At 47.0% G+C, this 144,179-nt stretch overlaps 1 protein-coding gene across 1 annotated transcript; it reads right to left on the bottom strand.

Annotated features, from left to right (window-relative positions):
• Positions 1-26,865: 26,865 nt before the first annotated feature.
• LOC138487251 (uncharacterized) lies at positions 26,866-139,811 on the bottom strand. Its single transcript, XM_069613883.1, has 3 exons — positions 139,601-139,811; positions 27,675-28,247; positions 26,866-27,467 (listed from the first exon to the last, which is right to left on the bottom strand). The coding sequence occupies exons 1-3, from the start codon at positions 139,809-139,811 to the stop codon at positions 26,866-26,868; spliced, it is 1,386 nt and encodes a 461-aa protein (XP_069469984.1).
• Between the last annotated feature and the right edge of the window lie 4,368 nt (positions 139,812-144,179).

Below are 144,179 nucleotides of genomic sequence, written 5' to 3'. Positions count from 1 at the left end.
TGCGGAATAAACCCCTGAAACAGGCAGACAATTTCCCAGGCATGTCAGATCACTGGTGTTATCTGGCGTCGTTTGTACTTGCAAGAACAAATCTGCAACCAATATCATGATTCTTAGGAATCAGGGCACGACTCACCTGATTTCAAAACAAAGGAGGTCCGATCGGATTACAAAGGTTCGATGTGGCTGGCGATTCTGGCAAAAATACCCACCTCAATATGGGGACCCTCGTCAAGATGTCGTCTCGAACAGCTTGCTCACCGTTCAGGGATCAGATTGTGCAGTAGTGTTGAGGTGTCGCGTCTCATACAAAAAAGGGTCCCTTTCTCATGCTCTGATCTCCGTCTGGTCACTGCGTCCTTGATTAGCAAGGTGACATCAATCTTGGCGGTGCCTATTCGGTCACCCGCTGATAGATCAGCAAGGAATATTGAGGCTTAGTACCACCAAAAAATTGAATCCGCCAGTCACAAAGACAAAGTTATGAATATAACTGTATTCTGTACAGATTCAAATATCAAAGCAGATAGATATCTGGCTCCCAAGTGCCTCACAGTGTGTACCAGCAGACACTGTGAAGGGAGTGAGTACTGGTCATCACAAAGCATGCAGTATTTATACGCAGTCTTGGTCATTGCCCAGCCTTCTCCAAACTAATAAATAACACATTTGGGTTTGTGCCCAGTTCACATAACAAATATAACAATATTAGTATACACTTTTGACATGTTGTCCTGTCCTTGAAGATTCAATGGCATTGTTGGTTCTCCAGCTTAGGTTGATCCTAGTTTCAAGAAACAAATTCAATAGCTTATTGCTAAGGCACATAGATTTTGTTTGTCTACCATTCAGTGCTGATGTTTGTATATGGCTGATGCTATTGATGCAGACAACACTTTGAATTGACGTTCACTGTGGCTCCAAGATTCCTTAAAGATACTGGCAAACTTTGTTGTATTCAGCTGTGTAGATCTTTCCTTATTTCTTGAGCTTTAGGATAAGTCCTGTTCCTAGAAATGCACAAAGGATTTCTTCCAAAACTCGCAGCATTAGTTACTTTGCATTATATGTCACTGTTTGAGGGAGGATGAGTCTGTAGGCACAGATAACACTTTGAATGAGAGTTCATTCTGACTACAAGATCTCTTTGCACTGGACAAATAGTCTGCTCTGCCAGCCCTAGTGTTGACATAGGCTCAAAGGTCAGTCTGCTCTGGCAGCTGAACACATGGTTAATTATTTCTGAACAGAGAGCTAGAGTCACGATCAAAATGGCAGATGTTACCGAGAATGGCGGCAAAGTCAATTCTGTCTAGATCTAATTAAGCATACATTTTTAATACAATAGCGAAATGGCTTAGGCCAATGTTTATAATCAGGCAGTATTTATGCAAATATGGTTTAACAGCACGGGTCCGTTTGACTAAGGAAGGGGCTTCATCAAGGTGGGTTCCGACCTATAGAGGTGATAGGGGAGCATTTTGGCCCCCTGTCTGTTCAATTTATATTTGTCTTACTTGGAAGATTTTCTGGGACCAGTGACCTTGGTTTCTCCCAAAATGAATATGCTGCCTGTGACTTGGCTGAGTTATGCTGACGATGTCCTCATTTTTGACTGCACAACATGTTGCTTGCTGATTGCCAGCTTTAAAAACATGTGTGACTTCTAGCTCCTTGGCAATTAACCCATATAAATCAAAGGTTATGCAGTGCACCGGGTTAAAAAAAAAGAGTAACCACATTTGAATATATCTCCTGGTACAGTGCAGAGGGTGAAGGAGCTCATCTATTTGGCTTCCCAGTGCTCAGTAAGCCTCACAAATCTCAGGTAAGGTACTGGATGAGAACCAAAGCAGTGTCCCTGTATAAGCAGCTGTGCCAGGTGGATGCTCATTGTGGCAAATTATTGCTCCTCCTGTCACTGTGATTCTCTGAGGAAAACATATTCCTGAAACTTCTCTACGGTACTGAAGTTCAACACTCATGGGTGCTAGAATTCCTCCCTCAGTTGGAAGGTTTATTGTAGCGAACAGTCTTGGCCATGCAGTACTCAGTTCCCCTGGCAGTGATCTGATAGGTTCTGGGTCTGAATTCTCTCAGAGTAAGAGCAAATAGGAAAATCTTATTTTTTTATTGCACCATATAATCTGTCTGGTGGAACACTCACTATATTGCGATGCAGAGATTCTAGTACAAGCCTCTAGGGTGGGGATCCCAAGTGTACTTAAGGCCTATTGCATTACTCTGTTGAATCAATTGGGGATGATGGTAGCTGACCTCATTGGAAGTCCCACAGGGATTAGGAAGACCCGATTCAATATGGACTGGACTGAGATCATTGAAAGACTGCATGGTTATGTATCATTGAGCCACCTGGATAAATAGCACAAAAGGCGAAGACTTACAGCGCCCTTTCTGACTATCTGCTCGAGTCGACGAGTCAGACAAGTGTTTTAGAAATTATTGCGGAATCTGCTACTGACGAATGATAAGAGGAGGTGTGGTCTTGTGCAAAATGCAGCACGATCATGTTGATTTTGTGGGTTACCTGATACACAGGAAACACTGAAACATCTAGTGTTGGAATGTGCAGCCTTATATGTTAGTGTCAGTGCTACTTTAATACGTTTGCATATTCCATTCATCGCGATTGGGAAGACAATTTCTGGGACGAAGGCTTGGCTGGAAGAACAACCTCAATGGTGATAGGGATTGTGGGTTTAGTAAACAGTTTGTATCTGGATGACATTATATCCGACTAAAGGTTTTCCTTGAGTGAGATTAAGGTTGATGTTGATTTTCTTTAAAAAAGAGGTCCGTGCTGATTGTTTCAATTTCGATTTATGGGGCCACTAAAAGAGAATGACTCGATTCAATCAATCAATTTAAATTGCATCGATGAGAAAACATAGATCTGGAACTGTTAGGATCTTGAGCTTATTAGGTTAAAATTGATATATGTTGTTTCTTTTACATTTTGTATTAAATTGCTTGTTCTTCATCCTTCTCAGTTTTATTGGTATGCAATATACGAGTTGTGATGGAAAAACGTAGGGAAAATGTTTTTTTATTCTTCATGTTTTTCCTGTCATTTTGTTAAAGGACATTTGATTCAGCGCGAAACGATTTTTGAATGTTTTCAATATCTTGTTGAAAAGCAGGTACCTTTTAAGAGACAGACCCAGCACTTATCTAATGGGAATGACTCCTATTTTAATGGAAGTGCTGCCACCTGTTGCGATCTGCTGGTCCTTAATTGGGGTATTTATTTTAATAGAATTTCTGGAGGGCAGCAAGTGTTAAAGGAGTGTATTTTTACTCCTGTAGTTGATGAGTTTTTAGGAAGGAGGGAAGGAAGGGAGGGAGGGAGGGACTTGGAAAAGGCCAGGTAAGAAGGAGATTTCTGGGCTTTCTGTGAGTTTTGATGCATCGTGATGGCGTTCCTGCATTTTTCATGCTTTGCTTTCCTACATGGTTTCAAGTTTGCCTCCCTAGCACGGTTTCTCATTCCTCTCCGCACTAACACGTGCGCATTTTAAGCTACAACTCATACCAAGGCACCCACACATGGCTATTGAGCACACACCCCAAAAGGAATCCAACATCAGAGCGCTGCATCGCTACAATCAACTTACACAGCGCACCACAAAGCAATGCATCCGAGCACCACGGCACCGCAAGGCTGCTTCCTGGACACACGTACCCCTCTGCTCTCAACACAGAACCCCTAGAAACGGAGCCACGCGCCGACCTCGGGGAACCTCGGGACTGCAAGGTCTCACGATAATGCCAAAGCTATCCCACACTTCACTTCCCAACCCACTAACATCACTCACCCCCCTCACTGTCCAATCTGCCACAGTGCCTGGAGACCATGCAGACGGCAGCAAAGCACTGTATATATCCGAACGACATGACAGAAGATTGGACATGGGCCTCTGGGCCCTGAAAGTGACCATGAGAATGCGCAATGCCCGTGAAACACTGTGCCCATCGTCACCACAGGGGTCTTACGCACAGCGCCTCGTCTGTATGGTGTCTCTTGGGCACAGCTCTTGCCCTTCTTATGACTCAGGCTGATGAGCGGATCGAAGTGTGCACGGATCCTAAATCCTGGGAGTGTGATCACTCCTGTGCCAGACCTGTTGCGCGCAGGGGGTGATGATTGCAAGTGAAGGCTGGCGTGTGATATAGGTTATTCGCTTAAGAAGGTTTAAAGCGTTTGTTGACATCAACCTAACGATCATTTCATACTTTTCAAAGATTTTAGATTTTGATTTTCAACGCATCTCACAGCAGGGGGTTCATTAACTTGATGACTTGTGTCACTTCTTTTTTTTAATAATTAATATTACTCTCCTGCTTCAGCCTACTGCGAATATTGAAAAGATGAGTGATTTAAGCTGTCTGGACTAGAAATACGTGTACATCGCTTAACTGTGAAATTAAAGGACCCCGACAGGTCTTGAAATTAATCTGAATTGGAAAAATAATGCAGGCAGAAAATAGCAGAAGTAACATATCTTCGAAGCCATTGGAACAAATTGAAAACATATAGCGGTTTGCAGCGTCCAATGCTGTGTTTGATGTCCAGACGGTGCTCAAGAATGCACAGTCAAACTTCCAGACGAGGTTTGGAGATTTGATAAGAGATGATCAAACTCCTACGCTTTGGGAATAATCATGGGCCACGCATCTAATGATGCCTGTTTCCAAGATTTCACTTTTGATTTTAGAGAAACACCGGAAGGATCTATTTAAAGAGATGAGTTTTCCTCCAATGCAGCCGTGTTAACTCTGCTTGCAGATGTCACTCAGACCTGCATCCCACTATACCAGCCTGAGATGCCACCCATTACCAGTGCACATGCCACACCACGTTTACACCCTCCCTGAAATTCTGCTAAAGGCACCCACCTCCCCAGTCCTCCATCTCGCTGCAGCAATACGTCTCTGACCATCTTGCTACATGTGGCATAGCATGTGATGCGGCACCGTGACACTGTTTACTGTGCCGGTGATGAGAAGTGTACGTCTCCATGAGCAAGAAACATGGACTCTGGGACATGTATTCACATCTTGGTTGGGGCCTCCTACTAGAACCCTCACGGTGGTTGCTGGAGGGTTTTGTGAAATAAATAGCAGGGCTGGTCGTTATGATTTGTTAAAAGACTGTCTGTATACGGTGGATCCAAAGCGTGTTGAGATTCTATAATTTCATGGCAAGAGTCAGCATCTCAGATTTGACTAAAGGGTGGTCGGTTCATCACGCACTGGGCCCCTTGACTCCATGTCACCCGGGCAACCATTTCACAGTCCTGGCTTTCATTTCTCTACCATTTGAGTCCTGAGAGTTGTAGTGTTGTTTCACTTCAATACAAATGGAACATAATGAAGTGAACGTAAATGCAAAGACCAGGACTGGAGTAGATGAACAGACACTTCAGTCATTTCAGAAGCTCTCTTGATTGTAGCCATCTTCAAGATAATAACATGGCTGCTGGCATTTAATGGTGGGGAGGATTTGTTAGGACTGATTTTCTATTCTCTGGCCCAGGTGGACAGATGTATAGAAGGCCAACCCATATTTTGACTGGGACAACTCTGGGAGCTGTACCCGAACCAGTTCAAGGTAGCAGTGACGAAAGGTCGAGGCTACGTCTCAAAAGGTGGTGATCTTGTAAAGGGTCCACAATGAGTACACACAATGGGAGTCACAAATTACACCTAGACAGTATGTATACAAATAGAGTTATTTGTGATCAAACACCCCTATGAACAAGGACTACTAACAGGTAGAAGTATTACACAACACTAATAATGGAATACATATATAATGTCACTAGAGTGGGGCACAATACAGACCAAATCCCTGTAAAGTAAAGTACAGATTAGATTATGCACTACAGGTCCACAGAAAATTAGCCGTAGCTTCAAAAGTCCTTCCCTAAATTGGCTGGGGCCTTATGCCCCAAAGTTCAGAAAAAGTTCAGACACAGTTAGTAACGCTAGGAAAAATGAAGGTAGGGTCTCTGGGAACAAGTGAACAATTCCATGAGTTTGAGGACAAGTTATTCTAACTAACAAAAGTGTCCCCAACATTTAGAAGGCTTGCACAAGCAAGCAATGGCAGATCCAAAGTGTTCTAAAGGTTTATCAGTTAGCAAAACTTTTGAAGGGAGTTTAGGGGCAGGTATGGAGCACTGTCCTCGCCTCCCATAATCTGAGTCTTCACAGGACTTGGCATGTCAATGGAAGAAGGTCCGAGGTCGTGTTTCCCGCCATCAGCCTCAGCCTGTATTTCGCAGTGGTAGCAGATTTGAGCAGATCTCTGGTCGTCTCTTTGGCTGGTACAAGGACTCTTGGTGGCAGAATGCAGCAAAACGCCATGCAGGATATCTCTCAGGACAAGTCTTAACTCAGGTAAGCTATTTCGGACAGTGGTCACTAGAGCATGGCGACGCAAAGAACTCACTTGTTGCAGTTGGACTGTCTCTCTATCTCCAGTAACCTTGATGCTAGGTCTCCGAATCTTCACTGAGGTAAGTCTTGTAGGACAAACTGAGGATCGCCCAAGTTCCAAGTCTCAATTTAGAATGGTGACATCAGCAGCACGGGAGCCGAAACTCATAGCTGGTCAGCCGCAGGACGGTCTTCTTCGCAGGATACTGAGCAGACGTCAGCAATGCATGTCCCCTCCTTTCCATGGGTCGCAGCTTCCTCACAAGATTGCTGAAGATCGGTAGCAAAACGGGGCTCTTCCAGGACAGCAGCAGAAGCTGGTTGCCATGCTTTCTTTCAATGGGTCATCGGTCTCCTCACAGATCTCACAGCTGGACAGGGATCTTGGCTCCTTCAGGTTTCTCCAAGATCTCCATAGAGTGGGTGCAGGGGTCCTCTTATCCCAAAAAGCCAGGTAAGCGCAGAAACTCCCACTAGCCAATAGAAAGACTAGCTTCGACACACACCCCAGTAGTGGTCCAATACTCAGTGGGAACACTCATGCATATCACTCAGACACACTGAAATACGTTTTTGGATTGGGACCAGACAGTCTCAGCCCACATCCTGCCAGCAAACACACACAGCCCTCCAGTAGACCGCCGAAAGCCTCTGCTTTCCCAGGCACTGGAACTACATATAAGGAATTTCCTAGCCTCACGGGCCAGGAAGAAGGCTAAAATACAAGATAGCCAAAGGACCAGCAAAGAACCTTGTGTGTTTGGGCACTTGTCACACTTAGTAGCCAAACACAGTAAATGTGGTAAGGCTAAAACCAAAAGCCCCAACAAATGGTAAAAAGTCACTGCTGCCACCAGCTTCTCCATTTAGCGCACATAGAGTAACCCAATGGTCTTCAAACTTTTTTGGCCAGGGCCCCCCTGAGCAAATTTTGGGCAGGTCGGGACCCCCTAGAAATGCCAAATGGACAGTATATATCGCGCACTGTCACCTGCTCCCATCACAGTCGCTGGGCTCCCTCATCCCACTCCTACCCAGTCCGTGGTCTCTCCCCACCCCATCACACACCCTGGGCTCTCCCCACTCTGCTCCCACCACTATCCCATGGTTCCCACCCATTGTGCTCCCAGCATAGTCCCTGAGTTCCCCCCATCCCGTTCCCAACAAAGTCTGAGGGCCAGTGGTGGCTGGTGATTTTTTTAAGTGGAGGGGTATAACTATTTCCCCCAAAAATTCCATAGCGACCGAGCATATTGAGGGAGCCCGAACCAATAAAAGGGATTTTGGGGGGGGGGGGGGTTCCCCCTGTGAATTTTTTTTAAATAATGGGTTAAAATGTTGCATTGTAGAGCATAACTTTAACAAAAAAATTGGTAAATAGCCAAACAGTTTACGATTGGTGCTGGGGGGGCCAGGGGGCAGGCATGACATTTTTAACTGGACATCTATGATAGATGTCCAGTAAAAAGATACCATCCCTGTCCCCTGGGCCCCACTGGGCCTAACACAATCAACATGATTATGTGTGTATGCAAGGCGCTGCACATTCATACAGCAATCACTCTATCATTCACATGAGCATCCATCACCATACACTCACTCATAACGCATCCATACACATGTTTAAATAAAAACAATGAACATAAACGTACCTTCTGCATTGGCCTGCGTGTGGGTGCTGAAACGCTCTGCTCCAGACTGCTCTGTCTGTATGTGCGAGGAGGCGCAGGAGCTCCCCCTCGGACATACAGACATGCAGTGCCCCAGCCAGCATTTCCAATGAGCTATGCAATGCTGGCGAAGCAAAACGGCCAAGCACTTGCATGGCTCAGTGAGCATGTGCGGCAGGGGAAATAAACTCAACTGTCAAAGGGAAACGGTATTTCCCCTTGACAGTTCAGCCAGCCCAGGAGCACTTTATCAGTTGGAAAAAGCAGCTGAGGGAGTGCTCACTGTTTCACTGGGCTGGCTCCTTAGTTCTTCTATAATGGGTGAGGGGCCACGGGTGGGCGCCCCCTCGCCATTATGGATGAGCCGCCAGGCTGAGACTGGTCTATAGTGCAATGCCTGTACCAAAAATGTAAAATGCTAGTGTGGGACCATTTTGGCCAATGTGGACCAGGTTGATGAGTAACTTAACTATGCAGTTAGTAATTTTGACCATTGTTGCTGAATATATCACAATTTACTTACATTTTAACACAAAGCACCCCCTTGGGTACTATTGAAACAGTGGGCCGCCGGAGTTGCATCCGGGTCTGGCACCCGCGAATGGGCAATTACCGGATCATGCCGAGTTAGGCGTACCTGATAGTTGCCCTTTCGCGGGTGCCGGTACCGGTAGATCCCTATTCCCATTGAGCCCCATGGGGCTCAATGGGAATGGGGAGCTTGGATGCACCGGCACCATTTATAACGGTGCCGGTGCATCCGACGAGCTGTGCTCGCGGGTGCCACACGGCCTGCCAGGTCAGACCTGGCGGGCTGTCAGGCACCCGCGAGCGCAACTCTTACTATGGCAGTACGGTAGCAACGGTGCCGGTAGCTTACCGGCACCATTGTTACCGTACTGCCATAGTTGTAATGATGCCAAGTCTGTGACTAAAGAAATGAATATCCATTTACAACTGCAGGCCACTTTTTCATTGTTGCCTGAGACAGTTTCATGCTTCAGCCCGACCTTGTGAGCCACCCCTGCCCATTTCTTCCAATCTAAAAAAAAATAAAAAAAATAAAAGACATTTATATTTCATGCTGAGTTCTCAGGGCCCCCCAGGGATCCACCCGCGGACCCCTGGTGGGTCGCGACCCACAGTTTGAGTACCGCTGTAGTAACCAAAGATCCTCCGAGTGTTAGTCTGGGGCAAAAACAAAAGTGTAACCCTATTGTACTGCATTGTAAAATGCATTGCACAATGATACAAAGTTACCACAAGTTACTAAAAGTAGTAGCCAAGTAACAAGACTAAGGGAAACAATGTTTCCCAGTACTGACAGCCTGAAGGACTGGTCTGTTTCCACATAACAGATGAGCAAAAAGCAGTGTAGTGAAGCTTAAGGCTTCACTGCACTGTTAAAAGTCCAGGTCAGGATCAAAATTGAAAGTTCATTAAAATGGAAGGTTGGTGCAGTACAGATAAATCTTTCCTAACAGGATTTTGCGTCTGTGTCTCCACCGAATGCAGCTCAGACATGATAGAGTAACATTCTGTGGACATTTCACTCCTTCCTCTACTGTACAGTATCCATGGTCCATGGATTATGTCCCTGCTATACCATAGACAAACAACCTACTACACTACACCAAACATTAACTTCCAGTCCCAGCTCAACACCCTGAAATGGGAGCATGGGAGGGGGGGCGAAGCAGCCTGCAGGGATGCCGGCCTTCCTCACCCATCGAGTTCTCCCAAAGATATGCATGTGAATCAACATTGCCTGTGGAGGAAATGATACCATGGTTATTCCATGGTTCGTCGCCCGTTTTTTGGTTAAGGGGCGTACATGAGCAAGTTTATATGCATCTAGGGTAACTCACTCTGAACAGCAAGGGAAGGAAGCTGGTTTGTGGGATTCTTTTGATTTTGTATTTCATTGTCCCCACCCACACAGCCCCTAAAAAGAGGAATATTGTAGCTCATTATAATTGATGGGTGTGGGTGTGGCCATAGGTTTGAGGTCAAGGCAGAGTGACACCCACCAAATGCTGGTGAATTGGGGGGACAGAAACAGATTTTTTATTTTAAAAAGAAAATGCATTGCCACATCCTCACAACTGTTGCCGCGTGCAATTGAGGTAGTTAAAATATTAGCTGAAAACAAACACAGCTGCTGAAACACAAACGTGATAGTTTCATGTAACCCAGAAAACGATTACGGTTCATGAACATGTGTGCAAGACACATGGATGTCATGTTGTCCTCCTGAATGCTACTGATGCGCATGTTGAGTTTGTACCGGTCTCGTGTCGCTTATGCACGAATGGCCTTTCTGGGGTGTGCTTCATTGTGTGCTCTGCTTTCCTCAGGGTGTGATGTCAGTCTGGCTCGTTATTTCCAACCGCCTCTTGATTTGTTGTGTGATTGTGCATTGCACCTTCCTTGCACTTAGTGTAACAACCGGTGTTCGTCAATGGGCCGGGTGTTGCTGGGTCCGAGATCCTCATCAGAAGTCACCCCTGATCTCCGACCCGGCCTGCCTCAGTCCTGACAAGGCTTTCCTGAGCCCCCAGCTTTGCTGAGGGGAGCTGGGGGCTCGGTGATCCAATCTGCTCTGTGCTCCTTTCCTCAGCCGTCGTTTGCGTGTTTGCAGGCTCTATTCCCCTAGTTTGTTTTTTCTTTTTTCTGACCTGAAACGGACACAATGGGAATCAATGGGCCAATGACTATCACTGGGGTTGGGCCTCACTGTTAAAGCAGGGTACATGCTGGGCACACTATTGTTTTCCAAACGTTCATGGTACACTTTCATAGAAAAAGAATCATTTTCAAACTTAAAAATGCTGCTCAAACTTGCAATCACTAGTTTTCTATGAAATGTGTTTCTTTTTTTGTGGGACTACCTGTAACGAATCAACTTCCAGGGCACCAGTGGTCCAGGGATGAATATCGGTTTCTAAACCATCAATCAGCCCCACACCTCCAGTGCACCAGAAGGGATCCCAACAGATTGGAAATACAAGCAAATCATAAACCTCCTTGTCCAATTTTGGTAACTTGGACAGCACGACAGGCTTATTCTGCAAGGTTGCAGGTCTTTGGTTAGTGAAACAGCGCAAATACAACTATTACCCAATGATAAAAGAGACTGTCCAGTCAAGGCTGTATACAAATATCTACTTTATTATTATCACAACAGAAAGTTCTAGCACACTGCACAATACAACCCAACCTGTAAAGGAATGCAGAGGAGAGACAGTTTCAAGAAGGAAAAGGGATGCACTCTGGATACTGACAGGAGAGTAGTCAATACAGTAATTAATCGCAGTAGTTCAAGGATACTTGGTTTCAACACAAAAAAGAGCAATGGGTTGTAAAATGTCACTATGGGCTTTCAGAGAAGGACCAGGGGACATAACCACAATGTACCTTGTGCATGTAGAGGTTATTGATGCCCGACTGTGTAAAGTCGGTTTCAGGGTGCTTTTCAGCTTTTGTGACAGAGTTCAAGAAAGGAGACAGCTGTGTGTATCATGTGGCAGGCAGTTTGGCGAGCGAGGCTGGATGGGTGGCTACAGGCTGGCATACATGGCGGCTCAGGAGGGTCAGGAATGTTTGTCTCAGTGCTGGGTGGCAGGTCTGAAGCAATGGTCAAGACATTTAGGGGAGAAATCTTGCTTCCCTCTTTGGCAATCCGGGCCTTCCTTCACTGGTGGAAGATGAAAGGCAGACTGCATCTTCAGCTCGGGTCCAATGCTGAGTTCCTCTTGCTACTCCTTGCAAAGTCTTCAGATGATCTCCCCAAAGATGGGCTCAACCCTCTTTGGGAGCCAAATGGCCACAGTCATTTGTGTAGGCTAAGCCTACCCTAATGAACCAATCCTGGGTCCCAACCAACAATTTCCTGTATGCATGAGGTCATACCCAGAGTGCTTTGCAACATAAAAGGTAAAGGGGTGAAAACATGTAATAGTAAGTCCCACCCATCTTCCTGTCTGTTGTGGATCAAAGGGTCTCTCTGGTTAATTGAGCTCTCTGTGGCTCCTGATTCAAGTGCAGGTCTCCCTTGAAGATGTTGCGAGAAAAGACTTTCTGTCTCCATCAATCCACATACTCAAACCTTCTGAATGGGCTCATCCTTCGAGGGAGACTACTGTAAATACATAGTCCCAGACATGAAAGGTCACTGCCCTTGATAGTGAGAGGTGGGAGCTGGCTTTAGGTTGGCACAGTGCATATCAAAGGTTGATGGGGTTTCCTGTCTCTTTTGTTAGTCCTGCAACCAGGGCTCCTTTGGGCCTTTTTGAATTAACTTGGATTAGTATGTGAGGCTGTCACCAGCAGCTAACAAAGGCAAGGGCGGATCCATGTAGCCTTTGTTAGTTAATTGGGGTGGCCATGGCGGGAGGAAGGTTTTGCACTCCCCCTTCTGAGATGCGTTGATGTACTCCTGGCTGTCATATGCCAACTAAATATGACAGGGGTGACGACGCCTGTAGGCTATGTTCACCCAGAGTACACAGGTCTATGTGTATGTCATGCGGTTAGCATAGGATAATGGGTGCGGATTAGCCCCACACATTTTCCAGAGATTCGTCTAACATCATTCCATTTTTTTTAAACATTTTGGAAAAAAAACAGGTGAGCGCACACCCAATGTGCGGACGGTCAAATCCCTCACACGACCAGACAAATACGCTCTACTTTCTGTGCCCCTTCCTTTGTGTTTCATCACAGGTTATATGTATAAAGATGTTATATGATTGTCAAACTGATTAGTCACAAATAAATGCTTTGGTTGTGCTGACAACAGTTATTAGGAAATTAAACTGTGGGTTCACGGGTGCCAACTTTTGATTTTCACTACAGCGGCAGAAGTACCCCGACCGCCACCCTGAATATTAGCAAGCAATCGGTACAACCCATCCTGTGGCCACACTTGTGTTTTTTTTATAAGGAATTATAAAAAGTCGTACAATTAACAACCACTTTTTTAATACATAACCTGTCGGCAGGAGTGTGTCTGTGGATCCCTTAACATATTAAAAATGAGGGCATTACCAACAGTATTTTGGGTGCACCCCTGCCATGGAAGTGATTTGAAGTGGAATTGATGTACAGTGTCGAGTTTGGAAAGAAGCGGCATGAAAGAAATTGCACCATTTAAAAACTATTATTTTGAACATTTCCTTTGAGCAGAGTTCAACTGCCAGCTCCACCCCCTCCTCCAAACTCCACCCCTTAAGGGTTCCCCCTTTAAATTGTTACCTTTTCCACCACTTGTAAAAACCTGGCCATTGTCATTCTGTTCTGTTGCATGCATGTCTCTTTCGACATCTGCATTGCGTGTGGGCGCTGGGATGTATTTGGGGTTGGTTTTCTATGTGACATATGACCTCTGACATGGTGCTGTTTCCCTGCACTCACACACCTGCATGCATAGTAAGTTGTGCACAGTTTTATTGTTGTCTTCAATTGCATTTAAAAGTCATACTTGGACACCCATTAGGGGTCACCATGGGTGGCACCTGCAACCCCCGTGGCCTCTGTTCCCACCCCTTAAAAATATATATATATTTTTTTTAAATGGAAGCTCCTGGGCTGGGGCCAGCGCCATGTGGCTCTTGGTTTCTGAAGTGGTTGGCTTTCTTGTTGAGGTCTCTTAAAAAAAATGGGAGGACCACGAGTGTAACACTTTGAGCCGTGCCCCTAAATAAGAAATAAATAGGAATAACAAATTATTTTTCTTTCTGGAATTCTATGCAATAATTGCTAGACACATTAAACATCTATATCAGGCACACTTCAGGGGGTGAGTCACTGATTTAGTCTGTTCTTAAACACCTCAAATTCACAATGCAGACAACAATGTCCAAAAAGCATTTAGAGTAGAATAAGCATCCATATTGGACTATGTGTTTTGCTTTTCACAAGTTGCAGTTATAGCATGTCTTTTACTGCTGTTGTCTCTGTTACGATCATTACAAGACATTCCATCCCGGTGCCCTCGGTCACTTGACAAAATCCTTGTGCCTAAAAGCTTGTGTACAGGGTTGAAAGGTTTGACCATAGCACATCAAGTGGCCCTTGATTTAATTGTGCCACAATTAATGCTTTGTTGTAATGTGTCTATCTCTCCTATCCACAATGCAAGCTGTTCAGGATGTTTGTTTGCATGTGTGAGGTAACAAGTGCCCAGAGTATGGGATGCCGTGTGAGGCCAAGCTCTGAAGCCTGCAAAGTAGATCCACACAGGCTTGACATGAGGCCAACTTTGTAGCAGACCTGTAGATGAACTGGCCTGCTGTTAAATCTCAGTTACCAGCTTAATGGTATCCACTACAGATTGTAATTTGCTTTCTGACTTTAAGAATATTCAGACATGTAATTGCTAATTTTACTAAAGCCGGTAGGATAGCTATAGCCAGTAAGATAGCTCAATGGGTTGAGCGCTCACTGCATTGATGTGTGTGATTTGCAGGTTGCAGGTTCCAACTCAGCCTTTCATCCTTCTGAGGTTGATAAATGAGTACCAACACAGGTTGGGTGATATTTTATGTATATTTGTTCTATATAAAGTGCGTACAACCTATATGATAACACATTGTGATAATTTGGCCTTGGTTGTCTGCTTGCATTCACAGTAATTTGGTAATATGGGCCTATACACACTGATATTAACTATACATATGGTGATCCATTCTTGTATGAATTGTATATCAAATTAGTGAAATCATAACTATATTTTTTATAGTGTACTTAGAAACAATGCTATGTGATGCCACTTCCTGTTTTGTCAAGGGGTGAACAGACATGTTCCATCGATTCCTGTGATGTGACTTTGGGGTGGGGTCAAATGACATCACTTCCTGTGAGGTCATCAAAGGTCAAGGGTAGCGTGATGTCACTTCTGCTACCCCTTGCATTTCGGTGAAATGGTGTCCGTGAAGGCATACCTGTCCCCTCTTCATAGAGGACCCTGTTCAACCATTTCACCTACATTTTACGCACAGATTTCCGCAGGTGGGACGTTAAGCCAGACAGTTCTATTAGCAGCTTTACTTCCATAGAGCAGCTTAACTCGAGTGACAGGAATGTCTCCCCTGTGTCTCTGTTTCAAATTCTATTATACGGCACAGACTTTCTGCCCTTGCTCCTCTGTCTGGCTGACGAGAGGGGGAGAAGGGGAGAGAGGGGAGAAGGAGAGAGCGGGGGAGAAGGAGATGGAGGAGCAGAACATGAGAAAGAGAGAAAGATATATATATATATATATATATATATATATATATTTATTTATTTGCATTTGTTTAGCGCACTTGCAGCATAGCGGCATCGAGGCGCTGTTACAAGAACGTTTAGGACTCAGTATTCAGGGAATATACAGAAAGTATACATTTTACCAAAGGTCTCTTGGTTACACAGATGCAGGCAAGGATACAAAGGATGCATGACATGAGTTATTCAGATCCATACTGACGTAGGGAGCATTTCATACAAACAGTTTAGTCTTGATGGCTTTGCGGAGGGCTCGGTGGGACTCAATCATTCTAACGTGAGGTGGGAGTGTGTTCCAGTGGGTAGCTGCCTGGGTGGGAAAGCTAGATCCCCGGGTGCACATTTTGCACATTTTAGGTGTGACAATCGTGTTGGAATAGCACATTCTTAAAGGTCTAGTGGCAGTGTGCTTGGTAATTCTTTGGGTAAGATATGGAGGAGCAAATTCATGAAGGCATTTGTGGGTGAGTGCGAGTGTTTTAAAAACAATTCTTTCTTTGACAGGGAGCCAGTGGGCCCGTCTTCTGATTTCAGAGATGTGATCTCTTCTTGCGGTGCCTGTGGCTGCCCTAAGTGCATTATTTTGGACTAGCTGGAGTTTGGCAATGTTTTAGTTGGAGGTCCCAACGAGGAGGGCATTGCAGTAGTCTAGCCTAGATCCGATTATTGTCCTGGCGATGGTGAGGCAGTTCTGGCGCGACAGGAAGGGCCTGGCTGTGTTGAGGACTTTAGAGTAGTAGGCTGAGGATGCGGCGATGGCATTGACCTGTCTGTCCATGGACAGATCGGAGTCAAGATAGACTCTGAGTGTCTTCACGTGGCTGGAGACCTTGATGGGAATGTTGTCAATGGTGAAGGAAGCGTACTGATCCCTGAGGTTACCCAAGGTACAGGGTGACCCTATAAGGAGGAGCTCAGTTTTTTCACTGTTGAGGCAGAGCCACTTCTCTGCCATCCACAATTGGATAGTGGAATAGATGGTGGTGAGAGTTTTAGTGTCCACTAAGTCATCACCCGTAAGAGGGATGAGTACCTGTGTGTCATCCGCATAGTTAGTATATGAGATGCCCAATGAATCAAGGATCCTGAACAGAGGCCTCGTGAAGAGGTTGTAGAGCGTGGGCGCGATACATGATCCTTGTGGAACACCACAAGTGATGTAGCTGGGAGTGGCACAGGCTGAGTCTGAGAAGATATATATATATATATATATATATATATATATATATAATTATTTGGTGCTCTGTCAGCACTCCCTTCCATGACAGCAAGCCCCAGTCAGCACTCCCTTTCCTGACAGCAAGCCCCAGTCAGCACTCCCTTCCATGAGAGCAAGCCTCAGTCAGCACTCCCTTCCATGAGAGCAAGCCTCAGTCAGCACTCCCTTCCCTGACAGCAAGCCCCCGTCAGCACTCCCTTCCATGAGAGCAAGCCCCAGTCAGCACTCCCTTCCCTGACACCAAACCCCAGTGAACACTCCGTTCCCTGACACCAAGCCCCAGTGAGCACTCCTTTCCCTGACACATATCCCCAGTGAGCACTCCCTTCCCTGACACCAAGCCCAGTCAGCAGTCCCTTCCATGACAGCAAGCCCCAGTCATCACTCACTTCCCTGACAGCAAGCCTTAGTCAGCACTTCCTTCCATGACACCAAGCCTCAGTAGGTACTCCCTTCCATGACAGCAAGCCCCAGTCAGCCCGCACTTCTATGACAGCAAGCCCCAGTCAGCCCTCACTTCCATGACAGAAATCCCCAGTCAGCATTCCCTTCCATGACAGCAAGCCTCAGTCTGCACTCCCTTCCATGACGCAACCCCCAGTCAGCACTCCCTTTCATGACAGCAAGCCTCAGTCAGCACTCCCTTCCATGACAGCAAGCCCCAGTGAGCACTCCCTTCCATGACACGAAGCCCCAGTCAGCACTCCCTTCCATGACACCAAGCCCCAGTCAGCACTCCCTTGCATGACACCAAGCCCCAGTCAGCACCCCCTTCCATAACAGCAAGCCCCAGTCAGAACTTCCTTCCATGACAGCAAGCCCCAGTCAGCACTCCCTTCCCTGACAGCAAGCCTCAGTCAGCACTCGCTTCCCTGAGAGCAAGCCCCCGTCAGCTCTCCCTTCCATGACAGCAAGCCCCAGTCAGCCCTCCCTTCCATGACAGCAAGCCCCAGTCAGCACTCCCTTCCATGACAGCAAGCCCCAGTCAGCACTCCCTTCCATGAGAGCAAGCCCCAGTCAGCACTCCCTTCCCTGACACCAAACCCCAGTGAACACTCCCTTCCCTGACACCAAGCCCCAGTGAGCACTCCCTTCCCTGACACCACGCCCCAGTCAGCACTCCCTTCATGACAGCAAGCCCCAGTCAGCACTCCCTTCCATGACAGCAAGCCCCAGTCAGCACTCACTTCCCTGACAGCAAGCCTTAGTCAGCACTTCCTTCCCTGACACCAAGCACCAGTCAGCACTCCCTTCCATGACAACAAGCCCCCGTCATCACTCCCTTCCATGACAGCAATCCCCAGTCAGCACTCCCTTCCATGACAGCAAGCCTCGGTCAGTACTCCCTTCCATGACCCAAGCCCCAGTCAGCCCTCACTTCCATGACAGCAAGCCCCAGTCAGCACTCCCTTCCATGACAGCAAGCCTCAGTCAGCACTCCCTTCCATGACAGCAACCCCCAGTCAGCACTCCCTTCCCTGACAACAAGCCTCAGTCAGCACTCCCTTCCATGAAAGAAAGCCCCAGTCAGCACTCCCTTCCATGACACCAAGCCCCAGTCAGCACTCCCTTCCATGACACCAAGCCCCAGTCAGCACTCCCTTCCATGACAGCAAGCCACAGTCAGAACTCCCTTCCATGACAGCAAGCCCCAGTCAGCACTCCCTTCCCTGACAGCAAGCCCCAGTCAGCACTCCCTTCCCTGCAAGCAAGCCCCAGTCAGCACTCCCTTCCAATACAGCAAGCCCCCGTCAGCACTCCCTTCCATGACAGCAAGCCCCAGTCAGCACTCCCTTCCATGATAGCAAGCCCCAGTCAGCCCTCATTTCCATGACAGCAAGCCCCAGTCAGCCCTCCCTTCCATGACAGCAAGCCTTGGTCAGCACTCCCTTCCATGACAGCAACCCCCAGTCAGCACGCCCTTCCCTGACAAAAAGTCTCAGTCAGCACTCCCTTCCATGACAGCAAGCCCCAGTGAGCACTCCCTTCCATCACATGAAGCCCCAGTCAGCACTCCCGTCCATGACTGCAGGCCCCAGTCAGCACTCCCTTCCATGACAGCAATCCTCAGTCAGCACTCCCTTCCATGACTGCAGGCCCCAGTCAGCACTCCCTTCCATGACAGCAACCCCCAGTCAGCACTCCCTTCCATGACAGCAACCCCCAGTCAGCACTCCCTTCCATGACGGCAACCCCCCAGTCAGCACTCCCTTCCCTGACAGCAAGCCTTAGTCAGCACTCCCTACCATGACATCAAGCCCCAGTCAGCACTCCCTTCCATGACAGCAAGCCCCAGTCAGCCCTCACTTCCATGACAGCAAGCCCCAGTCAGCACTCCCTTCCATAACAGCAAGCCCCAGTCAGCACTCCCTTCCATGACAGCAAGCCCCAGTCAGCACTCCCTTCCCTGACAGCAAGCCTCAGTCAGCACTCCCTTCCACCTTACCCCCTCGTGTAAGCAGTGTGCAGGAGGGCTGACGGCTCTTCCCAGTGCTCCCAATAATTGGGGCAATGGCCACTGCAGCCCAGACATCCATCACGTACCTGCCATGAGCTTCGCCTTCCGTGCCTTTTCAGTTCAAGAAGCTTGCCACCAGCAAGTGATTGCACCAGCACGCGTCCTTATTCCTGCAATTCCCGGCATTCCTCTCTGCACTTGAGCCCCTCTTCCTACTCATCGCACATGGAGCTATCTTGGGTCCGATGTAGACTCATCCAGGGTGCCATGAATAAAGCCCCTCACTTTCCAAAATTAAAACAATTAAAAATCCACAAACACAATTCACCGTTCACGCCAACAAATAAACATGTGATCCTCAAGTCATCAATCAAAATCACACATTAATTATTTCACTAAATGAAAATAAGCCATTCCAGCATTCTAAAAATAATTCATTCTTAGGAATCATAATTATTCTTTATGAGCAAAGTCGTGTTGTTTCTCATCTTGTGTAGCCAGTACATCTACCACCTTTACCGGCACGCCAATCGGCTATAACCAGCTGTTAAATAGGGAGCATTAGGATGTCATCCAAAAACCTTAAGAAGGCTATAGTTTGGTTCAGGTTCTCACCTTTTATGAGCTTAAGCCACCAATCGTCCACAGACATCGGACTAAAGCTGTTGATTATTTTAGATAAGTATAGGGTTCTTTTCGCTGTTAGCCCTTTGCATAGCAGGGTCAGGTGCTAGAGTCTTTCTTTAGTGTCTAACTTGTTACAGAATCTGCAATTACTATCCGAGTCTTGCCATTGATTCCTATTTATCAAGATCTCTTTTGCAGGAAGAAGACTCAATCTAACTCTAAGTAACTTTGCTCGCGTTACTGGACATGGGGGCTGTCTAAGATAAGCCGGGACAGAGTTCCTCTGCCTACATTCGAGCTTAAAGTTTGCGTGAGATGTATACGCGTCTCTTGCTGTGATCATACCTATCCAGTCTTGCCTCCATAGCTTGAGTTTGATAGTATCTGGATTGTGTGGTAGGTCCGCTTCAGAGGATCCTTGCGTCTTCAGCATCTTAGTGCCTGCTGGTGACCAGGTGTTTAGGATAGGTTCAAGCTGAACTATTCAAGGTGTCTTGCAGGATCTTAAATCCTCAGGCTGGGGGGTCAGTGAGACCCTTCCTGTACAATGACAAGAGTTTTCCATTCCATCATTACATGTGTAGGCGTTCGACCTAATTCATAAATAGGAGAATTGCCTAGTATTTTGGTGCTCGACTGCCCCTCGGCAGGACAAAAACTGATATGCAGGGACATTTCTTCTCTGTGAAAGGGCCAGTGAGCTAAAGACTTGGTAGAGTCTCTCCCAGGGGTTACTCACCCAAGAACAGGTCATTGGGCGGTGTTCCTGCTGGTAGAGAGTTTCCCAGACGCCCCCTTGTTTTGCTAATTCATAACTGATTGCAGGCATTGGTGTACTCATTGGTAGATCTAACACTCTCTTCCAAAACTGATATTATCCAAGATTATACACCAGATGCGGTCTGCAGCTAAGAGGACTTCTGCTTTGGCCATCACTTTAGCTTAGCCTTATAGAATAGAATAAATGGGAGTAATGAGAATTTGACACATCCCGTTAGTAGAATTCGTGCTTGTGAGGCCAGGTGGCTAATTCTCATTTTCAGTCGTAAGATCCTTGGGTTGTCATTCAAGCTGGTGTTTGTCAACATCCCCAAGAACACAAAGGTGGTAACAATGTGTTCTTTATTTAAATGCCAAACTGGTCTAACTTTTTTCCTCCCAAGCGTGGATTCCAAAATTAATATTTTTGTTTGTGGGACGTTTACTCTAAGTTTATTTATTTTGACGTACTCCTAGAGTTTATTTTGTCAGCAATATTTTAGAATGACATTAATTAAGGTGATTTGAAAACCTGTTCCGCTTTTTCCAAACCCCATTGTCTCTGTAGTCGCAGCTCAAGGACAGAGTGAAGATGCACCAGTGTGTTTCCAATCAGAAAAGTAGAGCATTGGAGCAGCTGCGGTGGTCTCACTCTGTTTACTGTCTTGGCCCCACAGGCCGATCACCGCACTTGTCGGTCTGGAACGCTTTGTTCAGTGTGACCTCCAGTGTGACCTCGGGCTGCCGATGGACATGTGAGCAGTCCTCGTGTACTCACTATACCGGCTGGGAAGGCAGGAAGTACAAGAAGACAGAAGCGCAAAGCATGCTGGGCCAGACCCACGAGGCATAAGCTCACTAGTGAGCTCCAATCAACGTGTAGAACACAACTAAGACTTTGAACATGTCCCGGGGAAGGTGGATTCTCTCAAGAACACACTTTAAAAAAAACAAAAAAACAAAAACAAACTGGAAATGTGTTTATGTGTGTGTTGCTCTGTTGGTGTTGTGTGGGTGGCTGAGTGTTATGTATAACTGAATGTACGGATTTGATGTCCGTGCCTACGTTGTGTTCACATCTAATCCGTCATGCGCAGTGGTGCACACGCGTGTGTGTGTATGTGTGTGTGTATGTGAGTGTGTATGTGTGTTTATGTGTGTGGATGTGTGTTTGTTTGTATGCTCGTTTGTGTACTGTTTGCATACGTGTGTACAAGCCTGTACATACCTGCGTGAGTGTGTGCGCATGTGTGCAAGTGTGTGAGTGTGCACAACTGTGTGTGTGTGTGTGTATATGCGTAAGTGTGTGAGTGTGCACAACTCTGTCCGTGTGTGCATGTGTGTGCGCAGGTGTGCGAGTGTGCACACCTGTGTGTGTGTGTATGAGTGTGTGTGCATGCGTGCAAGTGTGTGTGTGCACACCTGTACACATGCGTGTGAGTGTGTGCATGTGTACAAGTGTGTGTGTGTTTGTGTGCGTGTGTGCGCGCGTGTGCGCGATCCACTCTGTAGGCTGGGGTTTGGTTTCATGGCTGTTGCTTTGCCGGCATCTTTGTCAATCGGCCATCTTCTGGTGTTGGCTTTTCCTGAGAGTACACGGTGCTCATCTCCCACAGTGAGGTGCTGATTACTTTCTCTATCTCTCTGAACAGCCTGTATGATCGATAAAACATTATGACAATATGTTCTCTTGCCTTTTTCAGGGGAGGCGCATTCTCTTGGGGGGAGTGGTGGAGGGGGTTGTTTTGACCTTTTCTTAGCAAGCAATAGTGCTTCTACTGAGAAGAGACCACGCCCATTGCCCTGTTCTTGGAGGTGCTGCACGAGGGCTGCTGTTTGTACTCTAGTGCAGTGGGGAATTGGCCAGTACGGCAGTGGTCTTCAGGGCAGGAGATGGCGGCCATGTCTCCCTCGGGCTGGCTAACCTATTGTAGACCCTTCCTGAGTGGACCCCCCTGCCCTCAAGCAGATGTGTGCCCCCTTAGTTCTCAGAAGGGAGACTATCATGCTTATGGAACTGCAGAAGCAGCTGGTGGTTTCACACCAAGTAAGAATATTCCATATGTGCACGCATGGATATATGTGGCCCCTGCCTAACATGGCAGAACACATGTGACGGGGATGCTGTGCTGCTCTTGGTCCCAAACATAAAAGCCTGGGGTTTTGGGGGTGGGCTCTCCTTGTGGGCAGGGCCAGACTGGTATGGGAAGGTGTATTTCTCTGCTAGTAATTTACATGGAACCGAATTATGATTTTACTACCATGGGAGGAGGGAGGTGGGAGGGCGGGGGGCATCTCAATTATTGACGAGCAATACAGTGTTCCCTATTAAAGGAGAGCGAGGCTAGTCAAGAAATACCACTTTCTTACATGATTTCCAATGGTGCACACATGGTTTCTTTATGCGTGTGATCTGCAGTTATATCTTCCATTGCAGGGTGTATCTCTTAACAGCATTCTTTCATGCTGCTTACCCAGAATCCTGCATGACATCACCCATGCCCAATTTGCATAAGCTCCACCCATCTATGAAACATTATAGCATCATTGGATTCACTCATCTGTGAGGGGAGAGGGCTCTGGCGGCCTATTAGACTTCCCACGAGTAATGGAATATATAATTCAGCCCACAGAATGCACCATACAGAATGGAATGGTTACTTTCATTATTATTAGTAGTGGTAGTAATAGTAATAGTATTATTATTATGTGACAGAGCTGCAGTCTATTAAATCGTGCACGATTGTGGTGCACGGTGTAGTTCACACTTAAATGATCACTTGTGGGCGCTTTGAGTGTGGCAGCTAAATGAAGGCACCGTGAAGTAAATTGCTTTGCACAGGGTCACATAGAGTGGTAGTCAAGTGGCTGGGATTTTAGTCCAGGCTTTTAGGTTCAATGGTGTGTAATTCAGGTAGAGTGCATCTTCTCCAGTCCCATGTTCTCTTTTATGGCACACACCATGTAGCCCGTGTATTAAAAGCTAACCCAGATCACAGTGTTCGATAAAACGTACCTGGGAAGCACCAAACTGATGATATTTGAGAAATGTTTATAGAAACATTAGGATTCATTCTGGGAGGGGAACAGCACAGCAGAGTTGCCCAGAGTGCAGCTGCAAAGTTCTAAGAAGGCAAGCCAGCAAAAAGCTTGCTATGGACATGCACCCATGCCCTGCTCATAGTAAACTGTCCAATGACATTTTAAATATATTTTTTATATTTGATATTTTATTTATATTGCGCTCGTACACACGTGTTTCAGAGCGCGACAAAGGAAGGGAGGGGAACAGGGGAGAAGAAAACAACGATCTTACTAGGCCCAGTGACATTGAGAACGCGCAAGTGCATGGGAGAGGGGGAGGGGAAAAGTGCAAGGAAGGGGGAGAGTGCAAAGTGCGGGGCAGAGAGAACAGAATTATAATGATACATAAATACAATGAATAAATACATTATAAAGGCAATACGCGGTGGTAGTGCAGCCAGCAAGTGGTAAGTGATGGGTATAAAGCAGCAGACAGGGTATGTCTGATAAGAGCAGAAAGAAAGAAAAGGGGTTGGGGACTGTATGGGTACAGATACAGACCCCAGTGCAAGGGGTGGCCCGGAAGCAGTGCAGGAGGGTGGCAGGTACCAGAAGACAGAGGGTGGCTAGGAGCACAGTGCCAAGAAACAGATCAGCAGGGGAGAACACGTGTGTATGCTAAGATCAGTGCATCTAATCATACTAATCAGTGAACTCTTGTGATACTGGCAAACCAGGCAACCAGTAACACAAGATAACTTTTATGGCCATCGACATTTTGCCACCGGAATGTTTGAGGACTATAAAAACGGAGACCAAAAACAAAAGAGCCACCTGGTTCAGCGATGAAGTGATCTTGCACGGGGAGATTAAGGGAGCCTGTGAAAGGAGTTAGGATAGGGATCAATGCCCTGAAACTGAAACTGCCTGTAAGAAGGCAGTGCCAGGCTATAAAAAAGCCTGTCTCTTGGCTCAACAGGCAGATGACAAGAACAGAATAGCAAGGGCCAAACCAAGCTCAAGGGAACTCTTTTCTATTCTGAAGGGAAAAAGTGACAACTGGTGTCAGCATATTGAAAATAAACTAATGAGGTAAATTGACGCGCAACAAACATCAGGCAATCAAAAAACAGCAACAATCGTTGCAGTCCATCGTCCTTCCTATGAAATTACATGGAATCCTTCAACAGACCACCACTAACACCAACCTCCCCAAGTTCTCTTTTAAACAGGTTTCTGGGAGTGAGGTGTATGAAATTGTGAAGTACCTGAAACCTACATTCTGCAAGGGGGATCTGTGTCCTGACAATGTGATCAAGGACTCGTTAGACATCTTGACTCCTTGGATCACTAAAACTCTGAATACCTCTTTTTCAGCATCATGTGTTCCCAATAGCCTGAAAGAAGCATGGATTACACCTTTACTAAAGAAGGAAAACCTGAACCCTGAAGTGGCCAGCAAAGATCGCCCTATAACTATTGTCCCTTTCCTCTTGAGGATCTTGGACAGAATAGCGTATCTTCAGCTCCAGGAGCACATTCAAGCTAACAACTTTCTCAGGAGCCGTCAGTTGGGTTTCACACCGAGCCCAGAACTGAGACGGCCATACTTGATCTCAAGGCAAATCTTTCAGGAATTGTCAAACGGCCATACTGCCTTGATGCTACTTGACCTTTCAGCCGCTTTGATCTAATTGACTATGCCTTGTACATCAATAGGCTTACTGAGATCGTGAACTACTCAGACAGTGCAGTAGCATGAATCAGGTACTTTCTTAGTCCCTGGTGTCTCAAAGTCTCAGAGAGTTTAAAGCTCACCCTGTTCCTTTGTCATGCGGGGTCCCACAGGGCTCTTGTCTATCTCTGGCACTTTACAATATATTTACGCATCCTCTTTGTGATCTGTTTGATGGGTCTGGTGTCAGCTACACAAACTATGCGGACGACGCCCAGATAATTCTTGAACTTTTGCGTGACAGTAGCCGGGATGTTGAGGCTATCAATCGGATAAACATGATGATTCAATCTTGGATGGCTTCCATTTTCTTGGCCTTGAATGCCAGTAAAACTATGCTGTTAATTGTAAGGTCAGATATTCTGCTAAAAAAGATGGTGACCCGTTATAGTCAATTTAAGATTGCTGACTGTTTCATCCCAGTTGCCTCCTCTGTTAAGACATTAGGAGGATATTTGGACTCCCAGCTATCCATGAAAAGGCATAGCTCACATGTGCGGTGCTCTTGTGAGTATCCCATCAAACTTCTGAAACAGATCAGTCCTTACTTATCAGAGGAAAATAGACCACTGTGGCCAGTGCTCTTATTATCTCTCATTTTCATTATTGAATCAGTTTGTTTTAAAACACTGCAGATCACCTAAAATGGCGCTGCAAGGGTCCTGCGAGGGCTGGGAAGCAGGGCCATGTGTCAGCGGCAGGAACGGCTCTTCATTGGTTGCTTGTGAAGCAGAGAACCTCACACAATACTCTCATAGTGACCAACAAATGTCACCCAGAAACGCCCCACACTATTTATCCGACCAACTAAGAGCTGCCCCAAGCGGTTCTAGGTCATTTGGTCGAAAATAAATGGTCGACAGGACAATTGGTTGACACCAAAAGGTCGACAGGTCAACTGATCGAATTTTTTTTTAGTGTTTTTTCACATTTTTTTTGTGTTGGTTTCATCCCCCCAACCCCCTTTTTTTTGCTAAAAACCCCTTTTTTTCCCTAAACGAAAACCAAAAAAATATATATATAAATTTAAAAAACCATTTGACCTGTCGACCATTTGTCTGTCGACCATTTGACCGGACACCGCCCCAAGCCAGAGAGTACTGCGTGGAAACGATGCCAACAAGCTCTTCCAGCTGCATATAATGTTCCCTTTATCAATGCAAGGCTAAGTGTAGCAGCTGTGCAGGGTGATGTAGGCTTGGGTCTGGGATTGGGGATGTAGGATTGGGGTCTGGAATTGGTTATTTAGGCTTGGGGTCTGGGATTGGTGATGTAGGCTTGGGGTCTGGGATTGGTGATGTAGGCTTGTGGTCTGGGAATGGTGATGTAGGCTTGGGGTCTGGGATTGGTGATTTAGGCTTGGGAATGTGATTGGTGATTTAGGCTTGGGGTCTGGGATTGGTGATGTAGGCTTGGGTCTGGGAATGGTGATTTAGGCTTGGGGTCTGATATTGGTGATATAGGCTTGGGGTCTGGGATTGATGATGTAGGCTTGGCATCTGGGATTGGTGATGTAGGCTTGGGGTCTGGGAATGGTGATTTAGGCTTGGGGTCTGGGATTGGTGATGTAGGCTTGGGGTCTGGGTTTGGTGATGTAGGGTTGGGGTCTGGGAATGGTGATGTTGGCTTGGGGTCTGGGATTGGTGATTTAGGCTTGGATCTGTGATTGGTGATTTAGGCTAGGGGTCTGGGATTGGTGATGTAGGCTTGAGTCTGGGATTGGTGATTTAGGCTTCGGGTCTGTGATTGGTGATGTAGGCTTGGGGTCTGGGATTGGTGATGTAGGCTTGGGGTCTGGGATTGGTGATTTAGGGTTGGGGCCTGGGATTGATGATTTAGGGTTGGGGTCTGGGATTGATGATTTAGGGTTGGGGTCTGGGTTTGGTGATTTAGACTTAGGGTCCGTGATTGGAGATGTAGGCTTGGGGTCTGGGATTGGTGATTTAGGCTTGGGGTCTGTGATTGGAGATTTAGGCTTAGGGTCTGGGATTGGTGATGTAGGCTTGTGATCTGGGATTGGTGATGAAGGCTTGGGGTCTGGGAATGATGATGTAGACTTGGGATCTGGGATTGGTGATTTAGGGGTGGGGTCTGGAATTGGTGTAGGCTTGGGTTCTGGGAATGGTGATGTAGGCTTGGGGTCTGGGAATGGTGATGTAGGCTTGGGGTATGTGATTGGTGATGTAGGCTTAGGGTCTGGGATTGGTGATGTAGGCTTGGGGTGTGGGATTGACGATGTAGGCTTGGGGTCTGGGAATGGCGATGTAGGCTTGTGGTATCGGATTGGTGATATAGGCTTGGGTCTGCGATTGGTGATTTAGGCTTGGAGTCTGGGATTGGTGATGTAGGCTTGGTGTCTGGGATTGGTGATGTAGGCTTGGGGTCTGGGAATGGTGATGTAGGCTTGGGGTCTGGGATTGGTGATTTATGCTTTGGTCTGTGATTGGTGATTTATGCTTGGGGTCTGGGATTGGTGATGTAGGCTTGGGTCTGGGATTGGTGATTTAGGCTTGGGGTATGATATTGGTGATATAGGCTTGGGGTCTGGGATTGATGATGTAGGCTTGGGGTCTGGGATTGGTGATGTAGGTTTGGGGGCTGGGATTAGTGATTTAGGCCTGGGCCCTGGGATTGGTGATTTAGGCTTGGGGTCTGGGTTTGGTGATTTAGACTCAGGGTCCGTGATTGGAGATGTAGGCTTGGGGTCTGGTATTGGTGACTTAGGCTTGGGGTCTGGTATTGGTGATTTAGGCTTGGGGTCTGTGATTGGTGATGCAGGCTTGGGGTCTGGGATTGGAGATTTAGGCTTGGGGTCTGGGAATAATGATGTAGGCTTGGGGTCTGGGATTGGTGATTTAGGCTTGGGGTCTGGGATTGGTGATGTAGGCTTGGGGTCTGGGAATGGTAATGTAGGCTTGGGATCTGGGAATGGTGATGTAGGCTTGGGGTCTGGGATTGGTGATTTAGGCTTGGGGTCTGTGATTGAAGGTGTCGACTTGGGCTCTGGGATTGGTGATGTAGGCTTGGGGTCTGGGAATGGGAATGTAGGCTTGGGGTATGTGATTGGTGATGTAGGCTTGGGGTCTGGGATTGATGATGTAGGCTTGGGGTCTGTGACTGGCGATGTAGGCTTGTGGTATGGGATTGGTGATATAGGCTTGGGTCTGCGATTGGTGATTTAGGCTTGCAGTCTGGGATTGGTGATGTAGGCTTGGTGTCTGGGATTGGTGATATAGGCTTGGGGTCTGGGAATGGTGATGTAAGCTTGGGGTCTGGGATTGGTGATTTAGGCTTCGGTCTGTGATTGGTGATTTATGCTTGGGTTCTGGGATTGGTGATGTATGCTTGGGTCTGGGATTGGTGATTTAGGTTTGGGGTCTGGGATTGGTGATTTAGGTGTGGGTCTGTGATTGGTGATGTAGGCTTGGGATCTGGGATTGGTGATTTAGGCTTGGGGCCTGGCATTGGTGATCTAGGCTTGGGGTTTGGGATTGGTGATGTAGGCTTGGGGTCTGGGATTGGTGATTTAGGCTTGGGTCTGGGATTGGTGATGTAGACTTGGGTCTGGGATTGGTGATTTAGGTTTGGGGTCTGGGATTGGTGATTTAGGTGTGGGTCTGTGATTGGTGATGTAGGCTTGGGATCTGGGATTGGTGATTTAGGCTTGGGGCCTGGGATTGATGATGTAGGCTTGGGGTGTGGCATTGGTGATCTAGGCTTGGGGTTTGGGATTGGTGATGTAGGCTTGGGGTCTGGGATTGGTGATTTAGGCTTGGGTCTGGGATTGGTGATGTAGGCTTGGGGTCTGGGATTGGTGATGTAGGCTTGGGGTCTGGGATTGGTGATTTAGGTGTGGGTCTTTGATTGGTGATGTAGGCTTGGGATCTGGGATTGGTGATTTAGGCTTGGGGCCTGGGATTGATGATGTAGGCTTGGGGTCTGGCATTGGTGATCTAGGCTTGGGGTTTGGGATTGGTGATGTAGGCTTGGGGTCTGGGATTGGGATTTCGGCTTGGGTCTGGGATTGGTGTTTTCAGCTTGGGTCTGGGATTGGTGATGTAGGCTTGGGGTCTGGGATTGGTGATGTAGGCTTGGGGACTGTGATTGGTGATTTAGGTGTGGGTCTGTGATTGGTGATGTAGGCTTGGGATCTGGGATTGAAGATTTAGGCTTGGGCCTGGGATTGGTGATTTAGGCTTGGGGTCTGGCATTGGTGATATAGGCTTGGGGTCTGGCATTGGTGATATAGGCTTGGGGTCTGGGATTGGTGATATAGGCTTGGGGTCTGGGATTGGTGATTTAGGCTTGGGGTCTGGGATTGGTGATTATGGCTTGGGTCTGGGATTGGTGATCTAGGCTTGGGGTCTGGGAATGGTGATGTAGGCTTGGGGTCTGGGATTGGTGATGCAGGCTTCGGGTCTGTGACTGTTGATTTAGGCTTGAGGTATGTGATGATTTGGTTTGGGGTCTGGGATTGGTGATGTAGGCTTGGGGTCTGGGATTGGTGATGTAGGCTAGGGGTCTGGGATTGGTGATGTAGGCTTGGGGTCTGGGATTGGTGATTTAGGTGTGGGTCTGTGATTGGTGATGTAGGCTTGGGATCTGGGATTGGTGATTTAGGCTTGGGGCTTGGGATTGGTGATGTAGGCTTGGGGTCTGGCATTGGTGATATAGGCTTGGGGTCTGGGATTGGTGATGTAGGCTTGTGTCTGTGATTGGTGTTGTAGGCTTGGGGTCTGTGAATGGTGATGTAGGCTTGGGGTCTGGGATTGGTGATGTAGGCTTTGGGTCTGTGACTGTTGATTTAGGCTTGAGGTCTGTGATTTGGGATTGGGGTCTGGGATTGGTGATGTAGACTTGGGGTCTGGGATTGATGATGTAGGCTTGGGGTCTGGCATTGGTGATTTAGGCTTGGGTATGTGATTGGTGATGTAGGCTTTGGTTCTGGGATTGGTGATGTAGGCTTGGGGTCTGGGATTGTCGATTTAGGCTTTGGGGTCTGTGGGGATTTAGGCTTGGGGTCTGGGATTGGTGATGTAGGCTTGGGGTCTGGGATTGGTTATTTAGGCTTGAGGTTTGTGTTGATTTAGTCTTGGGGTCTGTGATGATTTGGTTTGGGGTCTGGGATTGGTGATGTAGGCTTGGGGTCTGGGATTGGTGATGTAGGCTAGGGGTCTGGGATTGGTGATGTAGGCTTGGAGTTTGTGGTGATTTAGTCTTGGGGTCTGGGATTGGTGATTTAGGTGTGGGTCTGTGATTGGTGATGTAGGCTTGGGATCTGGGATTGGTGATTTAGGCTTGGGGTTTGGGATTGGTGATGTAGGCTTGGGGTCTGGCATTGGTGATATAGGCTTGGGGTCTGGGATTGGTGATGTAGGCTTGTGTCTGTGATTGATGTTGTAGGCTTGGGGTCTGGGAATGGTGATGTAGGCTTGTTGTCTGGGAATGGTGATGTAGGCTTTGGGTCTGTGACTGTTGATTTAGGCTTGAGGTCTGGGTGATTTGGGGTTGGGGTCTGGGATTGGTGATGTAGGCTTGGAGTCTGGGATTGATGATGTAGGCTTGGGGTCTGGCATTGGTGATTTAGGCTTGGGTATGTGATTGGTGATGTAGGCTTTGGGTCTGGGATTGGTGATGTAGGCTTGGGGTCTGGGATTGTTGATTTAGGCTTTGGGGTCTGTGGGGATTTAGGCTTGGGGTCTGGGATTGGTGATGTAGGCTTGGGGTCTGGGATTGGTTATTTAGCCTTGAGGTTTGTGTTGATTTAGTCTTGGGGTCTGTGATTGGTGATTTAGACGGTGGTCAGTCAAAAGGCCGAAAAAATAATACCGAATGACAAAAATATCGAAACAAAAATCTCGAAAAAAAAATATCGAATTATTTATTTATTTATTTATTTATATGTGTTTTTGGGGTCAGGTAAGTAAAAAAAAAGGGTTAAAATAAAAAAAATAGAAAAAAGGGGGGTTGGGGGGGAACCCCCCCATTTCGAAAAAAAACGTCATAAAAAAAATTCGATATTTTTTTTTTCTGCCTTTTTTTTCGAGATTTTTGTTTTCGAGATTTTTGTATTCGGTATTATCACTATAAACCGATTTAGACTTGGGGTCTGTGATTGGTGATGTAGGCTTGGGGTCTGGGATTGGTGATGCAGGCTTGGGGTCGTGGATTGGTTATTTAGACTTGGGGTTTGGGATTAGTGATTTAGGCTTGGGGTCTGGGATTGGTGATCTAGGATTGGGGTCTGGGGTTGGTGATTTAGGCTTGGGGCCTAGGATTGGGGATGTAGGCTTGGGATCTGGGCCTGGTGATTTAGACTTGGGGTCTGGGAATGGTGATTTAGGCTTGGGTCTGGGATTGGTGATGTATGGTTTGGGTCTGGGATTGGTGATGTAGGCTTGGGTCTGATGATGGTGATTTAGGCTTAGGGTCTGGCATTGGTGATTTAGGCTTGTGGTCTGGCATTGGTTATGTAGGTTTTGGGTCTGTGATTGGTGATTTAGGCTTGGTGTCTGGAATTTGTCATGCATGCTTTGGGTCTGGGATTAGTGATTTAGTCTTGGGGTCTGTGAATGGTGATTTAGGCTTGGGGTCTGTGATTGGTGATGTAGGCTTGGGGTCTCCGATTGCTGATGTAGACTTGGGGTCTGGGAATGGTGATGTAGGCTTGGGGTCTGGGATTGCAATTTAGGCTTGGGGTTTGGGATTGGTGATTTAGGCTTGGGGTCTGGGATTGGTGTTGTAGGCTTGGTGTCTGGAATTTGTCATGCATGCTTTGGGTCTGGGATTAGTGATGTAGGCTTGGGGTCTGGGAATGGTGATGTAGGCTTGGGGTCTGGGAATGGTGATGTAGGCTTGGGTCTGGGATTGTTGATTTAGGCTTTGGGTTTGGGATTAGTGATTTAGGCTTTGGGTTTGGGATTAGTGATTTAGGCTTGGCTTCTGGGATTGTTGATGTAGGATTGGGGTCTGGGGTTGGTGATTTAGACCTGGGGTCTAGGATTGGTGAAGTAGGCTTGGGATCTGGGGCTGGTGATTTAGACTTGGGTCTGGGGTTGGTGATTTAGGCTTGGGTCTGGGGTTGGTGATTTAGGCTTGGGGTCTGGCATTGGTGATGTAGGGTTGGGGTCTGGGAATGGTGATGTTGGCTTGGGATCTGGGATTGTTGATTTAGGCTTGGGGTCTGCGATTGGTGATTAGGCTTGGGGTCTGGGATTGGTGATTTAGGCTTGGGGTCTGGCATTGGTGATTTAGGCTTGGCGTCTGGGATTGGTGATGTATGCTTTGGGTCTGGGAATGGTAATGTAGGCTTGGGGACTGGGAAGATGATGTAGGCTTGGGGTCTGGGAATGGTAATGTAGGCTTGGGATCTGGGATTGTTGATTTAGGCTTGGGGTCTGCGATTGGTGATTAGGCTTGGGGTCTGGGATTGGTGATGTAGGCTTGGGGTCTGCAATTGGTGTTTTAGGCTTGATGATGTAGGCTTCTGGTCTGTTATTGTTGATTTAGGCTTGGTGTCTGTAGTGATTTGGACTTGGGGTCTGGGAATGGTGATTTAGGCTTGGGGTCTAGGATTGGTGTTGTAGGCTTGGGATTGGTGATTTAGGCTTGGATATTTGTTTTGCATTTTTTTTAAAGCGCTCATACACCCCGCGGGCATCGATGCGCTGTTACAGGAATTGTTTGTTTATTCAGTTGCGTAATTGTGTTTTTTTTTGTCTTAGTTGCATATTTAAAACGTGCTTAAACACCCAGAGGTTTCTAAGCGCGGACCCGGGGATCGAACCTGTGTTGCTTCGTGTTGTCTTGCTTTCAAGGTGCGCACGTTGCCGTTAAGCTATCCTCCCGGGATAAATGTGATTGGTGATGTAGGCTTGGGGTCTGGGATTGGTGATGTAGGCTTGGGGTCTGGGATTGGCGATGTAGGCTTGGGGTCTGTGGTGATTTAGTCTGTGGGTCTGGGATTGGTCATGTAGGCTTGGGGTCTGGGATTGGTGATTTAGGCTTGGGGTTTGTGGTGATTTAGTCTTGGGTTCTGTGATTGGTGATTCAGGCTTGGGGTGTGGGATTGGTGATGTAGGCTTGGGGTCTGGGATTGGTGATGTAGGCTTGGGGTCTGGGATTGCTGATTTAGGCTTGGGGTCTGGGATTGGTGATGTAGAGTTGGGGTCTGGGATTGGTTATGTAGGCTTGGGTCTGGGGATGGTGATTTAGGCTTGGGGTCTGGCATTGGTGATTTAGGCTTGGGGTCTGGCTTTGGTGATGTAGGCTTGGGGTCTGGGATTGGTGATTTAGGATTGGTGTCTGGAATTGGTGATGTAGGCTTGGGGTCTGGGATTTTGGGAGCATTGTGCACTTCTCTTGGGAGAGCCTGCAATGTCTACCGAGATTGGCCTTGATACATTTAGAGTATCACTTAATGGCCCCATGACGTGTCCGATACATCCACCCAGCTGTCGGTTTTCAGCATATAGCAGTTTGCATTCTGGGACTAGTAGTTGTTCTCTTCCTAAAAGTCACAACCTAGAAATCGTCCAATGCTAAACTCTATTGGATAGAAACGTCCACCCTACGTAGTCTCTATTGCGGCTGTGAAGCAGCGCTATGCGCTCCCTGGCGCCTCTGAAGCACCTGTGGTACATCTTCCTTTGCATTCTTGTACCCCAACCTGGTACGCATAGAAGTGCCGAACCTTAGGTACCAAACTGCCCATAAAAAAGAACAACTGGAAAGATTGGCCTCCCCGCACGTGACATGGGATAATGTGCGCTGCCTGGCACAGTGCACGCCCTGGCACAGAGACAGAGGAAAGGACACACCCCAAGAGATCTCGGCAGACCCCCTGCAAAGCTAGAGTGGTGCCTCCTGAGCCAAGGAAAGGAGGCGGGGCTTCGTGTTCTCCTCACACGCCCATTGGACAGCGTGAGATCTCTAGAGATCCGGCCCAATGACCAGCACTGAGAAGGCATACGTGTAAACATGGGAAGGATTTAGATGAAGGATCTTTTCAGGAACCAGGCAACCCAGTGTGTTGAGCTGTTGTAGACTTTTGGCTTTAAAGACCCTGGCACACCAGTGATAGATGTGCTTGACCCCAGAGAGCAATTTCTGTAAATTGCCCCCACTGGACAGACCCTAATGAGCATATCCACGCCATGGAACTCTCAACCAAAAACAGGTCGCTGAAAAAGCAGCACGAGCCGTGTCTGTGCCTCCTTCCTTCACAACAGGTCTGGTTCTAAAGGGCGGCCTTTGACCCAGAAACATAACTGAGCCAATGCAGTAATTCCGACACATGCAGTAATTTCGACTACCACGTGTTACCGCTCGGCTAAATTATGACATGTGTGCGCAGCTAATTACCGCCACAGCCAATCAGAACCCGGTGTGATGATAGTACTGCTGGCTCTGGGGCCTTCCTGTGCTGCCTGCAAATAACCAGGCAGTGCACGCAGGCGCGTCCTTTAATTGCTCGTCGACTTCTTCCCTCAGTCCCAGACGGACATGCTCTGTAGAATAGAAGGCTGGGAGACCTTTTGGACACTCTTGATTGAAGGTGGTTTCTCTGGCAAGAATGCCCTGGACCGGGCTACTTGCAAGCTCTAGAGGCCTTCTAGGAGCTTTATAGGGATGTCAGTAGGGGTGCGTGATGCTTGATTGCTATTGGTTTGAGGCTGGTCTGTTCTGGGAATTAATCCTGTCATGGCCATCTTCCTCAGCTGGGCTGCAGTTACCCTGCTCTGTTAAAAGAGGGCAGCAGAGGAACCTTTGGTGTCGCAAGGGCGTAGAGTCTGCTTAGCCATTTTCGTATGCAGGTCTACTTCAAACAGTGTGGCCTGCTAATGAATTGAGTTCCGACAACATGGATTATGTATTTATTTGAGAGTTTGTGTAATGCTACCATGAAAGCGTTGTACAGTGACGAGTCTGCCATATATTGTAGGTACCGGCATCGTGAAAATATGCTTTATGATAGCAGTGCTGCCATTGATTGTGGGAAGAACAAGCGCCATGAAGTCTGTTTTCAGTAGCAATGCTATTTTATATTGTGGGCACGGGCATCATGAACGTGTTTCACAAAATCAATTCTGGCATACATTTTCGGCACTAGCATCATGAAAATGGGCTTTACGGTGGCAATAGGCCAGCAGCATCACAAAGTATGTTTTGTGGAGTCAATGCCGGCATATATTGTGGGCACAGGCATCATGCCCATTTAGCTGTGTATTCTTGTACTCTACCAATTATGGGGTTTGCACTTCGTAACCTACAGAACTGATAGCACATTCTGTGGCTCTTCGAGCAATTTTTCTAAAATGTGTTTTGGAAAATGCAACCATTTCAAAACACAATTTTTAAAGCATTCTCGGGTTGAGATACCCCTTGCCCCCCAACCCCATTGATTGGTTGAGGCGTTCATGCTACTCTAGCCCCCTCATGCCCATTCTGGGTGAAGATGTAAACCCTTCCACTTCCAAAATGTCCCAGCTGGCACTGCTGCCGTGTAACAGAGGGCCTGCTTCATGAGATTCAAATATTTTCCATGCAGGTAGATGCCCCCTGCTAGGCGCCTGATGATCTGGGAACGAGTGTTCCCTTCACGCTGTGCCAGGAAAATACGCTTGCCTTGCTGTGATATCTTCCTGAAAGTGCTCACAGCTGTGTGCCAGGGGGTGGCAGAAAGATTGTGCTTGTTGGATGGAAGGTAAACTTATCTACAGTGGCCTTGTAAGCAAAACATACTAGAAAATGAAATCACAAGTCAAGGGCATTGCTACCCCAGCCTGCAAATCCCCCTCTGTCTGCCATTAGGCTCACGGCAGGCTGGCCGTTTAAGCCCACTGCCATTAGCAGCTATATGACATGTCCCGCAGGATGTTGCCTGCTCAAGAATGTCACAGCCTGTAGATTCGTACACAGGCTCGCAGGTCTAATTTAGCCTGTTTTAAGAAAAGTAATTCTCGTGTCTGGCTTCAGAGATGCCGCTACTGCATTCACGGCGCCCATTCTTACATTTCAAAAATGGAAAGGTGCTGACGCAAAGCCCACAGAGAATCTGCTTTAGATGAAAGCGGTCTTACATGTTCCCACTGAAAAGGGCGATCAGACGTCCAGGGAAATCGCCCTCCGTCCCGGGGTCTGGGGAGTTTTTTTAACAGTATAAAGCCAGCGACATAGAAGTAGGACCACAGGTTTATTAGTGTTTACTTTAGTTCTACTTCTATGTCTATGGCTTGCCCGTTTAAAACAAATAATAATAATCTGGTCACCCCAACAGTAAAACACAAAAGACCCTATTTCTAAAGAATTGGGTGCCAAGAGATAGCACAGAAGAGGTGTCTTTTCTGGCTGCTCCATGGCACACTTAGATGGAGTATTGGGGGTAGGAAATGTACCAACCTTCAATGGATTATTGGCAACATTGATGTCGCGCACCTGGATGGATGGCTGGGGGTATGAAAAGTACCGCACTTAGATGGATTGTTGGGAACTTTGATTTGTCACATTTAGATGGAGTATTGAGGTTAGTACCACACTTGAATTATTCACTGTGCATTTGTATAGTTTAGAGAACTATAAGGTTCTGGGAACAGTAGGGTGTCCAACTTAGATGGATTGTTAAGGGTAGGAAATGGGTTGCTACTAACTAGTCACACTAAAAACTCATCAATCTGCATACTCACCCACAAACTCTGAACTATACACAGCCATACACTACCACATCACAAACCCCATGCACTTCACAACACCCATCATGAAACCCAACCATACACAATCAGGCCTCAGCACCACATGACGGCTACCGACCAAAACCGTGCCGACGCTTGGTAACCCCAACCAAAAACGTGCCGACGCTCAGTAACCCCGACCTAAAACCTGCCGACGCTTGGTAACCCCGACCAAAAACGTGCCGACGCTCAGTAACCCTGACCAAAAACGTGCTGACTCTCAGTAACCCCGACCAAAAAACATGCCGACGCTCAGTAACCGTTATCTATGAACTGAAGCTTCCAGAAGCACACCAAAGCTCTCTTGCTCTTCTCCCTCTCAACCCGACTAACACACCCTGCCACCCCCACTCCCTAGCAGTGCAGATCCGCCAGAGCGCCAAGAGACCACTCAGGTTGCAACAGTGCGCTAAACAAGAAGCTTTAACATAACATTGCATGGAATGCACAGGTCATCATTAGGCACAAAAGTGAACCACACAATTGAATGTGACCAATGCAGCGGGGCAAAGGATGCGCTGCCGAGCCCTCATGCATACATTAGTATTTGTCGCTTGCGCCCAAGGAATGGGAGGCACACATCACACGTGTGCATGTAGGGATGCATTTTACTGTGATGTGCCTTGAAGTGTCTGCCATGGTAAAATACATAAAAAGCTCGGGGCAAGCACTAAACAACCAAAATGGCGGACAATGCCCTGACCACACCAGTAGATGTTCTCATGCAAGACACTCAGTACTGCATGTGTGTCAGCCGATGCACCTAAATGCTGACCCGCATCCACACTAAACCCCGCGTGGTGAACCTACACTCTTCTCAGACGATAGCACTCAACGTTGACCACCACCCCTGTTACATTTCAACACCAAGTTTCCCACTGGTCCATTAAGAGATTCTAGAAGCCTCTTCCAAGTCATCCCACTTAAGACCACCTGCCTCTGATACTTCAGGAGTGTGACCAAACACACATCTCACCTAATCTGGCTCTCGGCTGAGCCCGAGCCCACCTGTTAGAGCAGCAACCAGCCCGTAACCCTCGGCTTCCAAGCAGCTGGTGTCTATGTGCTGCCTGTGGTCACACCTACACAACTTCAAGCTAAGAAATTGCTAAGCGGTGGCAGTGTTTAACCGTGGGCCAAGCACCTACCCCAATCAGGCCAAGAGGCCTGGTGGACACACCCTGACACATGAGAAGTATGCCTCTTCCTGACAAGTGAGAGCTCAGCTCAGTTCTTCCACCAACACTTCAGCTGGGAGTCTGGGAACTCAATGCTGTAATAGGCAGTGGCAAAACAGGCAGGCACAAGCTACAGCCCAGACAGGCACATTGTAGCAGAGTCAAGTGTCTCTTTAATATCCAAGAACTTCCTTCCAGGCCAGTTCATCCTTGGCCACTACACCCCAAGAACATTCAAAGCAGGCCGGGCTCCCCCACAGTGCCAAAAGGCTAGTAAGTCCCAATCGCAGTGAATTATTATGCGCCGCGTCGCAAGGTTCTGGGGCTCCCTCCATCCCCCTCAGTCTTCTGGCTTCCACACTGCCAGTAGAGTCCCTGGACTCACTCCACCCCACTCCTAGCAAAGACTCTGGGCCCCTCCACCCTACTCCTAGCACAGACGCTGGGCTCCTCCACCCAACTCCTAGTATAGACCCTGGGCTCCTCCACCCCGCCCCTAGCACAGACGCTGAGGTCCTCCACCCCCACTCCTAGCACAGACCCTGGGCTCCTCCACCCCACGCCTAGCACAGACCCAGGGCTCCTCCACCCCACTCCTAGCACAAACCCCAGGCTCCTCCACCCCACTCCTAGCACAGGCCATGGCTCCCCACCTCTCTCTCAACACAGTCCCTGGGCTATGCCACCCCTCTCCCAACAGTTCCTGGGCTCCCAACCCCTCTCCCAGCAGTCCCTGGGCTCCACACCCCTCTCACAACAGTCCCCGGGCTCCCCCACTACTCTCCCAGCAGTCCCTAGGCAGCCCTACCCCACTCCTAGCACAGACCCTGGGCTCCTCCACCCCACGCCTAGCACAGACCCTGGGCTCCTCCACCCCGCTCCTAGCACACACCCTGGGCTCCTCCACTCCCACTCCTAGCACAGACCCTGGGCTCCTCCACCCCACTCCTAGCACAGACCCTGGCTCCTCCACCCCGCTCCTACCACAGACCATGGCTCCCCACCTCTCTCTCATCACAGTCCCTGGGCTATGCCACCCCTCTCCCAGCAGTCCCTGGGCTCCCCACCCCTCTCCCAGCAGTCCCTGGGCTCCGCACCCCTATCACAACAGTACCCGGGCTCCCCCACTACTGTCCCAGCAGTCCCTGGGCAGCCTACCACACTCCTAGCAGTCTCTTGGCTCCCCATTCTGCTCCCAGCAACCCCAGGGCTCCCCACCACACTTCTGCAAAGTAGCATGCCATCCCCTTACCTGGTGCTACAGCCGGTCCAGACGCCTTGTCCTCTCTGCAGTCCTCTGCCGCTGATGGAAACACACACGCCTGGAAGCGCACTCTCTCTGTATGTGTGTTTGTTCCTGGGTCAGCCACGCCCACTGACCCCAAACCTGGCCTCTGTCACAAGTAGGGTGGCCAACTCTTTGATAGTCTTTCACAGGACACTTGCCCACAAGGTGATGATGACGTCACAAAGTCATTCACGTTTGGGCCACCCCTTTTTTAATTTTTTTTTTTTTTTAATGGCTCTTAATTCCTGGCTTATTTGAAATGCAAATGGTTTGTGCTTGGGAGGTGATGGTCACGTTTTTTAGCTGCAAACATGACCATCACAACCCCAGGAACAAACCAATAGCATTTGAATGAAGCCAGGTGTCGAGCGTTGCAGCGCCACCTGCAGGCTCTAAAGGAGCCGGGGCTGCAGAGCCGCCGCGGGAAGAAAGCAGCAGGCGCAGCGCCGTGCTGTGTACATGGCCACTTCAGCTTGCAGAGCGGCTGTGCAGGAGGCAGGTGCCACCCCCTGCCGATACTTCTAACCCTTAGAGGCGCTTTTGAATGTGGCAATAAAGTGCACCCGCAATGATTGCGTAGAATGGGGCTGTCATGCTCCACGCAGGAACTTGTTTTGGTATTTGAGCAGCACTGTTCTGCACGTGCTTGAATCGCAAAGAAACAAGAACCTGACACCAGTAAATGGCATTTCTCGGATATTTACTTTTTTATATGAAGCTTTGAGTCGTCTGAGGTCCTGGGCCAACACATAGAGCATAGAGACTTAGGCCTCAAAGCTCACTGGGACACTTCACGGCCACCTCTAGCGAAGAAGGTATCTGCCGCTGACAGCCAGTATATGTTCCGAAAGGACACCAGGTGTTCATTAAAACTTTTTTTCTAGTTCACTAGATGGCACATGTTCATAGATGTCCTTTATGTCCTTTCCTGCGAGCCGGTTTCCCCTCTCAACCACTCCTCCTATTCTAAAGTTTTGCAAAGGAGAAGAAAGACAGCTTCCAAATAAGTATAAATGGTTCATGGGTACCCACACCTTAATGTTAGGGCGAGTGTTATGGAAAATATAATGAACCCCAATCCCATTGTGCATTTTAATAATATACATCTTTTATTATATATATATATATATACACATATACATATATATTTTATAGGGTTGCGGTCACCACCCTATCGTTAAGGTGATTTGGAACCCATAGGAACCTAGAAACAATGAATTGCTAATAATTGTTGACTCGTGCCACGGATTTCGCCGGAATTTTGAAGTCAATTAGGGATGTACAGACCCCCCCCCCTCAACAGATGGCAACATTTGGTAAAGATTTGTTCAAAATAAAAAAGTTAAAAAAATAAAATAAAAACAAAGTTGTGGCCTACTTCCCATTCATTTTACCACAGGCCGCACAACCCAAACCGCTGGATGGATTTGGACCTGGTCCGAAAGAACTTAGGAACGCAGTGTTTACTTGGGGCTTTTTTTGTGATTTGGGTTATTCAGTGCAGTCGTTTTTTAAATCTTTGACAGAGAAGGGGGCGCCAAAACCAGGTTGTGTAAGAAATGAAACAGCTTCTATCTTTGTTTTTCCTTGATGAGAGAGATAGCTGCGGATATAGCTAAGGTTATTGAAAAATTAAATGCAGGAAAAAGCAAATTGCTGGTCAAAAACATGCAAATGCCATCAGTCTGGAGGTGGGGTAGGTAAGAGGACACCAAGTGAAATTTGGGAGTCGGAATGGGTCCAGGGACTGAGTTTATAACACAAAGCTGTTCTGTAGCCTCCTCATCTATGGATAGAATAGCCGCAAATAGCTGACATTTCAAAGCAAACTGCATCATGGAACCAGCGTGTGCTGGGGGGGAATGGGAGGTAAGGAGGCCATCATGAGTGTGTAGGGAGAAGGCACAAAGGAGGGGGAAACTTGGTGAGGGACTGGGGGGTAAAGCATTTTTTTTTTATTCGATATTCGCGGTTATAATCTGACTACAGATAGACAACGTTATGTGTAGTCTTACAACCGTGTCTATAGTAATACAATAAATATTTTTACAGTGGCATCTGGGGTGAATAGCTATCCAGGGCTCCCATCCATGCAATACCCGGGATGGACCCTGCTTAGCCTCAAAGCAAGGACGAGGCTAGCCCCCTCAGGCCATGTTGCCTAATAAATGAGCCCAAGTTACAAGACCACTTAGAACAACATGGGCTGAGGGGGCAGGCCTTGTCTCACTTAGAGGCTAAGCAGGGTCGATCCATGTTACTGCATGAATGGGCCACAGTCCAGAATGCCGTGTGTTTTCTTAGTTTTAAATATCTCATAACATACTATGGAAACTCACAGAATCGCCACCATTTTTTTTTTAAACCGTGCTGTCAGTCTGTGAAAGTTTGCCACTCAGAGACATTTTTTTTTCCTTTTGCTGAATTTAATTCTTGTATTTGTAATACCCCAGTCAAGATGGGGGGAATATTGCCACAATTGTACACTTTATGCCTAACATCGTTATATATGGATGTATATATTTGAGTGAGACTATGGTATGTGTACTTTTCAAGTTATCTTTATAAAGTAGAGCATTGCTGAAAGTCAGTCATGGGGGTAAGGAGTGGAAATGATGAGAAGTCATGAGTATGTATCCACAATGTGGCAGGAGAGTTTTCAATTCTGATAATGGGTGCTGCTATTTGCCCCTGAATGTGGCTGCTTCTCAGGGCACAAGTAAAGGATGTGTGTGGGTGGACAGTGTAGCTTTTTTTCCGAGAGCGGACGTAACCCCTTGTTTTTTTTTTTTTTTTTGAGGATGGCAAGCTTGCCCAAGTATTTGGCTACCAGAAATTTACTCTGGTTGTCACGCTCCCAGTGCAGACACTTACCCAGAAGACCGAAAGCACTTGTTTCATATTTAGATTTTGTTTTCAAGGGAATACTTCACAACAGATTGCTGGGTTTAAACAGTGAGCATCTTTTATACTTTCCCAGCCTATTTATTAAAACATTTCCTCTCTCAGATTATTTTTCTGGTGCTCATTACTTTTTTTTTCAAAAGTCCAATGCTATTTTGCCCTGTGCACTTTCTTCTAAGGGGAAAGTCAATTGATATACATTTGTATATTTCACTCTCAGATATATGCCCACCTACTATGCGTATATTCATGAGGGCCAGCTTTTAATTTCCGCTATGGGGCAAAAGTGCCTGAGCGTGTGTTATTCTTGCAGCTGCTAATTATTTTACCTTTGCCATGCTGGTTAAATGCAGTTAGTTGGGGTTTTGTAATGGGGTTGTGTTGTGTGTTTGTATTCACTTCTGCAACTAAGTGTGCCTGCAACAACGCCACAACGCCTAAGGACTGCCCTGTGCACTTTATAAATGTAAAACGAATTAAATAAAAATAATTCAACATTTAACAAGAGACCGGCCATAAAACAAGGGTGACATAGCACACTGCTTAACCAAAATGTGTGGCCCTTGGTAAATCATTTTATCTCGCAGCACACTGCCTAAAAACATAGTGAGTTCTCAAAATCTGCAATCTATTATACACCATTCAAAACAAGAGATCTTTTTACAGCTACAGTGGGACTCCCATCCATGCAGCAACTGGGACCGACCCGGTTTAGCTTCAAAGTGATGAAGGGGCCAGCCCCCTTAGGCCATTTTGCCTAATAAATGAGCTTATGTTACAAGACCACTTAGAGCAACATGGCCGGAGGGGGCTGGCTCTGAATATAAGCCGGGTTGGTTCTGATTACTACATGGATGGGAGACAGTCCAGGGTGCCTTGTGTTTTCTTAGCTTCAAATATCTCATAACGCACTAAGAAAACACACAGCACCTGCATCATTATTTTTTAAACCCCGGTACTGTCAGTCCTTGAAAGTATTGCACGCAGAGACCATTATTTTCATTTTGCCGTCAAGATGGGGGGATAATGCCGCAATTTTACACCTTCTGCCTAACATACTTGTGTAAGGATTTATATATTTGAGTGACACTATGATATGTGTACCTTTCAAGTTATCTATATAAAGCAGAATATTGTTGAAAGCCAGACATGAGGGTGAGGAGGGGAAATTATTAGAGGGCAAGTAAGTCATGAGTATTTGCCCACAATGTGGCAAGCGAGTTTGCAATCATGGACACGGTGCAGTTTTTTGCCCCCGATTGTGGCTTCTTTTAAGCGCATGATTAAAGGAAACATGTGATTTGAAAGTGTCACTTTGTTTAGAGTGTGTATGCAACCCCTTGTGTTTTCTTTTAGGTGGGCAAGCTTGCTCAAGTATTTAGCTACTAAAATTTTACTCAGGTTTTCATGTTCCCAGTGCAGACGCTTACCCACAAGACAACATGCACTTGTTTCGTATTGGGATTTTAGTTTTCCAGGGATTATTTCATGTGAGATTGATGGGTTTAAAAGGTGACCACCTTTTATAGTTTGCCAGCATATTTATTGAAACATTTCTCTCTCAGGTTTTTTTCCAGTGTTCATTACTTTTTTCAAGTCCACTGCTATTTTGACGTGCACACTTTCATCTAAGGAGAAGGTCAATTGAACTACATTTGTATATTTCACTTTAAGATATATGTTCACTTACTGTGCTTACATTCAAGGGTGCCCGCTTTTGATTTTCACTATGGGGGAAAAAGTACTTGGGCATATGTTATTGTTGTAGCTGGTCACTTTTTTCCCTTTTCTGTGCTGCTTAAATGCAGATAGTTGGGGTCGTGAAATATATCACAACAGCCACCAAGAGACCAAACATAAAACAAGGGTCTTGTAGCACGCTGCATAGCCAAAGTGTGTGATCCTTGGCAAATAATTTAATCTCTCTGCTCATTGCCTAAAAACAATGTGAGTTCTCAAAGCCTGCACTTCTTTATACATAAAAATACCACTGTCAAAACGGGTCAAAAATAAATCAGTTTCTGATTGATGAATATCTTTGAGTGATGGTTTGCAAGTGTTTTAAAATATAGACTGAGCGTGCTCACCGCCCATGACTGGCGCCATGACTAGTGGTCTGGTAGTGGTCTAAAATATACAGTGGGCGTGGCCGTAGGATGTGGACACTAATCATGTGCAGGAAAAATCTATGGAAAAACAGAACCCTTGACATTCAAGGAAAATATTTAGTTGCAGAGACGGTAAATTGAGCAACACATTGTAACAAACCTTTGAAATTCAAGGAAATAAACTTTAGTGGCAGGGATTTTAAGGTGAGAACTTAACACAACAAAACCCATGAAATTCAGCTAAAGCCACCTTAACATTGCCCCCCTTGTTGCACAGCCTAAGACAACACTGATGACATCACAGATGGCATCACTTGCAACATCATCTATGACATCACTGATGACATTGCTATTTACATCATATATGACATCAATGATAATTGCACTAATGGCATCAAACATAAGATCACTCTTGGTATTTGCCCATATTCAGACCACCCTTACACTTCTACATATGCAATATCAGCATTTTAAAATAGTTTATAACAATGATTGCATTGTTTAAAACTTCAAACAGCTACAAACACATCATATCACTACTTGTGAAGCTTTCCTTTGTAGTACTTTAGTAAAACATGGTATCTGAAATATAAAGCGTACACTGCTTAGAATGTTCCTTTTTGTGCCAAATATATATATGACTTGTTCGCTATAATATAATCTGTATATACAGTTACAAAACAATTGTAGAAATAAATAGAAGACACATGTTGAACCCTAATTATTTGCTACGTTTTAAAATAAACATATGTCAATACGCAATTGTTTTATTGTAACTAAAATGTGTATGTGTATTATGTTACCTAAATAAAATGGGAAGTGCTTAAAAATAAGGAACAACTATGTATTAGGATATATTTTAAGATTTCCATACATCGGTATTGGAAAAACAGTATTGTATTGTATTGTTGTATTGTTTATTCATTTATAGAGCACACCGAGCCTGTAGGCATCTGGGTGCATTACAAAGTTCATGATTACAGATGACATCGGCAAGAAATATATATAAATGAGATTACATTTTGTAACAGTAATGTACATTTTTAAATTGGATGGATAAATTGCAGTTTCTGACTTTGCTATAATATACAATATTTGGTGCTAGGATACATGCATATGTGGTCACAGGTCTCGAGAGTGCAACCAACTTTTAACATTAGACATGAAGGAGTAGAAGGGGGATATGGCTCGTAAGGAATCGGGGATAGAGTTCCATAATTGCGCAGCTAAGACTGGAAATCTACAGCCTCCTGTTTTTTTGAGTTTGAAGTTGGGAACTCTGAGGCTATTGGATTGCGCCTTTCTGATGGGTCGTTCTGAGGTGTGTTTGGTAAATCGATCAATGAGGTAGAGTGGAGCCTTGTTAGAGAGACATTTGTGAGTAAGGTTGAGTGATTTGAACTTGATTCTGTCAGTTATGGAGAGCCAGTTGGTAGCACATCCCAGATGGGAAATGTGCTGGGATTTGGGAATACGTAGGGCAGCTCTTAAAGCATTATTTTGGAGTGTCTGAAGCTTATTGGTATTGAGTTTACTGGTACCTAAAAATAGGGTGTTACAGTAGTCCAGTGTGGAGAGAATTAGGGCCCTCGAAATCGTGATGCAACTTTACGTAGACAGGAAAGGTCTGCATGCGTGGATCAGTTTGCACGTGTAGCTAATGGCAGAGGCTGTGGCATTGATATCTTTATTGAGGTTGAGCTCAGAGTCCAGGTAAAATCCTAAGGTCTTTACTTCCTTGGATACTTTGATATTAATAGCATCAGTGATTATGGAATTGTATTGGGGCGAGAGTTTAGTAAGTCTGTTAGGGGACCCAACGATTAAACGCTCTGTCTTTTCGTCATTGAGGCATAAACCATGGGTGGCCAGCCCTGTTTGTATGATTAAGTATATTTTATTCATCATGGTTACATCTATGTTATAGTCTCCTTGGATGGGTATGAGAATCTGGGTGTCGTCAGCATAGTTGGTGTTTGAGACACCCAGATTGTCAAGTATGTTAAAAAGGGGCTTGGCAAATATATTATATAGGGTTGGAGAGACACAAGACCCCTGTGGTACTCTGCATGTGATAGGTTCTGGGTCTGCTGCTGCGGAGGGATTATTACTCTAAATGTATATATGTATAGTAAAGAAATGACGCTTTAAAATTCAACATTTGCTTGAAAACATGTACATAGATGTCTTTTTTTTTCAGTGTGTCTTTTGTAAGTGATTAACATGTTAAAATTGAAATACATGTGTATGAGCACGATACAAATAAAATATCAGTATCAATATCAAATAAAACACATAATGTACAAAGTAAAAGTAATCTTTAAATAATATCCAACTTTTTCATAAATTGCCTTTTGTGTAGGCCATATATGATATCATTAGGGATGTCACCAGTGATGTCATATGTGATGTCATCATTGTGGTCCTAGGCTACACAACAGGGGGTGTGCAGTTAATGTGGCTTTAGCTTAATTTCAGTGGTTCTGTTGCATTCGCACCTTAACGTTCCTGCAACTATGTTTTTTCCTTGAATTTTAAAGCTTTTGTTGCAATGTATTGATCACATTAACATCGCTGCAACTAAAGGTTTTTCCTTTAAAATATGTATGTATGTATGTATGTATATATATATATATGTATATATATATATATATATATATATATATATATATATATATATATATATATTCTTCTTCTTTCTGGAGAGCAGCCTGGACCCCTCATTGGTGGTATTTGTCCAATTTCACTTTTTCATAGGGTTATTTAGAAAGAGTTCAGATGGACTGTGCCGCATTGTCAGTCTGGGAATTATAATCTTCTATCAGAAAATAATGTATATGGTAAATCCAGATTTGATAATGTGCTCTCCTCATGAATAGATGTGTAACATTCTTAACATGACTCAAGAAGAACGGATGGCGCTCTTCATGGTGCAAAGTTCTTGGGAGGCACGGCAGGCTCATTCCTTTCATTGTCAATGTTAAAGGACACTTTCCATCGTAGTCACTCCTTCTTGATGAATGCCTGTAAGATTGCTGATAATGGCAGATAGTGCATTCACTCCATATATAAAATACAGAGCCACAGTGAGGGCAGTACCATCACCTTTAATTATGTAACCAGAATTGGCCTCTCTCCTAATTATTCCTGACCTTCACATATCCCTCCAAGAACCAAAAAAGTGTCCTTAAGTGGTGGCCACTCCCGTCCCCTGCACACTGTAAATACTGATAATAACAGGCCAAAATTAATGCAACTGCAAAGATTGAATCGCCACTATGAACAGATAATTAGGTATTGCAAAGTTTTAAGTATACATTTATTTATTCATTCCTAATAACAAAAACAAAAGCTCTATGTGTTTCGGGTATTTTCCTTCATCAGGAACACATTTTCAGTATATAAAATCTTTAAAGTGCTTTAATAATCTAAATATCAAGTAAAAAGATTATCAATACCATCAAGGTGACAAATCTCAAAGAGTACAAGTCTGAAGCTAGTATTGACACATGGTATTCTGTTCCTATTCACCTGGCTGACTCTGATGGTTGTAAAAGTCACAGGATGACATTTCTTGGGGCACGAGAATAAATTTGTTTCTCAAATCTTAATCAGTTTAATGTCTGTGTAACAAGTGAGAAAAAACAAATGCTCAGTTTGAGTTATTTCGGCTCAGTCTATGTTTATATTAACTCTCTTACTGGGAGAATAGCATAATGCGTAGCGCTTTCAAAAGGATTAAAGTTCAGAATGGGGCTGTGCTTCACAAAACTAAAATCCCAAAAATTGAGAATAAGATTGCTGTGCGCACTACAGCATTACAGTTTCACTTCACATATGCCTTGCCTTTGCCCACGTCACTTTCCTTCCCAGCCTTACCCACGCCTCTTAACGACAAGGCCGGGCTAGGTGTAGTAATCCACACAGCACCCCATTTTCATAGAGGCAGATGTTCACATGGCGAGGGTCCATTCTCTGCCTCATTCTGTTCATGGGTTACATGGTGGCCATGGCCATATACTGCAACGAACCCAGGGGTTACGTCCCTATGTTTCAACAAGACAACGCTGCTCCCCTACCCAAAGTCAGACAAGGCTCCAGCATTCCGACCACTTCCATCCCATTATGTACTGGGATGAGGAGGCCCCAGAAGGAGGCTCAGAGCTACAGACAGTTCTTTAGTCCTTCTTTTATGTTTAACAACACGATCCATAGAAGAGTAGAAGGGTTGGAGACTTGTTGGTGTGGTAGTAAGAGAAGCAGTAGCAGGGGCCCAAGAAGGAGAGATAGTAGCAGGAGTGGGATCAGTGGATGTGATAGTAGCAGAAGAAAAAAACTGAAGAATAACAAGAGATGTGACAGGAGGAGGAAAACACTAAAATAGTAAAGGAAGGGAAGAGACAGAACAAATTGAAAACAGAGGTGAAACCCCATATATCCCTCTAACTGGTATTTGCCAATAAAGAGACAACACAGAGTGGATAACCCAGATTTATTAGCAATGTAAAGCTAGGGGAACAGCAAAATCAACAGACAAGCTCTCACTCAAGATTGTCTCCCTTTATTTAAAAGGAAATAGTAGTTTATATAGTCATTTTGATGTTATAGTTATGAAAACCTATCCCTCCTGGTCATTGGTTCCCTGTACTAAGCTACATATATAATTCTATATGTCCAACAATAATGATTGGACAATGCTTTATTTAAGATCCCCCCCATTAAACATCCCATAAAATGTGCTGCTTCATCACACTTGAATATTATTGGTAAGCTCTAAATTACTTCTGCAGTGAAAAGGACATATGCTTATCGGTTAACATGCGGTCATACTCTCCCTGAAAGGGCGGCATGATGACATGTTTTGTGTAGATGGGAGGAGAGGACAAGCGTATCACGTTTGTTCTTAATTAAATAAAACAATCCATGTTATCTCTGCCATGATGTCTCTGAGTTTTCAAGGACCAACTTCTAATAAGTCCGGCCCTCCTTATCCTCGCAACAGTAAGCCCCATTCTGTTCTTGACACATTTATGAATCTTTCACCATGTTTGCATTAATTGTTTGTCTTTTCGCCACATCCACATTTCTCTGTCACGCCTAGCCAATCGCTGAGACATTAATCTGTCTGCCACTTAGGAAACTTCCATCAGATGTTCAGTTTGTCCCTTAGACTTCAAATAGTCTTCCATTTTGTTTCAACTTGATTCACCTTGACAGTTGAATGCACACAATGGTATCTTGTTCTGCTATGGAACCCTCCACTACAAAGCCTTGGTTTTTGACATTCCTTTGAGGCAGCTACCATCTGGCCAGCACAGCATTTTCCGGAATAAAATGTATTTGTTCAAATAGCATGCTTAGTTGGGCCCTCTCGTGAAGATGCAGGGCTTAATTCTATGCTGTGTTGGTGCAGTTTAAAATGGCATCTGTTTGTCATGTTATTTTCCTCTGCAGGACACTTTTATTTTGCTACTTACCGAGTTCCTGGTGCATGCCTGTCACATTTGTTCCCTACCTGTGTGTAGCAGCAACCTTATCTGCCTACAATTGTTCTGCCCTACTTGTGGTGTGAGTCCCTATCTTGTGTACACGGCTTCCTGTCACCTGATCTATTCTATTTACAACACACTAACTGTGCAAGCTAATGCTTTCTCTGTTCCCTACTTGTGTGGCGGAAACATAATTATTCTTTATGCAGCTGCATTTCCAGGAGAATTTAAAGTGCAGTTTCAAATGTGTCCTTTCTTATCTTATAACTTCATTTCTTCTGAGGAAGGCAGGGGGGAAGAGCCCGAACATACCCTCTAGTCAATAACTGCCCCACTACAAAACTGACAGAGACTGGCGAGGAGCTGCCATCGGTGCCCCAGAGATCGCGGAAACCAGGGCTTAGAAGAGTGGTGTCTCTGCCATCTCTGTAACACACCAGCCATGTACCTAGGTGGGATAGCAATGCACAGATGTCAAAGCAACCATTTGCAGTGAGATTGCAAAGGCTACCCCAGGGCTTCACAAGGTAACCTTATGGAGGAGTTTGGGCAGCAGACTGTTGCTGGTATTTCCCCACGGAGTGAGGCGCTGTACATCAGAAGAGCTGGCAAACCTCTCCAGAGTGCTGTGAGCGTCCCATGGGCAACAGGAACCCAGCAGCAGTGAACGCGCAAAGGTGAGAAGGAGCAGCAGGGAAGTGTGCCACAGTGAGCAGAAGAAAGGAGTGACTGCTCACGCCAGATAAGGAAGAGATGCAGAGACCAGCCCAGGCCAAAGGAGGCCTTACTGCCCATGGCAGGGAAAGGTCAGGCATCATGGAGAGGATGGCATCTCTGCATGGTTTGGAGATTAACATTTAGGGTGATGCGACAGGGCCTCCCAGGGTATGGTGAATGCACTGTATGAAACAAGAAGGCAGCCGGTGGAAGCGCTACAGTGTCAAGAGATCATGGGGTAACGCGCACTTAGCATTACCCACGGGTTTTGTATCCTGGTGTGCCGCGTGGTGCGGAGAAGGAGAGAAACAGCATGCCACACAGCACACACGCTGGAGGGCCAAGTGAAGTTATCTAGGAAAGACATATACCCATAATAACGCTGCAATCTAAGCTTTCAGAGAGGGAAGGAGGAGACTGGCTGGGATACGATAATGGATTAAATAAGATGTTACTTACTTAGGAAGTGTATAAACAAGGACCAACACCCCTTCCCATGAATTAACCTCATTAAGTCAGCAGGAACTATGAAGTGTCATGAAGCAGACATTTGTTTATGTAAGACAGATACAAATAAAGACTTCTATGTGAAGCAGGGACACAAATAAAATTAGTTCCCGGCACGCGCGGCTGAACAGGAATACTGTGTGGTTATTGGCTCATTTGCGAGCCATACCACCCGGTATTCCCATCCACGCCGTGCGTGCCGGCTACTCTGTTCCCAGCGAGGGGCGTGGCAAGCCCTCAGCCAATGTGGAGGCTCGAAACGGGGCAATTCCTGCTCCGAGCCCCCCCATGGCTGGAAGCTTCCTTCGTCCCCCGCCGGGGACGCAGGTAAGATTTTTTTTTTCCCCAGCCTTTCCTCCCTCCTCCCTCCCCACCCCTCTTACCTTCTATCCCGCGGTCTCCGGCGGGGGACGATGGAAACCTCCAGCCGTGTGGAGACTCGGAGCAGGGCCATCCCCGCTCCAAGCCTCTACCCGGCTGGAGGCTTCCATCGTCCCCCACCGGAGACCGCGGTACATTTTTATTTTCTTCCTCCCGATCCCCTCCCTTCCGCCCTCCTGACCCCACTTACCTTCTTTTTTCTTCTGGTCTTGGAAGCAAACACGCTCGGAACACTTCTGTTCCCAGCGCGTCTGCTCCTGATGGCAGCCATTTTTTTGCCGTTTTTTTTTTCTGTTCCGAAACGTGTTTCGGAACAGAAAAAAAAAAAAATTAGTACCCCGGTCTAACGGGCCGGGATACTAATGGCAATAAGCCACTCGGTGGCGGGCCAATACCGCCCCCAGGTAATGCCCCCGGGGCACCGTTTACTCACCCCGGGGGCATTAGCTGGGGAGGTATTGGCCAGCCACCTCGTGGCTTATTGCCACAATTAGGAAAGACCAGGGAAGGGGCGTGTACCCCTGGCACATTGGGGTGTTAGGCCCTAAGCATCAGGAAAGGCCAGTGTAGGGGAGTATTCCCCTGGCAAATAATCTTTACTTTGAAAGGAGCAGGCAAAAGAGCCACTGGGCAGCACCAGAGACTGTGGGATGTTTTACCCATGCATCCGAGCCCTACCACAAAAACTGTGCAGTACTGGCATTGAAAACATCATGATGGCCAGAGCTTCCCAGAAAATGCCCAGGGAAATGCATGAAGAATAGGCTGCCACCCATTTTTGCCGATGTTATGGGCACAGAAGGGCACTGCCTAAAACCACCATTGGACTACCCACACAGTAGCCTGAAACCATCGGGAATGGCAATGCTGATTGCCAAAAGCAACCTAGAACTGTGGGGAATTCATTTCTTAAATCCCAAAAATGGTTGCATTACCAGTACTCACCACTATCAGAAAGCCAGCGTTTTAAAACAACACCAGACATTTGTGTAAAACTGAATAAATGAACCCAAATCAGGCCAAAGAAAGACTTACTAAAAGGTGGATACAATGTAAAGTTATATTCTGAAGTGACTTGAATGTTCATAACAAGACTGGCTGAGCTCTGCAGGTCTGCAGCAGCCTAACTGAAACTGGATTTAAAATTACCAAAAATCGAAATGTGTAAATAAACTGAGGGACAGACTTGTGACTGCCACATAGTTTGTCACTGTTAAAATGTCATCGTTTTGAACTTAGAATCAGCATTCTAGCTGCATATGTAAAAATTGTCTTGACTTAAACTGGGGAACACAAAGTGACATTTTATCTGAAACCTGGCTTAATGAAACTGAATTTTGCCCACCAGCTACCCCCGACAGGAGTTGAGACTTGCACAACAGCTGTGTTCCCAGGCCTAGCTGCATTTTGCTGCTCCCACAAAAGGGATATGACACTTCTCTGATTGAATTACCTGGGCTCTGCAGGAAATTGAACAAAGCCCTGTCCTGACTCAGGCAAATGTTTTATTATGGGGGTCGTAAAAGTGGCTTCCTCCTGGAAGGAAAGGGGAGGAGCACTGCCTGTGAGAGCAAGCTGGCTTGGCAGAACTGGAAAAAACAGAAATTCAACCTTGTGCTGGGGGAAACCACACCCCTTTGGGGCCAGAACATAAATCTAAAAAGATGGGTCATTCATAGAGCGGACTTGTGAAAATGTTATAAGTGAGATCATTATTCTTGTGATTTTTCTGTGCACATTTGAAGACGTGGTAGGACCCGGTGGTATGTTCAGGGGGGTTTTAGCGGAAAAGAGGATATTACTCTAAATGTATGTATGTTAAAAATCTGACACTCCACCACCTAATGCCCACACACCATGGGCACATCTGTGTAAATGCGGGGAAAAATCCAATATTGGTAACCCGACTAAAAAGTGAAATATGTTGCCATTTTTGAACCCAAGCTCCTAGGAAGAGCAGATTTGGGACAGAGACTACCTCATGTGATAGGTAATATGTACATGCAATGACAAACCACTATGTATTTGAGAAATGTGCATTTTGAATCAAATATAGATTTGTGGGCAAACTGACCAGGGGAGGATCCTCTGACCCATAAAACCTACAGCATCACTCTGACTCAAAGTTCCTTCCCCAATCATGGGAGAGGGGAGAATTGGGCCAATGACAAGTTGAAAGAGGGGCTGGCTAGTGATGCTGCACACACACCCACTTTCAAAACACATAAAAGCAGACAGTCAGGACAGATAGAGACATTCAATTCCATTTGCTGCGGAGCATGCTGATCGACGACTTCACATCCAGAGATCCAGACTTCAAATCCATCAATCTCCAGAACCTGTAGCAGTACCTAGAAAGCAGAGCAGTATCCAGAATCTAGAGAGGCTAGACCAGCAGAGCAGAGCTGACCCAGACCGCTGTTAGCAGAACCAGAGAGCTGACCCAGATCACTGTGAAGAGACCCAGACCAGACCGGAGTCCAGTCCAAAACCTGACCAGATCCGTGGCGAGGCCTAATTCAAAAATATATTGTGAGTACCTAGCAGAACTGTGCAGAACCAATCTCTTAGTTAAACTAATATAATTCAATCTATTTTAATCCAACCAGAACTGCCTAAAAGCTGTCACCTGTCATTTTCTATCTGCAAGCTGTAACCTGTCGCTTTGAACTTTTAAAATTTCAAATCCGAAAAACTACCTTTATTTAATTGTTCGTATCTCTGGAACCTTTTGGGCTAGGAACTTGGTTCAACTTTCCTCTGAAAGCTTAGAATCTCAAATGTTCAACAAGCCTGGAACCGACTTCCTACTCCTCATACTTTTGCCGTAATCACGATTCTCGCACTCGCGAATTTTACCGCGATTTGCGATTTGGTTAAAAATCCAGCCACGTGTGAAAACAGCAGTTTCCTTGCTTTCCTTGCTAAAAATTAGTTTGCCTCTTAAGAACCATCCCTGAATCATTGCTAGAGTGAGCCTGGACTAATATTAACTAGATACCACTCACCCTGAACCTCTAGAGGGAATTAAAAGCATTTTAGCATATTTTTCACTTCATTGCCAGCACATATAAAAGCATTTTAGCATATTTTTCACTTCATTGCCAGCACATATATAAGCATTTTGGGCCTGTGTTTCAAACTCCTGTAGTCTAAGCTTGCTGGGGTGAACTGAATTACATTTGATTGCATTTCTGAGAACTGTGTGCTTTCCTTCCATTTCCTTGCATTGCATAAAGGGGGGAGTGGATTGCCAGAGAAAAGTGATTACATCGTTTTGTTGAAATCATATTGAGTATTTCTGTACTGCAATTTCATTCCACCCTGCATCCATTTGAAACCATAAAAGTATTGTTGCTATCTTATCCATCTTATAACCACTCATCATTGATTATAAAGAAGTGTGCTAGTGCCGGACTATCCATTATTTATTACTGCTCAGGTTAAGTGTGATATTCAATTATTAATTTATTATAAAGTGTGATATATATATCTATTGTTTAAATTATCAAATAAACCTTTTAAACTTGCAAAACAGAACTACTTCTTGGCTCAGTGGGGTCAGGGGGATTCCAAGAGAGGGGTGTTATATAGGGGTAGTCATCCAGAACGCATGAACTGGACGCAAATATATATCAATAAGGGTTTCCATTCAGTATCCCAGACTAGGCATTGACTTAGCTGTAGTGTTGAATTGAATCCTCTTACAAATTGGGGGCTCGGGCCGGACGTTTGGGTTAGATCTATCACTTGTGCAGATTAATACAGCGTGCCAGCTGACCAGATACACATATCCGGTCAGATCACCACGCTGTGTTACGCTGTAAAGCACTCCTCAAAGGAACGCTCTAAGGAAAAGGTCTGTTTTGCAAAAATAAAATATAAACTTCTGTAAGTCAGGACAGAGACCAATCTCTAGAATGACGACCTTAGTAGACATGAAAATAGCCAGAGAGCACTTCTTACATAAGTTATTTGTGAGAGGTGAGTGGACTCACCAGGACCGCATGGTCTGGTTGCAGGCCATCACGCAACAGGTCACTGAAACAGGGTCAGATAAATGGAAAGATCAGGGTCCCTTACATGTGGCCCTGAGTGAACTATACATGGCTCCTAAAGCTAAGGATGAACAAGACAAGATGGTTAGGATAGCGGCATACCTGTACCTATATATGGGAGACATGCAGGATAAATGTACTGAAAGCCAAGATCTGGCGAATAAGCGACAGATGGCGTTAGAGAAGGTCCAATCTGACCTGGTCTCTTCTGAGCAGAGGCTGCAGGGGAGCCAGGAGTTAGAAAATGATAGTAGGCAGTATATCATTAAAATAAAAGAGGATATGGATATCCTGCAACAGGAAAAGGCTGACCAGGATACAAGAATACTGGCCTTGCAGAAGGAACGCCAAGACAGTTTGGACTCCCTACTGCAGAGCCAGAAAAAGCTGGAGCAACAGATCAATTTCAACAGGGCATGCACAGAGCAGGTAGCCACCCTGCAAATCCAACTAGACAGAGAGAAAGAGGAGAGCAATAAACTGATCCTGAAAGACCTGGATACCCAGGCAGAGTTTGATCAGGAGCGCCAGAAAGCTGGTGCCTTCCAAAGGCAAAGGGACGACCTGGCGTCACAAATTCAAGCTCTTGGTCAGGAAAGGGACACCTTAGGCCAGGAAGTCTGTCACTTAAGAAGAAAAATGGAAGAAAATCACCTGGCCCACCAGGGACTGGGTGACCTCCAAAAAGAACACCAGGACTTGCTAGAGCACACCAGGAGGGTGGAGGAGGTTCTGGCAAGACAGGAGCAGGCCAATAGGGACACAGCTCAGGAGGTAACCCTCCTGCAGCAAAGACTGGCCCAGTGCTCCAGGACCAATCAGGAAACGCAGAGAGAGAATGAGGCTCTCTGCCAGCACAATGATAGGCTCCAACAACAGGTAGCGATGCAGGAGAGACTGATAGAGTCTAGTAAGGCCTTAACTGAGGAACTGAAGGCGCAGGCTCTTGCATTGCAACAGGGAGCAGGGGCGGATAGAGACCAGGTTCGCTGGGAAAGGGAAACTCCTGAGCATAACCTCAGGAGCCCTAGTACCAGAGGCCTTTATCTCTCTCAGTCCCTGGACTCTGCCACCCCCATGTCCCCTGGCGCACATGAGCACCGGGCCACAGGGATGGCAGATTACTATCCAGCCAGAAGCATGGGGCTCATAGGTCAGTACCTCCCAGGAATGGATGGGCGGGCATCCGGGTATGGGCACCCAAGCACAGTGCAATTTAGTGGGGTACCCCAGGAGAATAGGCCCATTAAGGGCATCCTGAAAACTTCTGCCCAGTTAGGTCAGTGGGGGGGGGTACCCATCAAATCCTGGCAGCAAGGAGGAATCTGAAGACTCCTCTGAACGGCGCAGGACACAGGAGACCAGGTCCCCACATTCTGCCAGCCATTCCCAGGCTCGCAGAATCCGGGAAAACCTGGAAGATCAGACAGGAACCTCTGGGAGCAGTGCCTCTGAGTCAGAGGATGAATGGACCAGGGTTACCCGAACCAAAAAGGCCAATAAGGCAAAAAGGGCCTTGCTTAAGGACCCATTGAAGCAAATAAAGGCAATAAGGAGTGTTTTCACGCCTTATCATAAGAACGCCAAGTATTCCGTATGGGAACACTTGGAGCTCTATGAGCAAATGATGGAGACTTTCCATTTGAAGGACAGCAGTAGCTGCATCCAGTACGTCAAATGGAGATTCTCCCCAGAATACTCCAGTTTCTTTGCGGGGCTGGAGGACCAAAATCATTTAAGATGGTCCACCTATAAAGCAGCCATCTTGAAACATTTTTCTGTTCACAGAAATCCTCAAGAGGCTCACAAGGCAGCCTACAATTTGCAATGTGGGGAGGATCAGGCCCAACAAGAATTCGTGCAAGAACTGAAACGTGCCTTTGCGCAGACCACCAGAAGGGTGCGCACAGCAGCAGAGAATTTGTCAATACATTTTTCCATGCCTTGCCCAAATATATAATGACCCAGCTCATGAGAGATTTTCATGAGAAAAGATCTTTAGACTGGGTCATTGAACAAGCCACCCGCATCTACGAGGTGCAGAAACTGGTGGAAAACAAAAAACAGCCCAAAAAACCCAAAACCAACAGCACCCCTGCTGCTGCCAAGGTGGCAGAGGTAAAGGTTGCCCCCATTTTGGATTTGGAGATGGGGGGGCCCAAAAACCTACCTGCACCTAATAATGCTAGGCCCAGAAGGTCCTCAGGCCAGTCACAGACAGGGAGTCGCGGAGGAAGTCCCACAAATGGGGTCCCCCGCTCCCCTGACTATGTAAGTCCCCACTACAAGGAAACCGACCAATCCTGGGTTATGTGTGGACTCCTCCAGCCCAAGGGGGGGGGGGGGATCCAGCCAAGCACCTGACCCGGGGAACTTCCCTCCTAACTTCCCCCAGGAGGGCAGAAATTCTCCAAATCCTGGGCAGAACTTTTTCCCCAGGTATCCACCCAATTTCCAGCCCCAAAATCATCCATCCTTCTTTCCCCAATTCCCTGAGCCCAGACAACCTAATCCGGGAGAGGGGAGGCCAAGGGTGGAGGGGTACCAAAATCTTCCCAACCAGGGGTACTACCAGAGAAGGGATAGCTACCCTTCCCGGGATCAGCCCATGGGGGAAAATAGAGCCCCGTATCAGCCTGAGCGGGTTTCCCAGTTAGAGCGCCAGGTCCAAAATATGGCACGGGATCTGGGTCACATACTGAGGGCTTAACAGAACCCTCAGATGAGCGTGCCACCGCAGAATGCCCCAAACTCTGGACCTGGTACTCCAGAACAATGACGGGGGCAGCACCCCGATAACACACCGGTTCCTAGGGAGGAGGCACAAGGGGAAGGGGGGGTGTAAAGCCTTGGAGGAAGCTTCCTTCCCAACTTGTAAACAGCCCCTGGAAAACCAGGAACCGGAAACAAAATCTCCTGCCCCTGAAAGCCTGCCTCCAAAGGAGCAGAGGGGGGGGTAGGTGAAACAAAGGACCCAAACAGACCCACTTTGTGGAGGAGGTACAGGTCTTCCAATTTGAGGGAGAGGGATCCTCAGAAGATCCTGGGAAAAGGATCTTCTCCTTCAGAGATGGGGGAACTCCTCCCAAGGAAAAATGGGTCCCAAGGGATGTCAATTCAGACTGGGGAGATATGGAGACTGAGCTACCGCCGCCCATCATCTCATCCCAGAACCCACAATACCAAAATCCCCTGGTTCAAATACATCCTGATGACTGCCTCCAAAAAGGGCGGGGTGGCCCAGAACCGGAACCAGGGGAACCCACAATGGCTCTGATCTCCAGTTGCCAACTTTTTCTTTCAGATTCCCAAGGCTCCCCACAGAATTCTGCCCAAATTTCTTCTCTTGCAATGTCCAAAACCAGAAAGTTAGCCCACCAGTTGTCCAAAAATGTGCATTATCTGTGCCCCCTTGAGGAGAAGGAGGGAAGATATTATGCCCCGGTACAAGTACAGGGGCAGGGTACGATTTCAGCGCTGGTGGACACGGGATCTCAAGCTACCCTTCTGTCCAGAAGGGCCTTTGATGAACTGAATGCAGGAAGGGGAGGGAATTACCAAATTCCTCTCACCTCACTTCCTGGACAACTCCAAAACTTTGACGGGAAGGAAATTCCCGTCGAGCGGACAGCAGATTTGGACATTAAAATTGGGCGACACAAGTTGAAACACCCGGTCATAGTTGTGACTCCAGAGGGCACCCCTTGTTTACTAGGGAATGACCTCCTGAGAAGGTTGTCACCCCTAATAGATTGCGTAAACAAGGTCCTCTGGAGCCAGACTAGCCGACCCATAAAATTAAAACAGAGTGTCAACCATGTTAGTTTAAACGGCACATGGTTGAACAAAAATCTGACCAAGTAGAATTCCACTTCCAGAATAACCAAATTCCAGACGTGACAGTAATAGCAGTAGGACAACTGACTGGTGATGGTGATTCTGAAAATCAACCTCCCTTCCAGTTTAAGGTGGTATTCCACACTGGAAGGAAACACCCTGAAATTCTTTACTAATCCACAATCAGAAACTCCCACTCCTATAGTCCAGAAAGATGTGAAATCAGCTCAGAGCCTGGCTGATATTCAGCAAATTGGAGAGCAGTTGTTCATCCCTGTTCAGATAAATGATGGGAAGGACTCTGTTCTCGCTCGAGTGTGTGTGAACAACGGTAAGAGCTTCACCAGCGAAGCCATGTTCCGCCAAATCCCAAAAGATCCAGCCATTCCCACATTCAAACTGATAGACAAATGGAAAATGGACCTGGAAGCACCCAATTCCAAACATCTCCTGCCAAGCAGGTGTATGCTCAAAATCTCCATTGGCAACAAGAGCATAGTCCACAATTGTTGGGTCGTGCGAGACGTCACTGCCGCTTTTTACTTAGGCAGTGACATTCTCAATCGCTTTGCCATTAGTTTGGACCTAATAAACTTCAAAGCTTGGTCCGATTAGCGGATAATCCCATGGGCTTTGATGATCCAGAAAAAGCATTTAGGTCAGCTCAATTGCTACCTTATGCAGTTGAGATTCAGATCAAAGAGGAAGTCACCATCCCAGAAAGGACCCGACAATTCTCCCTGGAAGTGAAAGTTAAAAGAGGACAACATTTGAAAAACCCTGATGCTTACATACATCTAAACGCTTCTCTCCAACAGCAAGGGTTGGGGGTGAACCCAACTCCATTAGTCAACATAGAACATGACACCATTCTAATAGAGGTGGATAACAGCGACTTGAAGAGTATTACTCTAGCCGCAGGCACCATTATTGGAATGGCGGTTGATAACCGACATTTTTCCATTGATTTAGGTAATGAACTGTTAGGGCCAATCCCCAAGGACTGCTTTGACAGTGACGACAATACAACACCAGACAGGATTTTTACCCGGCATGGGGGGAACTTCCTGGTGTACACTTATTGCCCTTATGGTAACGAAGATGTGACTTGTGACTTCAGGAGGGATGAGGTGATTTTCCAGGTCCATGAGGGCTGCCTTTCCCACCTGAAGCCTCCAGTCCAAATCAGCACTCTGACCAGGGACTTCTCCACCCAGCTGGAGGAGGCCGCTGAAATAGCCAAACCAGAAGTCTTTCCAGGCTTCAGGCAGATGGTGGAAGAGAGAGTCAACCTAGCTGATGCCTGTGTGACTCTGGAACAAAAGCAAAAGTTGAAACAAGTTTTCTTGGATTTCCAAGATCTCTTTGCGGTAGACTCATATGACTGTGGCCGCACCGACATCCACACAACAACAATTCCCACGGACCCTGGCATGACTCCAGTGTTTGTGAAGCAATATCGTTTGCCTCTCGCATCCATGGAGTCCGTTACTGAAATAATTAAGAACCTTGAGTCCCGGGGAATAATCCGTCCAGTTCACAGCACCTTCAATAATCCGGTGCTGGGAATATTGAAGCCAAACGGCCAGTGGAGACTCTGCGCCGACCTCAGGGAGCTCAACAAACGGGTCCATACTTCCCGATGGCCTCTGCCCTACATTGACCAAGGGCTGGCCCAGATCCAGGGGTCACAGGTATTCACTGCAATAGACCTGACCAATGGATACTGGACTGTGCCTGTCAGTAGGGAGGACCAATACAAGCTGGCTTTTACCTTTGGGGGCCAGCAGTACACATGGACCCGGACTCCCTTCGGATACCTCAACTCCGGCAATGAATTCAACATTTTCCTACACAAGGCCATGCCGACCTGGGGGCAAGGGGTAACCTGGCTTATGTAGATGATGTCCTCATCAAAAGTTCATCTGTGGAGGAACACATAGCGGAGATCCGTTATGTTCTGACGCAGTTGAGGGCCGCCGGAGCAAAACTTTCCTTTCAGAAAGCACAGTGGTGTAGAACCCGTATTAATTTCTTGGGGCATGAGATTACTCCTCAGGGTCTCTGTCCCCAGGAAAAGAAGGTGGAAGCACTCCAAAAACTGAAAGACCCCACAACTCTGCGGGAACTAAGGAGCCTCCTTGGACTGACTAATTACAGCAGAAAGTTCATTGAAGGCTACGCAGATATCACTAGACCCCTGATTCATCTCCTGAAGGGGGGGGTCAAGTGGGAATGGGGTCCAGAACAAGCCGAGGCGGTAAAACAACTCAAGAGAAGCCTCTCACAAGCGCCTTGCCTAGCTTACCCTGTCAGAAAGAAGGAGTTCTTCCTGGAGACGGGGTTCTCTAATACGTGCTTGACGGCAGTATTATACCAAAAGCATGACAAGGTCAATAAAGTAATCTATGCGAGCAAAACTTTATCCTCTGTGGAGGAAAAATTCAACGATTGTGAGAAGGCACTCCTGGCAACGGTGTGGGCATTGAAGAATTACCGCCCGTTTATCCAGGGGGAACACATCATAGTGGAGACTCCACACCAGCCTCTGCAATATCTCCAAAGTGACAGAATCCGGGCCGGAAATGTGAGTAATTCCCGAATTACTTCCTGGATTCTGTCAATGCAAGGCTTTCCTGTGGAGGTCAGATATGGCCAAAACAAGAAGAGTCCCCTCGCGCAAGGTCTGGCTGACTTGCATGATTGTGCCAGAGAAAGCTGTCTCGAGGACGAAAGTCTAAAAATCAAGGACAACATGGAGGCATACCTTAATTCCCCACACAAAGTCTTTGAAGAGGACAAGTGTGAGGGAATGTCCACTGTCTATGTGGATGGATGCTCTTACCATGTTGACAACAACGGGGAGAAAGAACTGGTGGCCGGCGTAGGGAATGCATGGGTGAATGAGTCCCCAGAACCCTCCGCTGGATACAAAATTGGTCCCCGAAGTAGTCAGGTGGCAGAGTTGATGGCTGTGCATCAAGCCATCCTCACCGCTGTCCAACATCAACTCCACGAACTGGTCATAATCACAGATTCTGATTATGTACGGAACGGGTTCGTGGAGCACCTGGTTAATTGGAAAACCAGAGGCATGTTATGTGCTAACAACAAACCCTTGAAACATGGGAAGTTGATCCAAAACATTGACGATCTGGTCACCTCGAATGGGATGACCATCTATTGGAAAAAGATCAAGGGTCATTCCAAAGTAGAGGGACCAGACAAAACTGGAAATGACTTAGCTGATCAGCTGGCCAAAACCGGGGCCATCCAAGGGGATCTAATTGAGATTGAGTCCCTGTTGGGGGAAATCCAGGTCACTGTTATCACTAGGTCGCAGACAAATGCTCACAATGATCTTTCCACTGCACAATGGAGTAAGGAGACCACTGATGCTGATTTGATTACAGCTCAGAAGGGGGATCCAATTATTGGTAAGTTTTACCAACACCTTGAGGACCCTGAGAACTTTCCCCTGACGGATACCGATTACATTGGGAAAGAGGACCTAAGAGTGTTGATGAAATGTCCAAAAATGTTCCGGATCCAAGACGGTTTGTTGGTAAGGAAATCCAAAGCTGGCCACGATCAGTGGGTGGTTCCTACCTCATTCCGAAGCCTGATGTTAAGTCACGCCCATGATGCGGCCACCGCCGGTCATAGGGGGTTTCACACAACACTGGAAATCTTAAGAGAGGTTGCATACTGGCCAGACATGGGGCAGGACCTTGACCAATACTTGAAGGGGTGTCTTGGGTGTGCACAATTTCAGCCATCATCCCTCACACACCGTGCACCCCTCCAAAAGAGGGGGATGACACTGCCATGGTCAGATTTGCAAATCGACTTTGTAGGCCCCGTGATTCGCTCTGCTAGGGGGAATAAGTACATGTTGACTGTGACATGCTTGTTTACCAAGTGGGTGGAATGTCTCCCAGCCCCAAACTGCAAGGCAGAAACGGCAGCTGCCTTGATGATTAACCACATATTTTCCCGTTTTGGTCTACCTCAAAGGATTGAGTCAGACAGAGGTAGCCACTTCACCAGTGAAGTGATGACAAAGATGTGTGAGATAATGGGGGTCAAAAGAAAGTTGCATATTGCTTACCGGCCAGCTTCTTCTGGGGCAGTAGAGAGATATAACCGAACCATTGTGAGCATATTAAAGAAGTTTGTGGCAGATTCTGGGCCAAGTTGGGATATCCGATTACCTCTGGTCCTAATGGCCATCAGATCTACCCCTTCATCTGCAACCAAAATGTCACCATTTGAGTTGATGACTGGACGCAAGATGGTGCTTCCGCAGCATTTGCTCTACAGGACCCAAGAGCAGACACTAACAAATGCTTCCACAACTCATGAGTATGTGGAGAATTTAAGGAAACACCTTCAACATGCTTTTGCCTATGCTCAGCGGAATCTAGAAAGATCAGCTGAGAGTATGAAGACCCACTATGACCTGAAAACTTCCAGGAAGGAACATCAGGTGGGGGACTGGGTCTATTTATACAATTTCCAAAGCAACCAGGCCAAACAGAGGACATTTTTGCCTACATGGAAGGGACCCTTTGAGATTATAGACAAGATCTCCCCTGTGGCCTACAAGATCCGCATCCCCAAAGGCGGTTTGGCAGAGGGGGAAGACAAGTGGGTCCACATTAACCAGTTGAAGTGTTGCCATCCCAGGTACACTCTGCAACAACTGGAGGAATCCTCTGGAATCCTAGAGGGTACTGTCTCAGATTAATTCAGTTCCAACTTAAAATATCCTATATATCGCCTATCAAATTCTGAGTTTTTCAATGTGGGTGTTTTCGTTTTTGAATGCAAAATGAAATGTGCATGTTCATATGTTTTGACTATAAATTTATATGCCACCCCACTATATCAATGGTGGGGGAAAAATGTCTATGAATAGGTAGTGCCGCTCTTCCTTTGTCGTCCTAGGAGAAAGAAAACCTTGAGACTGGCCAGGGAGGACGATCCGGAGACCGGGAGCAGAGACGCAAGGGGCCCGGGGTACCGCCCAATCTTCCCATCAGGACCGGCGAGGAGAACCGATCGATCCGACCGGATGGAGAAAAAGATGCTGAACTGTGCCATCTATTGGAAGAAGATGAGGAAACATCCCAGATCTTGCGAGTTCCATCAGTGAAACAGAATGGCCATCGCAAGAGGGGGGCTTGTGGGATGTTTTACCCATGCATCCGAGCCCTACCACAAAAACTGTGCAGTACTGGCATTGAAAACATCATGATGGCCAGAGCTTCCCAGAAAATGCCCAGGGAAATGCATGAAGAATAGGCTGCCACCCATTTTTGCCGATGTTATGGGCACAGAAGGGCACTGCCTAAAACCACCATTGGACTACCCACACAGTAGCCTGAAACCATCGGGAATGGCAATGCTGATTGCCAAAAGCAAACTAGAACTGTGGGGAATTCATTTCTTAAATCCCAAAAATGGTTGCATTACCAGTACTCACCACTATCAGAAAGCCGGCGTTTTAAAACAACACCAGACATTTGTGTAAAACTGAATAAATGAACCCAAAGCAGGCCAAAGAAAGACTTACTAAAAGGTGGATACAATGTAAAGTTATATTCTGAAGTGACTTGAATGTTCATAACAAGACTGGCTGAGCTCTGCAGGTCTGCAGCAGCCTAACTGAAACTGGATTTAAAATTACCAAAAATCGAAATGTGTAAATAAACTGAGGGACAGACTTGTGACTGCCACATAGTTTGTCACTGTTAAAATGTCATAGTTTTGAACTTAGAATCAGCATTCTAGCTGCATATGTAAAAATTGTCTTGACTTAAACTGGGGAACAAAAAGTGACATTTTATCTGAAACCTGGCTTAATGAAACTGAATTTTGCCCACCAGCTACCCCCGACAGGAGTTGAGACTTGCACAAGAGCTGTGTTCCCAGGCCTAGCTGCCTTTTGCTGCTCCCACCAAAAGGGATATGACACTTCTCTGATTGAATTACCTGGGCTCTGCAGGAAATTGAACAAAGCCCTGTCCTGACTCAGGCAAATGTTTTATTATGGGGGTTGTAAAAGTGGCTTCCTCCTGGAAGGAAAGGGGAGGAGCACTGCCTGTGAGAGCAAGCTGGCTTGGCAGAACTGGAAAAACCAGAAATTCAACCTTGTGCTAGGGGAAAACACACCCCTTTGGGGCCAGAACATAAATCTAAAAAGATGGATCATTCATAGAGCGGACTTGTGAAAATGATATAAGTGATATCATTATTCTTGTGATTTTTCTGTGCACATTTGAAGACGTGGTAGGACCCGGTGGTATGTTCAGGGGGGTTTTAGCGGAAAAGAGGATATTACTCTTATTGTATGTATGTTAAAAATCTGACACTCCACCACCTAATGCCCACACACCATGGGCACATCTGTGTAAATGCGGGGAAAAATCCCATATTGGTAACCCGACTAAAAAGTGAAATATGTTGTGATTTTTGAACCCAAGCTCCTAGGAAGAGCATATTTGGGACAGAGACTACCTCATGTGATAGGTAATATGTACATGCAATGACAAACCACTATGTATTTGAGAAATGTGCATTTTGAATCAAATATAGATTTGTGGGCAAACTGACCAGGGGAGGATCCTCTGACCCATAAAACCTACAGCATCACTCTGACTCACAGTTCCTTCCCCAATCATGGGAGACGGGAGAATTGGGCCAATGACAAGTTGAAAGAGGGGCTGGCTAGTGATGCTGCACACACACCCACTTTCAAAACACATAAAAGCAGACAGTCAGGACAGATAGAGACATTCAATTCCATTTGCTGCGGAGCATGCTGATCGACGACTTCACATCCAGAGATCCAGACTTCAAATCCATCAATCTCCAGAACCTGTAGCAGTACCTAGAAAGCAGAGCAGTATCCAGAATCTAGAGAGGCTAGACCAGCAGAGCAGAGCTGACCCAGACCGCTGACCCAGATCACTGTGAAGAGACCCAGACCAGACCGGAGTCCAGTCCAAAACCTGACCAGATCCGTGGCGAGGACTAATTCAAAAATATATTGTGAGTACATAGCAGAACTGTGCAGAACCAATCTCTTAGTTAAACTAATATAATTCAATCTATTTCAATCTAACCAGAACTGCCTAAAAGCTGTCACCTGTCATTTTCTATCTGCAAGCTGTAACCTGTCGCTTTGAACTTTTAAAATTTCAAATCCGAAAAACTACCTTTATTTAATCGTTCGTATCTCTGGAACCGTTTGGGCTAGGAACTTGGTTTAACTTTCCTCTGAAAGCTTAGAATCTCAACCTTTCAACAAGCCTAGAACCGACTTCCTACTCCTCATACTTTTGCCGTAATCTCGATTCTCGCACTCGCGAATTTTACCGCGATTTGCGATTTGGTTAAAAATCCAGCCACGTGTGAAAACAGCAGTTTCCTTGCTTTCCTTGCTAAAAATTCGTTTGCCTCTTAAGAACCATCCCTGAATCATTGCTAGAGTGAGCCTGGACTAATATTAACTAGATACCACTCACCCTGAACGTCTAGAGGGAATTAAAAGCATTTTAGCATATTTTTCACTTCATTGCCAGCACATATAAAAGCATTTTGGGCCTGTGTTTCAAACTTCTGTAGTCTAAGCTTGCTGGGGTGAACTGAATTACATTTGATTGCATTTCTGAGAACTGTGTGCTTTCCTTCCATTTCCTTGCATTGCATAAAGGGGGGAGTGGATTGCCAGAGAAAAGTGATTACATTGTTTTGTTGAAATCATATTGAGTATTTCTGTACTGCAATTTCATTCCACCCTGCATCCATTTGAAACCATAAAAGTATTGTTGCTATCTTATCCATCTTATAACCACTCATCATTGATTATAAAGAAGTGTGCTAGTGCCGGACTATCCATTATTGATTACTGCTCAGATTAAGTGTGATATTCAATTATTAATTTATTATAAAGTGTGATATATATATCTATTGTTTAAATTATTAAATAAACCTTTTAAACTTGCAAAACAGAACTACTTCTTGGCTCAGTGGGGTCAGGGGGATTCCAAGAGAGGGGTGTTATATAGGGGTAGTCATCCAGAACGCATGAACTGGACGTAAAGATATATCAATAAGGGTTTCCATTCAGTATCCCAGACTAGGCATTGGCTTAGCTGCAGTGTTGAATTGAATCCTCTTACAAGACGCAGCTCACTATTGTTTGTTTTTCCAGAGTACTAGTTGTGTGGTATAGTGATTGTGAGGGTCGGTGTAGGTTGTAGTTTTTGTGTTGCCGCAGGACTGTAGACACTATATTTTGACATCCTAATAACGCCAGAGGTATGGTTTGGCTTAATGGTGGAGAATACTCTCATTCAGAAATAGGGCAAGTTAGGCGTTTTCCAACCCCTTTATTATTAAAATAGAGACATTTGGAAACACCAATCCTGTGTTCGCGCTCTTTCTTTCTATGGATTCTCACAGTACGCACGGTCCATCTGGAAGCCTTTACGCTCATGGGGTACCCAGCCGATTTGGAACCTACGCTTGAGGCCCATTTGAAAGCCCTTCTATTATTGTGGTGCACAACAGATCTTGACCTCCGTATATGGCCCTCATTTTGGCTTTTCAACTCATGAGGAAAACAGCTGCGTTGTGCATTAGGGCTATTCTGTTCACGGGCTGCATAGTGACCTTGCCCCACCCTCAGAGCCCACATGGGGTCCCTTCCACTTGCAGGACCCACGTGGGGTCCTTTGTGCTCACCGGGCTGCAGAGCGCCTTGGCCCTAAGCACATGGCCCACATGGGGTCCCTTCCACTTGCAGGGCCCACATCAAGTCATTTCTGCTCACCGGGGTGCAGAGACGCCTTGGCCCTCAGCTCATGGCCCACATGGCTGCCCTTCGACTTACAGGGCGCTAGTTTTACTTGGTCCTGTTTTCATGGCGCACATTGGGGGTCTTTTCTGCACCCTGGGACGTGCAGCAGCCTTGGCCTATTGTGGGCACTTAGACTCCCACCTGAGCACTTTATAAAAAGCAAATGTGAGCTGAAGTCTCTGGCAGCCATGACTTGATGACCTCCCCTGATGTCCATTAGTGTCTCTCTCCCGCCGCGCGCTCTGAATCAAGCATTGATTTTTCGGTTTAATAGGAAGAGGAAGAGCGAGAAATGTGATGACGAGGCACTTCCGGATATTTTTCATTATCATTATTATAATTCTTTATTTAGTCCACTGATGGGTGCCGATTTGCGATGAGTGGATGTAAAATACACTGCCATTTTGGGAAAGGGGGGTTTGGGTCTCCCCCTTCTGCAGCGTGTCCTGTGTTCATACATAAGCATTGCAGGATGGGCCAAACACCCCAGTGCTGATGTACCAGTGCTCTGGGACGAGCAAGGATGCACCACTGCTCTGGGACGAACAAAGAATGCACCACTGCTCTGGCGCGAACAAAGAATGCACCCCTGCTCTGGGACGAGCAAAGAATGCACAACTGCTCTAGGACGAGCAAGGATGCACCACTGCTCTGGGACGAGCAAGGATGCCCCAGTGCTCTGGCACGAACAAAGAATGCACCACTGCTCTGGCGCGAACAAAGAATGTACCCCTGCTCTGGGACGAGCAAAGAATGCACCACTGCTCTGGGATGAACAAAGAATGCACCACTGCTCTGGGCGAACAAAGAATGCACCACTGCTCTGCGGTGAACAAAGAATGCGCCACTGCTCTGGCACAAGCAAATAATGCACCACTGCTCTGGGATGAGCAAGGATTCCCCAGTGCTCTGGGACGAGCAAAAAATGCACCAGTGCTCTGGGACGAACAAAGTATGCACCACTGGTCTGGGGTGAACAAAAATGCACCAGTGGTCTTGGGCGAACAAAGAATGCACCAGTGGTCTGGGTCGAACAATGAATGCACCACTGTTCTGGCACAAACAAAGAATGCACCACTGCTCCTGGGCGAACAAAGAATGCACCACTGGTCTGGGGCGAACAAAGAATACACCATTGCTCTGGCAGGAACAAACAATGTACCAGTGCTCTGGGAATAACACATAATGCACCAGTGCTCTGGGGTGAACACAGAATGCACCACTGCTCTGGGGTGAACAAAGAATGCACCACTGCTCTGGGGCGAGCAAAGAATGCACCACTGCTCCTGGGCGAACAAAGAATGCACCACTGGTCTGGGGCGAACAAAGAATACACCATTGCTCTGGCAGGAACAAACAATGTACCAGTGCTCTGGGACTAACACATAATGCACCAGTGATCTGGGGCGAACAAAGAATGCACCACTGTTCTGGGGCGAGCAAAGAATGCACCACTGCTCTGGGGTGAACAAAGAATGCACCACTGCTCTGGCACGGACAAAGAATGCACCACTGCTCTGGAAGAAATAATGCACCACTGCTCCTTGACGAGCAAAACATGCACCACTGCTCTGGCACGAACAAAGCATACCCTGCTGCTCTGGTACAAACAAACAATGCACCACTGCTCTGCAACGAGCAAAGAATGCGCCACTGTGTAGTTGAACGCCCGCTGTGTTTACTGGATTAAATGTACACATTTCCTTTGTGAAGTCACTGAGGACGTGTTCACCATCACTCCTTATGTGTAATTCTCAATTAGAAGTTTACGCAAACAATGGGACACGTGGAAAATAATACTTCGGGGAACACAGGCAACTGTGAGTTCATTTACTCCCAAGTAACGTTTCCCACATACACTGTTGTTACCCTACAGCCTCACTAACTCCTCCCACTTGATCCTCCGCCCACAAGAACCCACACATCAATGGTCTGGTTACCCAAGGCAGGGGCATACCATTCTTTCTGGACAGGGTGTGGTGCCGGAAGAACATTCCACTGGTAGCTGGTGCAGTGTAATTGACTATTAGTTTCCCATACTCGCATACACATAAATGGCCTACTCCACTACATTAGGCATTCGCCTGGCAGTGCCTCTTCATCAGCTCCACTCCTCCCACAGCTCACATCAGTGAATCCGTCCTCGTGGAGAGGCCATGCACGCAGAGCAGAGCGCCTGTGGGGTACTTTCTGCTGCCTTTCACCCATTCACCCATTGTGGTTCACAGCATTCACCGGTTCCCACGCCTACCCTGGGCTCTGTCACTTCTGACATTTGGCTTGGCATTCCCAGATGATAAAACTGGGATTTGCAGTGGGCCTCTAAAAAACGCTACCTGATAATTCTGGCCTCCACATTTCAAGGGCTTCCCACACACATCTAGGTTTCAGCACACCACCATCGCTTCCATTAATTCTAGTGCCTATTCCAAGGGGGCTTTCACGTGCTCCCACTTTCTAGATCAGTATTCCTCCTTATCGACTGCCTATCGTTACGCAAGCACCCCAACTTATATCATAATATTCCCTCTACCGCAATTCCATTGTATTTTCGCAATGTGTTAGCTCTTTGCATTGCTATCCTATTGCTGCTTCTCCCGGCCCACAAATGTTGATTTTTCCCCCTTTCTTCTCCCTCCACAGACTGCAACAGGATTACCCGGTGGGGTGGGGGCTATGACAAATCAACTTCGGGGGCATCAGTGCTCCAGGGATGCATGTCGGTTTCTAAGCAATCAATCAGCCCCACACCTATAGTACACCAGAAGAGATCCAAACAGATTCGAATAACAAGCAAATTATAAACCTCCTTGTCCAATTTTGGTAACGTGGATGGAGCGCAGGCTTATCTCCGCAAGGTCATGGATCGTTGTTTAGTTGCAAGCAAACATACAATTATTACCCATTGATAAAAGGGACTGTCCAGACAAAGTTGTATACAAATATCTACTTTATTATTATTTAACAGACAAGTCTAGCACACTACAAAATACAACCCACCGGTAAAGGAATGCAGAGGACAGACAGTTTTATGAAGGAAAAGGGATGCACTCTGGATACTGACAGGAGGGTAGTCTGTAATGTAATTAATTGCAATAGTTCAAGGACAAAGGGAGCGATGGTTTGTAAAATGTCACTAAGAGCGGTTGGAGAAGGACCAGGGGGGCAAAACCACAATGTACCTTGTGCTTGTAGAAGTTCTTGGTGCTCGACAGTGTCGAGTCAGTTTCAGAGCGCTTTGCAGCTTCTGCGACAGAGTGCAAGATGGAAGACAGGTGCAGGGATGGGGCAGCAGGCAGTTCGACGAGGGGGGCTGTACGAACAGCTGCATGCTGGCTTAGACAGCCGCTCGGGGTCAGGAATCGTCGCATTGCTGGTTGGTGGGTCTGAAGCACTGGTCGAGGTGTCTCGGATAACGTTAGGGAGTGCAGCATGACAACAGTCAGTGGCGCAGTCGGTTACAGCTCGAGGGGCTCAACTCGCTCGAAAAGGTTGTTTATGGCAGATGCTGGTTGATGCTTGTCAGTGCACTCCTAGCTTCTTCACTGGGCGTGTGTTGTCCTTTAATGGCGGACGGCCCAAAGCTGAGGAGAGTGTTGCAGGCAACAGCCTTGTCCTTGGTTCATAGACACTCTGACACTTCTCTACTCGGAAGCTTGTTTGCAGAGCATAGCAGGGCATGCTGTGTGCTGGCTGTGTACTTATACTATTCTGGAACTGCTTGGAAACCAAATGGGTCCCAGTGATTGGTGTAGGCTAATCCTACCTTAATGAACCAATCCTGGGTCCCCACCAACAATCTCCTGTATGTGTGAGGTCATAACCAGAGTGCTTTGCAACAGGAAAGGTAAAGGGGTGAAAACATGTAATACTAAATCCCACCCATCTTCCTGTCTGTTGTGGATCAAAGGGTCTTTCTGGTTAATGAAGCTCTCTGTGGTTCCTGATTAAAGCATCAGGTCTCCCTTGAAGCTGTGGTGAGTCCGCACTTTCTGTCTCCATCAAATCACATACTCTTACTCTATGAATGGGGTCTCCGTGCAGGGGTTGCCTACTTTAAACACATGTTCCAGGCATAACAGTTCACTGTCATTGATACTGAGAGGTGGGATATGGCTTAAGGTTGACCCAGATGCATATGAAAGGTGTTGGGGTTTCCTGTCCATTTGTTAGTCCTGCGACCAGGCCCCCGATGGGCCTGATCAAATTAAATCTGTTTAGTATGCAAGGCTGCCACCAGCAGGATTGACAATGGACAGGGCGGATTCAAGGAGCCTGTGTGAGTTAATCAGGCTGGCTATGGCAGGAGGAAGGTTTTGCCTCCCCCTTTTGAGATTCCTTGATGTACTCCTGGGTGTCACATTCCAAGTAAATGTGACAGGAAGACTACACCTGTAGGCTGTGTCCACCCAGGGTACACAGGTCTATGTGTATGTCGTGCAGTGAGCACAGGAAAATGTGTGCCGATTAACCCCACACATTTTCCATAGGTTGATCGACCATCATTCAATTTCATATAAAATTTCCAAAAAGCCCAAGTGAGCGCACACCCACCACGCAGATGGTCGAATTCCTCACAGGGGCACAATGTGACATTTTCTCGGACTAAGTCCTAGCGCCCTAATACCACTGCGGCCGTCATTGTTGGAGTATATACGTTTTATAACATAACATAGCATAACCTACCCACTCTTCCTGTGTTTTGTTATCCACTCATCCCGTGTGTTGAACAGGCATGTGTGTTATTGACACATAGTTGAGTCACAATAGACGAGGCCATGACTTATAAAAGTAATCCATCCGCTATGTGTGACGTCATGCTGTCGTTAATGGATACATTATTGCGGCATTGTGGGTGTGTAAGGTTGGGCAATGTCCACACTGTAACTAATCCATTACGTTACGGGATTCTGACCCAAGACGTACCACCTGCAGCAGATGCCTCTAGACGCTTTCTTAAAATGTCTTTTTGATGCAGGGCGGCACACAGCTTACATATGATATGTTACGATTGGTTATTTATAACGCTCTTTTCTAAGCATGGACGCGGGGATCGAACCTGTGTTGCTCCGCGTTGTCTTGCTTCCAAGGCGAGCACGTTGCCCCTGAGCTATCCTCCCGACATGCCACCTGTCCATCAGGATTTAATTTTAATTGGCTAATGTCAAACAGCAGGGTATCAGCATTGAGTGCATAAGGTATTTACAAGGCTCTAGACCAGTGGTATTCAAACTGTGGGTCGCGACCCCCTAGGGGTCCGCGGGTGCATCCCAGGGGGGCCCTGAGAGCTCAGCATGAAAAAAGATTTTTTTTTTTTCTTTTATTTTAGATTGGAAGAAATGGGCAGGGGTGGCCCACATGGGCGGGCTGAAGCATGAAACTGTCTCAGGCAACAATGAAAAAGTGGCCCACAGTTGTAAATGGATATTCATTCCTTTAGTCACAGACTGGGCCTCATTACTACTATGGCGGACCAGTAACAACGGTGCTGGTAAGCTACCGGCACCGTTGCTACCGTTCCGCCATAGTAAGAGTTGTGCTCGTGGGTGCTTGACAGCCCCCGCCAGGTCTGACCTCAGCTCGTCGGATGCACCGGCACCGTTATTAACGGTGCCGGTGCATCCGAGCTCCCCCTTCCCATTTGAGCCATATGGGGCTCAAATGGGAATGGGGATCTACCGGCACCTTCGAAAGGGCAATTATCATGTCCGCCTAACTCGGCATGACCTAGTAATTGCCCATTCGCGGGTGCCAGACCCGGATGCAACTCCAGTGGCAGCCGTGCCGGTTTTACCGGCACAGCTACCGCCAGAGTAGTTATGAAGCCCACTGTTTCAATAGTACCCAAAGGGGTGCTTTGTGTTAAAATGTAAGTAAATTGTGATATATTCAGCAACAATGGTCAACATTACTAACTGCATAGTGGCCCCTCACCCATTATGGAGGAGCTAAGGAGCCAGCCCAGTGAAACAGTTAGCACTCCCTCAGCTGCTTTATCCAGCTAATGGAGTGCTCCTGGGCTGGCTGAACTGTCAAAGGGAAACACTGTTTCCCTTTGACAGTTCAGTTTAGTTCCCCAGCCGCACATGCTCACTGAGCCATGCAAGTGCTGGGGCGTTTTGCTTCGCCAGCATTGCATAGCTCATTGGAAATGCTGGCTGGGGCACTGCATGTCTGTATGTCCGAGGGGGAGCTCCTGCGCCTCCTCGCACATACGGACAGAGCAGCTGGAGCAGCACCCACACACAGGCCAATGCAGAAGGTACGTTTATGTTCATTGTTTTTATTTAAACATGTGTATGGATGCGTTATGAGTGAGTGTATGGTGATGGATGCTCATGTGAATGATAGAGTGATTGCTGTATGAATGTGCAGCGCCTTGCATATACACATAATCATGTTCATTGTGTTAGGACCAGTGGGGCCCAGGGGACAGGGATGGTATCTTTTTACCGGACATCTATCATTCAAAACCCTCTGCCTTGTCCACAAGGCTTTCTGGGGCCTCGGTCCAAAATACCTTCAGCTATTCCTCCGCAAATACCTCCCCTCTCGAGCTCTTCACTCCTCTACCTCCAACTCCCTCAGGGTCAGTCGTTTATCAAAGAAACGAGCTGGGGGTAGATCTCCGTCTTCGGCTGGGGCCTCCCTCTGGAACAGCGCCCTGCCACTCTAAAACTTGAGGAGAACCATCTTTCTTCCTGCACTTATCAGACCTACCCTGTCTGCTGCCTTAAACGTAGCACTTGCAAATTGCTGGCTGCACTACCACTGTTTGTTGCCTTTATTATTTATTTATTGTTATTTATCTGTTTCTCCTCTGCTTCGCACTTTCCACTTCTCCCCTCTTCCATGCACTTTTCCCCTCACACTTGCGCGTTCTCAATGTCACTGGGCCTAGTAAGATCGCTGTTTTATTCTCCTCTGTTCCCCTCCCTTGCCTTGTCACGCTCTGAAACACTTGTGTACGAGCGCGATAGAAATAAAATATCAATGCCTGCCCCCTGGACTCCCAGCAACAATTGCAAACTGTTTGGCTATTTACCCATTTTTTGTTAAAAGTATGCTCTACAATGCAACATTTTAACCTATTATTTAAAATAAAATTCACAGGGGGAAACCCCCCCGAACCTCCCCTTAATGCCCCTCCACTTAAAAAAGATTCACCAGCCGCCACTGGCCCTCAGACTGTGTTGGGAACGGGATGGGGGAACCGAAGGACTATGGTGGGAGCACAATGGGCGGGAACCATGGGATAGTGATGGGAGCAGAGTGGGGAGAGCCCTGGGTGTGTGATGGGGTGGGGAGAGACCAGCGACTGGGTAGGAGTGGGATGAGGGAGCCCAGCGACTTTGATGGGAGCAGGTGACGGCGCGATATATATACTGTCCATTTGGCATTTCTGGGGGGTCCCGACCTGCCCAAATTTTGCTCAGGGGGGCCCTGGCCAAGAAAGTTTGAAGACCACTGCTCTAGACGGTGCAGGGTAAGTCTACAGTGAGCGCATACCTTGACTTTTAGATGTGGTGGCATGCCGCACATGCGATGCACATTGATTGTTGTGAGTGTGCTTAGTTAGGATTACTTATTTGGTATTTGCGTACCTTGTATGATTCATACATTCTGCGCTGCCTATAGATTTTAGTGCACATGTGGGAACATGAGCATTGAGAAGCAGGATGCATGATTGTGATCCCCATTTTGTCCCGGGGCACTTTTTATCTTCTTACCATCTTCAGCATGCTAGACCAGGGACCTCATTAAGCTGAAGTCTCCCTAGAGGTTGCCTGCAGACTCCTGATAGGTTTTTCAGTAATCCCATTATAATGCTCTTGAGAAATACTTGCTTTAATTTGCATCTTTTCAAGGCATGCAAAGCTTCTGGCCCACCTTATAGGCTCCCTCCTCTGCCCAGTACTTGCCCACCTTATAGGTGCTCCATCCTCTGCCCAGAACTTGTCCACTTCCTCTGCCCAGAACTTGCCCACCTTATAGGTGCGCCATCCTCTGCCCAGAACTTGCCCATTTCCTCTGCCCAGAACTTGCCCACCTTATAGGTGCTCCCTCCTCTGCCCAGAACTTGCCCACTTCCTCTGCCCAGAACTTGCCCACCTTATAGGTGCACCCTCCTCTGCCCAGAACTTGCCCACTTCCTCTGCCCAGAACTTGCCCACCCTGTAGGTGCTCCCTCCTCTGCCCAGAACTTGCCCACTTCCTCTGCCCAAAACTTGCCCACCTTATAGGTGCGCCATCCTCTGCCCAGAACTTGCCCACTTCCTCTGCCCAGAACTTGCCCACCTTATAGGTGCACCCTCCTCTGCCCAGAACTTGCCCACTACCTCTGCCCAGAACTTGCCACCTTATAGGTGCGCTATCCTCTGACCAGAACTTGCCCACTTCCTCTGCCCAGTACTTGCCCACCTTATAGGTGCTCCCTCCTCTGCCCAGTACTTGCCCACCTTATAGGTGCGCCCTCCTCTGCCCAGAACTTTCCCACTTCCTCTGCCCAGAACTTGCCCACCTTATAGGTGCACCCTCCTCTGCCCAGAACTTGCCCACTTCCTCGGCCCAGAACTTGCCACCTTATAGGTGCGCTATCCTCTGCCCAGAACTTGAACACTTCCTCTGCCCAGAACTTGCCCACCTTATAGGTGCTCCCTCCTCTGCCCAGAACTTGCCCACCTTATAGGTGCACCCTCCTCTGCCCAGAACTTGCCCACCTTATAGGTACACCCTCCTCTGCCCAGCACTTGCCCACCTTATAGGTGCACCCTCGTCTGCCCAGAACTTGCACACTTCCTCTGCCCAGAACTTGCCACCTTATAGGTGCGCCATCCTCTGCCCAGAACTTGCCCACTTCCTCTGCCCAGAATTTGCCCACCTTATAGGTACTCCCTCCTCTGCCCAGAACTTTCCCACCTTATAGGTGCTCCCTCCTCTGCCCAGAAGTTGCCCACCTCCACTGCCCAGAAGTTGCCCACCTTATAGGTGCACCCTCCTCTGCCCAGAACTTGCCCACTTCCTCTGCCCAGAACTTGCCCACCTTATAGGTGCACCCTCCTCTGCCCAGTACTTGCCCACCTTATAGGTGCACCCTCGTCTGCCCAGAACTTGCACACTTCCTCTGCCCAGAACTTGCCACCTTATAGGTGCGCCATCCTCTGCCCAGAACGTGCCCACTTCCTCTGCCCAGAATTTGCCCACCTTATAGGTACTCCCTCCTCTGCCCAGAACTTTCCCACCTTATAGGTGCTCCCTCCTCTGCCCAGAAGTTGCCCACCTCCACTGCCCAGAAGTTACCCACCTTATAGGTGCACCCTCCTCTGTCCAGAACTTGCCCCCTTATAGTTGCACCCTCCTCTGCCCAGAGGTCGCTGAACAAGATCTGCTTTAAGAAATCGGTTTCCTCGCGTCACGTGCCGCCGCGGCGCAAATAGGCATCACGTTCCCTCAGTGCAGAGAACACAGGCTCATCACGCTATTGGATCGCCATTAAAAAAACGAATACAACCTCGAATTACAAAAATGGCGAGCCCACTTGTTCGCATTTTTTAATTCGAGCTTTTTGTATTTCAGTAGTTAGTTCCCGCTGGGCATCTGATGTATGCAGCCCCCCACCCACCTCAGACCATAATACCGAACTCGGGGTGCAGGGGTGAATAGGGCTGTGTTTTGCGTTTTGGAAGAGTGCCGCATCCCTGAAGGCATTTCCACCCAGTAATGGGGGGCTGTCAGGCACCTGGTGATGTTTTGAGAGATGGCGGGCGGAAGAAAGGGAAGGAGACCAAGAAAAGTACGCAAAGCATAAGGCATGCGCACACATATATCAAGGTGATATATGTATGTGCCCACCCCACCTTACTGTGGTTTGTGTACTTTTCAAGCCATCTTTTATGAACATCGAACATATTTCTATGTTTATAAAAGGTGGCCTGCAAAGTACACAAACCATATTAAGGTGTGCATACAAATATGTATATGCTTACATGCGTTTATATACTTGTTTTCGTGCCTTACTTAAGCAATATGACCCGAGCGGTGGGGGCATTACCAACTCAGGTAATGCCCCGGGGCCCATAGGTATAGACCCCGAGCGAAGCGAGGGCCTTACCGAAGGCCCCGGGGCATTACCTGAGTCGGTAATGCCCCCGCCGCGAGGGTCATATTGCTATTAGTACCCCTGCCCGCATTAAGTGCGTGAACGGGGCACTAAAAACATTTTTTTCTGTCCCGAAACGCTGCAGCGATTCCGGACAGAAAAAAAAAAATAAACAACCAAGAAAATGGCCGCCACCATGGAATGGGAAAACGGAGTCCGTTTTCCCTTTCCATGGCGGCCATCGGGAGCGGATGCACTGGTAACACAAGTGTTCCCAGCGTGTCTGCTCCCGAAAAAGGATCAAAAAGAAGGTAAGTGGGGTTGGGAGGGCGGGAGTGGGATGGGGGAAGAAAAAAAAATAATGTACCTGCGTCCCTGGCGAGGGACGAGGGAAGCCTCCAGCCGTGTGGAGGCGTGGAGCGGGGATGGCCCTGCTCTGAGTCTCCACACGACTGGAGGCTTCCCTCGTCCCCCGCCGGGGATGCAGAACAAGAAGGTAAGTGGGGGTGGGGGGGTGGTTGGGAGGGAGTGAAGGGAATTAAAAAAAAAAAAGACTTACCCGAGTCCCCGGCCGGGGGCGAAGGCAGCCTCTCAGCCGCGGGGAGGCTTGGAGCGGGAATGGCCCCGCTTCAAACCTCATTGGCTGAGGGGTTGCCACACCCCCCGCCAGAGACAAAGGCCGTGGAATCCCAATGGAGGGATTCCCGGCCTGGTAATGACTCGGCGAGGGCCAATCAGAATGGCTCTTGCATTCTGATTGCGCCCTCGCTGGGTACTAATATGATTTATGTACTTTTTTAGGCCACCCCCAACCCTCAAGCCACACCCGCTAATGACTCCCCCCCCTCCCCTCGATTTCGTATCCCTCTTAAAACCTTGGCCTTCGATATGATGGGGAGGGTGAGACACTTGCAAAACTAAAGTCTAATGGCTGTTGAGTTTGCATCAGAGTGTAATTTCCGCCATTGCTCTGGGTGGCCCTTAAGACCATCCTTTTACCCCTGAAATGCCTTTCCAGCTAGGTCCCACCTCAAAAGGGGCAGTAGAGCCGAAATTGCATGTTCACATCCCTTCTGCACGAGACCACAAGCAAATGTAGACCGGTTTCAGCCTCGCTCGGCATCGCCAGTGAGGTGTAGCTTGGGTCTCTAGCCCAGCAGGTTAAGAGAAAATGATGTACACAAGGGTTGCCAAGAGCAATTATAGAGGTTATGAGTCATTCTAATATCTTCCAGCCATCACATTTCTGTTTTGCATAAGTCACCCTGAGCGGGCAATCATGCCGAGACATGGGTCTGGAATAAGCCGTGTATAAAGATCCCAGCGACACGTCACTCCATGTTAGGGAGAATTCTCTTGTAGGGCTAATTCCCTGACCTACAGAGTCCCCCAGCACCTTTGCTGGATTTGAGGGGTTTGTTTTTTTCTCCTGCTAAGAGTGAGACTCTTTTTCCCACTCTTAGACATATTGCTGATGGGTGTTTTAGGCTATTTTTGTGCTTATGGTCTATGGGGTTTTTCTCACCCTCATAGGTATCTTCTTTTTACATGTGTGTTACACAGCACCCTCAGTGCAGTAACACAGGGGTGTCATAGTGACCCCCAAACATAGACTCCATACCCTGGGACTGACTACTGTCTCCCAGGGCATGTAAAGTCCCCATTGACTTTACTAGTCAATGATTATGCACAAAACCAGTACAACCCATCTTACAATGGAAGTACTGAAAAGGGTTAATAATTTTTCACTGGTGTTCATTTTCGAGAGGGTACCGTCCAGTCCCTCTCTCCAAAAGTTTCTGGCTGGTGGCAATGATTACTACCGTAAATATTCAACCGCAAATATTTCCCTATGGGATTTTCCCATTGTTCGAGGCTACCACTTTTACTGACGGCCTCTAACATACTGCTGGTTTATTTTAATATTAACTCCGGTAGGTTTTTATTGCCAGATCTTTGATATTATTTCTTTCTCGTGTCTTTCTCTGAAATCCTAACCCAGGTCGGGGATCCTTTGTTCGTCCTTTTGGCGGGCTTCTGCACATAAACCCTCCTCTCTGCGCCACTGAGTCTGGGGCAGACAGGATGTGTGGGAGGGGGAATAGGCACCTGGACAGGGTTACCTAGGCAGCCCAAGTCCCACTCTGCCCTGATAGGCTGGGGGGTATCCCGCCAGCATAGCCACCCCACTGTGTGAGTGACAGCTAGGCTGTATGAATGGGTGTTTTTCTGCATAAAAGCAGGGCTCTGAGGACTGAAGCACAAGACATTGCTACTGGAACTAAGAAACCCAAAGAGGAGAAAAGCTGAAGACATCTGCAATGACTGAACCACCGGTGAAGCCCTGCTGCAGATCCTCACCACTTTTCTCCGACTCGAGAAGATCTTCACCTGCAAGAGTCTTCTTCCGTTGAGCTGATGAGGCCAACCAGTTCCCCAATCGCCTTCCATGACCTGCCTTGGTCGAATCGGCAGTGCCCTGCACTAGGAGACCGGATAGCCAGACACCCGTCCACCATGACCGCGGTTTAAAGGAGCGTATCACCACAGGAGCCTCTTCCACTTTCAAGGTACATTGTTCCGCCAGGCCTCCCGTTTCACTGTGTACTGCTAAAGGTGCTTTAAATCCTTTATATACCTTCTTGATTGGCCGTCTAATGGGTTGGTAGAAAGGTTCTGCAACCATCTTTTCAAATCGTTAAACAAAGACTTGACTGCAGCTACTAGAACCGTTTGATCTTGGGCTCTTTGTCTTGTACCACTGACTCTGGCGCAGGCCTGTTGACTCTGGCTAAATCTGTTACAACTGCCTTCTCTAGATTGCTTTTCATCAACAAATGTGTTGGTGCACCTAAACTCTGCTAACCACCTTTTTCTTCCCTTTTTAATATTGTGAAGTACTATTTTGCTCGGTTTTCACCTAAGTATTTCTTATGCTAAAAGTACTGCCTTGCCTAACATGTTCACAATCCACTTGGGAAGTACTGCTGGTGTGTTTTAGAGTCTAAACCTGCATAACTTGTCTGTTCCCTCCCTTTTGAGAAATTGTTAGAGTGCCATTTCTGCTTGGGTCACACTGTGCCGTTTTGCTCAGTTTTCACTCTTGCTCAGACATGTCTACAATTTAAATAGGGAGTTGTGTATACTTTTCTTGACTGTTTTAACTTGCTTTAATGATAGTGATTTGTGAGTGGAACTTAAGAGTGTGTAAAATAAATATATATATATATGTATATATATATATATAGAATTTTTGATACAAAGCTTTGGTCAGTGTTTCCTAGTAATGTAGTTCTATTGTGTAAACCCTGAATACTGCTCATCTCCCTTTTGAGATAAGTCTGATTGCTCAGCCACAGCTACCAACTAACTCTTTGTGGTACAGACTGATACCAAAGGGGATTTATTGCATATACCTGTACTCCTAATCTTCTGTAGTGCTCCCTAAGGGAAGTGCACAGGATTCTGCCTAACACTCCCTATGGCCTTTGTTGTTGTGTATGAATCTGTTAAAAAGCATGTTAATATTATTCTCCTTTCCCGAATGTCCTTAAACTTCTGTCCCCAATTAGAATCAATAATTTATAAAAATGTGATAACATACAGGGTTCTTTTGATACAGCCATAGTGGCGAGTAAACTACTGAACCCCTAGGCCCTTTAAGCGAGGTAGCGCTATATGGGATGGATGGGGATGCAGATTTTACTCTTACACCAATTATAAGACTGACTCAGGAGGTTTACAAATCCTTAGCTGTTTTATTAACAAGTATCTAAAACAGGAAGTACAACAAGCATTAACGGACGCCACACAAGCATTCTCAATGTTTCACATGAAAATACAATTATAACAAAAATGTATCATACGTGATGTCATACTACGTGGCAAAATAAAAAATTAAAAACGAGTTGGGGTTATGATAGGCTTAAGGGGAACATCCATGTTTACTTTCTATGTGGCATTGGACTGTGGTTGGCTCTCTAAGGTCAGGTGGACAGCTAGCCCACCCCTAGTGCAAATCATCTTCTGTGTCATAAAATACATGTTTCATTGGCTTTCAAACTATAGGGCTCTTCACTATGTGGCCCTCTTTGATTGGTCTGCAAGCTTGTACCCTTCTGGAATATTCCACTCGCTAGCAGCATGCAAGCTGGTACCCCAGGTGCTAGAGGTTTGGACTTGACCCTGCCTCCCCACCCAATTAGCCCAACATCCATCATCACTCCTGCTGTCTGCCAAAGTCTATTTTCAACTTAACAATATGACAGGAGACCGTGTTTTGAGCTCCTTCTTCGCATTTAACACTATTAAATGAATAAAACCTGGCACTTGTAGTGTTTTTCCATTGCACCCCAACAGGAGCTTGTCTCGCTTGTCACGTTCATTGTATCTTCTTGAATAGATAACCAGTTTCTTGGCTGCCCCAACCCTTGACCAGACAACTTTTCTCGAATCTTCCTTCGCTGTCAGCTGTTTTCTTCAACTCGCCACACTTTCAGCCCTTCTGTTCATGGGGTCCTAGTTTGCTGAAATGCATTGTGGAACATCCAGATTCTATACACACTTATATATATAATGGCGGCATCGCCTGCAGTCTATCCACTATGTATAGCCAGCCTCATAATTACGTAGTCTACTTGCGTATCCAATCTGTACAATTATACACAGCTTTCATTTTCTTCAGTGCTCTCCGCACGTGCAATCTTCATTCCGTACATGAAATCTTGCTCAATTCTGTACTTCACCATCAGATTCTATGAGGTCTATATATTCTCTTCATTGGGATCTCTTCTGTGTGCATCATTTCTTTTTCGTGTGACGTTACCAATCTTCCCTTTCATTCATCTTCACACTTCTTCCGGAACTTCCTTCAGAACACTGCCCTTTCTCCGCGGGTACATCATATAGGGTTTTCTCAATGGATACCTTGTTTTGAGGACTATTCGCTGTATAGGGACCATTATTGGCGCTGTGCGTTTTGCAATTTCTGGTTTCCAACATATAGGCCAAATGGGGGTGGGACGTTCAGTAGAGTCACTTGACTCTTCCTCTACACTACGATGGATTTTGCACTCTGAGCTGGAGTGGAGCGTCCTCCAAGGGCTCTGGGCAGTCAATCCACAGGCATCACTGCCCGCATCGAGCTTTCATGCCGGTGCCAATGCTGGAATCCCTATAGACCCCCAACACCGCCAGTGCCACGGAGGATGCAGTTTATTGGCTATATTATTCTGGTTCTGGGATTTGGCAAAACATGTCTCCCCGGACTGCTTTTAATGGTGCTGCTCTACCCAAGTCGGATTTCCACCATAATCTTTAGGATTAGGCGTGAGACACTTACCACACAAGAGCACTTCAACAGCTGGTCAGGAGCATTGTGAACGTACTCGGTAGGAACTACATTGATGTACACCTTTTTTGCTTAAAAGGTGTGCCCCTTTTTAACTTTCTTGCCACTTTATAGGCAACGCTGCTCCCTTGGGTTAGGTTCCATGTGCTTATGACTACTCTTCTGCAAGACTACTGTTTATGTGGTGCAAGGGATGGGGGGGGGGGGAGTGCCACCCTATCTCTTGTGCCCCTCCCCTATGTCACAGATGGGATTCTACAGTAACACATGTCCATGTCCAGGACTGATCACAGGTATAATATGACTCGGGAACTTTTTTGTATAGTCACTCTTAGACCTCCGCGACTTGATGCAACATAATAGTATTACAGTGTCGCACTGATGCGTGCAGAGAGCGAAGACACAGAGTTCCCCTACTCCGTTTGTAGTAAGTGAAAAAAGTGGTTTCTGCACTCATCTATTACTGTGCCACAGGGAGTTCAGTATCAACCAACACCAATTTCTCTTAGTTCATCATATATTTATTTATTGATCGCCCTTAAGGATGACACGTGTTTCGGCACCCTACATGTGCCTTTTTCAAATCTGGGCATAGATTGTTTAATATACTATCGTCGGAGTACAAATAGCTCACTGATGTCGTGTTGTCAGAAAGAGTCCCATCAGACTCACAAGTGCTGCAAGCACTCAAAAATCTGGTTTATGCTTCAAGCTTCGGGTTCTGCTACGAGAGGAACCCAACGCTTGAAGCATAAACGATAGTATATTAAACAATCTATGCCCAGATTTGAAAAAGGCACATGTAGGGTGCCGAAACACGTGTCATCCTTATGGGCGATCGATAAATAAATATATGATGAACTAAGAGAAATTGGTGTTGGTTGATACTGAACTCCCTGTGGCACAGTAATAGATGAGTGCAGAAACCACTTTTTTCTGTTCACAGGTATGCTCCTTCTTTGGTCCAGCCCTGGGGTATTGGGTGACATTTCATGTCTCGTTTTTCTCTTTTTGGGCATTTTAGTTTTGAGTGCTTTGAGTGTGCTTCCTTTGCTATCACTGCTCCAGCACACACGCTCATTTGCATGATAAATAAACCGCTGCCAAACTGAGTCTGCAGCTAACTCAGAAGCACTGCTGCAATGGATCTTAAGTGACGTGGCATCTGCGCGCATTCCCTGCATGCTTGCGGCGGCTGAACCCCTCCTCCTGTGGCACACAGCAGCCTCTAGGCACTTGTTCTCCAAGGTTTGACATAGGAGGGCTGGCTCTCTTTCAAGGCCATTGGTGGCCGCGCGTGACGCTTGTCACAGCCAAGGCTGTCAGAGGCTTCAGTGGGACACCACAGGTGACCCAACGCAAACATACTCCCTGTGGGATAATCCCAGCACCACATTAATATCCATACCAATGGTCCCAACACTGCCTCGTCACTGCCCCCTGTTCCTCTTCCATCCAGGAGGCGTAAAGCACCCTCTTTCCCCCTAAAATACCGACATTGAGCTTCTCTTGAAGGTGGACCTGTTGGGTCAGTCAACCAGAAGGTCCCTCTCCTGCTGGTTCCCCAGACAGTATCTCTGGACTCGATGCTTTCCAGCCAATCATGGCGCTTACATGAGATATTTCACAATATCAGAGCTGTTGCATGTAACCCTCCGGGCTCCATCTATGCCACGCAGGGGCCAAGTCCTAAAAATGTTAGGTTTTGGACTCACCAATAAACGTTGGCAGAAATTATCATATTGAGGTGAAATATGCACATTTCATTACATTGGCTTTGAATAACCAACCAAATTGCACAGGACAATGGCATTTGCCTTTCATAAAATCAACACACACAAAACCAAGAGAGGATATTTTCTTCTAATCGTGTTTTTGACTACGTTAAAAGGTGTGGATGTTTTAAACAAATACAAATGTCCCTCGAACTTGCAATACTGAAATAAGATATTTCCCCTTTAGGTTATTTAGGGCAGCAGAGAAGTGTCCTGCCTGCAAAACTGACAACTGCAGGTTCGATCCCTGAGGTCGACTTAAGAGGTGGGCGGACTACGTCCAGCCACGTGTACCCTCGACTTGAGCCCTGATACCACAGAACTTGGGGGCAAAGCTGGTGACAAGAGACAAGCTGCTCCCTCTAATGAACGAGACAATGTCCACTTTCCGCGCTCACCCACTTACCCTCCGAGCACCTCTGATGGGTGAGTCACGTCATTCGGGGAGAGGGAGTGACTTTGCTTTATGCCGATACACTGCAATCAGATGGCTTTGGGAAAAGAAATACCATCACTCAGTTGGAGGTAGAACAACCATGCAAGAATGAGAATATGCATGTTATATCAATGTGTGAGCAAACAAAGGGAACACAAAATGGCTCCTGCTCCTGCAGTGTGTGCATATCAGAAATCCACTATAGATCTCTAGAAACCATGTCAGTACACCAACGCGAGAGGCCGGGTGTGCATACCTTCTTACGCAAAAAGCTCTAGGTCTATTTAATATAAAGAAGAGCAAACAAATATGCAGAACATCGGAGTCTCCAGGCTACACAGAGTTTATTATTCACCTGTTTTCATTGGGTTCCTATTCAGCAAAAAGATAAAAATGCCTCATTCTTTGAGACACCATTTTACATAAAAGACAAACACAATTAACTTCTGACTCTTAGCATATACAGATATACGTACAGTTTATAAAAAATGTATCACAACATGGGTGTAGGTAAAGTGCCACTTAAAAACATGTGATTACTTTGTCAATCATTCTTGATTCTAGTTACTTTCAAAAATTAGTGTTTTTTGCGGGTTTTTCCTTAGCCTCTCTCCTCTTGGGGATACTAGTGAGCAGTGTATGAAGCTGCTAAATGTTCATGTCAACGCGGTGCGTATCGGCCCCTATGGCATGAAGATAGACCGCATCCAGCAGTGGTCTTCTTCTTTAGTAGTGCCGGGCCTTCATCAGGATGGGGTGATAATTTCTCAGAAGGGCTTCAATATTCTGTGGCCCATTCTGTTCTCTTCTCTCTACAATTAAAATAAATGATATCTATTTAGAACTGGACCTAAGGATCTGTGGTTTTTTTCAATCTGCTCATTCAAGGCAGGGCATATCTGACATAGGTTTCAACATGCATATCTCACTCACCGTTCAAAGTGAGCGACGCAGGGACAGAGGGTCAGTCACTATGTTGATTGTGGACTGTAATGGCCTGTGTGGTACAAAAAACACTGGACATATTTTTAGCCTCTGTGTGCTAAAGGAGTTGCTTTGTCATTTAAAAGTACATTGGTATCATCGACAATTTTAGTCTAATCAAAATGACCTCTTAGAAGGCTAGGCGGTTAATTGTTTCTGTGAAATGGGCTGGTGTGGATTAACAGCCGGAAGGGATTAATCACAGCTCCTGATTTGCCAGGACTCCTTATCCAAGCCTGCAAGGGGACACAGGGCGTTAGTGACTGTTAGTGTTAGTGACCTTATGGTCGATCTATTTATCTCGCAGCATTACGTATGGAATATCAAGTGGTCCACGTGATGGATCCATTGGTATCATTCACAATTTAAATATATTATACAATACCTCTTTCAGAAGGCTAGGAGGTTTAACTGTCTCTGTAAAGCGGGCTGGTGTGAATGAACAGGCTGGAGGGATTTGTCACATCTCCTAATTTGCTAATTTGCAGGGGCTCCTTATCCAACCTGGCATAGGGACACAGGGCGGTAGAGACTGTTAAGGACCCTGGGGTCGATCTATTCATCTCAGCGCATTGCGTGTGACATATCGAGCGGTACACTACACGCTAAACCCACATACTCTGTTCTACTTACTCATGGGCAGCTGGAGTCTAGGCTGTTTGCTACAACTTTTCGATACAACTCCGCCTAGTGTCCCTGCGGTACTCCAAAAGATCAACGAGTTGCCTGGGGTAAGGATGTTTTTGAATATAGTGCGTCCCGTGACTCGGCCTGTGACCTGCGTTCATATGGTGCAGGAGGGGCGGGGGAAAGGAAAGAAGCCATTGCATGAGCATTATGGGAAATGGAGTTTGCTCGGCACAAAATTCCAGTCCATTATTTGAAAACGGAGTGCGGTCCATGCACATTCATAGCCGCACTCTCTTCTGGTTTGATTACACCAGGAGCTTGATGCCTATATCACAGTCTAACAGGGCAGCAAAAAAATGCTTGCATGTGTTTTTTGATCGAGCAGACATTAATAGTGGCATTATTTGGCAAATCACAACACAAAATGAAAAAAGGTGTATTAAAACACTGCAGGCAGCATTATGTTCCTTGATGACATACATTATTGAACATATCACATTATCACATAAGTGTTGTTGAAGAGCATCAATGTATAGTGCTTTCACAATTTGGCTAAAGCGCTATACCCACATGTGCATGCATTCTTTTACAATTCAAAAAGCAAATTCTGCACTCAACGTACCGGCCACTGTATCAGCACACAAAATAATTCTTTGATTGTACAGAGTGTTTAGCATGGAGCAGACTCGGTTTTTGAAAACACCACAGGTTGAAATGGAGTTCTTGGTCAAGTAACTTCTATGACACATCATATTGGGAAGGTCAGATATGATCATGGTCACAACATAGTCCATATCACGGCGCAGTACTATTTAAATAACAGTACATGCTATGGTACAGGCTGTGCAAACAACACCCTATCATTGTCATTTACACCCTACATTCAGTAGTTACTGGCCCATGCTAGGGAGAAGATCAAAAATCAAAAAAACAAACAGATGGGGATGTACCCTTCCTGTCTATATGATTCTGTGTGATCTGTATCGATACTCATACTCAAGGAAATACCCTTTTTGGGCCTGGTGATCCAAAAGGATGGAGAGGGTAATCTAGTTACAACACTATACCATAAACCTACCGATAAGACCACTCTATTACATTACGATAGCTATCATCCCCTGAATTTGAAAATGAACGTACCTTACGGGCAATTCCTCCGTATCAGGAGAAATTGTAGTACAAACCAACAATATGAGCATCAGGCGGATGAGCACAGGGCAAGACTTAAACAACGGGGGTACCCTCGAAACGTAATCAAGAGTGCGATGAAAAGGGCAAAATATACGCCAAGAGAAATTTGCCTGACAATAAACACAAAAAAGCAAGAAGATAAAATCACTTGTGTGACGACATACAGCCCCTTGAGTAACTTCATTAAGAAGACGATCCTAAAATATTGGCCCTTGATTACCATATCTGATTTCAGCTTGGACAAAACGAGGTTTGGTTTTAACAAAACTAGGAACCTAAAACAAATGCTGGTCCATACTTTCGAAGAACATAACAAAGATGACCAACGAAATCTTTGGGGCCTGCCACGAGTTAAAGGGCATTTCAAATGTGGACGCTGCTCTGTATGCCCACTCACAGAGAATCTGAAGACCATCCCTCTAAAAACCATTAACTGGAAATGCGCTGAATTCGCCAACTGCAACACACCATGGGCGATCTACGGGATACGCTGCCCCTGCAATATGTTATACATAGGAAAAACTAAAAGACCGGTGAGACAACGCATATGCGAGCATCGCTCATGTGATAAGAACCAGGTTCCTGATAAACCTCTAGTAGAACATTTTAAGAAGAAAGAGCATACACATTTGGACATCAGATGGATTGTCATACAAACAGTGCCCCTGAAGAAACGGGGAGGAGATTGAGACCTAGCCCTAAGACGTCTGGAACAACATTGGGTTCAGAAGTTAGACACCGTTAAGAATGGTTTGAACATCAGTATTGAGTGGAGTCTCTTCTGAGCTGAGATTTTCCTGAAATTAAATATCCTAATACTATGCAGTGTCAGAACAACATCAACAACCACCAAGAACACATAGGACACAGCAAAAAGCCCATAGTGTTTTAATCACACCGGGCGTGACAATGGGGAGGAAAATTGAGAAAATGAGATGCATGATATCAATATGAGCATCAATACAGATCCCGCAGAACCATATAGACAGGAAGGGTACCCCCCCATCTGTTTGTTTTTTTGATTTTTGATCTTCTCCCTAGCATGGGCCAGTAACTAGTGAATGTAGGGTGTAAATGACAATGATAGGGTGTTGTTGGCACAACCCGTACCACAGCATGCACTGTTATTTAAATTGTACTGCGCCGAGATATGGACTATGTTGTGACCATGATCATATCTGACCTTCCCAATATGATGTGTCATAGAAGTTACTTAACCAAGAACACTATTTCAACCTGTGGTGTTTTTAAAAACCCGAGTCCGCTCCATGCTAAAGAATCTGTACAATCAAAAAATTATGTTGTGTGCTGACACAGTGGCCGGTATGTTGAGTCCAGAAATGTGTTTTTTGAATTGTAAAAGAATGCATGCCCATGTGGGTATAGCGCTTTAGCCATATTGTGAAAGCACTATACATTGATTCTCTTCAACAACACTAATGTGATATGTTCAATAATGTATGTCATCAAGGAACATAATGCTGTCCGAGGTGTTTTAATACACCTTTTTTTCATTTTGTGTTGTGATTTGCCAAATAATGCCACTACTAATGTCTGCTCGATTAAAAAACACATGCAAGCATTTTTTGCTGCCCTTTTAGACTGTGATATAGGCATCAAGCTCCTGGTGTAATCAAACCAGAAGAGAGTGCGCCTATGAATGTGCATGGACCGCACTCCGTTTTCAAATAATGGACTGGAATTTTGTGCCGAGCAAACTCCATTTCCCATAATGCTCATGCAATGGCTTCTTTCCTTTCCCCCGCCCCTCCTGCACCACATGAACGCAGGTCACAGGCCGAGTCACGGGACACACTATATTAAAAAACATCCTGACCCCAGGCAACACGTTGATCTTTTGGAGTACCGCAGGGACACTAGGCGGAGTTGTATTGCACAGTTGTAGCAAACAGCCTAGATGCCAGCCGCCCACAAGTAAGTAGAACAGAGTATGTGGGCTTAGCGTGTACCGCTCGATATGTCACACGCAATGCGCTGAGATAAATAGATCAACCTGAGGGTCCTTAACAGTCTCTACCGCCCTGTGTCCCTATGCAGGGTTGGATAAGGAGCCCCAGGAAAAATTAGGAGCTGTGACAAATCCCTCCAGCCTGTTGATTCACACCAGCCCGCTTTACAGAGACAGTTAAACCTCCTAGCCTTCTGACAGAGGTATTGTATAATATATTTAAATTGTGAATGATACCAATGGATCCATTACGTGGACCACTTGATATTCCATACGTAATGCGGCGAGATAAATAGATCGACCATAAGGTCCCTAACAGTCGCTACCGTTCTGTGTCCCCTTGCAGGCATGGATAAGGAGTCCTGGCAAATCAGGAGCTGTGATTAATCCCTTCCCGCTGTTAAACCACACCAGCCCATTTCACAGAAACAATTAACCCCCTAGCCTTCTAAAAGAGGTAATTTTGATTATCCTAAAATTGAGAATGATACCAATGTACTTTCAAATGACAAAATGATTAGCAACTCCTTTAGCACACAGAGGCTAAAGATATGTCCTGTGTTTTTTGTACCACACAGGCCGTCACAGCCCACAATCAACATAGTGACTGACCCTCTGTCCCTGCGTCGCTCACTTTGAACGGTGAGTGAGATATGCATGTTGAAACCTATGTCAAATATGCCCTGCCTTGAATGAGCAGATTGAAAAAAACACAGATCCTTAGGTCCAGTTCTGAATAGATATCATGTGTTTGAATTGTAGAGCAAAGAGAAGTCTCACATGGGCCACATTGAAGCCCTTCTGATAAATTATCACCCGTCCTGATGAAGGCCAGGCACTACAAAAGAAGACCACTGCTGGATGCGGTCTATCTTCATGCCATAGTGGCCGAAACGCACCGGGTTGACATGAACATTTAGCAGCTTCATACACTGCTCACTAGTATCCCCAAGAGGAGAGAGGCTAAGAAAAAACCTGCAACAAATACACATTTTTGAAAGTAACTAGAATCAAGAGTGATTGACAAAGTAATCACATGTGTTTTTAAGTGGCACTTTACCTAAACCCATGTTGTGATACATTTTTTATAAACTGTACGTATATCTGTATATGCTATCTGCTAAGTCAGATGTTAATTGTGTTTGTCTTTTATGTAAAATGGTGTCTCAAAGAATGAGGCATTTTTATCTTTTTGCTGAATAGGAACCCAATGAAAACAGGTGAATAATAAACTCTGTGTAGCCTGGAGGCTCCGATGTTCTGCATATTTGTTTGCTCTTCTTTATATTAAATAGACCTAGAGCTTTCTGCGTAAGAAGGTACGCACACCCGGCCTCTCGGATTGGTGTACTGACATGGTTTCTAGAGATCTATAGTGGATTTCTGATATGCACACACTGCAGGAGCAGGAGCCATTTTGTGTTCCCCTTGCTTGCTCACAGTTAGATTAACCCTTTTGTAACACAAAATCCTATTTAAAAACAAATTTAGGGTTCACCTGCTGTATACACTGTTATATGAATATATACATATCTATGTTTATTTTCTGTGCCAGTCGCCACTGTCTTGGTCTAATAACACAAAGGCTTATACAGGAATGTGTACATTGCGCCCCTGTGAGGAATTGACCATCCTCATGGGAATGTGCGCCTGCCTGGGCTTTTTTGATTTTTTGGAAATGAAAATGAATGATGGGAGATCAACCTCTGAAAATATATGAGGCCATTCTGCACACATTTTCCATGCTCACCGCACAACAAACGCGTACTCACGTGTACTCCGAGAGGACACAGCCTACACATGTTGTCCTCCTCTGTCATATTCAGCTAGAATGTGACAGCCACAGGTACATCAAAGTATTTCAAGAAGGGGGAAGGCAACACAATCCTCTGGCCATGATCAGCCTAATTAAAAGTGCATACTGATGAGAGTTAATTAGAACAGGCCTGTGTCAGGCTTGATCACAGAATGGACAAGAGGAAGGCGGGACTAACACCTCTTGGATATACAATGTGTCTGCTTGAAGCTAGTTCCCACCGCTCTGTATGAAGGACAGTGAATGGCATGTCTGGGTCCACTATTTACCGGCATCCCCTGCAGGGCAGACCCCTTTCAGAAGGACAAAGTATGTGATTTGAGGAAGACAGAATTCTGTTCTGAACACAAACTTCAAGAGAGACCTGCGCTTTGATTGAGAGCCACTGTGGGCTCAGTTAACCAGAGAGTCCCTTTGATCTACAACCAACAGTAAAATGGGTGGGATTTGGGTATATGCATCACCCCTTACCTTTTCTGTTGCAAAGCACTCTGGTACTGATCTCACACAGAACAGAAGATTGTTGGTAGGGAACCAGGATTGGTTCATTAAGGGAGGCTCTGCCTGCACCAATCACTGAGGACCATTTGGCTTTAAAAGAGGGCTGAGCCCCTCACCTAGCAGATCATCCAACAACTTCAAAAAGAGTAAGCCGAAAACACATTTAGACGCTGGCTGAAGGTACAGTCTGCCTTACAGCTTTTGCCAGTGAAGGAAGGCCAGGATTTCCAAGAGGGAAGCAAGATCCCTCCCCTAACCATCTCCCAGGGAACAGAGGGAGATTCCATTCTCAGAGGACCCTTCCAGCAGCTCCAGAAGCGGTACCCAGCCAGTACTTTATGCACAGAGTGTTATGTGTAAGTGGTTGCCGGGTAGTGGTCACATGCATGACTATAGACTTGCATTGGCAAAGCAACACAATAGCTTGTTTTGTATAGCACTTTCTTGCTCGCTTCTGCTGTTTTATGGCACTTGAAATACCTGCTGAGTTTGTGTGTGAGTGCAATGATACTCGATGTCTAAGCCTTTGAGGGTTTGAACAAAGAATGAGGCCTGCGAGTTGTTAGTCAGTCCTGATACAAACTGCTCCCCCAAGATCTCTGCAGCAAGTGCTTATCTCGCTGAGCTATTGTGATGCCATATAAGGCATGCACTCAGGCATTTACTGCACTGTATGCAGCTGAGTATGTGTACAATCCACACATGATAAAATGTGGAGCTTGGGTTTAGATGCACGGTTCTGACTGAACATTAGTGAAATGGGGGCACTGACAGAACTTGGAGGGCACTCATCTAAACACTTTGTGAAAACCCCTATATTTATTATTGTTTTATTTGTTTGGGTCTACAAGAACTTTACAAAATTAATTAAATACAACTTCCTAAGACCTTATGTAAATAATGACACCCATCTGGATACCTTACATAGTTCCCCACTTTTGCCTCGAGTCATGTACAGATATTTACATCCGCAGAACAACTTGAAATGGTGTCCTAACCCTTCAGCCTTACACTATAGACTACGGCTGCGTATTAACCAATTACTAGTTTTATCCCGCAAAGGTGCACAATTGGGGATAGCACTTAAGGAGCGATATTGTAGAATCTGTAAAAATCATGAGACGATGGAGACTGATGTTCTGACCTGGGGCCTATTGCTATGACCATACTGGGCGGAGTCGTGCACTCCCATTAATCCATCCAAGACGATGCTTTTTGGGTATATTGTTTGAAAACGGAGAACCAGTGGGTCTACCTGGTTCTGTATCGACTCTGGGAGATTATTAAAAAGTGCCTACAATTGGAGTAGGATTAGTATGGTATATGGAGTTTCGTAGTATGATTTCTCCAGAGGCATGTCGGCAGTTGGTCGCCGGCACTCTCTATACAATGAGCATGTTTCTATCTGTATAATTCTTAACCGTATTTTTAGACATATTTTTGAACCTAAACAAAACTAAATAATAAAAAAATAATAAATATAAGAGAATTGAAGCGACTCGGAAGATGGCAGGTAAAGAGAGCTGATGGGAAATGCCAGCAGCTCTCTGCAGATGCCTATATATGCCACCTAATACCACACTGAGGGGACTGATATCACTGGTGATCCTAATTCACACACAGGGCCTCATTACGACCTTCGTGGAATGGGTTAACGGGCTCTGCTAATGGAGGCGGACCCATTAAACCAGTTCTGCGAAATTAAGAGGTCCCCTCGCGGGACCCGGTAAGGCTACCTGGTAAAACCAGGCATCGTTACCAAGTCCCACAAGGGGAAGAGGGAGCTAACAACAGGCCCGTTGTTAGCTCCCTCTCCCATTCCCATTGAGCCCTATGGGGGCTCAAATGGGAGTGGGGAAGGTCTGGGCCGGGTTCCCTGAAGGAGGAATTACCGGGCCCTCCAAACTCGGAATGGCCTGGTAATTCCCCAGTCAGGGAACCCGGTAAAGGGCCCGGTTTGGCGGCAGTCATGGAGCTAGTAGCTAATAGTTCCATGGCTGCCGCCAAACTCGTAATGAGGCCCACATCGCACATCCTCTATGAGAGCCTGGCACACACACAGTGCGCCGTCAGCTTCTTGTGAACAAAGAAATCATTGAACGGCAGCGCCTCGAGTCATGCTGTGAAGACAGAGGCCGCTCCTGAGAAGCACATTTGGGGTGTAATTCTCCCCCTTTCCTTTCCCCCTTCCTTTTTCCGGAACAGGAATTTGGCGGAGCAAAAGCAGAGCAGTTTCGTGTTTTCCGCATTGTCTCACACACCGCCAGCATACGTGCTCCGCAGAGGGGCCCATGGTGTGAGGGTTGGTATTCACTTGTTGGTATGTGTGGGGTGAGGAGGGGGCGGCGGTGGTTGCTGGGCTCGTCCGAGGTGGGGTATTTGCAGAGGACCGCCCGTCCAAGTTCTCCAGGGGACCCTTGCTGGAAGCGCCGATACCTGCTCCGTCGCTAAACATCACCACGGAAAGCCCCTGCAAAGCCTCACTCAAGGGCCTTTCACATGTTTCACTGCAAATCCCCAAACCCCCCTCCACCCCCTTCCCTGCGCTCTTAAAACGCTATCAAAGAGCCATCAGCAAAAACAAATGGCTCGGCCGAGCGCGGGAGGCGCGCGCTGGGGGGCACCTTGCGCACAAAATTCACCTTGATTTCAATGTTCGTATCTGCCAGCGAGGATTAGGCGGGAGAGAGGTTTGGGGCCCGGCTTTGAAATGCTAATACCTCTGAAGCCTGGCCTGCTTCTGCCTCGTGGTGGGCTCCAGAATATTCCATGAAGGCCGGGAGAGAGTCGAAAGGCCCCCCCAGCCTCTTCCACGCGCTGGCTGGACTGCGGGGACCGCTGCACACAAAAGGACGAGGCCTCCGGGCCCGCCAGCTCCAGTGTCGCTGTGTTTCCTTGACCACCCCCCGCCCCTCTACCCTGTGGCCAAAATCGTATTTCTTCTCACAGGGGACCCGAAACGTAGCAAATCGCCCTGCCTGGAAATGGGTGAACGGACCATGTACGTCCAAGTGGTGGGGCAAAGCACCATGCTCGGACTGCAACTTTATTTTGTATTCAAAGTGGAGAGGCCAGGACGGGTCCGGTGCCCCCATGCATGGCTCGGTCTCAGACGGGGATGCCAGCCACCAGCACATCTCGGCATTGATACATAGTCCACAGAGCACGATGGCAGATAAGGGGCCGCTGGCGGCCTGGCAACCACTGTGGATGGCGGCGAAGTGGCAAAAGCGTGTTTCACCGGCCTCCCTACTTCTTCAAGGACACCTCAGGCGCACCCACGCACAGGCCAGCCTATCGGCCCACTTTCCTGACTCGCCGCACTACCTGGACTTACTGGACCCTTTCTCCTCCCCTCTGGCCAGTGGTCGAATGTAACAAAAAGTAGTGGAACAACGTTTCTCTGTCCTGCCCCCTTTTATGCTCCACCCCCTTTTATGCTCCCTTCAATCCCCCATACTCAGTCATTCCAACCCCTGCCCCTCAAATCAATCCCCCTCCCTGGGTCCTTTCTTTCCTTCTCTCCACCCCAAAAAGCTGTGATTTACACAAGTTTGCTCAAGACTGAAGAAAACGCTGTGAAAGAACATACATGTACATGACCACCATTAGTGGGGCATTGCCTCAGCGTTCAGCTTCATGCAGTCTCCGTCACTCCGCATTCGTGCCTGTGAAGGGATATGCCCATGACTATAGCCATTCATATGCCCCTCCCATTACCTGGAAACAGCTTTGTGCCCACACAAGCACCCTGGGGCATACAGCAATTCCCCTATGCTGCCTGATTCCTAAGGAATGGGTTTCATTCGCAAGCAGTCTGGGGGGAAAGACACAGCTTAGCCAGCACTTAGGAGATAGCGCAATGAGTTTTGACATAGGATTGATAATGCAGAGCATAGTGTGAGAAACCAGAAGGTGACTCACCCACTAGTTCCCAGGGATCTGTCACCCAAGTGGCCAGGACACAGCAATCGATTTTGGATGCAGTTCCTGGGGGTGGACCAGTGCGGTGGATTATCTGGGTGAGGGTTATTCAGGAAGTGGGACACCAGATGGTGAGACGTGGTATCCCTGTCCTGTAACACCTTTACTCGACCCTACCAGGTAGGATATTTAGGAACGCTAGCCCCCCGTCACAACACGGACACTTTCTCATGGACAGCCCGCTATGAGAAAAACAGACTAACACCCAAGCAGTCTATCTGACGTGTCCCAATACAATGGGCGCGGTCAGGCAATTACTGACCATCACACATACCTGAGTTCCATTAAGCTTCCCCACACGGATAAGAGGTGGATCATGAGAGCACACTCTGAGTGAGGCAATGCATACGAGGAAACAGCAGTTTTGAGACGGCAGCTGAACGAGTGAGAAAGATGGCAGAACGGGGGGTCACATGGAAGAAAAAGTTTGCTTGATCTTTTCAACAAGGAACTTTGTTTCTTGTTACTTTCCTGAACCCTTCAGAATAGAAAGCGTAAAACCAGCAAACCAGGCTGAAGAATCCTGCATTGCGTGTCAATGATATCTGGGACCCTCTCGTGTCAAGAATCAAGAGGGGGAGAATCACCATCCATTGTGGTGCTGTCCTTGGCTCCAAGAAGAAAGCAGCATCAGTGAAATTAACACAGCCGGTGAGTTGGGGACACCGATACAAGACCGGTTTTTGTTGAAGCCATGGTTGCAAGCAGCAATATTACACGGCGAGCACTGGAACAAACATTGTTAAAATGTGTGCGATTAGAAGAGTAAAGTTGAACTGCTGATGAGTGACTAAACTTTAAAACCAAGATACAACACCTTTGATAGAGTGGTCCGGCACTGCGTGAGTGCTCAATCGAAGGTCTCTGTAAGGTATCCAGCTGAAGAGTGGCGAAAGTGAGAAAAGGTCATATCAAGTAGAGAATGAGTAATTGTGAATCGAAATAGTCCTGCGACGGGTAAAGCAAAATCCTGAGCACAGTTGAAAGTCTGATTTTGATGAAGTCAAGAAATTTGGTTCGAGCCCAGTGGAGGAAGACCAATTGAAGGTTTTGTGTTAAAGTGGGTCTGAGCCCGGCAGAGGGGCACCCTGGGTGAATAGTAAATCACCCGAGAAGTTGTATATGTTAAATCCTAAAAAGAAAGGAACTTTAATATTTTTCATGTTGCATCAGGCCCTCTGAAATAAGAGACTTGGTAAAGAGACTTTGGTACAGAAGGCCCTGATGTTGAAGTTCTAAACTGTAGCCTTATGCTAGAGAATCCAGAGAGTGTGCTAAGCTCGAATGTGCCAACTTGTCCCGTGCTGAAAAAGTGGGTAAGGGAAGGCAACAGCTTGAATATCCTGACATATAAATTCTTGAACACTTTTCTTTTACATAACATTGTTTCCCACACTATTTGTATTTAGAAGTAAGGATTGGCAATAGGTTTATTGTATAGTCCCTTTTATTTTGACAGACTCGGCTAGGACTGCGTTATTATTATTTGATGGTCGTAGCTTGCTCCCATCTTCAAATTTAGGTTTAGATAGCCATTTTTGAAACCCAATTAAAGTTCAATAAACACCCTTGAACTATTGTAAAAACAACGATAAGATATCAAGGCTGAGTACCCCAGAAGGAAATACACCAAACGGGGGTTACAAAGGAAAATACAAAGATCTTTATTTTATACTGAACATTTTCAAAGGACAAAGCAACAGATAGCTATCGGCCCTCAGTACAACACAGCGGACTCCAGCTTGGTTCGGTGTGCTCAGTGAGTGGGGCTGTACATAAGAATAGTCGCACTTTATATACTATCGAAAACATGATGTTCAGCCCACCTACAAGTTAATATAAATTAATGCATCACGGATCTAGGGCCCGTGCCGAGTTCATACCTCTATACATTTAGGGTTTATCTTTAATACATTCATCAACAAGTCACAATGGCGACAGTATGTCTTAGGATTCCTCATTAAGCCTTCTCAAACCTTTCTGTACAATATAATTAAACAAGTGTTCACATTTTGGTATTTGAATATATTGTGTTCAACATGTGCTCGCGGATTAGCTTCGTTGGCACAGGTAATCGTCTACACACAGGTCAACGAAGGACAAGGTCTCAGTTCATGACCGTAACATGTGGCCTGCAGGCACGTTACATATTAGTTTGTACACAGAGGTCAAGACGGCCATGTTACATTCAGAATGACACTGTCCACCATCTTACAACACAGGGTGACTTTAGAGCATGGGTGCACAACATACGGCCCGCGGGCCGTTGCGGCCCGCCATGCTCTTTTGTCCGGCCCGCGAGGCACAAAGACTTTTCTAAAGGAGGGCGGCACGCGGGCGCTCTCCATTAGGAAAGTCTTTGTTGTCTTCCGGGCCGGACAAAACACTGGCCATCATTGGCTCAGCACACACGCACCACGTCGCTCCTACGAGCCACGTAGTGCGTGTGTGCTGCACCAATGGAAGGCCAGCACTATGGCTGGCGTGGTCCATAAGGCTTGATGCCGGAAGGCATTTCAGCCTTGGACCACGCCAGCCGTAGTACGATTCCAGCGTTCCAGCTTACCTGCCGCTTACCTGCCTGCCTTCCAGCACGTCTCCGGTAAGTGGTCTGTTTGTGTTTGTGTGTCGGGTCTGTTTTGCTTTATGTTTGTGTGTGTATGTTGTGATGAGGGGGGAGGGGAGGGTCGGATGTGTGTCGGATGTGTATGAATGTTTGGCTTTGAATGTATTTTGTGTGAAAGGTGTGGGGGGGGTGTCGGATGTGTATGAATGTTTGGATTTGAATGTATTTTGTGTGTATGTTGAGATGCGGGGGTGGGGGGGTGTCGGATGTGTATGAATGTTTGGATTTGAATGTATTTTGTGTGTATGTTGAGATGCGGGGGTGGGGGGTGTCGGATGTGTATGAATGTTTGGATTTGAATGTATTTTGTGTGTATGTTGAGATGCGGGGGTGGGGGGTGTCGGATGTGTATGAATGTTTGTATTTGAATGTATTTTGTGTGTATGTTGAGATGCGGGGGTGGAGGGGGTCGGATGTGTATGAATGTTTTGATTTGAAAGTTTTTTGTGTGCTGAGTTGGGGGGCGGGGGTTCGGGTCTGTATGGGTGCATGTTTGTGTGTGTGCTGAGTTGGGGGTGGGGGGTTCGGATCTGTGTGTATGCTGATTTGGGGGGTGGGGGTTCGGGTTTGTATGGGTGCATGTTTGAGAGTGTGCTGAGTTGGGGGGTGGGGGTTCGGGTCTGGTTGGGTGCTTGTGTGTGTGTGTGCTGATTTGGGGGGTGGGGGGTTTGGAGTTGGGGGGGGTTCGGGTCTGTATGGGTGCATGTTTGTGTGTGTGTGCTGAGTTGGGGGGTGGGGGGTTCGGGTCTGTATGGGTGCATGCTTGAGAGTGTGTGTGCTGAGTTGGGGGGTGGGGGGGTGTCGGATGTGTATGAATGTTTGTATTTGAATGTATTTTGTGTGTATGTTGAGATGCGGGGGTGGGGGGGTGTGTCGGATGTGTATGAATGTTTGTATTTGAATGTATTTTGTGTGTATGTTGAGATGCGGGGGTGGGGGGGGGTGTCGGATGTGTATGAATGTATGTGTTTGAATGTATTTTGTGTGTATGTTGAGATGCGGGGGTGGGGGGTGTGTCGGATGTGTATGAATGTTTTGATTTGAATGTTTTTTGTGTACTGAGTTGGGGGGTGGGGGGTTTGGGTCTGTATGGGTGCATGTTTGTGTGTGTGATGAGTTGAGGGGTGGGGGGTTTGGGTCTGTGTGTGTGCTGATTTGGGGGGTGGGGGTTCGGGTCTGTATGGGTGCATGCTTGAGAGTGTGTGTGCTGAGTTGGGGGGTGGGGGTTTGGGTCTGTATGTTTGCATGTTTGAGAGTGTGCTGAGTTGGGGGGTGGGGGTTCGGGTCTGGTTGGGTGCTTGTGTGTGTGTGCTGATTTGGGGGGTGGGGGGTTTGGAGTTGGGGGGGTGGGGGGTTCGGGTCTGTATGGGTGCATGTTTGTGTGTGTGTGCTGAGTTGGGGGGTGGGGGGTTTGGGTCTGTATGGGTGCATGCTTGAGAGTGTGCATGCTGAGTTGGGGGGTGGGGGGTTTGGAGTTGGGGGGGTGGGGGGTTCGGGTCTTTATGGGTGCATGTTTGTGTGTGTGCTGAGTTGGGGGGTGGGGGTTCGGGTCTGTATGGGTGCTGGTTTGTGTGTGCTGATTTGGGGGGTGGGAGGTTTGGAGTTGGGGGGGTGGGGGGTTCGGGTCTTTATGGGTGCATGTTTGTGTGTGTGCTGAGTTGGGGGGTGGGGGGTTCGGGTCTGTATGGGTGCTGGTTTGTGTTTGCTGATTTGGGGGGTGTGAGGGGGCCATAGGGCATAATGTTTGGTTGGTGGTGAGGGGGCCATGGGGCATAGTGTTTGGTTGGGGGTGAGGGGGCCATGGGGCATAGTGTTTGGTTGGGGGCAAGGGGGCCCTGGGGCATAATGTTTGGTTGGGGGGTGAGGGACATGGGGCATAATGTTTGGTTGGGGATGAGGGGGCCATGGGGCATTGTGTTTGGTTGGGGGTGAGGGGGGCATGGGGCATAGTGTTTGGTTGGGGTGAGGGGGCCATGGGGCATAATGTTTGGTTGGGTGTGAGGGGGCCATGGGGCATAGTGTTGGGTTGGGGATGAGGGACATGGGGCATAGTGTTTGGTTGGGGGTGAGGGGGCCATGGGGCATTGTGTTTGGTTGGGGGTGAGGGGGGCATGGGGTATAGTGTTTGGTTGGGGTGAGGGGGCCATGGGGCATAATGTTTGGTTGGGTGTGAGGGGGCAATGGGGCATAGTGTTTGGTTGGGGGTGAGGGACATGGGGCATAGTGTTGCACTCCAAGAGTGAACCCAATAATAAAGCTAAAACAGGCACAGTTAGGAGATGTTCATCTTTGGCTTTTTGAGGAAACCTGACTCAACGAAGGCCATACTCCTCTTGGGCAACCCAAATAGAAAACCGTAGCAGTCCAAAATAACGGCATGTCCAATCTAGGGTCAATAAAATATATATAAGTTAATTAAACAGGCGAGATACAATAACTAAATAGAAATAAATTATAACAATGGAAAATGTGTAGTACAAAATGTAAGTTTGAAATGCAAATAAAAATTGTTACCCCTCAAAAACATTCTTTTTCCATGTGTTTAGTACAAATTGGGGGTTTAAAAAGCCTCCTGCCCCGCCCCGCCTACCGCCCCGCCCACATTTCCTTTTCGGCCCACTATAGCCCTCATGTAAGGTACTTTCGGCCCTCTGTCAAAATCAGTTGTGCACCCCTGCTTTAGAGGGAGAATCTAAAATGGCGGATAGACCTAAAATGGCGGCTTACACTGATCTAAGGTCAAGACCTTGCAACGCAGATTTCCTCGCAAGTGACTTATAAGCAGCTAGCCGTAGGCCAATATACATATATTCATACAGTATAGGAGGCACAATATGATTTCCCGTTCGACACTATGATCACTTGTGTCTGTCTTACTGTTTGATACCATCCCTTCCTTATAATAGGTTCAAATTCCCAGTGGTGGAATAGTTTCCTACCATCCCCGAATCGTACTCCAGGTTATAAAAAGTAAGGGAACTATGACCGATTTCCCGGAGTAGTAGGGGAACTTTGTACCCATTAGTTCCCTCCCACTTTGACCTCTGACTCCTTCCCACTTTGCTTTTCATCATCACAGACCCGGGTGTGGTTACTCCAGACCACAGGATTCATGCAGGGGACTTGTATGCCCACCAGACAAACCTCCATACCACAGTGCCACTACAGTGGCAGCTGACTCAGTACATATGAGTATGTACTCTTTTATTATTATTGTCTGGGCCTTCATGCACGTCCTCCACAGACTACAATGTGGCCTGAGTACTAATCGTATTCCTACTCAGTGTTGCTGTGAGGAATTCAGCCATCCGACAGTGTGTGTGCACTCACCTGGGTTTTTAAAAATGTTGTATGAAATTGAATGATGGTAGATCAACCTCCGACAAATGTGTGGGGATAATCTGCACACAGTTTCTTCTGCTCACTCCACAACATGCGTATGGACCTGTGTACTCTGGGTGGACACTGCCTGCAAGAGCAGTCCCAGCGGTCATATTTAGTTGGGATATGACAACCAGGATTACACCATGCCATCTCAGAAAGGGAAAAGACGAAACCATCCCCTGTCATGGCCAGCCCAAATAACTATCAATGGCTCTATGGATCCGCCTTGTCCTTTTGTTGAGCCCCGCAGAATGCTGGCATCAATCAATCAACATAATTAACATACTAATAGAATATAATTGAAACAGGCCCACATGCGGCCTGGCTGCAGAGGTTAACAAATAAGACAGGAAACTTCAACGACTTTTGATGTGCACTGTGTCAACCTGGATAGAGCTTCTGCCCTTAGTGTCAATGGACAGTGAAAGGTCATGCCTGGGACTGCGTGTTTACAGTAGTCATCCCCACAGGGGGACCCCATTCAGAAGGTAAGAGTGTGTGGATTGACAGAGACAGACAAGGCTGTTAACGCTGCAGCTTCAAGAGAGACCTGCCACTTTAATAAGGAACCACAGAGGGCTCCACTAACTAGAGAGACCCTTTGATCCACAACAGACAGGAAGATGGGTGGACTTAGTATTACATGTTTTCTCCCCTTTACCTTTTCTGTTGCAAAGCACTATGGTTATGACCTGATGCATACAGGAGGTTGTTGGTGGGGTAAATGATTGGTTCATTAACCTAGGCTTAGCTACACCAATCACTGTGGTCCATTTGGCATTAAAAGAGGTCTGAGCCCCTCTTTTGGGCCGATAATCTGAAGGCTTCACTAGAAGCAGAAGGAAGAACTCATCATTGTACCCTGGCTGAAGGTACAGTCTGCCTTACAGCTTCCACCACTGAAGGAAGGCCAGGACTGCCAAAGAGGCAAGCAAGATCCCTCCCCTAAACATCTCCCAGGGAACAGAGGGAGATTCTGAATCCAGAGGACCCTTCATCAGCTCCAAAACAGGTAGCCAGCTAGAATACAGCGTGCCCTGCTTGGCTCTGTAGCAAGCTTTCTAGGTGGGAAGTGCCAGAGAGTCTCTGAACCAAACCAATGACAAGGCAGCTGCCTGCAACACTCTCCTCAGATTTGGGCCATCCACCTTAAAGGACGACACAAGCCCAGTGAAGAAGCTAGGAGGAGTGCATCAACAAACATCTACCGACATCCACCTTAAAGGACATTTTTGAGCCAGTTGAGGCCCTCAATCTGCAACCGACTGCACCACTGACTGTTTTTATGCCACAGTCATTAAAGCCATCTGAGACACCTTGTCCAGTGTTTCAGAACTGCTGACTAGCTCTGAGACAACGATTCCTGATCCCGAGCCTCCGTGTAGGCCAACCTGCAGCTGTTTATCCACCTTCGCTCGCCGACCTTCCTGCCTCCCGATACCTGCAGCTGTTTCCCATCTTGAACTCTGTCAAAGAAGCTGCAAAGCTCACTGATACAGATTTGACCCAGTCGAGCACTAAGAACATCTACAGCACATGATGCATTGTGGTTCTGTCCCCCTGGCCCTTCTCTGAAGGCCTCTAGTAACATTATATGACTCGTTTCTCCCTTTGTGTTGAAACCAAGTATCCTTGAACTAGTCCAATTAATTACTTTACCAAGTACACTCCCATTGGTTGCCCTGGCCAATGAGAGCAACCGGGAACGTGAGCCGGTGCAGATCAACATCTGCTCTTGCAGCCCTCCAGCCTGCCTCTCCCATCGCCCAGACTGCCCTACATCTCCTGGGTAAGCATGTGTTGACTGTGCTATTTACAGCATCCACCGTGCTGTTTTGCCAAATTTCCCACGGAATCCCACATTTTTTCTCTGCTCACCAAGGACGGCAGGAATCCCATCCTGCTTCATCTTCACCCAAAGCTGGGTCTATTTAATGCTACTTTTCACTTTCTGATCTGATGATCTTCACTGCACATTGGGCATTCTAAGATGACCCTTCAGCCTGGCCCTGTCTGTAGCCTGTCTGGCTCCTACCTCTCATTGGTTGCCCTGGCTGTTATTACCCTGTTGCTATACTGCTCATGCCCATTGATTTTCTCCTGCATCTGTGTGTGCTGCCGCCTTGCAATATGGGGTAGGCATCATGTTTAGGCTCCTTGAATTGTCTCTTGAATCTGTGTGTGCTGTCGCCCTGCAACATAGGGTCTAAGCCAATGGATGTGATCACCATGTACCTCTCTTTTTGCACATTGCTCATGACTTGCACTTTCCACTTTTGCTCTAATGCACCCCTTACACTTCTTTCTGTAACCAAAGCATTGTAACCAATGTCTTAAGCTTAACACCAAGATTACTGAGGGTTATGTGCGCTATACAAATAAACAAATACAAATATCAGTTTCCAGAGTGCATCCCTTTCTTTAATGAAACTGTTTGTCCTCTGTATTCCTTTACAGGGTGGGTTGCATTTTGTAGTGGGCTAGAACTGTGTGTTTTAATAATAATAATAATGTAGATATTTTTTTATAACCTTGACTGGACAGTCCCATTTATCTTTGGGCAATAATTGTATTTTTTCCATTTTGCAACTAACCAAATATCCACGACCTTTTGGAGTTAAGCCTGTCATTCCGTCCATGTTACCAAAATTGGACAAGGAGGTCTTATAATGCACTTGTAGTCCATTCATTTTGGATCCCTTCTGGTGTATTAGAGGTGTGGGGCTGATTGATGGTTTAGAAACCGATATTCATCCCTGGACCACAGGTGACCCGGAAGTTGATTCGTCACAGTTACACAGATCACTTGTCCTGGATCTCCAGATTCTTACACACAGCAGAGAAGATCTACGATTGTATTGCTAGTAACTCTCCAGATCCACTTTGTATTAGTGATACTTGCCTGTCTGATTCTTCTGGCCCGTCGGCTGCTGCCGCAACTCCCCATGCTCACAGGAACCCCTCATGGATCAGACCTCATCTAGGAGGTGGGCAGAGGGATGCCATTGGCGGCCATTTATTGAGGCGCTCTGCCTTCTATGAACGCATTTTCAGCACTAATGGAGGCAGAGCTGCTGGCTGAAACCCTGGACATTACTCTAAAGGTAACCTTGTTAAAGTGTCTGGTTTACCAACCTCCAGGCCCTGGTACTTGTTTTGCAAATGCTTGCTTGGACACATTGATATCCTCATCATATGGTGATGGGGGACCTCATATTGTGAGTTTACAATCCTTTTCTCCCCCAGCCCAGTGCCTTGATTACCACCCTTATTAACATGAATCTGAGCCTAGTCGTATGCCCAGCCCACCGTGCTGCTCAGCTGTGGACCTTCTGTTTAGTGGTGTGTGTTGTCTTCAGGTGAATCCCAGCGTCTCCACTTAGACGGAACTAATCACTGAGCCCTTGCGCTTGGCTTCATTTTTCTGACTTGGCTGTAGCATAAATTACTACCACATTTTGGGCAATCGTATAAACCGAAGACCCTGTGGAGGAGTCGTGCCCCTCTAACCCTCCACAGCTGTGTCTAATCGCGAGATGGGTTTTGAGACGTCTGTTCCATTGCTCATGTCTGCTCTGGACACTTTGACTCCTATGCATGAGCTCCTCGCCCCTTACGTACCCGACTAGTAGAATGCTTTACTCCAAAACTGGACATAAATAAGAACAGCACTAAAATGGGCGTTAACTGGCGAAACCTTTTCAATACAAGAGACGACACAACATTTAAAAAGAAGCTGCGAAACACTCCTAGTTCTCTCCCCATACTGAACCGGCTTTTGGTCCAGGAGTTCTCCCTCCTTGCTGAACTCTCCCATCCACGTGACTGGGCTGCTTCTTCAAGATCCTGTCTAGGGTTCTGTGAACACCCGCCACCTTTATTTTCAGGAAAAGGTTCAGTCCATCGGAGCCAGTGTGAGGAAGCACTTCCCTGCAAGTCATTATGATTAATCCTGGAAGCCTGCTCATGGAATAATCTAGAAATAATCTAATCCATATCCCCTGGGCATGCCCGAAGCATCAACTCGTTCTCACGTAATCGGTAAAGACCTCCTTCCTGTTATTATTAATCCTTATCTTTACAGCGGCCCCCCCTCCCTCTCTTAAAATGCCCACTTTGGACCGCAGTGTGCCAGCCCAAGTATAACACCGGCTCTAGGAAGGGGGTTGGCTCTCTGTGCATTGTCCGGCTGTGCGAGTTTGTTGAACAGTTTAACACCCAACACACTTTCCTGGCCACCTTTTGAGCAGGTCGTGGGATGGAATCCGTTCTCACAGCCACATGGGATGACCAGGGATGACCAGGGATGGTGGACGTGTCATTGGCCAGGCCAGTCGTACCCTCTCAGCGGCTTTGACACCAGCCTTTCTACACTCATGCCTGACCTTGGAGGACTTGGAATAGTGGGGACAGCATTGCAATGGCTTTCCACTTTCTGGTTCAACACCTTCGTGCTCTTTCCTTGTCTCCTTTCTATGCTAAGCCTCATCCTCTGTTTTTGGGATCCCAGAGTGACCTTCCCATCTTTTTCCAGGATCTATGATTACCCTCTGACGACATTGCTGGTACCCTTTGGGGTTGTCTTTTGTGCCTTTCTCAATGATACTTCGATTCTTAGCCACTGGTGTAGGAGGCTGGGAAACAGGGATCTGAGGTTTAAAACCGGCCTTCTGCAGTTTGTATACTGCATGAGTGGGTCATTTTCTGCCCCTTGGTCCCAATAAGATGGAGGGTATGATTTGTGTTCTTCTCTATCTGCAGCCAAATGACGTCTCTCACTTGGGACCTTGCCCTATCCCAGTTCCTGTGTAAAAAAAGTTAGGTTTCAAGTTGAGAAAGCATCCAATTTGACTCTTAATTCAGAGGAACCTTTGGCTCATAAGCTGTTTTGGACTATGATTCCCATGATCTAGCACCATTGACATTGCTGGCTGAGGCTGATGGGAGTTGTAGTCCAAAGCACTTTAAGAGCCAAAGGTTGCTGGTAGCCGCCTTAACTCAATAAGATCTACTCTTTTTTTTTCCAATTAAGTTTTCTCTGGCACTTCATTTTTTCTTTAGCTTGTCAACTAAAATCTCTTCCACCGCTGCCTGAACCAACCGAGATAGGATTATGTGAACTGTCTTTAGCCAGGGCTCCCAGCGCACATGCTTAGGTGGCAGCAGGTTGGGTCGTTTTGAACCTTGGCCGCGCTACCCATATTTCTACCACTCTGGCCACATTGCTTTGGCTTCCCATGAAACACCGCAAACTCTCTCAAACACTTTGCATTATTTATCATTGACTGGTAGGGTCCTGACCTGGATTTCTGACTTCGAGAATGAAGCCTTATGTCCCCAAACATATCACATGGCTAGCTTATCTAGTGCTGCTTGCGATTGCCACATGTCATCTAATACGCACATGTGGACGTGCATTTTCTGTTATTGCACCAACATTCTGGAATTCTCTTTGCCTGCCCCTGAAAACGTCAACTTAATATTTGGATTCGTAGGTTGAAGGCACAAGTCTTTCAAGTAGCACTTTGTAATTGTGCACCGTTTATGCATTTCTGAGCTAACACTGGCAGGCTCTCTGGTTAGCAGTGTGCTGCATACAGTCAGTTTTTTATGGTCTGATTTCCTGACCTTTGTGTGCACTCTGCCCACCCTCCTCAAAACCAATGTCACCCGGATACTTTTTGCCCCATCTAAGGCCCCGTAGTCCAGCCCACTCTCCGTGACCCTTGTCGTATGGTGCTTGTAAGTGCACGTGGAAGTCTGTGATGTCACGTGGAATGCTGTGTTGTGGATGTGAGAATGTTGTGGTGAGGGTTCCAGGCCCAGGCAGTTAGAGAGAGTCCCTGCCTGGGTGATGGGGGCCAGTGTTTATGTTCTATGTAACTGTAACTTAAGAAGATGTGAATAAACTTGAAGTAACCTACAAGGAGCCTAAGAGGTCACTTCATTACAACCCTCCTACCTCTTAAAGCTTGCAACTCCATCCTGGCTTATTCCACCCTTGACCTAACTCTTCTAAACCTCTGCCTTCCCCATCTCCTTTCCTTCCTCAGTAGACCTTCTCCCGAGCCGTACAGAGGATAACTCCTTCCTCTCCGATACTTCTGACCTCGCTTACTTCATTCCCCTCTTTTTAGATTCCAATTCTTCAATTCCCCTCTTCTGGTATCACCGTCTTCTCTAATGAGTTTTGACAGCAGAAGCAGTGCTGGAAACGGAAACAACTTACTGGGTGAACCCTCTCCGCCTTGGAGTGGCAGGGCTGTGGGTGGGGGCGGGGGAGTGCAAGTGGTGTGACACCAGGCCAGGCCATGCAACACAATTGGGGGTCATTACGAGGTTGGAGGTAAGGAATTACCAGCACCGGTAAGGGTGCCGATGCTGGTAATCCCTTACCTCCGTATTCCGAGGTCCCTTTGCGGGTCCTTCCTTACCTCCTGCTTTTAGCAGGAGTAAAGTACGGGACCCGCAAAGGTACTTCGGAGGTAATTATGGTACCGTAATTTACGGTGCCGTAATTACCTCCTTCCCCATTCCCATTGAGCCCTATGGGGCAGAAATGGGAATGGGGAAGGGCAAAAGGTGAATCGGGAATTACCGGTCCCTCCAACCCTGGAATGGATCGGTAATTACTCCATTCACCATGACGGATTTGGGACGGTTTCGGAGGCAACCATGGAGCTAATTACTCCATGGTTAGCTCCAAACCCGGAATGATGCCCAATATCTCTGCATAGAACTCAATTCTGGCAATTTGCATAAAAGCAGAGAGCATTATGGGAACATAAGAACATCAATTTGAAATTTGGAGCAGTCCTATAGTGATTTTGTAAGAATCCTGCTCAAGTAAATAATACAAGTTGGACTCTGCTGTTTTGATTGGTCACAGTACTCACCCTAACAAAGAGGTATCTGTAATGTGCAGGGCATATGTACCAGTTTGCACAGCTGCCACACTACATGTGAGGCTTTGGCAGTTTCTGTATTCACTCCCCCATAACTCAGTGAACAGATCTGGATGCTAGTCCTGTGTGCTATGCCCTGGGCTTGGGATAGGGTGCTCAGAAGAGTCATTGCACGCACTTCAATGAGTAGACTGCTTTCGGGAGACTAGGCCCCGCCTTTACGAGTCTTCTGAGAGCGTATGCTTGTTAAAGAGTAGGATCTGGGAGTGTAGTTCTAGCCACTGGTCTGGGGGGCGGCGCAGAGCAGAGCTCCAGCAACACGTGTTTTTCCGTCTTGTTCCGGCCCATTTCCTGCAGCGGAATGGTAGCATTTGCGCTTGTAATTGGCACCCACTGTCACCGGTCTCTGTAGATGGTGTCTTTGGAAAGGAAAGTCGATGCCTTACGATTTGCCCAGCGTTCCTAGCAGCGTTGGGATGCCAATGGCTGCAAATATTCGGCACAAACGGACAGCATTGGGCAGTCCAAGAATGCAAACACTCGATGATGGCTGATTAATCCCGCCTTATATGCCACACTCAGCATGGTGGCAAGTCCCGCAATCAGCGGCTGGTCCCTGCCAGGGATGGATTCCCTGTGATTGCATTTCATGTAATGAGCTGAAAAGAAATTGCACCCGGGAACCTGGATGCTGCCAGTGGCTTTTTCCAATCAGCATAAGTAAGTTCTTGTAGAGTTTGGGCTGACAGAGAAACAATCTGTAAAGGGACTCTGCTGGTGTGACGAATCAAATTACAGGGTACCATTTGTCATGGGGTGAATATCGGTTTCTAAACCATCAATCAGCCCCACACCTCTGATATACCAGAATAGACCCAAACAGATTAGATTAAATAGGCATTCCAGTAAAATTCTAAAAACCCTTGTCCAATGTTTGTAACGTGGGTGGAACGGCAGGCTTATCTCCTCTAAAGGCTGTTGATCATTGGTTATGTGCAACACCGCGAAATACAATTGTTACCCAAAGATAAAAGGAGCGTTCAGTCAAGGTTGTATAATAATATCTACTTCCTTATTATCACAACAGCCAATCTAATCTCCTACTAAACACAACCCACCCTATAAAGGGATTCAGAGAACAGATAGTTTCTAAGAAGGAAAGGGGATGCCCTCGCGATACGAACAGGAGGGTAGTCGGTGCGGCTATTAACCAAAATCGCTGTTTATTTAAGGCTTCTCGGCTTCAGAAAAAGTGAAAGGGCCTTAGAATGCCTCAACAGACCTTCTTGGAAGGACCAGAGGGACAGAAGCACAATGCACCTTTTGCTGAAGTTGTTCTGGTGCTCGACAGGGTCGAGTTGGCTTCAGGGCACTTTTCCAGGCTTCTGCGACAGAGTTCGAGATGGGAGTATTCAGCAGAGGGTATCAGGCAGCAAGATGATTTGGCAATCGAAGCTTGACAAACAGATGCAGGCTGACCTACACAGAGACTCAGGGCCTGGAATCATTGTCTCAGTGCTGATCAGCGGTTCTAAAGCACTGGTCGAGACGTCTCGGGTTCATTCAGCGACTGCGACTTGAATGCAGTAGCTCTAGGTTTGACGGCGGTGAGTGTAGCTGGCGATATGCGAATTGAGGAACTTGACTGGCTCGAGAATGTCCTTTCAGCTGGCCGTGTCCTTTCAGCTGGCCGGCGGCATGTGCACGTCATTGCACTTCTCCCCACCTCATCAAGGGGCTTGCTTTTCCTTTAAGGCAGACGGCGCAGAGCTTAGGCAGTGTGTTGCAGGCAGCTGCCTTGTCCTTTGTTTGGGGCTCATAGACCTTCTGGCACTTACTATCCAGGAAGCCTTCTGCGGAAGCCTTCACAGCAGATAAGAAGGTGGGTGGGGCCTAGTAGCACAAGGGAGTGAGCCCAGAGATATTTCTGTTTAGAGAAGGGTTCTGCCATATCGGTTCTGGGACACCCCTTGTTCTGTAGGACCCACTTAACCTTTCCTGTTGCAAAGCACTCTTGTTATGACCACACACATACAGAGAAATGTTGGTAGGGAGCCCAGGATTGCTTCATTAAGGTAGGCTCAGCCTACACCAATCCCTGGGGCCCACTTGGTGTTAAAAGAGGGCTGGGGCCCCTATTTTAGCACATCATCAGAAGAATTCACAAGAAGCATTAGGAATAACTCATCCTTGGACCCTGGCTGAAAGTACTGTCTGCCTTACATCTTCTGCCAGTGAAGGAAGGCCAGGACCTCCAAGAGGGAAGCAAGATCATTCCCCCAAACATCTCCCAGGGAACAGAGGGACAAAGGTACTCAGAAAACCCTCTAGCCACTTCAGAACCGGCACCCAGCCAACACACAGCGTGCCCTGTGCGGTTCCTTTTTAAAGCAGAACATCTCCCTTGTGTATGCTGAGAGACCAGACTTTCTGGCTTCTGCAAACCACATTCTTATATCTTATGAATGTGGCCACCTTAGTGGGGTGGTCTACAGCAAATAGACTCAGACAAGATAGTTCACTGTCATTGATACTGAGGGTGGGCGCTGACTTCAGGTTGACACAGTTACATATGAAAGATTTGTTGGGTTTCCTGTCTCCTTTGTTATCCTCTGCAGCCAGGCCCAGGGGGGAGGTGGTCTGCTTGAAGTACCTTCTATTAGTATGTGAATAGATGCCACCAGCAGCAGGGCCTAACAAAAGAGCAGGGCGGTGCCATGGGGCCGTTGCCAGTTAATCAGGGTGCCCAAGGCAAGGGGAAGTTCCCCCTGTTCCCCCTGAGATGATATTGTGCTCTACTGTCCTGCCACTTTCCAACTAAATATGACAGGGGCGGGCGGTGCCCGAAGGCTGTGTCCACCCAGAGCACATGGGTCTATGCGATTGTTGTGGTGTGAGCATTGGCAAATGTGTGTGTATCCATTTTAATATTTCACAAAAGCCCAGGCGAGCCCACGGCCACCCTGCAGATGGTCGAATTCCTCACATCTGGAGTGGCTATGTTTGCAGAAAGCCCTTTCATGTAAAGCAGATATTCTTTTGACCCCTTTTAGTTTTGTCTGGGTACAGCGCATATCACGCTTACCCACACTGTCCTATTTCTTGTTCTGAACTGTCTCTTTACGGAAGCTTTCAGTACAGCACACACCTTATGGCAAGGTGCACCAACTCACTGGATCACGTGTGCTTTTCACCATGGACCTGGCACAGAGGGTCTGGATTCTGAGCAGAAATGGCGGGTGTTATGATGTGTTTGCCCTGCCTTCTGTGCTTTGGCATTTTTATATTGGCACAACTTCCCTCTAAATAAACAAACGGGCACGTTGTCTGTGCCCATCAAATTCTCAATGGCACGTTAATTGATGCAGAGGGCAATTACATTAAACTATATACTGCCAACTTAAAAGTGGGTGTTTCACAGCAAAACTGATTATAATGCAACACGGACGGGCACAGGATATTCACCAGAGGGCAGCCGACACCCCTCAAGAGTGTTACATCACTCTAAAGTCAAGGAGCTGAAAAACCTCACGGTACCAACCACTACCAACCTCCCAGAGCACTAAGATGGAGTAAAGACTTATGAACTGAAAGCACGCGAAGCCCCATTTTCTCTACCATGCAGACCAACGTGTGTAACACGGTGTCTAGAGAAGCGGGCACTGTATGGGCGAAACTGAAACTCAGGGCAATCCTCAAAACATGGCTGTCCAGTGCTAGTCACCTGTCCATGCTAAATATAGGAAGCGAGACCACTGCAGGTGGCACACTGAGACTCCCAGAGTAGAAGACATACAGAGGGAATACCACTCTTTCTCCAGACACTCACTGAAAACCATTAAAGACACACAGAGAGGTCGTACAGACCAGCGCCCAAACTACCACCATGCCACCGCAGGCACTACATCAACACTACTGGCAGGACAGGGAATGGACTCTAAGGGAACACAAGACTGGCTCCCTCCACTGGCAATCCAGTACCAGGAAGGCTAATCAGGACACCCACTCACCCAGTGAGGGCTAACATAACCACCAAACACAGACTATCACATCACAACAAACACAGTCCTTCCAACCTCCCAACTGAGACCCACAATCACACACTCTGCTTCCCTCTCTGTGTCCCCCAGGTCCCTATGAATGGAAAACGCTCTGTTGCTTCCAGAAGCTAAGCCCATGCTCTATAAATACCATCATTATACTGACAATAGTAAAACACAAGACCCCAGGGTGTTCCAGGCACCCTACCTACTAATTCCCACATCCTACACCAAACTCAGCACACACACACCTGCAATAGGCACTCACACACGGCTAGTAGTTAGAGACTCAACCATTGACCCCAAACAACTGAACTGTTCACCTCTAAAATCCAAGAACCACATCCAAACCGACAGCCAACACAATCCTGCAACGCAGGTGTAGGAGGAGGTCTCCTCTCTGGACACGGACCTTTCCTCTTCAAATCACAAAGGAAGTAGAAAGCTCCCGAGTACACAAAGCTCTGGGCACTTCCGGTCAGCACACAATCAGCACAAAGCAGTGCAATCTTGAATGTTCCCATTCCTAATGAGTGACACACTTTACCCAGTCTCTTTTCACCTCTGCACGAGTGCCTGGAGGCTATAAAAATGGCAACGTGTGCAGTACAACTTCGATTTATATAATATGACGTTTCACAACAGACAGTTCTTGCAAGACTACGAAATACAACCCACCCTGTTTAGGAATGCAGAGGACAGACAGTTTTAAAGAAGGAAAAGGGACGCACTCTGGATACTGACAGGAGGGTTGTCGGTATGGTTAATAACCACAACAGTTTAAGCTTTCTTGGCTTCAGTACAAAGGGAACACTGGGTCTTATTTATTTAAACTGTTTTTATTGGCATTTATGATATACAGAGAACACTGGGTCTTAATATGTGTTTAGGGGCCTTCCAGGAAGGACCAGGGGGACAGAACCACAACGTACCTTGTGCTGGAGATGTTCTTGGTGAAAAAAAGGCAAGTCCACACCCACCGTGCGGATGGTCGAATTACACACAATGGCCTAAGAAGATGCATTGAGAGATCCAACTCATACTTTATCAATACTCATCCTTCTAAAAGCAAATGCCTATATGGCTGCAAATGCCTCAGACTGCTTATTCTGTGGTGCACACTTCAAATTCTGATCTTAGGGATTTGGCCTGCAGTAACTGCATTGATCCCTTCTTAGGGTTTTCTTGTCGTGTTGCCCACCCCCCACCCCTGTGACCCTTTTCTTGAGTTTTCCTTTCCATCCATTCCCCTTCCTCTCTGGGCCATCACTTCATTCCCTTGTGTCATCCTCTCTTTGCAGCTCTCTCTGCTCAGCGGTATGTGTGAAAAGACTTCTGGTTATTTATAATTAATGCTTTGAAAGCTGTCAATCCGTTTAATGCCAGTCTCGGGTCAGGGTAGGCTTCAGAACCTGCTGTTAATCAGCATTAGATCCAAGTCATCCTTTGGCCTCCTTGGAGTGGGCCATCCACCTTCCAGGCTCCACACTGAGCAGAACATGCCTGGGGCAAATGGAGAAGCTTGTTAACTGCTCTGTGAACACAGGGGGCTCCTGCAGTTGCTCCCTTCACACAGTGTCCTACTGTGTGTGCCTCTCCTCTCCCTGCTCTCCCCTCACTGTCCCTCTAGCTCTCCCTCTCCCTCAATTCTCTCTCAGACTCCCCTCCACTCTCCCCTCTCCTGTCCCCTCCCCTATCACCTCTCTCCTCTCACCTTGTGACCCTCCTCTTCATCTCTTTCTCCTTCTTCTGCTCCCTCTCTCTATCACTCACGCCACTTCAACCACTCTTCTCCCATTCCCTGTCCTGCCCCACCCCTCCCCTTATCTCCTCTCTCTCATCCTCTCCCTCTGTTGCTCTTTCCTACCTCTCCCTCTCTCCTCTTCCTCCCCTTCTCCCTCTTCCTCTTCTTCTCTCTCTTCCCATCACTCACCCCCTCTCCTTTCCCCTCTCCCTCCCCCCTCTCTCTCCGCTGTCTCTCTTGCTCGCCCCTCATGCCTCCGCCTCTCTCTCCCTCTCTAACTCACCTCCCTCTCCATGTTCTTCTACTTCTCCCTCTCCCTCTTCTTTGCCTTCTCCCTCCCCCTCCTTCTTTCTCCTTACCCCCTCTCTTGCCCTCATCCTCTCCCTCCTTCTCCCTCTACCTCTGCCTCTCCCCCTCTCCTTTTCCCTTTTCCCTCTCCCCTCCTTCACCTTTCCCCTCTCCATCATCCTCTCCCCTTCTTCTCCCACATACTCTCCCTCTCCCTCTTACCTTCCACTGTTTGTAGTAACAGGGATATAAATCCAGAGTGAAAAGTATTTCCTGCTCGTCTCTGCCCTTTATCTCTTCCTCTCTGCTCAGGCACCACACTATTCTCCCCTCTGTGACATTGTTCCTTTCTCTCAGACTGTGTGCATTATTATGTCTCTTTCTCTCTCCTTCACCCTTCACTCTTTCACCTTATGGTCTCTGTGGGAAATTCACCATCCGCATGGGGATTGTGTGCTCACCTGGGCTTTTTTGAAGTTTTGTAATTAAAATGAATGATGGGAAATTAACCCAAGAAAATATCTGAGGCTAATCTGCACACATTTTCCTTTGCTCGCCGTACAACAAGCACATAGTCATGTAGTCCTTGCTGTCACATTTAGCTGGAATGTGACAGCCACGGGTACATCAACGCATCTCTGAAAGGTGAAGGGAACACCTTCCTCCGGCCATGTCCAATCTAATTAAAATATCAAAGGCTCCATAGATTCACCCTGTTGTATTTTCAAGGTTCTGTGTGGATGCAGCACATACTGATGATAGTTAAATGAAAACAGGCATGCAAAGAGGCCTAGTCACAGAACTAACACAAGGGACAGGAAAAACCAATACCTCTTTCATATGCAATGTGTCAGCTTGAAGCTAGCTCCCACCACACTGTGTCAAAAGGGGAGGGCAACACCTTCCTGGTAGTAGCTATGCATACTGGTCTGAGTTAATTCAAGCAGGCCCACAATATACCTGGTCATATGGCTAACAAATGACAGGAACCCCATCACCTTTGATGTGAATCTGTGTCAATCGGAAGCCAGCTCCGGCCTCTTGCTATCAATGGCAGTGAATGTCATGTGTGGAACAACGGTTAACAGTAGGCAACCCCTGCAGGGAATTCTCATTCAGAGGGAATAAGTATGTGATTTGAGGGAGACAGAAAGTCTGTTCTCGCCACAAACTTCAAGGGAGACCTGTGCTTTGACCAGGAGTCACTGAGAGCTCAATTTACCAGAGATACACTTTGATCCACAATAGACAGGAAAATGGGTGGGACTTAGTACATGTTGTCACCTCTTACCTTTCCTGTTGCAAAGTACTCTGGTTATGACCTCATCCATAACAGAAGATTGTTGGTGGGGACCCAGCATTGGTTCATTAAGGTAGGCTTAGCCTGAATCAAACAGAGGGTCCCTTTTGGCTTTAAAAGAGGGCTGAGCCCCTCACTTATCAAATCCTTTGACTTTGAAAGAAAGGACTCAATTGGACCCTGACTGAAGCTACAGTCTGCCTTACAGCTTCCACCAATGAAAGAAGGCCAGGATTTCCAAGAGGGAAGCAAGATCCCTCCCTAAACCTCTCAGAGGGGACAGAGGGAGATACCAGACTCAGAGGACCCATCCAAGACTCCTCGACCAGCATTCCAGATACACCAACCACCACAGAGACAAAGATTCATGACCCCGAGCCGCCGTGTAGGCCAGTCTGCAACCGTCCAACCTTGCCAAACTGCCTGCTGCCTTATACTGGCAGTTGTCTCCCATCTTGAACTCTGTCCCTGGAGCTGCAAAGCATCCTGGAACCAACTCGATGCTGTCGAGCATCAAGATAATCTCAAGCACCAGGTACATTCTGGTTCTGTCCCTGTGGTCCTTCTCCGAAGGCCCATAGTGACATGTATGACCACTTGCTCCCTTGGTGCTGAAACCAAATAACCTTGAACAGTTAAGACTGATGGCTTTACCGACTACCCTCCAGTCAGTATCCACAGTGCATCCCTTTCCTTCGTGAAACTATCTGTCCTCTGTGTTCCTTTACAGGGTGGGTTGTATTTTGTAGTGTGCTAGAGCTGTCTGTTGTAATAATAATAAAGTATTTGCTGATGTTAGTGTCTGTGTTGTCGTGGATGCCTTCAACTGCTTCCACTTTCTCCCCTTTGCCTCACCAAGATGTGTGTCATTCATAGCCCCGGCCTCCTATTTCTACACACACACGCACACGCACACACACACGCACACACACACCCCTAAATACAGGTATGCACATACACCCTCTCTCTCTCTCTCTAACACACACTCCCAAGTACACCCCCACACTCAGTGGTGGAAGTGGAAAAAATGAACTAGTGGTACTCTTACCACTTCCAAAACAGAGGAAGTGGGATGTCTGGACAGATGGTGTGTGTTAGGGGTTATCGGAAGGGGTTGCGGGTAAGTGGGACCAGGATCACATACTTTGGTTGAACAGTGAAGCAGGGATTTCAAACCACTCTGCAAATTTGAACACATAGCTTCCAAACTGTTCTCAGTACAAATAGTTTGGATTTCAAGGCCTACAGTAATAATGTCTATTTATGTCTCTTTATAGAGTTTACTTACAAAAAACACAAATTACATAATAAAGCCACATGACAACATGTAAATCCTAATAGCAAGATTTTAAGCAACAAGCATATAATTGTGGCTTTAATTGTCACTTCCTAAATGGTAAGCTAGAAGTCCTAGAATGCAAGATAAGGCCAACCTGAACAATCTAGCCCACACATGACATATGCACACACAATGCCTCTCCACCCTTTCCTATCCTCTAAGTTCCTTTCTGCTGCCACAGTGCAATCTAGTTAACGCCACTGCACTTTCAGTGATTAAAGAAATGTAATAAAATACGTTGTGTAATAAACGCAGATGGCTATGCAGATTTTTTGCCACAAACCTCAAGCTCATTGTTATTCATGATGTTGAGAACTTTTGTTCGGTGACAAAACAACTTTATTTGTTTACATGTCAATATAGTAGTCATCATGGATAAACACATCTTTAGATGGGCCTTTGTGTTGCTCACTTTAACTATCAAAGCAACTGGTGGTTTGCAAGCTCTTGTATGTGGAAATGTCCCATCGTGCTTAGGAAAGGCTCTGCCACTGATGAAGGAAATGTGTGTGCAACCTGAGCACCTAAACAGCCTGCAGGGCCACGGATGGACGCTGTGTGTGTGTGTGTCTAGCTGTGACCTGGGAAACTGGCAGTGCTTGAATGTCCGGCCTGAGTGATTCTATAACTGGCCCAGGAGAAAGGCAAAGTGCCAAGTAGGCGTTTCTTGAGCCTTTGAACTAAGGGAACGCTCTGTAAGAACTAAACAAACTAGTGCGGCGTACCAATGATATATATTACACTTCCATCTCTGCCCACACATGACATGTGCACACACAATGTCTCTCCACCCTTTCCTATCCTCTAAGTTCCTTTCTGCTGCCACAGTGCACCCTCCTATCCTCAAACCAATTCTCATCTCAGCAACATCCTCTCCTCCACCTCACCCCACCGCCACTCCTCACCCCACCTTTCCTTGCTCTGACTTGCCCATACAACTCTCTCTTTTAATTGATCTTGGGGATTTCCCCTTTTGTCCCTCTTGCTTTTGGAGGTGTCCTGTGTACTTGTTCAACAGTAGCAGCGCTCCTTCTATTCACCCTCTTCTTTACACCTCGGCTGTGAATTATGCCCCCCCACCCGACAGTGGAAGGAACTGCCCTTTTCAGTAGTCCTTCATGAGTCGCTTCCCCGCAGCCCTCCTTCTGCCTCCCTTTCCCCCCACTGGAGCTGGCCCTATGAGTGAGGCCAGTGCTTCAGGTCCAAGGATGCACCCACCACTGTACAGTCACAGGAGGTAGGGTAGAGCTCACTGAGTAGGCAGGATGCCCCTGCGCTGCACGGGCAAGAGGCAGTTCCTACTCGCCCACAAGAGAAAGGGGGCTTTGTAGGGTCTCCACTTAAGTCTCTGAAGAAATCCACATTCTCTTGAATATTTTCAGCTGTGAATCCTGTGAGTACTTTGACGTCAATTGTACCACCGTCTGTTTTAAGTGTGATTGTTTAAATGTGAATGCCTGCCAGTCAGAACAGGTCACCATAGACTTTCTGTAGTGCGGGGGCAGTGGGAGTCAACACTAGACCAAAAAGGTGCAAAGTTTCCCTTGATTAACCCTGACCTTCTCTGGTGTGCTTTGAGAGTAACACCTCATGTGTGTACATTCTCCCACACCAGAGTGTTCTTTAAATAAAACAGGGGGTGTCTTCTCAACGTCCTCACTGAGGGATTTAAATCCCTGGTGTGCTCCCAAGAAACTTTATAGGATCAGGAGAACACACTCTGACCCAAGATATTCTGGAGTAGTGCTTTTCAGGCAGGCAATGGTGTGGAGAATATGGGGGAGGGGGCTGGCAGTGAGACAAGTTTAGGAACGTTTTCACTATTCAGTTTAAAGTCTTCAAATAACCACTATCAAGGTCAGCAAAGAAGTTGAGAGTCACGCTGTCCTGACCTTAGCAGCCCCTTGCTCCATGAGCTGCCAGTATCCTGTCAGTGGCTGAGAAGTATGCAGGATAGGGCGTGCTTCGTCCTGACCTTAGCAGCCCCTTGCTCCATGAGCTTGCAGTATCATGACAGTGGCTGAGAAGCATCCAGGATTGGGCGGGAACCATACCGACATTAGCAGCCCCGTGCTCCATGAGCTGCCAGTATCCTGAAAGTGGCTGAAAATGATCCGGGATAGGGCGGGCATCATCCTGACCTTAGCAGCCCCATGCTCCATGAGCTGCCAGTATCCTGACAGTGGCTGAGAAGTATCCGGGATAGGGCATGCTTCGTCCTGACCTTAGCAGCCCCTTGCTCCATGAGCTTGCAGTATCCTGTCAGTGGCTGAGAAGTATCCAGGATAGGGCGGGCCTCATCCTAACCTTAGCAGCCCCTTGCTCCTTGAGCTGCCAGTATCCTGACAGTGGCTGAGAAGTATCCGGGATAGGGCGTGCTTCGTCCTGACTTTAGCAGCCCCTTGCTCCATGAGCTTGCAGTATCATGACAGTGGCTGAGAAGTATCCAGGATAGGGCGGGCCTCATCCTGACCTTAGCAGCCCCTTGCTCCATGAGCTGCCAGTATCCTGTCAGTGGCTGAGAAGTATCCGGTATAGGGCGGGCCTTATCTTCACCTTAGCAGCCCCTTGCTCCATGAGCTGCCAGTATCCTGACAGTGGCTGAGAAGTATCCGGTATAGGGCGGGAATCATCCTGACCTTAGCAGCCCCTTGCTCCATGAGCTGCCACTATCCTGACAGTGGCTGAGAAGTATCCGGTATAGGGCGGGCATCATCCTGACCTTAGCAGCCTCATGCCCCATGAGCTGGAAGTAGCCTGACAGTGGCTGAGAAGTATCCGGCATAAGGCGGGCCTTATCTTGACCTTAGCAGCCCCTTGCTCCATGAGCTGCCAGTATCCTGACAGTGGCTGAGAAGTATCCGGTATAGGGCGGGAATCATCCTGACCTTAGCAGCCTCATGCTCCATGAGCTGGAAGTAGCCTGACAGTGGCTGAGAAGTATCCGGCATAAGGCGGGCCTTATCTTGACCTTAGCAGCCCCTTGCTCCATGAGCTGCCAGTATCCTGACAGTGGCTGAAAAGTATCTGGGATAGGTCTGGCCTTATACTGACCTTAGCAGCCCCTTGCTCCATGAGCTGGCAGTATCCTGACAGTGGCTGAGAAGTATCCGGGATAGGGCGGGCATCATCCTGACCTTAGCAGCCCCTTGCTCCATGAGCTGCCAGTATCCTGACAGTAGTTGACTAGTATCTGGGATAGCATGGGTTTCTCTCCTGAGCGAAGTCACTGGATGCTCGCTGTTGTAATTCCTAATGGAAGCCTGGAGGCCTCCTGCAGAAATCTCCCCAAAGCCTTGGAGTCTAGACTGGACACTGCACCTACGTCCGTGGGGCCAATGGGAGCGGCTGCAACCTGTCTAAATACTGTTCGTGGGCAGTGTGAACATCAGTCTGTGGACTGGCATCTCCTATGTGTGTGGAGATAAACATGGATAAAGTAGAGAATCGTGCTCGCAAACGATATATCTTAAACTGGTCACTAATGCCATACAATTTGCAATGGAGTGAGTGGTGCTTGCAGTGCCTGAGGGGTAAACTAAAGTGTGCACTCACATGACCATGTTCTCTTGTCAATCTGTTTCCAAAGTGTGTGCATTTTGTTTTCCTAGCCACGAGGGGGCAGGATTTCCAATGTCAGTAACTTGAACACACATGCACACTAGGAGGGCCAGTTCCGCTATGGGTAGTAATACACGGATGTTGGAAGTGCCAGTCAATTCTTGAAGAGCAAACACGGTTCTAATTGAATTGTTGCACGGCCCGCTTCCATGCAGAGAGAATTCACAGACACGGGTCTTTTCTGCCACTGCGAGACCTCTGTAGGCGGCGGTGCAGAAGTTAGCTCACGAATTTATCTCAGAAGCTCATTAAGGCGGACCATATGGACAAGAAGAATTTTAAGGGTGGTCTTAATACTATAAATATCGTCCTTTTTATTGAATCAAAAGTCAAAATGAGTGGAAAAGACAAGATTGAAGAAATTGAAAAAGAGAGAAAGAGTGGTAAAAAACAAACAAACACTGCCCTGAACAGAGCCTTGAATCTACAAGTAATCGAGTTATCTGGTGAAAACGATTGTGGATCCTGGAGAAGGATTCCAGGATTTGTTGCTGGGGAATGTGGAATGCACGTGACTTCCCCCTGATGACTCTGGGTACTTGCCTGATATAAAGGTCCTCAGAGCCTCGCCTCGGTAGGAGTCTACACTTATGGAACGCATTTTGCTGAGCGCTATTATCGATGCTGGAATGTTCAGGTTATTCTGTGGTTGGTCAACACTATGCCATTCTCCTGTGGGTTCAGTACCTTCCGTGTGGTGGAACCCCTCTTCTGCGCATATAGTTCCCCTTTCCACACTATCTTATTGCGACTTCCAGGCACAAGTGCGTATCTCTCGAAGATCTGATAGTTTGTCACCTGAATCTTCGAGATCCATTGTTTAACCTTGTGCTCTTGCAGTGGGTTCAGCTGGCATACTTTCATGATGTGAAGGTGACCCTCTTCTCAATATTTGACATTTGTTTAGGCTGCTGTGAAGGCTTTCCAGTGGTATGGAAGGAGAGGCTAGCCATTGCCGTACCTTTTTCTGATTGTTCACAAATTGAAGCATGTGTTCCCCTAAATTCAGGTAGGTGGGTGTCTCTCCATACCTTCAGTTGAGCTCTCCATGCCTGACATGGTCTCCAGCCTGTAGACGTTTCCAGTTGTGCCTTTGACATCTGCTGGCGTGGTTGATGCCTGTGTTGGTGGAGGACTATGTCTGTGAGTGTTTGACCGGTCTTTCTTTAGTAAGTTTGACATCTGATTATTTCGGGGAAACTATGCTTAAGACGTAAGATGCAGGGCTGTGTAGTTGCAACCTACTTTCTTCACACATTCATGCCCAGACTAAAGTCTCTGCACTTTACCAGACTGGATATATTTCAGTCGTCTCCTTTGTGTTCATTTTCGTGCTAAGAAGCTGACGGGTAGGACGGATGGGCATTGGAAGATGCTCATAAAAGCAATTAGAAAAAAAAAGTGTTGGCTTAGTTATGCCAGAGGTCTGGGGGTTACTACAAGCTTACCCGTTAAGCTCCCAGGACCCATCAACCCTTCCCCAGTGTGAAAACAAAATCAAAATATCGAGGCTGAGTACCCCAAAAGGAAATACACCGAACACGGGTTACAAAAGAACATACAAAGTACTTTATTTTATACTGAATCCAGTTACTAAGAACAGAGCAAAATCAGATAGCTATCGGCTCTCAGTGCAACACAACGAACTCCAGCACGGTTCAGTGTGTTCAGTGAGAGACGCTGTACATTTATTATTCATTGGCTTTTAATGCTCTTTGTGAGCACGATGTCCAGCCCCACGTCGGGTTAATATTCCACTAATACATCACCGATCTAGGGTTCATGCCAAGTCTCGCACATCCGAATATAACTGGTTTGCTTTTAATACATATATCAACAAGCCTATATGGCAACTGTGTATTCTGGGATTTTCCATGTACGTCTTCTCAAACATTAATACAATGTAGTTAAACAAGTGTTCTATGTTCAGTATTTGAATACATTGTTCTTAACATATGCTCGTGGATTAGTTTCATTGCACAAGTAATCCTTTACACACAGGTCAACGAAGGACAAGGTCTCAGTTCACGACCTCAACAAGTGGCCTGGAGTTAAGTTACATATTAGCTACATACAGAGGTAAAGACGGCCATGTTATATTTTGGAATGACATTGTCCACCATTTTAACTCACAGGGTGACTTTACAAAGCGAACCTAAAATGGCGGATTGACCTAAAATGGCGGCTTACATTGATTTCGACTTAGAAGCAGCTTGGCGTAGGCCAATATACATATATTTATTGCGATAGGAGGCACGATATAATTTCTAATTTGACACCAGTAATGGAAGACTCCGCCAAGGAAAAGTTATAACTGCCCTTTATTACAGAAACCGACAGGGATCATACAGGACATTCAAGCATTCCCAGAATCCCACTCCCCAGCCCGTGGTGGGCCATTTTGTTGTCAGACATTTTGGTTGAGGGATCAGAGTGGTATCCCTTATGGATAACCCCTATAGATCTTAATTGATTGTCCCTCGCATATCAAGTGGCTGGCCTGCCCCTTCCCCACAAAATCTATCAATCACATTGTTGCAGGTACGCAGGATTACCATAGGCCCTTGCCCCCTGCCATCCAACCCAGGATTTCTGTGCCCTGATTGGCTGGAACTGGTTCTCCCCAGACCTGGGACCCAGCTCTGTTCTCAGCGCACTGTGCACCTCTTGAAAGGTGATGAGAATGACTGTGCCTTCCCAATGTATCTGTTATCAGTACCACTTTTGCCTGGGAGAGTGCTCTCCACGTTGCAACTTTGTTAACAATTCCATTTTTCACTTCATGTCTGTGTTGCTGAGAACCGTTTGTCTTCCCACTGTGGGTGAATGACGATTGTCTAGCTTGGCTGCATGACGTGGTTGAGGAACACGAAATCGAGCCCTTCCTGTCTGCAATTATGAGGATTTATTTGGTTTTTCTGCAGATGGCCCCTTGTCGCTTTCAGTTTGGAATGTGTTGCTTGTCTCGGACATTGGCTGCAAGCCCTTGCCTTCCTGCTCTGTGCAGCCTGGTTCTGCTTCCCCTCTTCTCTCGCCCTGCAGCTTGTGCCCTCATGTGATCCTCATTATGCTTATGCTACGATTTCTACATATCTATACTGTGCTATGTTTCCTATAGGTTAGTCGTATTTGGTCCTTCCAGGCTCCTTATGTGATACTGTAGTTCCATAGAGTTAGCTGCCATAAGCGACTGCAAGCTTGCTCTGCATCTCTTCATTGCCTTGCCTTCAGCATTTCTGCACTTAGCTAATGAGCAAAATGATAAAGCTTTTGACAGTATGTATATGTATCTGTCTTCTATCTACAGAAATGTGTAAGCATTTTCTTTGTGTGTTCATTTGTGTGTTTGTGTGACTTTGTGCATGGCTGCAAGTGTACTTTGTGACTAACGTTGCTATGTCATGGTGGCATTAATGATGTCAGCGCAATGGTTTCTCTGCATTAGTCAATGTCGTCCATCAAGGCATTTGGGTCCATGACCAATGTTGAAGCACTTGTAGCCATAAACACATAGATTGGCTAAGGTTAGAATGGTTGTTTAAGAGAATATCTTTCCGCATACGTGGAAGTCACTGGCCCTCCTGGGGGCTGTCCGAATAGTGAGTGGCTTTGTGTGTTTTTCACACTTCCGGCCATCAAGTTCTTGGGGGGTGAAGAGGGGCATTTCAGGGGCCCTCTCTTCAAAAGGGTGGTCAGTTGAAATGACCCATGCTCCTTCCTGCCAGGTACTTTGCCTCACCTGCTTTTGCTGCACTGCACTCGGGACGCCTCTCCACCACACTTCGCTGCTTACATCTGATTTTCAAAGACGAGGGAAGAAATTACCACAAGGGCCTGATTCTATGCTGGTGATAAAATGTGTGGCAAACCAACATTCACCCCTCCAGTTTCCAGCACCATCATTCTGAAGTGGGTAGAAGTATTGGATGGGATATGTGCTTTCCAGCAGCAAACGCTCCTAAAATCACACGATGTGCGGGAAACATGTGCTCCAGTGACATTGCCAGCATTTCTTAAGACTGACACTTTTCTAGTTTAAGGAAGTTTTCTTAAACTTTCAATAAACTAGAAAAGTGGTGCTGCAGTCTGAGAAATGCATTGTTTTAAAGGGTAAACGTGTACAGTGGATTTTAATGGCACCTCAAAAGCACCATATGTTTACTGCTTTGACTTCATTGCTAAACGAGTGCTGCTGCGAGGGCAAACCCTCCATGTGGTTGCCCTGATTTTTCTCATGGTTGCTAGGGCTGTTGTCAGGCCATAAATCAGGCACAGCTGGAGCTTTCCTGTCCCTGCACCACATTCTTTCTTCATCAGAATACGGTGTGTGTAAGGAAAGTGTTCCTTCTTCATGGAGGAGCGCTTTCTTACATTTGCACGCACCTCAGGGTGAAGGATATGAGTACGCAAAGCAAGCACAATCCCCTCCCAGGAGGAAATGACACATTTTAGAGCACATTTTACAAAAGTAATTTGAAGAAATCTCAAGGATTGATAGGTGGATCTCAAGAGATAATGTTGCAAAGTCACCTAACCTGCTAAACTATCTCTGGGGACTGTCAGTCAAGAGTAAATAATTAAGCACTGCAGGTGGAGCTTTGGTGCGGGTCAAAGCCCCTGCATTAGAAGCAGTCTGAGTCATGCACATGGATGAAAAGCCGATTGTGTTTTATTATCTGCTGCAGCTTTGGCAATTCCCGCAGTCTCATTTGGGGGGCTGGGGGCAGGACTATTTATCTGTTTTTTGGTTTTTAATAGAACATATTTCATAATTTTATCTGCTCAGGTTTTCTGGGAAAAATGTAGCGGTATGGTAGGGTTATGCAATGTTGGTGGGGGTGGAGTGAGGTCATGTAGGGTTGGTGGTGGGGCGGGGGGTCCCCTTACTTTCTATCAATAAACATTCTAGCAAATAAGCTTGAGAACAAAAAAATAATAACAAAATGATAATTGTGCATCCAACTCAATTGAGAAGTCCAGTCGGCAGCTGGAAAGTGTAAACATCTCCACAGGGGTAAAGTGTGGTTCCTGTCTGGTTGCTGCAGAAGGGGCAGTTGCCCCTTTTGCCACCCCACCCCCTGTGCTCGTTGGCTATGCCACCACAGTCTCCTGCATGCTAGAGTGCACCAGTTCCTCGCTCCTGCCTATGTTTTCTTACTCGCTGGGTCTCTCTCCGCATATCAGCCCCCCATCTCCTGCTGAAAGCCCAAACGCCCCTTCTCCCATTCCATGCTGGCTGTTTTATTCCTAAAAGCCGTGCAGGGCACACAGAAAGCCTCCCACAATTAGTATCCGTGGCTGCCGCGCGCCGTGCACCTGTCCCACGGCTCCAATAGCTGTAAACAGCACTGTGGGGGACCTTTACCGGCTGGTGACATCACAAGACACCACGTTAACCCCTTAAGTGCCAGGCTATTATGCAATCTATGCAAGTCCTTGGCACTTAGCCGGCCATTACAGGCTTCATAATATAGTGATAGTGAACAATGCAACACACTGGGCCTCATTCCGAGGTGGACGCAAAGGGATTACCTGCACTGGTAAGGACCCCGGTGCCGGTAATCCCTTTCCACCCTATTCCAAGGTCCCTTTGCGGCCGCGTCCTTACCAGGCGTTATATGCGGGACCCGCAAAGGGACTTCTGAGCTAATAACGGTACCGCAATTTGTGGTACCGTTATTAGCGCCTTCCCATTGAGCCCTATGGGGGCTGAAATGGGAAACGGCTTTTTCAATGGGGACTTACCGGTCCCGCAAAGATCAGACTAGACCGGTAAGTCCCCATTGAACGAGTGCGAACACGGTACCGGTATTGGTGCTAGTCATGTCGCTAATAGCGCCATGATTAGCATTAACCTTGGAATGAGGCCCACTATCTTTTGTCCATGGATGATCTGAAGTCCATGGAGCCTAAAGGCGATATGGTCTGAAGACCATATGCCAGGCCTCTTCACTGACCCCCCATAAATCCAGCGGGACCCAGGGATGAATGGGTCTTTGCTTCCACAGAACCCCATGTATTCTTGTTGTTTTATCAGACTTTTCTACTGGCATGAATGACTCCTGCCAGATGCATGCAGTTGCCACTCTCTGTGGCAGCCTGTCAGCAGGTGGCTTCTTTGCTGCAGAGGTGTGTGAAGACTCGGCAGGGGGGCGCCTTGAAACCTAGATACCATTCTATAAACAGATGTATTCCTCAAAACAGAAAAAAAAAACTGTTGCTAAAAGCCGCAGTGTAACGTATTTAGATTTGCTAATCAATCACTTTACTTTTAATTGCCACACCCATCATGCGAGGAGGACTGGGGGCGAGGGTGTGGCACCCAGCATGTGAAGAGAACTGGGGGCGAGGGTGTGACACCCAGCATGCGAGGAGGACTGGGGGCAAGGGTGTGACACCCAGCATGCGAAGAGGACTGGGGGCGAGGGTGAGCCACACTCAGCATGCAAGGAGGACTGGGGGAGAGGGTGAGCCACACTCAGGATGCAAGGAGGACTGGGGGAGAGGGTGAGCCACACTCAGGATGCAAGGAGGACTGGGGGAGAGGGTGAGCATGGAAGAAGCCTGCTTTTTAATGGAACATAGGTTGTGCAATGTTTATGTTTATGTTTCTTCATTTATATTGCGCGCCAGACCCGAAGGTATGAGGGCGCAGAAGCAGCAGGAATATTCTCAGCTTGGTTACAGTGCTGTACAATAATTACAGTGTATACATAGGTAGATACATTTTCAGATGGATACATTGATATACAGAAGATAGGTATACATATTTACATAATTAACAAAGTTGGTCAGTAGTTGGTTAGTGATATACAGTTAGCAGGTGAACATATTTACATGGATAGAACGGCAAGGTCAGTTATTGGTCCTTATTCTTTAACCATTGTAAGTAACTACACCTAAAGTGGGGATAGGTTTGAGGTGTCCTGGGGGAGGGTGGTAGAGAAATAAGTTTGACCAGTGACATAGCACAAAGAGTGGGGACCCTCTCCGAGCCAAACTGAGGGGGTCCTCCCCAAGCTCAGCATGAGGCACGCTGCACATACCGGGCCACCCTGTATCACCACGCATACACAATGCCCATGATGATCATGCTGCTGCAGGGGCATGCTGCACAAACGCGCCATTCTGTACCACCACACATACACAATGCCCATGATCATGCTGCTGGAGGGGCACACAGCACACATCGGGCCATCCTGTACCACCACGCATACACAATGCCCATGATGATCATGCTGCTGCAGAGGCACGATGCACACACCGGGCCATCCTGTACCACCATGCATACACAATGCCCATGATGATCATGCTGCTGCAGGGGCACGATGCACACACCGGGCCATCCTGTACCACCACGCATACACAATGCCCATGATGATCGGCCATCCTGTACCACCACGCATACACAATGCCCATGATGATCATGCTGCTGCAGGGACACGCTGCACACACTGGGCCATCCTGTACCACCACGAATACACAATGCCCATGATGATAATTCTTCTGCAGGGGCACGCAGAACACACCGGGCCATCCTATACCACCATGCATACACAATGCCCATGATGATCATGCTGCTAGAGAGGCACGATGCACACACTGGGCCATCCTGTACCACCACGCATACGCAATGCCCATGATGATCATTCTGCGGCAGGGGCACGCAGCACACACCGGGCCATCCTGTACCACCACGCATACGCAATGCCCATGATGATCATGCTGCTGCAGGGGCACGCTGCACACACCATGCCATCCTGTACCACCACGCATACTCAATGCCCATGATCATACTGCTGCAGGGGCACGCTGCACACACCATGCCATCCTGTACCACCACGCATACTCAATGCCCATGATCATACTGCTGCAGGGGCACGCTGCACACACCATGCCATCCTGTACCACCACGCATACTCAATGCCCATGATCATACTGCTGCAGGGGCACGCTGCACACACCGGGCCATCTTGTACCACCACGCATACATAATGCCCATGCTACTGCAGGGGCACACTGCACACACCGGGCCATCCTGTACCACCACAAATACACAATGCTCATGATGATCATGCAGCTACAGGGGCACGCAGCACACACCAGGTCATCCTGTACCACCACGCATACACAATGCCCATAATCATGCTTCTGCAGGGGCACGCTGCACACTGCGCCATCCTGTACCACCAAGCAGACACAATGCCCATGACGATCATGCTGCTGCAGGGGCACGCTGCACACACCAGGCCATCCTGTACCACCACGCATACACAATGCCACTGAGGATCATGCTGCTGAAGCGGCATGCACTGCACTAAGTGCACAATGTAAGTATGCTTTCTGAGCAAAACCGAAATCTCTCACCTAGCATAGAAACAAGGGGGCAGCAACTGTCTCCTGGCCCCCAAATGTATTTGTATTATATTGAATTTATATAGCCCTTTACCCCCAAATGCTTTACATGAGAACAAATAAACATACAGCAAGCATAGGATGGCAATTGAACCACAACCTGAAAACAGTATAAAGAACAATTTACAATATTGCAGCAGTGAGGAGGGTGTGGGAGGGGAGAGGTGTGCAAGGGAGTAGTAGGTGTTAGAGGAGGTAAGAACGAGGGAAGAGGGAATGCAAAAATGTGAGGGAAGAAGAGAGGAACAGGTGAGACTAGAATTGAGCAGGGGGAAGGGAGGAAGGAGGTAGGAGGGACGGAGAGGGTAAGGAAGAGGAGGAGTAAGAGATGAGGGTAAAGGGGAAGAGAGGATGAAAGGAACGAGGGGTGTTAGGGAGGTGAGTGGAAGAGGTAAGATTTTAGAGAAGAGTGAAAGGAAGGGTAGGAGGGAGAAGAGCGGATGTGAAGGGGGAGGCGCTTCCAGTGGAAGGGAGCAAGGAGTTGGAAGGAGCAGAAGCGGGAGGGAGAGCAGGGTGAAGGAGGAGGAGAGAGTAGGAAAAGATTAACAGAGCAGAGAGGACGAGAAGGGGTGTAGAAGGAAAGAAGAGAGGAGAGGTGGGGGGAGCAAGATCATAGAGGGACTTGAAAACAAGACAGTGGAACTTGAGCTGGGAGTGAAAAGAGAGCCAACCTAGAGAGTTGAGGGAGGAGGAGATGGAGTCAAGAGGTGAGAGAAGGCATAGGGAGCGGATGTCAGAGTGGTAGATGGATTTAAGAGGGGAGAGATGAGAGGAGGGGGTCTGAAGAGAAGGGAGGAACAGTAGAAGAGTCTGGAGAAGATGAGGGAGGTAATTAAACGTTTAGTGGCATGAAAGGTAAGGAGGGGTCGAATTTTACGAATGTTATAGAGGTGGAAGTGACAGGATTTAGCAGTGAGAGAAATGTGTTGAGACAGAGAGAGGTGAGGATCGATATGGAGGCCAAGGTTACGGGTATGGGGAGAGAAGGAGATCTGGGAGGGGGGAAAGAGAATGGAGGGGGGAGGGGGGAGGAACAGTGTTAGCAGGGAAGAAAAGGAGTTCAGTTCTATTAGTATTCAGAGTAAGGAAGTGTGAGGACATCCAGGATTTAATAGCAGAAAGGCAAGAAGAGAGTTTATCATAAATGTCAGGAGAGAAGGAGAGGAAGAGCTGGGTATCATCAGCATAGAAATGGTGCGAGATGCCAAAAGAGGAGATAATAGGAGCTAAGAATGAGGTGTAGAGAGAGAAAAGAAAGGGCCGAGGACAGAACCTTGGGGAACTCCGTAGTTGAGAGGAAAAGGCAGGGAGGAGGAGCCACCCCAGGAAACAGAAAAGGTGCAGTTACAGAGATAAGAAGAGAGCCAGTTAAGGACGTTGTCCTTGAAGCCAAATGATGAGAGGGAGTTGAGGAGAAGACGATGGTCGACAGTATCAAAAGCAGCAGAAAGGTCAAGGAGAATAAGGATGGAGGAGTGCTTTGCGCAGCATACAGAGAAGAGAGAGTTGAGAACAGAGGTGAGGGCAGTTTCAGTGGAGTGCAGTGGGCAGAAGCCGGATTGGGTCGAGGGAAGGAGTGAGTGGTTAGAGATGAAGGAAGCGATTTGAGAATAGACAATGCGCTCATGAAGTTTAGAAAGGAAGGGTAGTAGAGAGATGGAGTGATAGTTGGAGGCAAGATGGGGGTTAGCAGAAGGTTTTTTCAGAATAGGTATGATAGTAGCTTGTTTAAAAGGAGAAGGACAAGTTGAAGTAGAGAGGCAGATGTTGAAGAAAGAGGTGAGGTAGGGAATGAGGAGGGGTAGATTTTAGGGATGAGGGGATAGGGACTAGGGTCAGAGGAGGAGGCAGTAGGATGAGTGTTGGAAAGGACTAGAGTGACATCAGAATGCATGACTGGAGTGAAAGAGGACACAGCGAAGGTAGTGGGGGAAGGAGCAGGAGAGGGAGGAGAGTAGGAGGGGGAGGGGATGATAGTTTGACGGAGATTGAGGACTTTACTAGAAAAGGAGGAGGCAAGATCAGTAGCAGTGAGAGAAGAGAATAGTGGAGGGATCAGGAGTAGATGGAGAGAGAAGTCGGGCTAAAGTTTGAAAGATGCGGCGAGGGTGAGAGGAACGTGACTGGCATGAGTGGTGGGTGGAGAATTCTTTAATTTGAGTGGTGTAAATATTTGCCACAAATATGCAAGATCGACCACGTGTAACGGGGGAGCCTGAACAAACCTAAGGGGGCTCGAGGGGGTGGTGGAGTTCTCCCTTCGAGAAATGTTTTTGAATAACGGGTTAAATAGTGCATTTTGCAGCACACATCCAGTGAAACATTTTGTAAAAAGCCAGACAGTTTGCAATTGGTTTTGTAAGGTAACTCATTAAAAATCCAGTAGATGCAAGTCATCAAAAGTGCACTGCAGCATTTCCCAGTGCACTTTCATGATGGCTTGCCCCAGAGTATATGCCAGTATAAAAACATTTTCACGCTGGCTGTGCCCATATATTTCCTGTTGATCACACCAAGATATGCCAATATCCCTCTATAAGAACATACTCATGTTTGCTTTGCATCTAATGCCAGTAATGATACTATAAGAAAACATGTCCAAGCTGGCTCTGCTAATATATGACAGTACCCCCATGTTAGAGCATACTTCTGTTTGCTTTGTCTTTAAAAATGGCATGGCACAATAAGAAAATATGTTCAAACTTGCTTCACAAATGTAGGTCAGCCTAGATACATAACTCTTATAATGCATGCTTTATCACGAATTACCAGTACTAAAAATACCATGCCGCAGTAAGACATTATAGCAAGACTGGCTCAACCAAAATGCCAGTCTAGCCACATGATAACACTTATCATCCTTTCTTTATCATAGATGCCCAGTACAAAATATCATGCCAGAGAAGGAAAAGTCTCCAAGAACCTCACATGCACACATAATCACTTTCATTATGAGTGTGTGTGCAAAGCGCTGGGGGGCCAAGGGGCTGTAAGGCATGGCATTGTTTACTGGACATCATTGATGCCCATTAAAAAACGCTGTTTCTGCCCTCCCACGCCTCACACGCACACATACTCGTTAATTATGCATGTTATTATGCATGTCTGCGAGGTGCTGGGAGGCTAGACAGTGGGCGGGCAAACCATTATTTACTGGGCTACAATTGAATCCCAGGAAAAAATGCCATGCCCGCCCCTTTAGCACCCCAGCACCTCACACTCACGCATTGTCACAATCATTATGATTGTGCGTGTGAGGCGCTAAGAGGCAGACAGACTTGGCATTTTCTACTGGGCATCTATCATAGATGCCCAGTAAAAAATGGCATGAAGGGAGGCATGGCATTTTTTACTGGGCTGTTATTGATAGCCTGTAAAAAGGCTATGCTTGCCAACTGGGCACCCCGGTGTCTTGAACGCACCCATAATCACATTCATTATGAGTGTGCTGGCGAGGCGCATTGGGCATTTTTCACTGGGCATTTATGATAGATGCCCAGTAAAAAATGTCATGCAGGCAGGCATGGTGTTTTTTTTTATTGGGCTATGATAGATGTCCAGTAGAAAAATGCCATGTATGCCCATGGGCTTCCCAGCATCTCACATGAATACACAGCTGCATTCACTATGAATGCGATCATGTGTGCCAGGCACTGGGGTGCCCAGCAGCAAGGCAGGCATGACTGTTTTTACTGGGCTATGCTAGATGCCCAGTAGAACATGCCAATGCGCCCTCTGGCCCCCCAGCACCCTACATTCACAATCGCATTCATACCCAGCCATTCACTGACCATTCCCTCTCCCATACACGTTCTCTTGCATTCACTCACACGTGCACTCAGACTCGTATGTAGATTACCATTCACATACATGCACGCATATACATATATAGATACATGCACAATCAGATCCGAGACACATGTACACACGCATACCTACACACATTAAAGACACAGTTTGTCTTACCTGCTGCTTCCCACTGCACGCTCCATCCTCTCATCAGACCCAGGCTTCTGGCTGTGCGCCACACCGGCAGGAAGGCAAGATGGGGGCTGGGGCGGACCCCGCCCTTGTATGTGTAGCCGCATGGCCCACCGTACCATCGGGCTCCCTGCTACCCCATTAAGTGAGACCTAAGCATGCATTGTGTGGGCCCTAAGAACCAGTGGTGGAAATGGAAATAATGTGGTGGGGGATCCCACAAGTGCCAGGGTGGGGGGGATTTGGGGGGGGGAAGGGGAGAGGTCTAGAGGGGACGGAGTTGGTAGTGGCCATCCGGTCAGATAAATACTTCAAAAAAGAAAGAAAGAAAAGCGCTCACAAAGGCAACATTGCCTTTTACCGCCGGCCAGGGCTTTAAGTGGGACGGGGCCTGCTGGGGCTCAGCCCCAGCAGGCTCCGAAATTTCGATTTGAGGCGGGACCCTGTGGGGCCCACTGATCTCCCCTGCCAGCCCCGGCCACTACACGAAAAGGATTTTTTTCTGAAGCCTGAAGCTCTCTCTCCTGTGTGAAAGCTTCAGGCTCCAGAAAAAAAAATGCCTTGCAGCCATAATGGTGGCGTCGCACCTGCGAGGCATCCCTTTAATCAAGTGATGCACGTGGGCCGGCTCCACCATTATGGAGAGAACGTGTGGCCGCTGGAAGCAGAGGCCTTGCATTCTAAATACTGAAGGTCCCGCGGATTCGCGTGAGTTTCAGTCTTTAGGAAAAAGGCCTCTGCTTCCAGGGGCCTCACCCTTTCAGCCTTAATGGTGACGCTGCCCCTCCCCAGCTGGCGAGGGCCAGCGCCACCACTAAGGCTTAAAAGGCGAGGCGCTGTCCCCTGCCAGGCAAGCCTATAGAAAATAGGGGGAGAGGGTGTTGATCACTACAAAAGGCTGCCTGGCAGGGGTGCCAGTGGCCCATTGAGCCGGGACTCCGCAGGGGAGCGTGGCCTAACGGGCCAGCAGGACCCCTGCAGTTAGGCCAGGCCCTCTTGATGAGCCCTGGCTCATTTGTTGTGCCAAAAAAAGAAAACGAAAAAAAAAAACGCCCGCGAGGGCAGCATTGCCTTTTATGCTGCTCTGGCACTGGTGTGTAAAGCACAATGCTCGCTACATGTACAACTGACTCCTTTCAGTTGTACATGTAGTGAGCATTGTGTATTACACATCAGTGCCAGAGCCGCGGTAAACGGCAATGCTGCCGTCGCGGACGCTTTTTTTTTTTTCTTTTTTCCAGTGTGGTTCATGGGCTTGGGCGGCTGACTCTGGCCGGATCCCGAGATCCGGCTACACATCTGGTGCCGGATCTCGGATCCGCCGAGAGCCGGCCCAATGACCAGCACTGCTAAGAACCCACTCCAACAAACCCTAAGTGTTTAGAGGGCCACAGCATCGCAGTGAGGACTGCTCGGACCATACATTACTAGTCCCCCACACGCTGGCACTTATATCATTGGCAGCATAACGATGAAAGCCCTGTCCGTTTTTGAACATATGCGTTCACGTGGCACACAAACCTCCCTCGAGATCAACATGTTGGTGACTGGGGGCCCTTTAAGTGACAGGTGTACATGTGAGACGACAGTGATGGCATGCAGCCAATGGCTGAACGGGCGAATCCTCAAGTACATGATAGCAAACCATTATCCAATTATCTCAACTAATCTTACTCCTTCTTTCCTATTAACGCTTCTTGGATGCACGCTGAGATATAGCGCACAGCTCATGTTCTGTAAATCCTGCCAGTTTAGCACTTTATTTTGCATTCTAAATGCAGGCATGTGAGCACCAGCATGTGATAGGATGTCAGCATACACGCCTGGAATGATTATTTCACCCCTGGACAGAGAAAGTTTGAGAGGTTTGCTTATGTTCCTATGGATTGTATTATTTTTATTGGCTCTACACACCCTAGAAGAGCCTGTGGGATACTGTCACCTCCTTGTAGTCATTGTTTCAGACAGTCATGTGCCTTATTACTGTGCATATTATTCATAATGTGCCTAACATGTGTAGTTCCACTAAAGTAGACAGGGACAAGCCACATTTAAACACTTTAAAAAAAAGGAATCGTGTGAGCCAGCACAGACGCCGTCCAAACCAAAAATAGTCATGTGGTACCACAATAAAAGACTGTACAGCCCAGGATCTATACAACATACTTGCATTAAATAAAAAATAAAAGCACACTAATCAAAGACACTGTCCGCCATCCCTGTAGCGAAAAGCACAGCACACACTTTGAAATAAAAGGGGCACTGTGAGGCTGAAGCTAGGGGTGCACAGCAGTAATGTCACCAATAATGCTAGGTTTACTGAAGATGTCTCTGAGAAAGGTAAAGCACAGGGTTCTGTAGCATCATTCCAATACCGCATTGAGTGTATGAGAGACGTTATGCACTCAGGCAACCGTGCCAAATGTGCCCTCGAACTGAAGGGGTAGCAGGAGATCTGCAGACACCACTGAATATCGAAGAGCTGTATAGGACATCTGACAAGAGCAAAGTGACGTCATAAAAAGAAATAACTGAAGAAGTAAAGTACACATATATACGAGTGAGAAGAAACCATATATTCAATGAAGATAAGTAACCAGATGAGTAGTGAATGTATTTATGCAGAAACAACAAGGCAATTGAGCCACATAGAAGCTTGCTGCAGTGGAAAACATAACATGGGTAAAGCGGCCATGTTGAAAAGATGGACGTCAACTCTGAATAAAAGTAAATGAAAAGATTGAAGGAGACAGACCAGGGTTGCAGAGCTGACAGATGCTGGAGAATGGATTTGCACACCAAAAAAGGATTGCAGTTGGCCAGAGATCAAGGGTTCCACAGCAAGAAGTAACTGGAGGGTACAAAGCGAGCCAACAAGGATAAGCAACGTGTGCAGGACATATTTCTCTTAGATTCAGTAAATGAGCAAACATTTGCAAGTGCCAAGTATTGACGATTAAAGATGCAGAAAAGCATATGTGAGATGAAGCAACCAAGTCTCCAGAGGCCAGAGAGAGTCATGCCACCCAGGATAGGTGAATCAAATAGCACTAAATAGAAGGCAAGATGGACAAATCATGGTGTCCTCACACGTGGTGCAAGACCAGACAACAAGGGCTATTCATAACTTCCAGGCCAAGATAGTGATGTTCCTTATCCCCCTTTACATTTCCAGAGAAGAGAACATCCAGCAAGGTCAAGTACCATGAAGCAGCCTTGGCTGAAGGCTTGGCTGATGAGAGATGGTAGACTAATTGTGCAAGTGGGCAGAAGTCTGACATTGTTCTCTGCAACTGGTTTTCATTTTTGCTTACGTGCTGCTAATGAGACGAATGTCCAAGGTTGGAGAGAATACCAACCTATGATGAGGGCCTATGCAATGGTGAGGTTACAATGTTGCAGGGGCCAAGCGGCTGCTGTTATGCTGCTAGAGTCTTTATTATGCATAGTAAGAGGGAAGTTCAAGGCATGCCTGCCATATGAGGGGAGCCAATGATGCTACTAACAATTATGGAAAATATAAGTAGATATGTTCCCTTAACCAATCCCTGCATCCAATAGCTTTTATAATTTGCCACAAAGGATTATGTCATAGCTGACATATGATGATGTATAAAACTCTTTGCAGAAACGAAATTCATTGAGACTGTGTGGACTACGATTTGTTTTCCGCCAGATTTCCATATTATATTGAGATGATAATGAAGTATTTTGCCATATTCTTTGAGTATGTCTGGTTATTTGGGTCTGAGATCATTCATTATGGTAACCCCATTCTGCACATAAGAACACTTAAAGGTGCTACTGCACAAATGTATACTTTGTAGCATATGGGGGGCATTATGAAGGGGGATTCTGATTAGCAAACCTCACTTCCGGAGGCAGAGAGCTTCCAGCAACATTGTATTACTTAAAAACAATTGTAGGACATTCTGCCCTCACAAAGCACATTCTATCAGAGGTAGTGTCATGCTTCCATGCACTTCCTCAGTCCTCGGACGAGGCCCAAGTACCTGGTAGCTTTCTCCCTGTTGGCGCTTGCATCGGCAGATGTCATCACCCTTACCCAGAGTCTCGTGGCTTCTCTGCCCCACAGCCTTGCAGCTGTTGTTCTTTCTGGCTCCACATTATGCATTTATTTATTTATTTATTTATTTATGCATTTTATTTTTAAAGTGCATAAACAAGGCCCGTAAGCATGATAGTGCTGGGACAAGACAGACAGACAAAATGTCATCCCAAATAAACTACGGGAAATCAAAGGGAATCATGGTAATGTAAAAAATCAGTGTCAATGAAAGAGAAAAGTTTGTTTTGAGGTCATGTTTAAATTTCGCGAAACTTGATCACGCTCTTAAGTCAAGGGGCAGAGCCTTCCAGCATCTTGGCGCTGAGCGTGGGAAGGACCCATGTGCCACCGCCGACAGTTTTGTTGTGGGGATTTGCAAAAGATGAGAGTTGTTGGAGCAAATGACTCGCCGAGAAGGCAGCCAGGATAGTCCATCAGCCAAGTAGCCTGGGCTTTTGCCATACACACACCTATGAGTGATGCAAAGAGTGTGAAAGGTGACCCTGCTCTCCACCGGGAGCAAATGCAAGGACCTCCATGCGTTCGATACATGATTGGATCTCTGCAGCCCTTCCACAACCCGCACTGCATTGTTTGGATAACCTGGGGCCGACCATTACACCTTTACCAGTGCCCTGTAAAAGGCTTGCACAGTAATCCAGGCGTACCCCGATCATTGCCCTGGCAATGTTGCCGCAGTTTGAGCGATTCAAGAAAGGCCTGATTTGGGCTAGTAAGCTGAGCTGGAAACCATGCTGTTAATGTGTGACGTAATTGGGAGTTCCTGATCCAGGACAACACCCAGAGTTTTAACTTTGGGGAGTGTGGGCATGATACTTCCCCAAAATGGTGAATGACTGATATTCATTACTGAGCGTCCTTAACTGTGGTGCCGTGCCTGCGATCATAAGCTCTGTTTCTTTAGTGTTCAGAGCAAGGCAGTTGTCCACCATCCAGGATTCGATCAGGTTATAGACATTATTGACTGTGAGGTTTTCTTTATCATGATCCCCCGAGAGAGGAACAAGACACTGCATGTCATTAGCGTAGTTGGCACACAGGGCCTCCTTTTCCTCAGGCATCCTAAAGAGAGGGATTGTGTAGGTATCAAAAAGTGTAGGTGAAATACACACCCCCTGAGGCACTGCGCATGAGAGCAGGTGGTCATCCGCCATGGGGTCATTATGAAATAGTTTTGCTGTCCATCCAGACAGGAAGGAATGACTCCGCTCTGCTGCTTCTGGGGAGAAGTCTTTGCACCAGTATGGTGTGATCCACCCAGTCAAAGGCCGAGGATACGTCGCGTAGCATCAGGAGCACAGTGCTACCCTTTTCAACATTATGTAAGATATTCGCCTTAAGGTCTAACAGGGTGGGTTCGGTGCTGTGGACGCTCCTGAAACCAGATTGCTTGTGACCAGCATCCTGTGTATTTCTGAAAAATCTTGGATCTGTGTGTATGTAACCTTGTCTAAAATGTTCAACAGAAATGGGTTATTAGCGATGGGGTGATAGTTTTCTGGTTTTCGGGTTGACCTGGATCCAGGGATGGTTCTTTCAGCAATGGGGAGATCCACTCTTGCTTAATCGGAGTTGGAACGTTATTTTCTCGGAAGGAGCAGTGGATAAACTTGGTAATTAGTGGCATAAGTTGTGCTGCCCACTCTTTAACAACCGAGGGCGTGCATTATTCTCCCTTACATGAGGCAGGTTTGAGCTTGGTCAAGACCTTAGACATGTCTAGCTCCGTCATTGCCCTTAAGGCATATGGCGGGATCAGAGAGGGAGGAACGATTTCTTCAGCGGTGACCCTCATGGGGTCCAAGCCGGGAAGATTGACAGTCACATTTTCTCTGATGTTTTCAACATTTTTCATCATGGCTTCCTGTATGGTGATACAACATTTGGGATCTTTGATGGTCTCATTTGAGGCAGGGCATTGGTTTTGAAGCACTTTTAATATTTTGAACAATTCTCTGGAATTAGACGAGGCACCGTCGATTAAATTATCATATGAGTGTTTAGTAGCCTCACCGATGGCGATTTTGCAAGCTTCAGCAGCACTAGCATATTTAATTTGATCATCCGCTGATTGGGCATTTTTCCATGACTGAAAAGCCCTCTTTTTGATTGCCTTTAGTTCTTGGGTCTCGGCTGAGAACCATGTTTTTGATGGTGCAGTCCTAGTTAGAGGTGTTTTCTCAGGGGTCGGGGATTAACCCCCTTAGACAGCATTGACTAGTAAGATTCGGCTTGATCATTTGCCCTGGTAAGGTTGTATACGTTATTAAGAGTAAGCGCCAAGTGTGGCTCCACGGTGGAGGGAGAAAGCGTGCGCAAATTCCTATATTTTGTCGCGCTCCTTGCAACTGTGTTATTTATAGTTACTGGAATGAAGAGCTTAGGGAAAAGGTAGAACGCTGCGGTACTTGTGGTCTATTTTGAAGGTAGGTTTGATCCTGCTGCCGGGTTCAGGGTTTGCTTAGGACAAGCTCACTAATTCCCAAAGGGGGTAGGTACGAAATTTGATAAGAAAAAAACTGTTTGTATTGGCGCTGGATTGTATTCACGTCCTGTTAGTATAGATTAGTTTGAGAAAGGTCATTACACCTTGAGTTTGTTGCAAAGTCTTGATTTATTGAGCACGTGAGTGCGAGTGGCATGTATAGTGCTGGTCACATGTAAAAAAAGCCAACACGTGTTTCGACCAAAGTCTTTATCAATACGCGGGATCTCTGGCGCGGTGTATTCTGCTCAACAGAGTCGCTGGGCTCCCAAGCCTCGATAAAGACTTTGTTCGAAACACGTGTTGGCTGTTTTCACATGTGACCAGCACTATACGTGCCAAGTTAGCCACTCGCACTCACGTGCTCAATAAATCAAGACTTTGCAACAAACTGAAGGTGTAATGACCTTTCTCAAACGAATCTATACTATCAGGACGTGAATACAATCCAGCGCCAATACAAACAGGGGTTTCCTTATCGACTTGTGTTGTTTATAGGTTGAGGGATGCGGGGCAAGGAACAATGCACACAAAAGTGGTACGTCCATAGCCAGGGGGACACAGCAATGTTCCTAAGCTCAACAATATGTGTAGCCACCCGATGAAGTGTTCTTCTTTTATTGTGGGTTGGTGATTTCGTATATTGATGGAACTCGAGTTCCGTCAGTGTGGCATTGCCAATGTTGGCCATGTTGTCTGTAGGATCTAATAGCCCTGGGTTCAAATCCCCCAAAACAATCAGCTTGGCCAAGGGTTTGAGGAGAGGGAGAAGGGTTTGAGGAGAGGGAGAATCACGTCACTTATATGGGTGAGAAAGGGGGGGCATTTTGTCCGGAGGACGATAAACCAAGCTGATATTGATAGTAGTATCTGGGTTAATGGAGTGTTTCCCGAAAGTAATTTCAGTTTTCCACAGTGATGCCCACAATTTGTTGAATATGACGGAAAGCTCCATAGATTAGAGCTACCCCAGCCCTTCACCCCCCCTGACCCTGTAGATGATCTGTACATAGGATCATGTAGCCTGATGGAATGGTTAGGGAAACTGACGGTCCCGTGGCAGCATGAAGCCAGATCTCTGTGATGGAGCATAAGTACCTGCTATAGCCTGTAATGTATTCTGCCACTACTGTAGCATGCCTGGCAAGCGAACGTGTATTCAGCATCATGCATGTCGGAGGGTCAAGTCTTTGGGCCCATGGAAGTTGGTCCAAAGGGGGATTCGCTGTTTACAGAAATTACATTGGGGCAATTATCTCAGGGGGGAGGGAATAGACTTAGTGAGGGCAAAAAGGTTGTCTGATCCCTACCTTATTCTGCACGTTGGTTCAGTGGACTTCCCAATCTCGGGGGTTGCATGCGGCTGAGCACCGCCATGTTCTTTTTGGAACACTGACGTAGCTACGTCTTTGGTTGTCCTGGCTTATGAGTGCATGCTCTCCACACTGTGTTGCTTGGCAACTAACAATCAACAACCTTGTTTGCAAGCACAAGTATAAAAGCAGGAAGTAGCTACTATCTGGTACGCCTCAACATCCTTGTTGCCTCACTATTCTCCGTGCATCTGTCCTGGGTGTTTCTCCCTTGCTGCTTCTACCTTGTTGCCCTGTTTCCTGGCCTTTCCCGCCCCTATTTCCTCTCTTACCGCATCTATCCCTGCTCGGCATTCACCTTCATTCACCACTGAGTCCTGGAGCTTACCGTCGTGGTACCCCAGTCCAGTTTCTCGCACAGTCTCTGCACCACGTTAATCTGGGGTACCTTTTCACGCTGCAGGGAGGACCATCCTGCTTCCTTCCTCCGAGGGATTGAATTCTCAGTAGTTGGGTGCAGCACGATACTTCACCATCACATTCACACTGATCTAGTTCCGTGCTCGCCGCGGTGTTCACTGCCCACAGACATCTAAACCAGGTGGTCCCGCCGATTTCCCAGGAGTCGCGCAAATGTAGAAAGATCCAGGGATATTGTGATTCAAATTTCCTGAACTCAACGCACCGAACTTAGAAAAAAAATCTCATCACAATTTGGCAACAGAAAGGAGCTGAGAAATTAGTCTTTTGTTAAACGCCAATTTGCATTCCATGAATGTGCTGCCCAGGTGTGTGCATGCAATGAGCCCCCTGAGGTGCATTGTGAATCTGGTGCAGTGATTTAGTGCACCTGTTACCTGGCATCCAGAAAACTGGAACCCTCCTCCTTCTGCCTTTCTTCAACCCCCTCCCACCTTTGCTCTAGACCTCTATCTCACACACTCACTACTGCAACCATGTGCCCGCGTGGGACCCCAACCACACAGTCTATTTCTACAATCGCTATATGCAGCTCCCCCCAGGATTACTGTTTCTCCCTCCAACCCTTTCAACCTATCAATTTCCTCTCATGTGCCAGGCAACCCGCTTTTGTCTCTCCTTCTGAATTCTCTTATTCCCTGTTTCCTAAAAAAATGTGATGCATTCGTCACTCGCCAAGTGTATTATCCTCCCTTTATTTAAGGTGTTTCCCAATCTCCTATCATCCTCTTTCCCATTCTGTTCTTCATCTCCACCTCTCCCAATCTCTCTCAGGCATACTGTCAGTGGAATCGAACTCACGTAAAACCCACTTTCAGGAGCGCCTTGGGGTGATTGCTTAAAGTGAAATAAAACGTGTAATGTTTTGAGCAGACACATTAGGAAAGGCTTGGTGTGTCTTAGCTTGGCCCCTTTCTCGGTTGGTGCCCCCTCCCCCCGCCACGTTGCATTTTGGAGGGCTTAAACAACATGCGTGGGAAAGTCCCCTAATTGTGAGGCCTGTTGGACTTGCCTTCCTATCCCTGACAAAGGAAAATCCTAAACATTATAGAAAGGGCTTTCTTGAGATCCAAGGCAGAAAATAACACCCTTTATGTGATAACCTATGTCCAGAAAGCATCCTTTGGGAACCCACTGAGACCAGTGGATCA

The sequence above is a fragment of the Ambystoma mexicanum genome, chromosome 9 (genome assembly GCF_040938575.1).
Source record: "Ambystoma mexicanum isolate Mex_15411 chromosome 9, UKY_AmexF1_1, whole genome shotgun sequence".
NCBI classification, from domain to species: domain Eukaryota; kingdom Metazoa; phylum Chordata; class Amphibia; order Caudata; family Ambystomatidae; genus Ambystoma; species Ambystoma mexicanum.
The sequence above is the reverse complement of the archived record's forward strand: the minus strand, read 5'-3'. Positions and strand labels throughout refer to the sequence as shown.

Excerpts from the sequence above, each read along its gene's own strand:
- LOC138487251 (XM_069613883.1), bottom strand. The coding sequence starts at position 139,811 with ATGCCTGAGGAAAAGGAGGCCCTGTGTGCCAACTACGCTAATGACATG. Across the intron at positions 28,248-139,600 it reads ACCACAGTTAAGGACGCTCA|ACCCCAAGCCTACATCACCA; the intron begins GTAATGAATATC and ends TCCCATTCCCAG. Across the intron at positions 27,468-27,674 it reads TCACCAATCCCAGACCCCAA|ACCCCAAGCCTACATCGTCA; the intron begins GCATAAATCACC and ends CGCCATTCCCAG.